Source organism: Sabethes cyaneus, chromosome 1, assembly GCF_943734655.1.
Source record: "Sabethes cyaneus chromosome 1, idSabCyanKW18_F2, whole genome shotgun sequence".
Classification (NCBI taxonomy): domain Eukaryota; kingdom Metazoa; phylum Arthropoda; class Insecta; order Diptera; family Culicidae; genus Sabethes; species Sabethes cyaneus.
The window spans coordinates 68,608,120-68,713,431 of record NC_071353.1 but is presented as its reverse complement, the minus strand read 5'-3'; the positions used below and the strand labels follow the sequence as shown (position 1 = coordinate 68,713,431).

Below are 105,312 nucleotides of genomic sequence, written 5' to 3'. Positions count from 1 at the left end.
TGGAACCAAATTTGGCATGTGAAGGTTTTTGGAGGCAAGAATTTTTTCTATGATGAATCAGGACCCCTCCCCACTTTAGGAGGGGGGTCCTATGCAAATGAAATCGAATTTCCTCATAATTCGAGAACTAATTAATCAAATTGAACCAAATTTGGCACATGGGTGTTTTTAGAGGCATGAATTTTTTCTATGATGAATTTGGACCCCTTACCTTTTTAGGAGAGGGGGGGGGGCTCCCATACAAATGAAATACAAGTTTTCTCATAACTCCAGAACTAATCAAGCAAATAGAACCAAATTTAGCATTTGGGTGTTTTTGCAGGCAAATATTTTTTCTATGCTGAATTGAGACCCCGCCCCTCTTTAGGAGAATTATAACCCTCTCCCTTTTAAGAGGGGGGGGCTTCCATACAAATGAAATACAAATTTCCTCATAACTCGAGAACTAATCAAGCAACTGGAACCAAATTTGGCAGGTGAAGGTTTTTGGAAGCAAGATTTTTTTCTATGGTGAATTAGGAGCCCTAACTCAACGATTGCGTTTCCCATGCTATAGGGTAATTGGCTTCGGTAATGTCAATAGAATCGACTACACGCTTAGCTTCTTTGGTCAAGGATGCCACAAGAGAAGAAAAGTTATCGACGTTTGATAGGTTAGGGTTAGAGTTAGGTTAGGGTTAGTAGTAAACCTTGTAGTTTTTTTTATTAGAACGGTTTTAATCCAGAGGGTCATTCACCACACCGGAAAAGTCTTATATTCTCAATATATAAAAAAGTCTATATAACAATTTGCTTTTTGTTTAATGAATTTATATATCTTTATATTATATATCATATATATTTCTTTTGTATCACGTTTTGTTTGTTACAAATATTGAAAAAATAAATACTGTTCGTTGGAGTATTATGGATGAACATTTAACACTTTGCACCAATATCAATAAAAACAAGACTTTTTCTTAGGACAACTTTAGCCGTTGCATCATAAGTGTGGGAATCACTAGAAGAACTCCTCCAGCAATATAAGTAACTTTAGAGCCGATACTCCAAAACGCAATGGATGCAACAACCGGTCCAAGAGCACGAGCGAGTGCACCAAGCGAACGAAAAACTCCTAAAACCGTTCCTTTCTGATGAAAATCGCCGTATTTTGATATGAGGGTGGTCATGCAAGTAACCACAAATGCAGTAGCTAAAAACGACTATACATTAACAAAAAAACAACAACAGGAAAACAAATATTTACATATGGCAAATAATATCATCCCCACATATAGTACCGAAGATGATTCAGCTACACCGACTATTATAAAGGCAGGAATAATTAAATACAGGCCAATAACAGCAGAAATCTGCGTCCGACCCTGAGGGAGTCTTCGAACCACGGATCCCTGAAGAATTGCCATAACTATTCCTGAAAAGTAAAAAGATATTAAGTTTAGTAATAATGCATTGGTTTTAATCAACGAATAAAAAAAGCAAAGCCTAGGTGCTACATTCCGTTATCGAAATCTTATGTTTTTTTACGACGAACTCCGCTGCCAGCTTTTAGAGTATAGGACAATTGCGGGGCCAGTGGTCCTATTAACTCTAACAGCCTCTCCCAGCCGAGATTCGAATATACAACGACTAACTTGTTAGACCAGCGTCGTACCTCGATGCCAACTTGGAAGCAAATTAACGAATAAATTCGGCACCAACTTTTCAAAAGAGCCAATCTGCATGTAAACAAACCACGTAAGGGTTATTTTCTGCTGGACTAGCGTAGGAAAAGAAACCCTCATCCGGTTTGTTTACATTTTACAGATTGGCCCTTTTGAAAAGTTGATGCCGAATTGTATTATTTATAGTAAGAATTTATGTAATTATGATTAATTTATAGATCGTATTGTATAGATATTTCACGATTCTAAAAGTGCGTTATCAATTTCAAAAACTAGTTTGCAACGCCTGCTGCTTTTTAGATACATATCAGATTTTACAGAAATTTGAGGTCGACGAATTAGTATTGTAAGAATCTCTATTGTATACAAAAATATTTCTATATAAGTTTTGTTAATTATTTCGATAGAAATTGACTTTACTTACCAGTTGTGAGGAACATTTTGGCCTGATCAATTGAAGTATAGTTGAACTTATGATACATTAGAAACGTAACTGTAAATTCCAATCCTGAATAAATGAATAAATAAATGAAGTAAACCATTCCAAGACTCCGAAGAGAGGCAACGTCTCGCTTGGATATATTCTTCACAGCTGAAAACCTGAATAAAGCGGGAATACTGATGTGGTCAACGGCATGAGATAATGTGTTGATGATTTTCTTCGACCGTTTCGATGTTGGTAATGATTCCTTTAAATATAATGCGATAAACACTACATCCAATAATGCTAAACTCATAGCGAATACTGCAGGTAGCCAAAACCATTGGGAATGTGCCTTATCCGCAAATCGAGAGAACAGGGCCCCTATCATAGGACCAACGATGAAACCGAGAGAAAATGCAATACCAACTAACGCCATCGCTTTGCCTCGACTTTGTTGATTAGAAACATCTGTTATTACAGCCATGCATATTGAAATATTTCCTTTGCTTAGCCCGCCAATAAAACGTGCCAAAATAAAAAGCATGAAGTTATGTGAGTAAGCCCACAATCCATACGAAGCGGTAATTCCAATCTACGAAGAATACGTTACTAAAATATTGATTACTTATCATAAAAATAAAACTCACGGCACAGATTATCAACACTGGTTTACGGCCATAAATGTCCGAGAATCCTCCAGCAATTGGACTGACAATAAATTGCAACATACTGAACATAGATCCTAATGCACCACCGAATAAGACGGAGTTGAAACGCTTTGGTGCGCCCACCCACTCTTGAAAGTTACTGATACTATCCGATAAATACCCGTAATATCCACCAACGTCGTGCTGCTTGTAGTACTCTAACATGGACGGCAACAGAGGAAGAATCATAGTAAATGCTAGTAAGTCCAGAAGCAAGGACACGAATATTAAATACGCAGTCGGGTGAGTTCTCGTAATCTCATGGATTGTCTTCGATGACTGTATAACCTTTTCCGATGAAAGTGAACCATTGAGATTCTCGTTTACAGCGGAGCTGGAAAGCCCAGACCGTTTTTTGATTGCGCTCGTTGTGTTGTAAGCCATGTTGGAAATGTGATGATGGAGCTGAAGTTTATAATAAAAGTTTTTAGTTCCAATTTTTGATTAACGTTGTGTAAAAAAAACAGATGAATTCACGTAGCGCTTGCGTAAACGGTGTATTCCGTGTATATACTGCCGCTATTCTCATTACAGTTTCGATTTCTATGGAGATGGAACTGTTATGCGAGTAGGAGCAGTATAAATACGCAATACGCCGTATAGGCAAACTAGCAAGCGCTACGTAAATATCCTTAATGATTAGATCGAGAGATAATTTAATTTATAATTATTTTTCTGTTCAAATTAAAACGAAAACGAAATCATAAAATGACAAAAAAACTGAACAATACCAAACTAGACGTATACAGGTTTATGCCTCATGAAATATGAATTTTTCAACTGCAAAATACAATTGAATAACATACCTATTTCGCAAAAATCTAATTCGCACATGAGATTGTGACGCAGAATTTGATGATGTAAAATGTTATAAAAAACCGTGTTAACTCCAAAATTGTCATAAAAACCCGCGATAATTCGAAAATTGTAAAAAGGTGTAAATAGAGGCTTGAGATGTAAGTATGAGACTAACCTAGATATTCGAAAATTTTCTTGTAAAGCCAGTGGTACCACGAAAATGAAGATCACATTTTTTTATAAATTTAATATAATGGTAACGGTACTACACAATCAACCATAATTTGATAATTTATATCTAAAATATATGCACATGCGAGATTTAAAGTGACTCGAAAACCTCGTGACAAATTTGAATTTACTATACCTGAAAACAAAAATCATGGATAATGAAACAAGCCAATATAGTCCCTAAGTTGATAAGCATTTCCTCCTATCAACGCTAATATGCAGAGATATAGCGCCCTACACGCTTAACACCTTAGTACACTTTATTTTAGCACTTTAATCAATGACACTCAAATCTATACCTATAAAAATGGATTTCTGTCTGTCTGTCCCTATGTTCTTTATTGAATCGAAAACTACTGAACCGATCGGCGCGAAAATTTGCAGGAAGGGGTTTTCGGTGCCAGGGAAGTTTCTCTCGCTGGCAAAAGACCTCTCCCCTCACTAAGAGGGGGGGCTCCCATACAAATCTATGCCAATAAAAATGGATTTCTGTCTGCCCTATGTTCCTTATAGAATCGAAAACTACTGAACCGATCGGAGTGAAAATTTGCATGTAGGGGTTTTTGGTGCCAGGGAAGGTTCTTATGATGATTAGAGATCCCTCCCCAACTAAAAGGGGGCGCTCCCATACAAATCTTTACCTATAAAAATGGATTTCTGTCTGTCTGCCCGAATGTTCCTTATAGAATCGAAAACTACTGAACCGATCGGCGTGAAAATTTGCATATAGGGGTTTTTGGGGCCAGGGAAGGTTCTTATGATGGTTAGAAACCCCTCCCCCCACTAAGAGGGGGGGGCTCCCATACAAATAAAACACAAATTTCTGCATAACTCGAGAACTAATCAAGCAAATGGAACAAAATTTTACATGCTGGTGTTTTTGAAGACAAGATTGTTTTCTTGTTTATGAATTGAGACCCCTCCCCACTTTAGGAGGGGGGGGGGGCTCCCATACAAATGAAATACAAATTTCCTCATAACTGCAGAAATAATCAAGCAAATGGAACCAAATTTAGCATTTGGGTGTTTTTGCAGGCAAATTTTTTTCCATAATGAATTGAGACCCCTCCCCTCTTTAGGAGGGGAATTATGACCCCTTTCCCTTTTAAGACGGAGGGGGCTCCTATACAAATGAAACACAAATTTCCTCACAACTCGAGAACTAATTAATCAAATGGAAGCATATTTGACATGTGGGTGTTTTTGGAGGCATGAATTTTTTCTATGATGAATTAGAACCCCTCTCTCTTTTTAGAAGGGGGGCTTCCATACAAATGAAATACAAATTTTCTCATAACTCGAGAACTAAGCAAGCAAATGAAACCAAATTTGGCATGTGGGGGGTTTTGGAGGCAGGATTTTTTTTAATGATGGTTTGATACCCCTCACCCCTGTGGTCGGGAGATAAGGACTCTTATACAATAAAACAGAAATTTTTGCGTAACTCAAAAACTAATCGAACTCGAGAAATTTTAGTCTCTTTCATAAAACATTAATCAATAACAAGACCACTAAACACTATCAATAGTAACATTAGATAATTCAGCTCGAGACGGCCACAGGCCGCGTGTTGCCGGCGACCTGCCGTTGGAAGCGCTGGCCACTGCGGGGGCAGCCCCCCGTAGAGATCACCTCTATCTAGGTTTATTTATTTTCCTATATCTACTGACCTCTATTACTTTCCTTCAGTAGGGTCACCCCTGCGAAATGGTACTTTCTACGAATAGATTTTCCGTGAAATGGTACATCCCGCGTAAGTTTTTTCGCGAACTCTATATTCCGCGTTATGGTCAACCGAGAATTGGTTCCGCAAAATGGTATTCGGCGAAATGGTTTGTAATGATGGCGAATATTTAAATGCTATCCGCTTTATTTTATCAGGCTAAGCAATGGGGGGAGTTGTTTTCTACTTTACTGAGAGGAAATTTTGTATATTAAAACACCCATGAACTCCCCAGAAACTTGCAAAACTCAAGATTGTGACAAAGGTCATCCGAGATTCACGATTTATGTACAAAACAGTTTAATTTGTGGCAATACGAAGTTTGTCGGATCAGCTAGTAATTAATATAAACTTGACTTTTACATTGATACTAAACTTATGAAATTGATTTCCTTGTATGGCGCGTGTTACGTGGTAAGATCTAGGGTAGGGTTTATGTATTGCGACATTTGCCCCTGTTTAGACTACCCCGATTTACACGATTATCACAGTCGAATCTCGCACACGATTTCGCTCAAAGAAAATGAAGTGAAAAAGATGGGGAAGAAGGAAAAAGAAGTCAAACTCATTAGTAGATCAAACTAAAAGCCACTCTAGTGTCAGATTAACAGTGCAAAATGTGGTACGTTGCATTAAATGATTATCACAGTAGTCTAAATAGTCGTAAAAGGGGCAATATTTTTGGTATATTGGATAATTTGATAAAAAAATAAGCACAATATTCAAGATTGTCTGAATTTTGATCATACAATTTTCTTAAACATAAAAAAAATTTTAGCTGATTAAACCATTTAATCACTATATCTGAAATTAAATATCGAGAATTTTTCAATATTTAAGAAAATCTGCACCTGTCCAAAATTAGGCAGACAAAAATCATTCGATATCTAATAAAAAATGACAGAAAAAGGTCAGCAATTCCTACACGTTTGAGAAATTTGTTCATTTTATTCCAAACAGAATAAAACATATTATTAAGAATGTAGATAATCCTAGAATGTAGTAAAGCAAGAAACTATAACCATTTCAACTACTTTTACTCCGAATACTACTATTTTGGGCAAATCAATTTATATGGACACTTTCTTTACAATGAAACGCTTTTCCCCAAATTATTATGAATACAAATATGCTTTAGTCCAACATTGTTTTTAAAAATAAATGTTACCGTTCTTTACAACTACTGAGCAATATTATTTATCAAAAGAAAATTTATTCAATGTTGTCCGAATACATTTTTGACTGACTGTAAGCATATTACTGCTCAAGATAAGTTAGTAAAGCTGTACGTATTATGGTACAGCATGGTATACGTAGTGAGTATAGCCCAGATAAGATCTAGTTGGTATGACAAGACATTGATGAATTTAATGATTATGAACGAATCGATGGTTATTTCTAGTACAAAATTAAAGGCAGTTGAAAAACACACAAATCATCCAAAATTGCGCAAGCAAACATTCCCACAAAGATATCTAAAGTGATACATTTACTTACGTAAAACAGTTTAAAGAAAAAGTTGCAGAAATATAACATAAAAAGAAAACTAAACCAAATTTACTTTCACTTAATTTCTACAGCCATCCTCTTCGTAAGTTAAACCAGCCGTCCACCAACTGTTGTGTGTTGTGTCTTATGTTTTTGATTGTGTCTTGACTTGAGGATCTTGAGCAGGGTAGAGAGGCTCTCTAGAGCAGGGGACTGGCAACCCTATCTCTTCTACCGTCAACTGACAGCAACACACATATAGATCACAGGGGGGATCTATTGCTGTCAAATTCCATACATGGGTGCGTTACCGCAGATGGTGTTTGGTCCATGACGTTTGTACTGTCATGGACCAAACGGCGTGTGTAGAGTGACTATATACAGAGTGGCGACAATGTCAAAATTGGAATGATAATTATCTGTCAGTGTCATTCCAATCGAGCAGACAACCTATCCAACGCGTATGCAGGAAAGAGAAAGAAAAACCTAGGATAAACCGCATTGCATACATTTGGGATGACTTGGCGCCACTCTGTATATAGTCACTCTAGGCGTGTGATTGATTTCGAGCCAAGGGACTCGCAACTCTATTTTTTTCTGCTGCAGTTGACGGAAACTCAAACCCAACCACGCAGCGCAATTGTCGTTTGTATTATTTTGATCCCGATAATGCATTTATCTGCTTTTTAGCGTAAATAAAACAAACTAAGAAAATTTTCGAAAGCTACATTTACAGGCAAAAGCAGCAAATCAGTAAGAAAAAAAGTAGCAAGATCGGCATTGAAAATTATGGTCACCTGCCTGCCCCTTTACATGTGAGTTTCACAATAGACCAAATCAAGATGACGTCATCTGGCAGATACTGGCGCCCTTGTTTACAAACAGACCGCAGAATCCAAAAAAGTTTCAACTGTTTAAACAGCAAGTTAGGACTAAATCTAAAAGCCATTATGCCTGTAAAATGTTAAAAAACACGCTACATTCGCTATTAATGGAAAGGAAAGTTTTCTAAAATGTAAACAAGGGCGCCAGTATCCGTCAATTGACGGTATGATGATTTGGTCTATATAGATCATTTTGCGATGACGTCATTTTGCCGTCAAATGACACCACTTGGTGGTTTGTTTACATGTTTTTTGTCACGTCCAGCAGTTTCGATTTAAAATTTCGTGAAGGATTACTGCATCAGTTGCTTTAAAATGCATGTAAGGCGCTTTCTCTTAAATAAAAACTATAATTTTTGATCATTATCTGCCGGACAAAGATAGAAAACTCAATTCAAACTTTAACACCATGTAAACAAACCACCAAGTGCTGTCAAAAAAGTGTGGTTAGGAGCTCCCGTGTAATGATCTATAGAGTGACTACATACAGAGTGGCGACAATGTCAAAATTGGAATGATAATTATCTGTCAGTGTCATTCCAATCGAGCAGACAACCTATCCAACGCGTATGCAGGAAAGAGAAGGAAAAACCTAGGATAAACCGCATTGCATACATTTGGGATGACTTGGCGCCACTCTGTATATAGTCACTCTAGGTCTATAGACCAAATCATCATACCGTCAATTGACATATTCTGGCGCCCTTGTTTACATTTTGGAAAATTTTCCTTTTCGTTTATAGCGAATGTAGCGTGTATTTTAACATTTTAAAGGCATAATGGCGTTTTAAATTTATCCTAATGCTGTTTAAAACAACAAACTTGCCGTTTAACAGCTGAAACTTTTTTGGACTCTGTGGTCTGTTTATAAACAAGGGCGCCAATATCTGCCAAATGACGTTTCACCTGTTTAAACGGCAAGTTTGTCGTTTAAACCGAGTTTAACCAGCATTAGGACTAAATTTAAAAGCCAATATGCCTGTAAACTGTTAAAACACTCGCTAAATTCGCTATAAACGAAAAGGAAAATTTTCCAAAACGTAAACAAGGGCGTCAGTATCTGTCAATTGACGGTATAATGATTTGGTCTATTCCTTACCGATAGATCCCCCCTGATAGATCATTACACGGGAGCTCCTAACCACACTTTTTTGACAGCACTTGGTGGTTTGTTTACATGGTGTTAAAGTTTGAATTGAGTTTTCTATCTTTGTCCGGCAGATAATGATAAAAAGTTATAGTTTTTATTTAAGAGAAATCACCTTACATGCATTTTAAAGCAACTGATGCAGTAATCCTTCACGAAATTTTAAATCTTCTTCTTCTTCTTTCATCTGTTCGGAGCTGACAGCAGTCCGCTCCAGTGTTTGGCCCAGTAACTCAGACTATATGGTCAGCTGATTGTTCCCTACGGGGTGTGAGTGACGACTAGTCGTTTGTTATGTTTAATCCTTGTGGTTTTTAACGATGACTTTTTAAAATAAAGCTGTTTTTATTTAAAAAGTACGACTAGATGACCAATTTTGAATCCGCAAATTTGAGCCCAATCTGACGTAGCCGGCAACCGTGTTGCCAGTTAGTTGTACTCATTTTGCAGCGGTATGGCTGCTCCTCGAAATCTTGATAAGACGGTAACGTTAAACATTGTAACTATTTCTGATTTTGGATTTTTTGACGTAGGACTACGTCTTACGGCAAGTTTTGAGATAGGGTGTCATTCCAAAAAATCGAAAAATGCGAGCGTCACGAAAAATGAAAGGTTTTGAGCGCTAACAGCACAGCGGTTTTCCGATCGATTTTCAATATACTTACATCAATCGATCGGAAAATCGATAAGATTTCAATAAGAATTGACCCAAATGAAGAAAAGTATGGATTCTTGATGTTGAACTATCGAAAAATTGTAAATAATGAACCTATGTTTTACCAGAATTCTCGCTTCGTGATTGGTTGGAAGATTCTTTACGATGATCTAAACCTATACCAATTTGATATCTGCGCTTGGGAAGAAACCCAAACAAGTGACAAAGTTCCCTCATTTCAACAATATTTCTTAACACCGCGGTTCAACCTAGACCATTTGATGTCCTTGCTTGGGAAGTACGCCGAGAGAGTGACAAAGCCCCATCGTTCCAACAGATTTCTTACGAACGCGATTAAGCCTAGTCCAATCTGATGTCTGTGTTAGGGAAGTGTGCCAGAAAAAATGACACAAGTTCGTTGTCCCAACAGATCGCAAATTCTTTACTGCGTGACGATTAAACCTCGGCGAATTTGATATCTGTGTTGGAAAAATGTGCTACAGCTGTAGTGTTCGGTTATAATACGGCTCTGTATGAATACGCAAGCTTGCCGTTTCATTAGAAGTGTAGTGAAAAAATGTGCTGTTGATAAAATAGGATTGAATTGGTAAAATCCCTTCAACGTGGGAAACCATGTATAATAAAAACAATCTTTTCAAATGCACAATCTTTTGAGAATTGAACGTATGCAATGTTACTACATTGATAAACGTTACATACAACGCATGTAGCATGTATATATGTAGCACATAGCATGTATACATGAAGAATCGAATGATTACAAGCATGAATACATGCTACTATCACTACAGAGACTTACGTAGTCCTGCGTCACCTATATATGCGGTCGTGTCTTGTACACAACCCCTCTGATTTTTTTTGTTTTTGTTTTTATATTATTGTTTGATTTAACTGGAAATGTTTTTGTGCTGCTTGTTTCACTTTTTCTTTCGTTTCAGTGCTAATTCTGTCGTCGCTGATGACGTCTGTGTAGAAACACATGAGCATGTTTTGGAATTTGTTCGTAACGCTTGATTCTACTTTTTGTCTGGTTTCCTGCACCATGTTGTTCCATTTTTCTGTCTCCTGAACCTTGTGTGGATTTTGCAAGGCTATTCCGTTTGCATGCTGATTTTCGTTTTTTCTGATTGTTCCTTCACTCGACGACTCTGGATGATCTTCGTTCATTGTAAGTTCCGTTAAATCGGATCGTCTTCGCTTGTGCTGGATATTTTTCTTATCTGGATACTGTTTGACCCCGGGTGTAATAGGCGTTCTTGGGTTGTTTGTTTGTTGCCATTGTGCCGGAAAACTGCTGCTTTGTTGCAATGTTTCTGCCAGAGTCGGCATATCTTCTAGTGAGTTCAGTGGTTCGAATAAATTGTTTGACGTAAAGGAGACCATGTCCCGAGCTTCAAAATACGTGTAGTTTTTCTTCGCCATGATGGATTTGATTTGCTGTTGACGCAATCGCTCACTCAATCAACACTTCCCGTTTCGTGAGGTTTTTTACAGTGAACACATTTACTTCGTTGATGGCAATCTTCGTAATTCCCATCTTCATGACGTTCGCCACATTTTAAGCATCTTTTGGAACCTTTACAGTTGTCAGCTTTGTGGTTATACCTTAAACAATTCTTGCAGAAAATTACCTTCTGTACAAATGGCTGAACTTTACTCTGACAGCAAAACAATCGTACCTTTTCTGGCAGACGGCTTGCACGAAATGTGACAGATACTCTATTCGAAGGTTGCTTATCTCTATTTACGTAGCGATTGAGTCGGTAAATGTTAACAATAGGCACCTCACTTTCAAGGTCGTTCATGATTTCTTCTATGCTGATGTCGTTTGGGATGCCGGTGATTACACCCGTTATACAAACTACGTGCTTCGGTATGTACGCCACGTACATACTATCTTCCTTATTTATGGTTTCGACAATAGAATTAGCTCTTAGATAGCTGTTCAAAATCACCATGATTTTGTGTCTTCCAATTTGCTTCATGTCAACAATGTGGTTTTTAAACATGTGCATCCCACGCAGCTTTGATCCTAAGGAGAATTTATTGATTCGTCCTTTTTGTGCTTCTCCTCGCAGTTCAAAATAGACTCGATATGGAGCTTCATCCTTGATGGTATATTGAAACTTTTCTCGCTGTGCGCTTTGCTTTTCATGGCCCTTTTGTCCTCCGGGATCCGGAGGTTCTTTAATCTCCATCATAACCTCACTTTTTTATACTTCGACGCCGATATGGCGTGCTTTCACTTTTTATGCTTTCGATAATATAATTGTGTCAACAAAAATTCACTGACTTCGTTTTTTTTCACTTTATGTTCCCACTATTCTCTTTTTTATTAATAATGATAAGATTTCAATAAACCACGTGGTATGGAAAAAATTTGGCAGCACTCAATGTTCTACGTGTTCACGCGACTGAAGTTGACTACAGAATTTTAAATCGAAACTGCTGGATGTGACAAAAAACATGTAAACAAACCACCAAGTGGCGTCATTTGACGGCAAAATGACGTCATCGCTAAATGATCTATAGACCAAATCATCATACAGTCAATTGACAGATACTGGCGTCCTTGTTTACATTTTGGAAAATTTTTCTTTTCGTTTATAGCGAATGTAGCGCGTGTTTTAACACTTTAAAGGCATAATGGCGTTTTAAATTTATCCTAATGCTGTTTAAAACAACAAACTTGCCGTTTACCAGCTGAAACTTTTTTGGACTCTGTGGTCTGTTTGTAAACAAGGGCGCCAGTATCTGCCAGATGACGTCATCTTGATTTGGTCTATTGATAAGTTAACTACCAAGGATTACAGCACCCCCTTGGGGGTATATATGTGTTTGTGTTGTCAAGTTCCCTTATCCACCCCTTCCTATTCCCTCTGTTTTCCTTTCCCGTCCTCATCAGGTAAATGATGACATGGGCAAGATGGGCAAGGTACAAATCTTCCATACAATTGTGAAGAACGTGCTGCTCGAGCCACAAATGCTGATACCTGATACCCTTCATCAATTGTAGAACCATCGTTTCAAAAAAATATTAATATATATGTATGACCGCATTTCAAGGTCAAGACTAAAAATTTGAAATTAGTCTAGTCACTTTCGTCATTTTGTGTAAACTTGTGGTTTTTATTCGGATAGCTTTATTTTAGTTTTACTTCGAATTTTTCTAACTCACAATGCACTGTTGTCCAGAAAGCCAAATTAAGTGGAAAAAATTGTTTACTCAGTAGTCGTTGATTTTAGACTATTTACGTCTTAGCAACAAAATCTTGATTTACGATGCCGCTTTTTTGGCATGAGATATTTTAGGGTGACCCTTAAATTAACCAAGATCCAAAAATTATCTTCAAAACGAAACAAGATAGAGCGATATTTACTGCAACAATTTTATAGCATGAAGTATTTTGAGTAATATTGCAGAAGACGAAATCCTTCTATCTTAAACCGTTTCCATATTAGAGCGATTTTCCTGAGTCAAGTTAGGGTGACCCTGCTATTTTGCGATCTTTCTCCATAACTTTTTTATTTTGTCTTTCTCGCAAAACACTTCCTCAGATGACTTTTGAGGCTCAATAAGATGCAACTTTTGGTGAAAAAAGAAATTGGCTATCTACTTTACTTCTACACTTATATTAATTTTTATGATAAAAATAGGCCGTTTTCAAATGTTAGTATCTCAGAAAGGTGCAAGCAGAATTAAAATCGGTTGATTGCGTTTGAAAGATCGTGATTTTTTGTGTATAATATCAAAAAATAGGAGAGTGGATTTTTGTCTATCTCAAATAAATCAACTTTGAATATGTGTGGTTTTAACATATTTAAGTATATAAAAGTAAACGACTTGCGCCATAACTCCGGAAGGCCTTGACTGTTCTTGATTAAACTTAGCGTACATGTTGCTTGACATAAGTAAATCAGCACAGGGGGTTGACAAAAGCGGGGTGGTCACTAAAAAGGGGAGGGGGAGGTACAAATAAGTAAAAGTGCCTGCGATCATCTTGCATTAAGGGGCGAACCAGCCACAGGCTGAAAACCTCTCAAATATAGAATAGTAATAATAATAATATCTTGCATTTGGTCTGTTAGAAGTTGTACAAGTGGCTGGGAGATAAGATGAAGAGCGTGTGAAAAGATGGGAGGGTCACAACTACGGAAGTAGAACAATATAAGGAAGACTTTGTGTCTCTTTCATTATCTTCGGAGAGACGTACAAGTTGCTGTAGACAAAAGGGCCGCTGACCGAGGAGAGCTAATCAAGGGAAGGGTAGATATGTCTAAATGAGGAAAAAAGCTTTGTTTTTTGTATTATGAGAATTTGCAAATTAAAGTGTAGTGTTCTGAAGCCCGCATTCGTGTGGTCCAATTTTGTCTCACGATTTTCTTCTAACGAACACATATGCATGAGCATTTCTTTCGGATTACTTTTCTAATATTCTCATACACTGCGACAAGTTTTTGCCATAGTGTATTTAGTTATCACCTCCCAGTTGGCCTCGAGGTATGATGCTGGTCTAATAAGCCAGTCGTCATATGTTCGAATCCCGGCTGGGAGAGGCTGTTAGAGTCAATAGGATCGTAGCAACTGGCCCTGCAATTGTCCTGCACTCTAACAGCTGGCTGCAAAGTCTGTCGTATAAAAAAAACAGAAGGTCAAGTTTCGATAACGGAATGTAGCACCTAGGCTTTGCAATGCTTTGCTATTTAGTTATCAGCCACGTTCGTTGCTTACGCTCGTCATTGTAACCCAGCAGTTGATACCTATCATCGCTCGCATTGGCCCGCACACTTACCCGCGTGTGTAAGCGAGGGTGTAAAATGAAGAAGAAAAGTAAAATCCGTATTCATACATCCAAGTGTGCCGCTCGTGCTAACGACCTATGGACAGCTCGTGAGCTTCGGATTCGCGGGCGGGATGTGTAGAAAGTTGATATGAGGGTGTACACTCGCGAGTGTGTAGGTAGCAGAATGTATGCACACAGTGCCAGCAGTTGTTTGACGTAGGCTTGGGTCAGTGGAGTAAGCTATGGATGCTATGCTTTTCACACTCGCTCGCCTGAGATTTTCAATCTTATCGAAAACAGATGTACAAGTGGCTGAAAGACAAAAAATTGTGGCCTCTGATGAAAGGGGAGGTGCGAATCACGGAAATCCCCGTCGCGGGTATTTAAGCTTCTCATTCGGTAGTTCCACTCCATGATACTATGAAACACATATGATATCATTACTTTGTCTACCATTCCCTCTGTTTATTGGATAAAATACCGTTTTTAATGTCTAACCTCATTATGAAGTTTAAGTCAACAAACATGGGGTTAAGTTTATACATTCTCTTTTAGATTTGAACCACTGCTCTGAACCACTCACACAACTTATAACGGTTTAAATGCAAGATAATTACAGCCACTTTTACTTATTTGTAACCCCCCCCCCCCCACCTCCCCTTTTTAGCGACCACCCCGCTTTTGTCAATCCCCTGTGCTGATTTACTTATGTCAAGAAACATGTTCGCTAAGTTTAATCAAGAACAGTCAAGGCCTTGCGGAGTTATTGCGCAACTCGTTTACTTTTATATACTTAAATATGTTAAAACCACACATATTCAAAGTTGATTTATTTGAGATAGACAAAAATCCACTCTCCAATTTTTTGATGTTATGCACAAAAAATCACGATCTTTCAAACGCAATCAACCGATTTTAATTCTGCTTGCACCTTTCTGAGATACTAACATTGGAAAACGGCCTATTTTTATCATAAAAATTAATATAAGTGTAGAAGTAGAGTAGATAGCCAATTTCTTTTTTCACCAAAAGTTGCGTCTTATTGAGCCTCAAAAGTCATCTGAGGAAGTGTTTTGCGAGAATCGCAAAATAAAAAAGTTATGGAGAAAAATCGCAAAATAGCAGGGTCACCCTAACTTGACTCAGGAAAATCGCTCTAATATGGAAACGGTTCAAGATAGAAGGATTTCGCCTTCTGCAATATTACTCAAAATACTTCAAGCTATAAAATTGTTGAAGTTAATATCGCTCTATTTTGTTTCGTTTTGAAGATAATTTTTGGATCTTGGTTAATTTAAGGGTCACCCTAAAATATCTCATGCCAAAAAAGCGGCATCCTAAATCAAGATTTTGTTGCTAAGACGTAAATAGTCTAAAATCAACGACTACTGAGTAAACAATTTTTTCCACCTAATTTGGCTTTCTGGACCATAGTGCAATGATACGAACCAAAACACAACACTGTTTACGCTAAAGCCTACACCGAAAAAACTATACACGTGCGTTTAATGTGCAGATCACATTACATAGATATTCTCCTGGTGCTAATCACTACAGTTTCATAGGAATAACACATGACTCATATTCAATGTTAAAACCAACCGTTAAAACACTTTCAGATGACCTGATTTTCACATCAACTCATCGTGAAAGCCACGTGAATTTCAAATAGAATGACATTTCATAAGAGTTACCCTTTGATTAAACGTATAAAACCAGTAAAATATTTATAAAAACTTACACCTTAATTTCATGTGGATTGCAACAGGATACGATCTAATGGTAAAACTATAGTTACTATATATATATATAGTTCGGCGGATAGAAAATCGGGAGCCAAATAAACGTCAAAAGCGGAGCCAAAAGCTTTTCAAAATCCAAAATGCAGGAGTAATGTTAAAAAACACACTTTATTTTCATAGAACTAGTCATTTTCAACACCCGCCAGTGATTATTTCTCGTAAAAACCTGCACATTTCACTATAATTTCAAATTTAATTTCTTAAATCAGGGATGCCAATTCGCCTGGTTTTCTATCCGCCGAACTATATATATAGTAACTATAGGTAAAACACGGGGATTTGCAGTGCGAAAGCAGTGACTACCATGTTGATTGAAGGTTTGTTGGAAAAACATGGTTGTTTAACGTGTTTCCCATATGAAATATTTCATTTCACGTTAAATCGAAGGGAAACGCTTTTGATACCCGAATGATTGACAAATGCAACAAGATTATCAATATTTGGACGTTGAAATTCATGTGTAAGATCTCTTGGTAACGCCGTGTCTATTTTTATCAGTGTATAATGCAGCATAATATCCCGATAAAAAATCCCCCCTACTTTTCCCCCGATTTAGTAGGTTCGCGTCGGCTGAATCGCCCGATTTTGGACCCGACGAATCGGCCGATTGTTGCAACGACGCTTATGGGAGTTTAACAGGGCGATCTACCGATTCGTCGGTATGTTTAATCGATCGACAAAAACCGACTAAATTGGCTGTTTAGTCGGGTGATGAAATAAAGGTGTCTGATGGAACCAAACGAAATAGGTTGATTAATCGGGAGATAAAATTTGTCAATATACCGACGAAATAGGTGGATTAATTGGTGTATGTAGTTAACTTGCCTACCAAAGCCGATCAAATCGGTGGAGGAATCAGAGGACGAAATACGTAAATCATACGAAATAGGTGGATTAATCGATGGAGGAAATTTTGTAACCTACGGAACCATACGAAATAGGTCGATTATTCGTGACATAAAATTTATCAATACAGACAAAATAGGTTGATCAATTTGAGCATTATATTGAAGTCTATAGAACCAAACCTAATTCTAATAAAAATGCTCCTAATAATCTGAAAGTGGCCCTCTTCAACAACTCCTCCTGCCTCAGGAACAGAGATGCCCACCGTGCGGTATCGCTCGACCAGTTTAAAAGCGACTTTCGACTTCTGAGAATTGGCGACCAGCGGCCCAAGACCGAGTTGAACGAAGAAGACTGCTTGAAATAGCACGAGCGACGTCGGCGCGATGACAACCTGTAACGATCAGAAGGTAATTAATTGGAATCGAAAAAAGCTGTTCATTGAAGAAATTTCTCTCTTCTGCGGAACATACACGAACACTTATATTGACTCCTATAGTTTAATTTCACTAACCTGCTCATCCTTCATGAAGCCAATCGATCAATTTCCTCCGCAGAACCAATCCGTTCCCATCGTGACAAAGGAGATGAACTTGTCGCAGGACCTTTTCGATTCCATGCCTCATTGACGGCGACGCAGATCCGGACGGAGTTCCTTTAAGGAAGATATAAACCGAGTCAAGAGCAGCTTGTTACTGGACCTAACCTCTATCTCCGTTGTGTGGCTCCACAATCCGATAGGAAAAAATAGTCGCACGATAATTTTCAGTGCGAAATTCCAACTAAAATAGCGATAATAAGTTACAAATTCAATGCAGCTGTCTTTTTATGTAAAGGATACTTACCTAGCTATTCAAATAAAGAACAAGTAAATTAGAAGTAAACTGGCCTTGTTCAAAAATCAATCAGACTTAGCTGTCAAAACATCATTCTGTACAGAGTAAACCGATCATCATCTGATTTAATCGTTACCCGACGGTAACAGATTAAATATACCAATGCGTCGAGTGACGGAGACAACCACCCAACGCGATCTGACGAAGTCGGTTGATTAATAGGTTGATTTCTTCGGCATCCTATTTCGTCGATAGATGCGTAAAACAGCATCTGTCAAAATTTTCTATTGGGATGCTTATATTTAATTCCACAGAGATGCGTTTGGCAAACTATTTCTGGAGGGCGCTACCGACAGATTTTACACACAAAAAATCGATTACTTCCTTCGAGGCTGTTAATCTGTTCTCTGTGTTAATTCAACGTTAGTAATATTTGACTCAGGCATATGACAGGAAGCCATGTTTTAGTGACTAGAATCACAGCTCGCTCCCCACATGCTTTACACGAAGCCGAAACTAATACATATTTACCTAACCTAAGCTGTTGCGTACGGTTCACGAATACTACTTTATCCGAAGCGAAGTTTGTTGTGGGCTCGAAACGAGACGGGCTCAAAATTTGTGTTACAAACAGACCCTGCGCATTCATATAGGGATGTCACCGGCCTGATTTGACTGCATTGAACGACGTAAACATATTGACGATTTTGACGCATACAACATAACGGTTTTCAATCTGACACAACATCTTGACGTAAGATAACGCACCACCCAGGTAACCAATAAGCATTTCCAATGCAATTTAAAAGAAAGTCAATAAGCATTTAAGTTGCCTTAAATGCTACTTAAATGCTATTTTGGCAAAATGTGCGGCTACTTTACTGCTAGCCCTCTTATAGTGCTGACAATGCTTATTTGCAGCTAGTTACCAACAAGAAGAATTTAAATAGAATTTTGGATGCCAATTTGCAACAGTTATGCAGTCAAAAAGCTGATAAACAACAACCTGCAGTATAAAACGCCAGGGATGCTAATAAACGACTGATTTACTGCTTATTTTAATGCTTATTGGTTACCCGGGCAGTTTATACCGTTCGTTACGCCAAGTGGAAAGTAACACGCTAGCTGTCATTATGTCTTATGAAACGGGTGTATGTTTTTTTACTGAACCGAAGCGTTGTATACTTTATTTTTGCTCAAAACTCAATTATTTTTAAAAATACTTAGAATCCTTACTACAATAATGCAAAACCTTAGTAAAAGGTACCGTTTTCAGATATTTATTGCGGAGTTTCCTCCTATTTAGAGTCCCACGCGAAAATTGTAAGCGTGCTTATTTTCTGCGTTTACCACACATGTTTGCAATTTAGCAATTTGAATTTGTATTTAATAAGTACAGGATCATTATTATTAAAAAACGGATTTGCGCAGGACTCGTAAAATTGCTGCAAGGTACAGTAAATAGGATTCAAAATGATGAGTAAATAGTTTCACTGTTGATTTTCTCAGTTCGATGCAAATGTTAGATAAGGCCATTTGAAAAATTTCTCGAGATTTGTTACATGATGGGTTACGCAATTATAATTGAAACATTCAAATATGGTAAAAATTCGCATCAGTTACCTTTATCGAACTGTTATGTGACTGAAAAAGCGCAAGAAGTGGAGCCTATATGCAACCAATTGTTACACAGATGTTTTATGGTTTTATGGAACATCAATGCGCGTTATCTATCCATTCACGACTACGATACTAAAAGAGATTTTAAGCCTGTTCGGATTCCCACGAAATCCTATGCCGCATTGTCGAAACTTGCGTGAAAACAAAAACAAAAATACTTCTGTCAACACTGCTGAAGCGTGCGACGGTGTAATCAACGACGGTGCAATTGATTGAACGCGATACGCGACTGAACGTGCGCTAGAAAGCCGTTGCTGTTGGAACAACAGATGCATGAAGAAGAAGAAAAGAAGGATTTGGCGCCGCAAGAACAGATTCTTCAAGAAAGGAAGATGCAGCTGAACCGAATGAAAGCAAGGCAGCAAATATTTCAAAACGAGATGGCGTATCTGGACTCGCAAATGTAGAAGCTAAATGCCACCAATGTGAAAAGTAAGGTAGGATCATTTAAGAGTATAGGACAAAACCATACCGAGTCACCACGTCGTCAAGGGAAGCAAATCACACCCCTTTTTGTAATCCGGAGGTTGGAAAGCTTACGGAGCAGAACCTAAGGACACTTCATGGTTTTGCTAGTTGAGAATCCTACGATGCAGAAAATAGCGATGTCGACGAAGAACAGTCAGAAAAAGAAGACGACTCTGATCCTTGCGATATTGACCAGTCGGAACTTGGAGGAAGCCTGAAAAGCTCAAAGGCAAATCCGCGGAAGAAAGTCGACAAGATGAGCCAATATGGGCTGGGGCTGCCACGTTCTATGCCGAGCAAGATGCAACTAGCAGCACGGAGCGCGATTACAAAGAAATTACCAGCTTTCTCTGGAAAACCGGAGGAATGGCCGCTGTTCTACGGAGCATATCAAGCCTCAAATGAAGCCTGCGGTTTTACGGATTTCGAGAATCTGGTAAGGTTACAAGAGTGTGTCGAAGGTCCAGCGTTTGAAATGTTTCGTGGACAACTTCTTTTGCCGAAGTCGGTCGCCAAGGTAATCGAGAAACTTCGAACTCTATACGGTCGTCCAGAACAGTTACTCCAGAGTTATTTGGAAAGGGTCCGAAGTTTCATTTTATTTGAGACCGTAGTCAGCAGCTCTACGAACATCTGGTGGCAGCAGATTTGAAATCGCATCTTGTAAACCCGCTTTTGATCCAGGACTTGGTAGGAAAGCTTTCGGACAATGAGAAGTGCGAATGGGTTCGTTACAAACGCAACCAAAAACAAGTCACCTTAAGAACCATCACCGACTTTATCTCCGAAATAAAATCGGACGCCTGCGAAACTAACGTACAATGGACTCCAGGCCCATCGCTGAAAGGTAGGATAAGGTGAAAGAGATGGATGCGCTATTTAGCCACAGCATCAGTGAGGTAGCTAATGCAGACTCTGAAGAACGGAAAGGTCAAAATCCGTGCAAAGTGTGTCAGCGCACAGATCATCGATTACGCTACTGCTAAGACTTCCGGAATATGACATTCGCAGGCCGTATGGAAGTAGTTGATAAATGGGGGCTATGTCGTGCATGCTTGAACGAGCATGGTACTGCTCATTGTAAGTATAAGCTACGATGCAAGGTGGGTAACTGTCGAGAAGCACACAATCCTCTGCTACACCCGGTACCAAATATTGTAGAGACGAGCACACATATACGATCCTCTGATGTAATGCTATTTAGGATGATTTCAGTGAATCCTCACTGCGGTGAATGATCGGTCAGAGCTCTGGCATTCCTAGATGGAGGAGCCTCCGTGACATTGGTGGAGAAGAATCTTGCCGATCGATTGGTTATCTCCGGCGTCGAAGAAAAATTACCAAACAAATGGACGGCCGATATTACACGAGTTGAAAAAGAATCACGGAAAATGAATCTCTGGGCTTCTGCTGTAGGCGCGGATGAAAAACTGTTATTAAAAGCAGTGCACTCAGTTGAAAAGTTGTTGCTGTTCCAACAAACGCTAAATGCAAAGAAAATCGCTTTGCAATATGCGCGGGCTTCCGATTTCGTCGTACGACGAAAGGCCCGAACTATTAATCGGACTAAACAACATTCACGCATTTGCGCCGATGGAGGCAAAAGTCACCTGGGTGACGAATCCTATTGCGGTACGCTCCCAACTTAGGTGGACAGTATACGGCCCGAGCTAATCGAATACGATAATATACGATATGATATAAGAGAGACGTATTTGAATTGTCGTCAAGAAGTCAGCAACCAGAATCTACATGACTTATTGAAAATCCATTATGCGTTGGAGGAATCCATTGTGACCGTGCCGAAAGAATCTGCTGATGATAAAAGGGCTCGCGAAATCCTTCAACGAACTACCAAACGGATTGGACAGCGGTTCGAGACTGGGCTGCTATGGAAAACGGACGATCCGCGGTTTCCAGATAGCTATCCCTTGGCATTGAAGAGACTTTTTTTTTTTAATCCTCTTTATTTTTAAAATTTTATATGTACATGGTCAAATTGTGTATCAAATTCGCAACATTCTGGCTTGATTGAGGTGTTTCGTTTATGAATATAATATACCTAATGAACATCTTCATTATTCTTCTCATGCCGTTTGGATGATTTGCTCTTTGCAGCTCTGGGTATTGTAAAGTCTTGAAAGATTGAATTCTAGCTATGCTTGATAATTCTGTGAATATGTAATTCCATAGTGGTTGAATATACGTGCACTCTGAGTATTTATGTTCCAGTGTCTCAACAGCGTCACAATTCGCACAGTTGGGCGTGTCTCTGCGGTTCTCTCTGTGATTCAGCTGATGATGGTCTAGTTTTTCGTTGCAGAGTAGGTAATATACAGACTTCTCCTCAGATGTCAATTCTTTGCGGTTTATGTTTCTCCAAACTTTGGGCCAGTCCCTGTTAGCGTCACGTTCGATGCGATTTTCTGGGAGTCTATGGAGAAAGTGTTTGTATATCTTTTGCGCTGTCGATTCGGTTATCACTTCTAGCGGAATGCTAAGAAGTTCTTTTATTATCTCCTTGATATGTGACATTTCGACAGGGATGTTTTGTATCTCTCTTCGGCTCCTGGTCTGCAAAGCGTATTCATTTTGGTAGGGGAGTATCCTTCTGGTTTCTTGAAATCGATTTACTAGAATTGACTTGCTTTTTCGAAGCGGACAGTGTAATCCAAGACCTCCGTTGATTTTCGGTTTAACAATTTGTTCATATCGAACTCTGTGCGGAGTTCCACTCCAAAGAAACTGCGATATTTGTTGTTTAATCACTGTTCCTGTTCCAGCTGGCAATGGTAATATAGATGCGATATACCATAACTTGGAGCATATGTAAGTATTCAGTATCCAAGTTCTCTGCCTTACATTCATTATTCTCGTATGATTTAACCAAAGAAGTGAGTTCAGATTACGCTTTAATTTGTCCCAGTTAGAGCGTACGGTTTCCTCAATTGTTCGGCAGAAATTTACACCGAGGATTTTCACCTCGTCTTGGATTATAAGCTCTTGCGGGGTAGGGAAGTCTTCTGACAGTTTGAGGCCCACGGTTTTTTGTAAATTTAGTTGCGCTCCGGATGCTGTTCCGAATAGGCGAAAGCTATCAATCACCATCTGCGTTTTGGAAGAATGCTTAATTATCACTGTGATATCGTCCGCGTATGCTGTAATAGTTTCTCCTTGATCGTCGCATACATGCTTCAGTTTATCTATCAGCGGTAGTAGGTATATGACGAACAGGCACATGCTCAAGGGATCCCCTTGACGTACTGAACGTTTGATGTCGAAGAACTCCGAGAGTTTTCCGTTGATCAGTAACTGCGATCTTGAATTCCTCATGAGCGTATGAAGAAGATTGATGAAGCCTTCATTTATGTTCATTTTGCGCATGGTGTTGATTAGAAACTTGTAGCTAACCCGGTCGAATGCACTGCTCAAGTCGCACGCCATTATGAGTCCGCCTCGCTTTGTATGGTGCGTATGTCCGATTTCATCACGAATCAAGCAAGTTGCCTCGAAAATATTCCGCTTACTGTTGCTGCATTTCTGCTCGCTGGTAAGAACTGTCGGTATGATTTTGTTCAACCTGTCCTTAAGCACTCGACTTAAGATTTTGTAGTCCACATTTAGCAGTGAAATTGGACGATAAGATTGTACTGTATTGTTTCCATTTTTTTTGTGAACTAATACAATAACTCCTTCTAGCTGTTCTCGTAGAATTTGCCCATTTTTCATTTCGTTAATTATTTCTATGAACTCTATTTTAATGATGTTCCATGCTTGTTTGTAGAATTCTCTGGTTAACCCGTCCTTTCCCGGTGACTTGTTCGCAGCAGACAGTCGGATTGCGTCGAAAATCTCTTCTTCTGATATCCCCCCAGCAAACCAGATATCGTATATTCATGTCGAGATTTAATCTTATATAAATGGATTTCACATCGGACTCGTATAAATGTACACATCTTGTAAGCACAATGTGTAAATTTCATCGCATGTAATGCACACGATGATTTATATACGAATTAATAGTAAAAATCGTAAGTAGGTCGAAAGATAATCGGGTTATGCTTAGCGAATATCGCGTATGACGATTTCTTAGATTTAGTTACCAACAATGGCTATCATGAAGATGTAATCGTATTTAATTACAGTTTTCATCGGATTATGTTTTGCAAAATGTTTTATATGACATCGTTTTAGATTTATATACAAGCAGTGATAATCATGAGATTCTAGGTGCATTAAAACATAGTTTGCACAAAACACGTTCAAATTTGTTATTTCTTTACAAAAAAAAACAAAAAAAATAGAGAGATTTGAAGGATACGTTCTTAACGCAGATTTATCAACCAAAAAAATTAACGGTTTCTTCGCTTTTATTTTAAATTTAAATATCTATTTTTTTTTTTTGTTAAAATAGAACTTATTTTTATTGTGACGGAAAATTTAAAAAAGTATTATCTGGCTTGAAAAACTTTTACAATGACCTTTTTAACTATTTTAAAAATGTTAACAATTCAAATAAGCCCGCCTAAATATTAAGCAGCAAGCATATAATGATTAAGTCATACTGACAAGACAATAAAAGATCTTTTTGAAAAAGCACGCTTTGAGGAGTTTGATTATTTTTTAGCATATTAAAACCACGTAACGTAACGTTTTAAAGATTAAAAATGTTAAAAGTAGAAACTCATATTTTTTAGATATTTCTCTGATAGGTAAGTGAACGAACGGAAATCTTAAAATTTACCAAGGAGAGTATTTTTCAGAACTGGGCAAGTCTAGATTATGATCCATTTCGCTTATTCTAAATGTCTTAATATCAGTGCATCTTATGGCTTTTCAGAAGAAATGCAAATGTTAAGTGGAATTGGAAGAAGACATTCTTATTGTTGTAAGCAATTTTGAGCTGTCCTATTGCACCTAAATGTTCAGCATTCTTTTTTAAATAACTTTTAATTTCTTTTTAAGGGCTTCTGAAATAACAGACAATATTTTTGTACTTGAGCTTTAATAATATTATCTCCATGTAATCAAATATGAATATGCATATAACGTATTCTAATGTATATTTAGAACAATCTGTACCATGGAATGCTAACAAAGGTACTGCATATCATTCCATGAAGTCAGCATTATCATTAAAATTAACGATCAAATGCAAACTTATTTACGACACTGTAGTTCAGTCACAAATGACACAAACTCGTATGTCGGATGAAAATAAATCAAATCCGTACTTACATGTTCAATGCATCAGATGCGATTGCTTACATATACTTCGGTTCGGTTTAAGATGTGCAAAAATATCATAGAGGTATTTATGTGCCAGTAGCTTAAAGGTAATGAACAAATACTGCGGTACGGGTGGTTCTTGGTTCTAAACCAGGAGAGTACAGCTTGTTTTATAAATGATATAGAAAAAAAAGTTAAATATTGTAACAGGTCGATAATATCTGGAAGCCTATGAAAAAAAGCTTTCTCAGCAAAGCTTTTACTTTTTTGTCTCCATTAACTTTGAGGGCGAATATTTGGCTATAAATAGCCTGCTCTGTATGCAATTTTTGACACTTGCCATTTACCACATGGGGAAAGGCGAAGGGTAAAGTAGAAATATTATAGTAACTGTGTCGAAATGCAATTCAGTCAATCGGCTCAGTCGTATAAACTGTTTTGTTTTGTCGGCATTTCAATTATTCTGAAGAACTAAATCATGTATATCGCCTCCACTTTTGCATGTATATGCCGTTTCTGCGCATGATATATGATTTGATAGAACTTATATGCTGACGTTTATCTCATTTAGAATTAAGTTATACAGACCAAAATGTTTGCTGGGCCATTCATCATAGCGTTGTTTGCTTCTGTTTCCGGTGGAATTGTTTGCCCTGGTTCAAACGTAGCCCGAGATTCTACCGTTTCTTCTGAGAAAAGCAGGTTATAGTAGTTGTAGACTGCTGTTTCAATGTCATGTGCATTATTCAGTGTTTGCCCATTGATTTGGAGTTTTTCAATCATGGTTCCTTCTTTACGCTTTCGTTGATCATAGAGACTGAAGCAGTTGGAGACAAAGCTTAAGAAGAACCCTGGGTTGCGAGACAATATCTGCCAGCAAATTGCTGAATACCAGCAAAAAGGATACGCGCACTTAGCAACACTCGAAGAACTTACTAAAACGAAGTCTGGAAAAGCCTGGTATCATCCGATAAACGTAGTTCTAAACCCTAAAAACCGGGGAAAGTGCGACTCGTGTGGGACGCTACGGCTTTCGTGCAGCGTTGCCAACCTTCTAAATTTGTCTGGATTTTCCAGACTTTTTGATGCCTAATCAGACAAAAAAAAACACAAACTCTCCCTGCTCGGCCCAATTTGTGAAAAATTGCAATGCGCAGGAGTATACTGGGGAATACCCAGAGGCAGAGGAAGCGATGATAAATCGCCACTACGCCGACGATTACTTTGATTGTGTCGACACGGTTCAAGAAGCCATCCCAAGGAACAAAACGGCAGCACCTAAACAAGTAGGTGTGAAATAAGAGTTGTGTGGTAGCATTCGGTGCTGAATAAGCGAATTTGCTGAATTGTCTGTTATTTAAACGTCATATCCTATATTTTTTCTAGCTTCTAAGCAACATCTATACGTTGTTATATAAGTGCTGAATAAGAGTCGTATAAACATTATGCAAACGTATCGGCAGTACGGCTAAGAGCAGCTGTGGAATAATGGTCGCTTAAAAGCTACCATGAACATACATGTCGAATAGACGTTGTGCAAACGTGTCAGTCAAAAGCAATTGTGGAGTAAAAGTGGAATAAGAGTGGAATGAGCATTGCACAAACGTATCAGCAGCATTACGGTGATCAAGTGTGGAATGAGCGTTGCGCAAACGTATCAGCAGCATTGCTGAGAGTAAGTGTAGAATAGAAGTGGAATAACAGTGGAATAAATGTTGTACAAACGAAATTGGAGCATGCTGAGAGCAAGTGTGGAATAACAGTGGAATAAATGTTGCGCAGCATTGCTGCGAGAAAGTGTGGAATAAAAGTGGAATAGGTGTGGAATGAGCGTTGCACGAACGTATCAGCAGCATTGCTGAGAGCGAATGTGGAATAAGAGTGGAATGAAAGTTGCCCAAACGCATCAGCTGCATTGCTAAGAGGAGTTGTGGAATATGTGTCGAATAATCGTCGTACAAACGTATCAGTAGCACCACCAAGAACAGGTGTAGAATAAAAGGTGCTTGATGGCAGCCAATAACACTTGAACGACACTTTGTACTTTACACTTTATAATCAGGGATGCCACATATAATTCTGTGTTTTTTGTTGGAAAAATCTGACAATCTGTACGGCGAGGAAAAATATCTGTGCAAAAATCTGTCCAATGCAAAACAATGAGAGTGAAAGAGATAGAGTCATTTTGCTGACAATTTCCGTCTCTTTCACTCTCATGTAAAAGCTCAAAAATCTGTTTAATCTGTGCAATTTGGCGAAAATCTGTATTCTGTGCATACAGATTCTGTACAGACGATTTCTTTCAAATATCTGTTAAACACAGAATAATCTGTGCATGTGGCAACCCTGTTTATAATTTATACTTTAAATTTATATTAGGTACACTTTATTTTTATTTTATTTTTTTGATACATTAAGAATAGAAAACATTTGTGTTGTATCGGTGGCCAAGAGTAGGCATTTCGGTGGTGAAGACGTATAAAATACCCGAGAAACCGTAATTTACTTTACGACGTATATAAACGTATTTTATTCTACTTTCAGTTAAGCACGCGTGCACATTTTTGTATCGAACGTCAAATGGTATCAATGATATGTATGTCAAGGTGATGACAATTCCAATATCAATGTATATAAATGTATTTTAAGGTATAGCAGCTCTTCCCCCCTCGCGAAATCCTCTTTACAAATCCCACTTCTTGGGTGGACGAACAGTTCTTCCAGAACATCTCGGCGACTGGCGTATATCCAGGCTACACTGGCCTGCAGCAGAGGTAGAAGATATCGCAGGTGAAACCACAGGATATCGGATGTTTTCAGATCTAATCGGCGCTGGCAACATCGAAGCTTCCGGCTGTGGAACCGTTGTAGTGGTAGGAACAGCAGGAACTTGATCAGGCACATTAGGCTGTTCGGGGTCCTCAGAACAATCAGGGAATACAAGAACAGGAACAGTAGCAGGGTTACCAGTGACCAAGTTTGAACCAACTTCCCGTAGCTGGCCTATGTGGCGCTTCTAAACTCTTCCATCATCGAGCTCTACCTCGTAGTGAAGTTTGCCCAATTTATTCGAAATCACTCCGTATTTCCACTTTGCTTTATCCAAGTAATCTCGCGCAGCAACTCTCACGCCCTCTTGAAGATCACGAACCTTTCTATCATCTGACTTAGCACTACGTCCAAATTCAGGGATCATTATATCCAATCGTGAACGAATTTGACGGTTGTACAGCAACATCGACGGCGATCTTCCCGTAGCAGGATGGATAGTTTTTCTGTACGCCATCAGTATGTTGCAGAACTCAGAGGGCAGAGTAGCTTTGTCACACTGCAAGCTTTTCAATTTTGCTTTCAGGGTCTGGATAAATCTCTCTGCTTGTCCATTCGTTGCCGGGTGATATGGTGCGCCCATTTTGTGGTACACACCATTCATTCGCAAGAATCTTTGAAACTCTTCGGATGTAAATTGTACGCCGTGATCAGATACGAGTACAGATGGAATTTCGTAGGTGGAAAAGTTCACGGCACACCTGGATTGTCGTATTTGTTGTAATGTTGTTCAAAATTCGTACTTCGGGCCATTTCGTGTACGCATCTACTAAAACGATAAAATAAACATTCATAAACGGTCCAGCAAAGTCAACATGTACTCGTTCGAACGGTTTTGCAGGAGGTTCCCAACAATGCGTTGGTTCGACGGTTCAGCATGAGTAGATTGACACAAACTGCAGTTGCGCACCAGGTCCTTGATGTTTCTGTCTATTCCTTCCCACCAAACGTAGCCACGAGCTAGAACCTTCAATCTGGTAATTCCAAAGTGAGTCGAGTGGAGTTCTGCTAATACTTTGTTCCGCAAACTTGGTGGAATATAGACTCTAATTCCTCGCATGATACATCCTTTTTGTAACGTAAACTCCATTTGATCTACTCCAAAGCGATCTCTAGGTTCCACAGATTTTCCGTTCCGTAAACCTTGCACTAATATTTTCACAGTAGAATCTGAAGCAGTAGCTTTCGCAAGCTCTTCTACGGTTATTGGCAACGTATCAATAATGTTCACCTCCAAATAATCCGTCTCCTCAACAATGGTATCGGGTGTTCCCTTCTTTAATGGTAAGCTCGAGAAGGCATCAGCATTAGCATGTTGGTTCGTAGGACGAAAATGAACTTTAAAATTGAAAGACTGTAAAAACGTTGCGAAGTGTTGCATTCTCAACGCTGACATTTTCGGAAGCCCCTTTGCATCAGAGAATATTTGCTTCAGTGGCTCGTTATCTGTAATAAGCGTAAACTTCCTACCGAAAGGTATTGGTAGAATCTGCGAACTCCAAAGATTATCGCGTAGGCCTCTCGGTCAATTTGTTTGTATGCTTGTTACGTAGAATTAAGCGTTTGTGATGCGTATTGGATTGGCCTCTCTGTGCCATCCGGAAACACGTGACTAAGAACTGCGCCAACTCCATATGGCGACGCATCAGTAGCAAGCACTAAGGGCAATGTAGTATCGTAATGTGCCAGAATTCTTTCGGACTGCATTTCACGCTTCACTTTATTGAACGCTTCTGCACTCCTTCGACTAAACGAACGGAACAGAGTTTTTCAAGAGGTTGTTAAGTGGATATAACGTTGTTCTCAGGTTTGGAAAAAACCTACCGTAGTAGTTTACTAAACCTACGAATGAACGGACTTGATCCTTGTTTCGCGGCACTGGCATGTTCTGAACTGCATCAATTTTCTTTGGAACTTTGTGAATACCGTCCTTATTAATCAGATATCCACAGTACTCGATCTTTTTTTCGAAAAACTGACATTTGGCAATGTTAATTCGCATATTGTACGTACTCAGCCTTTTTAGTACTTCTGCTAATCGCTGTAGATGAATGAAGTCATTCGGTCCCGTGACTCGAATATCATCCAAGAAGACGGTAACTCCAGGAATCCCGTTCAGCACTTCTTCCATCAATCTCTGCCAAATTGCAGGCGCAGATGCAATGCCATACATTAGACGTGTTGGCCGATACAAACCTCTATGCGTACTTAGAGTTAGTACCTCACGATCACCCTCCTCAACCTCCAATTGCAAGTAGGCCTGAGTCAAATCGATTTTGGTGAACTTCTCCCCTCCAGCAACACTGGCGAAAAGTTCTTCAATTGTCGGTAATGGATGGTCGTCAATTTCAAGGTTCGGATTCACCGTGACCTTATAATCACCGCATAGCCTCACTCTATTGTTGGACTTCATTATTGCAACAACCGGTGTTGCCCACGCACTGTGGTTTACCTTCTCCAGGACTCCGTTCTCAACTAGAAGATCTAGTTCCTTTTCGACAGCATCTCGCAAAGAAAACGGAACTTGACGCGCTTTCACATATACTGGTCTTGCATTCGGTTTCAAACATAACCTAGCTTGCAAACCTTTGATCCTTCCGATGGATTCATCGTAAACATTAGCATACTTTCCCACTAGCGATCTAACAAATGTAGGAGTAATTTTCGGCACGGCATTAGTAGCAACACTGTTCACTGTGTGAACACCAGCGAACGCAACGTCATTGAGATCGATTTGCATCGCCGTGATCCACTGTCGGCCCAGTAGAGGTTGTTTTCGTACATTCGACACGTATAGTGGCAGCATGAACGATTGTTCACGGTATTCTGCAGTAATTTTTAGCATACCCTCGACGTAGATACGACTATTACAATAGCTAACTAACTCGAGATCAGATGGTAAATGTTTCTCCGCACGAAACAAATTTTTCTTATCTTCTGTACTAATAATTGTGACTGGAGCTCCTGTATCTACTTCGAAACGAATGGTTACCTTATTCACTAGCATGTCTAAATAAAATTTAGAGGTAGAAGGTGTGCACGTTTCCTCCAACTTGCAAACTTCTTCCAGTGTCACAATATCACTTTTGTTTGGACCTCCTGCTACAGGTCGCGTATTTTGCTCGAGTAAATGTGTCTCCGATTTGGTATTCTTTTCCCTCTTCGCTCTCAGGCACACCTTTTGCAAGTGTCCTGTCATTTTGCAGTAATTGCACATTGTACGAATGTGCGGGCATTTATTTGCGAAATGAGAATTATTTCCGCAACGGTAGCACGTACCCCGTTTTCCCGTACCAGACTTTTCTTTATTTGTATTTTTATTTGAATGGTTTACCTTACTTTTTGTAGCATTCCCCTTTTTCGGTTCTACAAGGTTGATTTCCGGTTTCCCCTGTCTCGATTGGATTTCGTGGCCTCCTTTGGTCGAAAGTTCCATCGATACGGCAATTTCTCTCGCACGGTCCAACGTAAGGTTCCGTACTTCCAGCAGTCGGGACTGTATTTTTAGTTCCTTTAATCCGAAAACGAATTGGTTTCAAGTATGTAATTCAAGTAATTTCCGAAGTTGCAGGTGATAGCCAGTTTATGTAATGCTATCAAGTAGTCGTCGATTGTTTCCTCCGGACGATGATCTCCCTGTTTGCGGCATTTGAATCGGAAGTTTTCTAGGATCTCTAGCGGCTCTGGATTGAAGTGAGCCTCAAGGACACGTACTATTTCACCATACGTTTCTGTCTGTGGTTTCTCAGGAGCAAGCTTGTCGCACACAATGTCGTATGTCTCACCTCCCATGAAGTGTAAAAGCATGTAGAGTTTGGTTTCCTGCCGGACACCAAACAGCACGAAGGCACCTTCCAAACGTTCAACCCATCGCGACCATTTCATTCGATGACGATCAAACGGGTCGATGGTAAACGACGAATGCATTGCAGCAAACGGAGCAGCAGCAACACCTTCAGCAGCAACAGCACCTTCAGCAGCATCACCACCACCAGCACCTTCTGGATCCGCATTCAGCATCCTCGATCGACAACTGTTGTATCGGTGGCCAAGAGTAGGCATTTCGGTGGTGAAGACGTATAAAATACCCGAGAAACCGTAATTTACTTTACGACGTATATAAACGTATTTTATTCTACTTTCAGTTAAGCACGCGTGCTAGGACAGGACATGACACGTTGTATCGCAATGGAGCCAATTTGCTGTCAAAAAAGAGCCAGCTTCCTGATTGGCTGATTTCATGCGTGCAACTGTAGAAACAAAAATTCACAATAGAAGCGCAAAAGTGTTGCTGGAAACCATAGCAAATCCTGAACCAATCAAGTTTTTCACGTTACTAGGTTTTAAAGAGTTTGTTTATCGTGGAGTGTTAACATAAAACAAACTAAATCGATATGTAAGTATTATTCGATCGGATTGGATCTATTTTTGTGTAATTAGAGATCAACTAGGACAAGTGGCTTCTATCATAAACTTCAGCTGCATTCTTGGAAACACTTTTCGCTTGCCGTAGTAAATTTTGAAAGGGAATCGCCAAAAGAAAAACAAGAAGAAGAAGAAGTCACATGTTATGTCCTGTCCTAGCACGCGTGTACATTTTTGTATCGAACGTCAAACGGTATCAATGATATGTATATCAAGGTGATGACAATTCCAATATCAATGTATATAAATGTATTAACAATTTGCATAACCACTTTTAGGGTACCGCCAGAGTGCACGCGACGCGACTTCGCTCTCATGAAATGCACAGTCCTGCTTCTGGCGAAAAAGGGCTGCGCGTATAACTACAGCAAGAAATGTCGCGTCGCGTCGCATGTCGCTTGCACTCTGGCGGTACCCTTAACCGCCGCAAATCTTTGCTGGTCGTGAAAATCCTTTTATGTGTTGTTGCCTGTGCGGTGTGTATCTTTTCCCTCGGCGTGTCGCTATCCCTCGTCGTACCGATAAATTTAACAAACTTATATCCAAATTCCAAAGACAGCTGGTTGCTTGACGGTTAACGAGTTACTCACAATGGATTTGCTCAGCGAGATGAATTCCGTCGGGCTAAAGCCGCCAGAATTGTTATGATCGGGTGGCATAGTGGCGATTAGCAGCCAAAATCATATCGTTCGCTGGTGGATGAGTCGATGGATTCTTCGGTTTGTTGGCGTCTCGTTTGGTGAATTTGGAAGTCTTCGTTGCCGAGAAGCAGCAACTTGAGCTGAATAGATCCTTATTTACAATTGATCCACAATTGAGCTGAAGCTCAAGAATTTTTGATCGGATTGTATAGGGCGTAAATTAAATACAATCATAAAGAAGATTAACCCATACCTCATCTCGTATATATATATATATCTGTAATCCGTACACACATCTGTAGCACTGATGTGGGAAGGCAAAAAAATGCAAATAATGAAATATTAAATATTCGACTCATATTTTCTCAATTATTAAACGTCTGTTAGGGAAACATGTAATCTACTGTGTTGTAATGGATTTTTTGAAAAATTTCCAATCGATTGATACCAATATCTCTAGAATCTATTGACGGATGACTGAGCTATAAGCGTGCAAACTATAACCACTTCTCGTCACATGTTCCCTTTTCGTTTTTCTAAAGTGCACCCCCATATAGAAATCAAAGAAGTAGGGTAACCAATGTATTTTGGACCCTCTCAGCAGCTGTACCTATATAATTTGGACACTTACAGCAAAATCAAATGCAAGTGTCCAAATTATGTACAGCTGCTGATGGGGTCCAAAATAGGTTGGTTACCCTAGTCCTACTTCCAAAGCTTAATCTGGCTATAAATACCGCATTTAAGAAGTATAATCTTAAGACGGAATATGAAATTAAATCTTACTCAAAAAATTTCTACAATTATGTGAGGACTAAATTAAAATCAGATAATTTCCCATCAAAAATGTGCCTTGACAGTAATGAGTGTACTGATTCAGCAGGTATATGCAACTTATTCGCTAACTTTTTTCAAGAAGTTTACACAACGTACCCAGAGGCAGAACGTGATCTTGAATACTTTGATTAATTTCCTGAATTTCTAAATGACATCAGTGTTAATCAAATCAATGTGAACGATATCTTAAATGCAATAAATCATTTAGATATAGCGAAAGGATCGGGACCCGATGGAATTCCTCCAGTTTTTTTGAAAACTTTAGCTTTAGAACTAACAGCTCCATTATATTGGCTTGTCAATATGTCATTGGAGTCCGGAGTTTTTCCACTAGTATGGAAAAAATCTTTTCTGGTGCCTATTTTCAAGACTGGTAAAAAAGCTGACATCCGCAACTATCGTGGTATAGCACTTATATCTTGCATCCCGAAACTTTTTGAGGCAATAGTAAATGTTAAAATGTTTGACCAAATTTAAAATAGAATAACACCAGCGCAGCATGGTTTTTATAAAGGTCGCTCGGCTACTACAAATCTACTCGAATTCATTAGTTATTCTCTAGATGCAATGGATAACGGTAACTACGTTGAAACCTTGTACACTGATTTTAGTAAAGCATTTGATCGCGTTGACATACCTTTGCTTCTTTATAAATTGCAAAAGACGGGTCATTCGCTCACACTATGCGCCCAATGTTCCAATATTATGCCTTGTCGCACAGAGCGATTCGGCAACACACCTCTACAGCTAATATGCACACAGCGTACGAGCGAAAGCGGAGTGGGAGCGAACGACAGCACTCGGTGAAAATCGCCCAGTGAGTGATCATCCAAACAGCTCTTGGTGCTGCCCTTTGCCACACTCCGTGCGGAATTAACGCAAAAAATCAGAGGGGTTGTGTACAAGACACGACTGCATATATAGGTGACGCAGGACTACGTAAGTCTCTTTGTAGCATGTATTCATGCTTGTAATCATTCGATTCTTCATGTATACATGCTATATGCAACATATATACATGCTACATGCGTTGTATGTAACATTTATCAAAGTAGTAACATTGCATACGTTCAATTCTCCAAAGATTGTGCATTTGAAAACAATTTATCAAAATCAAGAACACAAACTATTACTTTCCTGCTAGCTTACAAAAATTATAGATTGTTTTTATTATCCATGGTTTCCCACGTTGAAAGGATTTTACCAATTCAATCCTATTTTATCAACAGCACATCTTTTCACTACACTTCTAATGAAACGGCAAGCATGCGTATTCATACAAAGCCGTATTATAACCGAACACTACAGCTGTAGCACATTTTTCCAACACAGATATCAAATTCGCCGAGGTTTAATCGTCACGCAGTAAAGAATTTGCGATCTGTTGGGACAATGGACTTGTGTCATTTTTTCTGACACGCTTTCCTAACACAGACATCAGATTGGACTAGGTTTAATCGCGTTCGTAAGAAATCTGTTGACACGAGGGGGCTTTGTCACTCTCTCTGGCGTACTTCCCAAGCAAGGACATCAAAATGGTCTAGGTTGAACCGCGGTGTTAAGAAATTTTGTTGAAATGAGGAAACTTTGTCACTTGTTTTGGCTTACTTCCCAAGCACAGATATCAAATTGGTATAGGTTAGATCATCGCAAAGAATCTTCCAACTAGTGATGTCCGATTTTTCCAGTTAATCGATTAGTTAATAATCGATTACTTTTTGGGCGGCCAATAATCGACATCGATTAATCGGCGCTATATAATCGATTAGTCGAAATAATCGATTGGTTATAACCTTTACGTCCCGATACCAAAAATAAGGATACTTGCAGTTACACTTTCGGCTCTATCTCCATTGTTGTTCAATTGATTCATATGCAACTAACGTTAAAAGAACTCCATCAGATTGGTCGGTAAATAGCAACGGGATGGCAAGGTTGTCATCTCCCATATATTTGGTGCGTAACCGACATCACTGGCACTGCCATACGAAAAATGGCCCGTTCGCCCTAAGGCAATGTTAAATCGGGTAACAAAACTTGTTGCTGGCTGTACCAAATGATGGCAGTTTAAGATTATTTATGCAGTTTATGAATATTCTTGCGGATTGCGGTTTTGTAATATATTATACATCATATAATATTTTTCTATTGAATGAGTGAAAATACGACAACAGTTTATCCAGTTTTGGTGAAAGCGGAATGAAAATAGATATTCGTTATGCTGAAATTCTAGCGTGCCACACCGTTGGAAAATAGCAGGTTTTTTTCTTGAGCTGTTTTCTTTTCAGCTGGATACCAGGCTTAAGACTTGTAGCTCCTGGGGTATCGTACCCCAGTATCCCCTACTTGCGGGTGCTTTATGCTCCGTAGGGGGTGGAATCTCAGGGTCTTTTTAACGCATACTGACACACGGCTGACCATATATGTGAGCGGCAGTGAACAGCTTCACGGTACGGGAGGGGAACTATCCCTATAGAATTTTAGAACATTCACTCGCGATCCCCTGTGACTACTTTCACCGAACGGAATCTAATAGAAGGGAGGACTCAAAAGCCGCGAACACTTTTGTTCCGGCCTGACTCGAAACCAGCGAGAATTAACAACCCCTTTTGTGGGTTCGGAGTAACGGAGGTAAAATCTGCGGCAAGGTAAATATACGAAACGTTACGTGTCCTATCTAGAGTAGGCATTAATTTAATGTTTGCGAACTTAACTCTATACACTCACGGGCATGTTTTTGATTACCATACATCCCTCCTGAGGGATAGAACGTTGATGTTGCCGGAATCGCTCATCGTCAGATCCTCGGGTAGGTTCCAGCCCGACGCAGCCTACCTCGTTGAGGTTAATCGCTCACAGGTTGAGAAGATGGTCGTACATTCTAATCACAATGCCTCATTGATCGAATCGGTTAACCGCAAACGGCCGGGAGAAAGTTGTTGATGTAGCTGAGGTGACTTTATCCAATGTACACCTGTGAAAGCCTTGACCAGATAGCCAGTATTCGTGTTGATAGTACCGGGTTACAGGAAGTTCTCCTTCTGCGTCATTAAATATCCAAAAACGGATTCACTTCCGAACCGACTGTATGTCCCAGATTGAGCAGAAAGCCAGGGGTTGTTGGATTACTACGAAGAAAAGTCGGAGATTTTGATCCGATGTAAAGAAAAAGGCCCTTTGTGGACCTGTCGGGTTTTATTAGTTTTTGTGATGCAACAATTTTAACATGTGCTTATTTTAACATTCTTTTGACAATTTTAATTATCCAGCTTTTAACATTTTTTTTATAAATTACCTTTTTCGTACTTCTTATTTTTGCTCGTAGTGCTTACACGTGTTGTTCTTGTTCGTTTCCGTTTAACTAACAATTTTAGCTATACAATAGACGTAAGTTAAACAATAGGAATTAGCTTTAAGTACACTATTTTTAGGTTATAATATTCCACGATTAGTCACCTTTTAACGTGTTGTATTGGTCCTAACTAGCACTTAATAAATTTCATTTGAGTAATTAATCTTTAGTTGTAACTTGCCTAGTAATTTTAACTACTGTTACTAGTAACTCTAGAAAAAAGAACACAGTAATTTTAAGTACATTTACCCTATACTTATTACACAATTAATTTATAATTACACTACTTCAAGACGCGCACTTCTGCTCTGCTCAGGAGTCGAGAACGGAAAGAAAGCATCCACCAGATGCCAAGTTTAATAAGCTAAACTTTATTAGATGGGCCTCACTTCAACCAACTGTTGAATTTTGACAGATCTGGCCACATCCGTTTGGTTCCGTAGCTGTTGGTGACGTTGCCAATCAATGTCCCCCTAGTGCTAACTATATAAGTACTTTGGTGGAGTGCGTTCACACCCTCTTCATGAAGATTGTTCAGTGTGAATGGGACTTGCGGTACACAGCAGAGCGATGTCTGACCATGTCTGACATACCCACTCGTCACTCTCCCATCAATGTCAGTCCGGTCAGAGGCGTAATTAGGGTATTGGGATTGATGTTTTTATGGCAAAGAAAAAGTGATTTCTTGGGATGGAGTCACAAGACCATATAAATAGGAACCACCGGTTACAGACTTGACCCCTATTTATCGACAGACTTCACATCAGTATTATTAAAGGGCTATTAGGATAATTACGAAACTAGTGCAACAACTCTACTGATTCTATCTAGGTACATCGCCTAGCCGAGATTTGAACATACGAATACGACGACCAGTTTGTTAGATCAGCATCGTACCTCGAAACCAGCTAAGCGAAACCAACTAACTGGCTAATCGCGTGTGGTTAATTTAGTAGCTAAGCGCCAGCCACTGTAATAAATTAAATTTGTTAGAAATTGTTAAATAATAAAATTTTAAAAAATCCGGCATAATCGATCGACCAGGTAATCGATTATCTAATAATCGGAACATAAAGCAATCGATTAAAAATTAATCGATTAGTTCGATTAATCGAGAAGTAATCGGACATCACTAAACCAATCACGAAGCGAGAATTCTGGTAAAACATAGGCTCATTATTTTCAATTTTTCAATAGTTCAACATCAAGAATCCATACTTTTCTTCATTTGGGTCAATTCTTAGAAGATTTTCCGATCGATTGGTGTAAGAATATTGAAAATCGATCGGAAAACCGCTGAGCTATTAGCGCTCAAAACCTTTCATTTTTCGTGACGCTCGCATTTTTCGATTTTTTGGAATGACACCCTATCTCAAAACTTGCCGTAAGACGTAGTCCTACGTCAAAAAATTGTTTTGTATTTACAAATTTTCTGCCCTTTTAAAAGTGAAAACACTGAAGCACTGAACAACTAATATGGTCTATGTTAAGTTAGTACGGATAAGGCGACGCAACAGTAAAAATGTTTTTTTCAATCACACCACTTCAACTGACCCAGCGCAAGGTGTACAATCCAGCCGCGCAGAGTGCGGCTCTTGGTGTAGTAAAGCACGCAGCAAATTTATCACTCTGCGTTTGCGACTGCCTTTTCCTGGTGCGCGTAAAACACGAAAGAGCGGGTTTAGCAAAAGAGACACTGAAGGGAATTTGTGGGCGAACACACACCGCATGGCGAGTGTTGTGTTGTTTAAGAATGTGTGTCTTTTGGTCTGCGCTGCGGTTTATGCCACCTCTGAGACGGGTGTCCAACCCAAACTCCTCAAGTGACTTGAATCATATTTGACCAACCCAGAACTAATTGTAAGGTTCAGAGGAAAACAATCAAACCCTATTAATGCCAAGTCAGGTGTCCCATAAGGCTCTCATTAAGGACCTTTACTCTTTATTTTGTTTGTTAACGACTTATCCTTCATCCTTAAGAAGCTCAAAGTATTGATTTACGCCGATGACATGAAACTTTTTATAGAAATAAAAAAAAACTTTTAAAAATGAGATACTGCTATTCCACACATGGTGTAACAAAAGTTTGCTGCAACTAAATGTCAAAAAATGTAATCTAATCTCTTTTAGTAGAAAACGTAACAAACCTGATGTGACAATTTCCTTAGATGACCAGAATGTGAAAAAGTGCGATAGAGTTAGAAACTCTGTAACTCTGGATCGGCAAAGAACACCTCGTGGTTTTGAGCGATTCTTATGTAAAAAAAATCTAAGGAATACGATGGAATTGGAATTTTTGAAATCAAATTGTACTCATTGAGAGAAAAATGCTAATTTAGTTTTTAAAAGCTGGCGACCGTAGAAACGTAAGAAACTATTGTGGAATTACTAGCTTATCTGCAGCGTCAAAGCTATGTGAAATAATCGTGAGTGGAGTGATGTTGTCCCGCACAAAAAATTATATATCTACAGCTCAGCATGGTTTCATGCCTGGTCGTTCGGTTTGCACAAACATGATGGAATTTACTTCGGCTTGCATCTCGCATATGGAGAACAAGAAGCAAGTGGATGTAATTTACACAGACTTGAAAGCAGCTTTTGATCGAATTGATCATGCAATATTATTGCGGAAACTTTCCCGTCTCGGCGCTTCTCCACAGATGATACAATGGCTTAGCACGTACCTGCGTGGTAGAGTGTTGCGTGTGAAGCTTGGTTCCTGCGTTTCCTCTCAATTTACTAACGTTTCTGGAGTTCCACAAGGCAGCAATTTGGGCCCGTTGCTTTTCTCGCTGTTTTTCAACGACGTCACCTTCCAGCTGGCTACCGGATGCAGACTTGTGTATGCTGATGACCTTAAACTGTTTCTGGCAGTTGAAAAAGTTGATGATTGTCGCCGCCTACAAGCTCTACTCGATATTTTTGTTGTTTGGTGCAAACGAAACTGGCTCACAATAAGTGTTGCGAAATGCGAGGTGATGAGCTTTTATCGCTTAAAAAATCCGATCTTCTTTAGTTACCGAATTGATGGGACAGAGTTACGCAGAGTCGACCGTGTTACTGACCTTGGTATTTCGCTAGATACTAAACTCACATTCAACGCGCATCGCGAAGCAATAATTTCAAAAGCATTGCGTCAGCTCGGATTTATCTTGAAAACTGGACGGGACTTCAAGGACCCCTACTGCCTCAAATCATTATATTGTGCCCTTGTCCAACCGCTGCTTGAGAATTGTAGTTCAGTATGGTGTCCTTTAATCTTTAATGGTGAAATTGATTCTCCCTGCCTTTTGTCACTCTTGAATTTTCGCGCTTCGCAACGTAACCTAAGATCAACCGATTTGCTGCATACACCGTTTCACCGCACCGCTTTTTGATATAACGAGCCAGTTACGGCATGCATTAGAACATTTACGAGAGTGGAAGAATTATTTGATTTCCGACAGCCGTCACATAGGTTTGTGCAGAGATTAAGAAATAGCAATCTGTTACAAGTAATTGTATTCATGTAGACTAGTGTCAGATGAATTAATAAAATAAATAAATCAATTAATAAATCGAATTTAAAAATATTTGGCAGCGCTGCCGCTAAAAACTAATAATTTTTTCTGATTCCTTGGACAATTTCCTTTGGAAACATGATAGAATAGTCTTTCTAAACCTAGTATTTCCAGAGATATGAGCTAAAGAAAATAGAAGGATTTGACAAAAACGTATCTTTTCATTAAACTGGAGGTCCTCCCATTAATCGAGGGAACATCCAATCGGCACTGAACTTAGATTTTTTTTTTGCTGGCCTGAAACGAATAATCTGACAAAATTTGGTTTAAATCCTAGAAGGTCGATTACAAGTTTGTACTTTTTCTCGGTCATTTGACGTGGAATGACCCATATGCAAAGCAATATTTTAGATTTTTTTAAGCATTGAACATTCTACCATTGAACATTTTTATTCCCAACTCCCAAGAAATACGATCGATTGCGCCATATAAAACGTAGAGCAAAAATATCGCAAATTTTTTATCTGAGAACTGATAAAAAGTCATGTTTTACCAACAAACAAAACTTAACACAGTAAATATTAGTAATTTATCTCCCTTTATACCCTCTTACTTCGTTATGATTTGCATTTCCATACAATCAACGCCACAACGAACGACTAGTGTGAGCATTTAACATGTGCACAGTTCATGGTGCTCTCGACCGGAGCGGGTTTGATGGAATATTTTGTATATTCAATTACATGCCCATACACATTCTCTATTTTCACAGATGAGATCATAACTTTTGGCCGTCGGGAGAAATATATAGGTATCTTTGCTCGAGTTTGATGTAAACATTTTAAACACAGTTCAGTCATTAGTCATCGAAGTCGCTACAGCTAATTTAAACTACAACCTAGTCGTTGATTCGTGATGTGTCTGTTTTGTGATATGTGAAGTCATCACTGTCAATACGGGATGATTTTCTGATCCCTGAGACATTCCGGAAGGTTAATGGTTCCAAAAACATAAAATACCCGGTATCAAGTATATGTGTGACCATGAACAATTTTAAATAAGGATCTATATCTCCGAAAGGTCAATCCTTTCCTATCTAGTTAACACTGGCGATGATTGTGCTAGCTAACCGTAACTATGGCTGTGCTAATGTCTTATCACCGTCTGATAGAAAAGGATTCCAAACGTATCAATTATTACTGGAAATGTAAGATGCATTCGAGAATAGTGAGTAAAAATTGATTTAAATTTACACAAACTTTTTTTTACAGCTTCAGTTTTAGTAATATTATGTGTTTCCATTTCCTCAAGTGTAGTTATAGCGTTCAGCTTGCACTCCTTGGGCGAAAGCTTCCACCAAAACTGCTTCATGGGTGCAAAGCTAAACTTTATAAAAACTCACAGTTCCGGATTGTTTTCTGCAGATAGGAACGTCACTTGCCATTCTATCAGCATGCATCCAGTGGACGAAACATGTATGTATTATAAATCTATTTAACCCATTAAGCACCACACTTTTTCCAGCAAGGATAGAAAGTTGAAACTTTCAGGGAAATTCTCTTTTAGGTCAACTAAGAAAAAGGCGCTGACATGTATTTTTAAATTTAATCCTGTGTCCCGCAACGATATGTTGCGAAAACGCAACGCTGGGCATACCTTCATTATTGTGCATATAAATACTTCATACTTTTTACTCAAACTTCGGATATTTTTTTGGGATTTTGAGTATTAATAACGATTAAATGAACGAATAAGACTATTACATGTTATGTTTTATGATATATATTGAAACATTTGGGTTGGAGACCAACTTTGCACTAGGCGCATAGTATGCAGTTTGAGTGCTATATGCACGGCATCGCAGATGATTAAATCCCTACCAACACGTTCCAAAAAGGTTGTAACATTAAATTTGGGTCCATGATACCGTCGTTGGTGTTTTTTGCTATCACTCAATTCTTCCAGATATTTCGGAGGCAAAGTTACTATAACGATTTTATTACGCTCTTATCACAATGGAATCAATGGATGCTCCAGCTGCCATCAGTGTTTGAAGTAGCGAATTCTATGTTATGTAAACTTTTATAATGTTTCTGGGATATTTTGAACAAGCGAAAGTTAAGATTCATATTGTGAGTTTCATTAAAAGTTATCCACCCTGCTCAAAAATGAAATGCTCTTTCATGGTTGCTGGGTCGATTTTGATATTATTGGGAGAAATTACACAGAAATCATAACGTTTTAGTTACTTTACCCAGTGACGTGAACAACATGTTTGTCTGCAACATTCTGGCAGTAGTTCTAGCGCGGTGTTTCCTTTAGACCGCGTTTAACTTTTGGCAAAGCTCCCAATATTCATTTGTTTACTGAAAAGCAACGACATCAAATAAAACACCGCGGCGAAGGAACGAAAACAAACGTTCCATTGCAAATTTTGAATATCTTTTCTTCTTAGCGTTGTGCTTTCGCAACGGAAAGCTTAAAACCTATCCTAAAATTATAAAAATAATCAAAATTATGAAACAAAGCTTTTTTGGCAAGTAACCGATTCTTACTAACACTGATTAATAGATCAAGCTCAGGCATTAATAGAGATAGCATTTTTCCTTAACTGTCTGAAGAATAGCAAAATCTGTTGTCTTGTCACAGCTATAATTATGTTACATGTATCATCACCTTTGAGCAAAAATATGTCGATTAGATATTTTTCCAATCTTTCATTGTTTCTCAGGGTCCAAGTTCGTCAGTGCTAATACCACACGTCGCTTAATGCCATTTCAAAGAAATTTAGTACATCATAAAAACACATTTGAAATCTTCTCAACACCCTCAAAATTTCAAGCTATTACAAAAAAACGTTTTTTGGCTAGGTGTACACATACTATCATGAATAACTCAATCATTTTTCAAGCAATTTTAAGTTTTTTATACCTTTTTGGGAAGCTTAGAGGACAAGCTTTCAGGATATATACACATTCACGATGGTTCTACAAAAGTTAGACGAGATTTTTTCAATTAAATCTGAAATTTAACGAATTTTTTTTTTTAAGTCGCTTTAGGGGTTTTAAAGTGACCTTAAAAATAACCCACATTCATTCCTCAGCACAATATCACTTGTTTTATATTCAATCCTTTGACTTCGGCCAAAATTTCAGCCAAATCGGTCAACATTTGCAAATATGAGACCATTTTTAAGAGTTGTAGACAGAGATGGTTCGATCGCTTTGACTCAATTTTGATTTATTTGACAGTACCGTCTCAGTGGGTCCAAATATGACAAAGTTATATATGAGACGTCTGTAGATCAAGGTCTTATCTATAATTTTGCTGAATAAAGTTTTGCTGTATCTTTTGTAGTTACGTTGCTACGATGTTAGTATCTTATTAGTGACTAAATGAACGTTCATTTAGTCACTGATGTGTTACTAGCATTGTAGCACCGTAACTACAAAAGATGCAGCAAAACTTTGTTCAGCAAAATTGTAGATATGAACTAGTTCTACAAATGTCCCATAAATGACTTTGTCATATTTGGCTCGGCTGAGACGGTACTGTCAAATGAATCAAAATTGGCTCAAAGTGATCGAACCATGGGCGTAGCGACGCACAGTGGGACCATTCTGGAAAAAGGCGGTCAAAAGTCTTTTCTCGCTTTTCCTGACGTTTTCGAGCTTAGGTGTCTTAGGAGAAGTTTCATAAAAAAGTATTCTGCATCTAATGACATTTTCATATAATTGGATATTAAAGTGATAACAAATTTGAAAAAATTATTTTTTTATAGAAACTACACTGAGAAAACTTTTCGTATAGTTTCTATGTGTCCCACACATAGATTTTTGCAATGTGCCCAGTCAATGAACTTTATATGCCAAACAGTTATAATTTATGGGTACGCGAAACTTTTGCACATACTATTCATATGCGTATATTTCTTATGTGTATAATTGCACATACTATTCATATCCGTATGATTTTTATATGTATTTCTAGACGGATTGTGCTTATATGCGGCACATGATAATCATCTGGAATTTCATATGGAAATTTACCATTAGTTATGTGCAGAATATTTTGAGTGTAGATAGCATGGTCATGTGTTCGGCAAAGTTGTAGAACTTTGAATTTCAATAAACTTTGCCGAAGATACTAAGTATCTGCATCATATGGTTTGCGAGATATAATTGACTTTCTGTCGTGACCCCCTTAAATCAGTTTGTTAAACTTCTTGTACACAAAACCTCATCTAACAGGTTCGACATGTTCTACAAACTTTTGGATACTATCAAAATACGTAACTTTCTAGAAGGTGTATATATCATATGTTGCTTTATTTGTTTTAAAAATGGATTTGAAGCATAAATTTTACCGTTTTTACAAGTAATTTTTTCCGTAAATAGGCACCTACTGGTAGCTAAAGTTAGCATCGCTTGAACCACCATAGAATGTAGTATAAGTGTGCCAAAAAATTTTGGCCGGGTCTGGCCGGGCATTTTGGTTGTTTCAATTATGAATTACATACATATATGCTGGTTTTAGTAAGTTATCAGGGTTTTATTATTCGTACATGTTCATAATAGTTTCACAGGACCTCGTCCACGTCTGTTTCGCTATCTGTTGCAGAATTATTTTCGTTCTGGGATTTTTGTAAAAGTTTGTATACTGCTCGCTGGTAACAACTGCATTGATTTTTTTACTGTTGGTCTTCTTAAAGTTGAAATTAATGCATCCGACGTCATTACCAATCTTCTGAAAATAGCTTCGTTTGTGCAGAATACTTTTTTATGAAACTTCTCCTAAGACACCTAAGCTCGAAAACGTCAGGAAAAGCGAGAAAAGACTTTTGACCGCCTTTTTCCAGAATGGTCCCACTGTGCGACGGGGGGTGGTTTTGGTGGTTCAAACCCCCCCCCCCCCAGACGAAAATTTGCTCTATACTTTTTAGCTTGAAATTTCATAGCCAGTTCATGTTGTACGATCCTCGTCGTCGTCAGTAGCAGCTTAAAGCCGGGTTAGTTCTTACTGTTTTAAACTCTATTCAACTCGATCTTGGGTTACTCGTTGCTCATTTCTCAGGCGTCTCTGAAGTCGCAGTTTATTTTATTTAAATCATAAAAAATGTCACTTTAGAACTGAACGAGCCATCTCGCACGTTCAGTCCCTCTGTTCTGGGTGCCGATGGAGTTGTTGTGAAAAACTGTTTTCTTTACGACCTGTCCGGTACACCGTGGCTCACCGATTTTCGCCAAATGCACGTCTCCCCAAGCAGTATCTATTTGTTTATTAACTTTTTTCAATGAGGCTTTCAATCAGTGGTTGGCGCCCCAAAAGCAGTATCTATTACCCTTAATTCATGCACCTCCGCTGCTCTTAGCTTTCAGCTTGTACTCCTCCAAATGGCGTCCGCAAAGGCGCGTATGCCCTGCATCAGTATTGTCAAATCTATAAAAACTACCGGTCTAGTAGGGGGTTCGTACGGCGGCTTATGCCTTTTGATCGTTGCGTTTTGCGAAGGGCAAAACAGTTTCGATGTTCTGTTTGAATACGCCGCTTGTTTTATCTGAGATTGAGTGCGACGGAATCTATTACTGGATTCTCTGCGAGACAAATAGCTTTGTTAAATGTAAGAATATTTTTTTTTTTTGTATGCCAGTTTTTTGTAATCCTGTGCCCCAATTCGGTACTACATGGTTTATAAAGCCAATGACCGTTTTGGGATTTAGGCTCCATACCTGATATGGAGTAAGAAGGAAACTTCCTAAGAAGTTGTGCCTTGATAATGCAAGAGCTCCGCAATAGCAGAGCAGATGCGCTGAACTTTCAGGTTCAGAGTTACAAAAGCGGCAGGTGTCAGATGATACCTTGCCGATATTCTTTAAATGATAAAGAGCGGGGCTGTGTCCTGTTAGGAGTTCCGTGATTGTGCGTAGTTCACTACGAGTTAAATGGAGTAGTTTTTTAGCTACTGCAGGGTTTGGGTAGATAAACTGTTTAGCTTGTCTACAACCCTGTGTTTGATTCCAACGGGATGCTATTTCTAGCTTTTCCCATGTCATCAGTTCGCCTTTCACGGCGGATGTGGAGGTGCCCAGAAACGGTTCAGGAGCAATAAATTGCTGAGCTGATCCTTGTCTTGCTAGGTTGTCAGCAAATTCATTGCCCTCGATTCCGCAGTGACCGGGCACCCAAAGTAATAAAACTTTGTTTTGGCGGGAGAGTTCCCTCAATGCTGTGCTGCACTCCCAAACTAATTTGGACACGCATTTGGCGGACTTGAGAGCCAGTAGTGCTGCTTGGCTGTCCGTGAAGATACCGATTTTCGCATGCCTGTACTTTCGTTTCAAGCATATTGTTGCACAGATGTATATGGCATATACTTCTGCTTGAAAAACGGTGGGCCACTTTCCTAATGAGATAGTTTCCCTGATGCCGGGTCCGTAGACTCCGGAGCCTGTGCAGGCCCCCATTTTTGAACCATCTGTAAAAAAACAGATAGTTCCAGATGGAAGATCTGGCCCTCCATTATTCCACATTGAGCGATCTGTTTCAATCACCTCATATGGAACGTCCATATTGGGCCTGGCTTCCATGCAGTCAGAGACTGAAGTTACTAAGGGTGTCAGATTGAATTCCCGAAGTATGCGAAGATGACCGATTTGGTCACCTTCGAGTATGGTTTTACTCCTTTGCAACCGTAGTGCGCCGAGCTCTGCTTCCTTCTTCACATGAAGATGCAAAGGCAGTAAGCATAGCATTGCCTCCATGGCTGCAGTAGGTGTTGTACGCATGGCACTGGTAACTGTAAGACAGGCCAGGCGCTGAACTTTGTTTAGTATGGCTTGGGCTGTCATCTCATTCACCTTTGGCCACCATACGACTGCAGCATAGGTTATCCTAGGCCGTGCAATAGTAGTATATGACCAGAAGGCTAGTTGAGGTTTCAATCCCCAGGTTTTGCCAAACAGTGACCTGCATGCCCAGATAGCCGAAGTTGCTTTCTTAACAGCATAATCTAGGTGGGCAGCCCAGTTCAGTTTTTTATCGAGAATTATTCCGAGGTGTTTGACTTCATTACTGAAGCCCAGTCTGACACCATTCAGTATAGGCGGAGTAATGGTATGTTTCCTTCGCCTAGTGAATGGTATAACGACTGTTTTCGTGGGATTTACATTAAGTCCCTCTTGTGAGCACCATAACATGGTGGTGTTTAGAGCTCCTTGCAAGCGACTTGACAGTACTGCGTCAAACTTTCCTCTGACGATAAGTACAACGTCGTCGGCGTAAGCAATGGTCTCATAACCAAGCTGTGATAGCTTGTGAAGGAGTGCGTCGGCCACCAGTGACCAGAGCAGGGGGGAGAGAACTCCTCCCTGTGGACATCCTTTGATCACCGAAATCGTGACCGACGTATCTCCCAATGATGCTGTAATTTGTCTGCTCGAGAGCATTGCTTGAATCCAGCTCATTGTAGTGTGGTCGATTCTCTTTTGACAGAGAGCCGTATTAATTGACGCAAAGGACGTGTTATCGAAAGCGCCTTCAATATCAAGAAAAGTACAAAGTGCCGTCTCTTGATATTTGAGCGATTTCTCAATTAACGTCACTAAGCAGTGCAGTGCGGTTTCCGTAGATTTACCGTGTTGGTATGCATGTTGATTTACATGTAACGGAGAGTTTTTTAAAAACTCATTGCGGATATAGTTATCCGTGATTTTCTCCATCAGCTTAAGAAGCGTTGAAGTCAGACTTATCGGTCTGAAAGCCTTAGGCATGGTTTTGTCTTTTTTGCCAGCCTTAGGTATGAACACCACCCTTACTTTCCGCCAATTCTCTGGGATATACCCCAAAGTGAAACTGGCTCGAAAGAGGTTGATGAGCTCGGACATTATAACACCGTCCGTTTTTTGTAAGAAAATGGGTAGAATACCATCCGGACCTGGAGATTTCATTGGTTCAAAAGAGCTGAGTGCCCAATTGATCGAGGCCTCCGTAAACAATCGGCGTGCAAGTAGAACCGAATCATTTGGCACATTGTGTAATGACCCATTCCACTGTTGCCCGCTTATGTTTTGCCCAGTGGTCACTGTCGAACCAGGGAAGTGCGTGTTCATCAGAACTTCCAGAGTTTCCCTGGTGGTAACAGTGAGACTCCCATCCTCTTTTTTCAATTGCCCTAGACCATTGCAATGGTCCTTGGACATCGCTTTCTGCAGACGCGTAGCCTCTGGCAGAGTTTGAATGCTTTCGCAAAATTTGACTCGTGATTTCCTTTTGGCTTTGCGTAGCTCAGCGTTGTATTTGGTGAGGGAAGCTCTGTAGTCTTCCCAGTTAGACGTGATTTTGGCCCTGTTGAACAGACGCCTTGCCTTCCGACGGAGATTGCTAAGCGTCTCATTCCACCAGGGCACATCACGGCAAACTGTTCGCGTGTATACGGGACAGTTTGTGTTATACGCGTCTGTGATCCTACATTGCAGGTCACTAGCGGCGATATCCAGCTCAACTGGAGTTCGTATATTATTGTGACAGGAATTACGTGAGGCAATCAGATGATCCCTAAAGGAACTCCAATTAGTTTTCCTCGGATTCCTGAATTGTTCACTCTTTAGAGGATTAGCCTCGATGTCGAAAATGATATGTCTGTGGTCTGATAAACTTGGTTCATCAGAGACATGCCAGTTTTTGACTTTCTCAGCTATAGAGGCGCTACATAGAGTAAGGTCTAGGACCTCTTGTCTGATAGCGTTTATAAAGGTGGGGTCATTCCCTACATTGATTACATTGACATCGTTAGAAGTAAGATATTCAAGTAGGTACTCACCCCTGTTGTTTGTGTCCGACCTGCCCCATATCGTGTGGTGCGCATTTGCGTCGCAGCCTATCACGTACGGCTTGTTGACTGCTCTGCAGTACCGCACAAGTTCAGCAACCTCGGGCGGTGGTATTTCGTCCTTGTCCCCTGGAAAGTAGGCGGACGCAACGACTATCTCCTGCTTCCCTCTAGTCGTCGGGACTACCACCGTAATGGCAACGACGTCGCGTTGGATGTATTCTGTAATTGGAGAAAATGTTATTCTCTTATTTAACAGAATGGCAGTCCTAGGCTTGGACTGTGTATTACAATAGATCAACTTACCATTAGCGCCGGATAGACCGAGGATCGTGGTATCGTTGATCCATGGCTCCTGGATCAGAGCAGCACTCAGCTGCTCTTTGGTGAACCTCCGGCATAGGACACTAGACGCGCCCTTGGCATGGTGGAGGTTCACCTGAATGCAGCGAAAGCTGCTCATTTGGAGGCAGGATTGCCGTTTTCAGCTTGATCCAGTACTGGATCGAGCCTTGGCGAACGGGTACCAGCAGCGTTTTCGCTGAGTTGAGCGGCTGGGTCGCTCACACCGGCAGGCTTCGGTTGCCGCAGGCGACAGGCCACAGATGTCCGACCCGCACTTAACGGCGGATTGAGCCTCTGAGGTCTGCTATCGACTGGTGATTGCTGCGTACGCCTCTTGCGAGGTTTTCGCGGCGCTCGCCTAGTCTTCGCAGGATTGCATTGTTTAGGTGGCGGCGGGGCACTTCCAGTGGGAAGTTCCGCACTTTCCACCCTCAACGTTGCAGGATTGCATTGTCTTGGTGGTGGCGGGGTGCTCCCAGAAGGGAGTTCCGCTCGTACCTTCCTCGACTTTGCAGCAGAGACTGTTGCGCCTGTGTTGATCAGACCTCTGCCAACCTGTCGCATGCGTGCTTTGCCAAACATAAAATTTAGCGTAAAGCGCTGCTCAGTGATCTGACTTGCCGACTTTTGATCAACCTCCATTAACAGTTCCACGGTATTTCCACGCACAATGCGACGGCGTATCTGCCACGCTTGCGTTGAAAAGCCGTCGTTCTGATTCTGGAGGAATCTCAGGATTTTCTCGTCCGTGGTACCGACACTGTCCTGGAAGTACCCTATGAAGGTGTGAGCCTTCGGCAGGTCCTTCGTGTCATAGGCCCGTAGTTGTGCTCCTTCCCACGGGACGAGAGTAGATGCCGTTTGCTCCAGCCATTTGACCGTGTTCTGGTCAGAGCAAGCCAGTATCAAGTAGCCGTTCTTGAACTGGCAGCTCCTGAACTTGGGTCTAATGGCTGGAGTCTCCTGGTCAGCTATTTGATCCAGAAGAACGGCGCGGACAGTCTGGAGCTGATCCGTAGTGAGCAGGGAAACGGGATAATCAGCCGTAGTTATGGCTACACTGAAAGCATCCACCATTTCCCTGTAGGTGTACCCCGAGGATGGTTTTGGTGCCGAAGGACCCGCGCAGGCTCGACTGCGTGGTCTCTTTTTAGTGGGACCTTTGCTGCTGATGTTCGGCGACGCCGTATCAGCGGATCGTTGCCTTTTGGTAACGACAAGGTCCCGCTGGCTAGGCTGGCCGGCCGGCAGAAGGGCAAGTTCCTCCGCTTCGTCCTTTGAGTAGCCCTTGCTCCGATACCACTTCTGCCGTCGCCGTTGCGCATTGGAGAGACGCTTGGCTACAACTCCGGAAGTCCCAGGTTGCCCCTTGACTTCAGGTAGCGTCACCGGATCGGGAAGGTTATCCGCGTCGCTCTCCGCATTCCCTGTTGGTGAATTCAGGATCAGAGATGAAGCCGAGAGTCCTCCTTCCAGCGACATGCTGTCGAGGTTAAAGTCCTCTTCCATCCCTGTATCCATTACTTCGCCAGTATTGTCCGTGCCGATCGGACTGCGCACTTCCGGTCTACCGTCGTGCGCCACCTCTACACCTACTCCGGTGTTTATCACCAACTCTTGGGGGTCGTTGGTTGCCCCATCAATTATTGTTTCAAGGTTATCCATGGCGATGGTTGTACTCTGCTGGGGAGAAAATCAACGGTTCTTTACCAGCTTGGAACAGAGGGAGCAATATACTGCACAGGGTGCTCTGGTACCATGCAGGCTCCGTTCGACCTTGGGAAACTTTATTAGACCCCCCCAAGCATTCATCCCTAGGCACGGGTCGCGTTACACCGAGGATTGGGGTCCTCCTCCGCACTTTGCTCAGAATGTAGCATGCTCCTTGACTACTTGCTACATTGAGAGCAAAAGATTTTTACAAGATTTGCCGCGGAAGAGACTCGATGTGCAGTTCCGGATGGATCCACCATAAACTTACCATGGAGCCATCCGGAGCTACACGCCGAGCGACAAATCTCAACACTCCTCCTTTATCCTGGCTTGTGACAGACAGCTCGGGTCCCGATCCAATTTCCCCATCACTTGTTCACTCTTTTTAGGGAGCCACCCGTGGCGGTTCATCAGCGAAGGTCCGTCACTGGCGGAGATGTAAGAATATTAGAACAATGTAACGTTCGTTTAAATAGAATACTGTCGTCCGAGATAGTTTAGTTGCGTAATATACGAAATAAGTAATATGCGTAAGTACGATCATGCGGTGTTTTATTCTGCCGAAAATTTGTCCAGTTTTGCTGTCCATTGAAAGCTGATACTATTCGTCTTATGGCCTACAGGATAAGTTCAAAGATAGTGGGTATCGTACTTTCGTCTGCGGATTTGTGCTGTCCGTAATTGGTGAGCAGCAACATCGCTGGATCTTCTTATTTGTGCTGTCCACGGCTATCAGCCATCCCACATACGCGAACTCATCTACCACTTTTGGTTCGTCGCCGTCAACGATTACCGTCCGCGAAAAAAGCTCGTTCGTCTCGTTTGAGCTTCTGTCATTCATGTGTTTAATCTTCGACGCGTTTATTTTAGGCCGAATCCTCCTAGCCACCGCTTTCAGTTTAGCGCAAATGGCCTCTGCAGTGGCAAAGTTTCTGGTTTTAATATCAAAGTCACCTGCGTAGCCAAGAAGTTTGTTGCCTTTTCTGAAAATCAAACCACCGGTTTCGAAATCTGCTCTGAAATCTGAAATCTTGCAAGATAAGTTGTTAGCAGCACCTTCACTGCGTCTCGAAGAGACTCGATCCAATGGACTCTAACGGCCTCTCCTAGCAGAGATTCGAACATACGACGTATCTCAATGCCAACTGGGAGGCAAAATAACATTGGGTTTCTATTATTTTAATATTAACTTTTTAGTCAAAAGAACACTCAATTTCAACCAAAATAGCTTTTAACTGAAAATAATTCCCCATTTCCTGAATAAACTCCTTACGGTTAGGCTATGTCAGATTTTTTTTTGGAAACCCCCCCCCCCCCCAGGAAACATTTTTGGCTACGCCCATGGATCGAACCATCCCTGGTTGTAGAATTGGTTGCTTCCCATATATCACCCGCCTAATCTTACAACTGAGCATCTTGTACACGATGTAAGATTAGGCGGGTGATATATGAGAAGCAACAAATTCTACAACTCTTAAAAATGGTCTCAAATTTGCAAATGTTGACCGATTTGGCTGAAATTTTGACCAAAGTCTTAGGATTGAATATAAAACAAGTGATGTTGAGCTGAGAAATGTGGGTCATTTTTAAGGTCACTTTCAGGACCCCTAAAGTGAGCAAAATTTCGTTTTTTTTTTACTTAAATTTCATATTTAATTAAAAAAATTCGTCTAACTTTTGTAGAATTATCGTGAATATGTGAATATCCTGAAAGCTTTCCAAAAATGTATAAAAAACTTATAATTGCTTGAAAAATGATTGAGTTATTCATGAGTTATTCATGATGATTAAATCCACCTAGTGGTGAAAGGAACCTTTGTTATACGGTCTTACTTGCTATTTGAGATAGAAATCGACACGTCTTCGGAACATAATTCATCTATTGGTTGTAGTTGCGTAGTGCGTTGGTTTACATAATATTTTTGAAAATTGAATAAGTTTACAAAATTTGAACAAAATAGGAACACTTTTAAATTTTGATGAAAAAAGGATCATGAAATTGCTGAGTAAGGATAAGTAAGTTGTTATTAATCTGAGTAAGTGCAAATAAAAGTAAGTTGTAAGAGGAAATCTTATCCTTTAGCATATACATTGTCTAGTAAAGGTCTAGTTTATAGGTTTTTGAACTATGCATAGTTTCCTGTAATGCCATTCTATTTGAATCACATCAATAGAGTTTTCTTGAATAATTTTCATCAATTTTTATTAACTCACGCTGTTGTATTTTATACAACACGTGTAGGTTTTTCAACGCCATATTGTTATAAAGTTACAAATCGTTGTTTAACTAACGTATATTCTTCAACAAACTTATTGTGAGCAAAATATCATAATTATTCAATGCATTAATAATTTTAATTGTTGGGAAAATTTATGCAGCTGATAGTTTTGCTGCATAAATTTTCCCAACAATTAAAATTATTAATGCATTGAATGCAAATGTAAAATGTTTAAAATGTATCCGTCTGCTGATGGTCGAGTAATTCGGAGTCAAAATTAGGGTATTCTTTATAATCAAAGTTCTACAGTTCCTAAACAAGCAAACATACAGGTATACTATTTTCAGAAAAGTTGTGTATTTTTACTATTTGTACAATTTTGTAGTACATGAAAAAGTCATACAACAATCACAAAAAGAGCAAAAATAGAAAAACTGATTTTACAATTTCATATACAATAAATAAGATTTTTCTATCTTCGCTGCAGAGATAGAAGGTAACTGTCTTTAGCAAAATTTATTGTAATAATATGCTCTACAACTTTGCAGAACACATCAATGTGTTATATTGACACTGAAGAAAAATATTTTTTTAATTCACTTTTAGGGGGATTAATCAAAATTTAAATTCCACCAGACGATAGAGCTTCCAATTTCAAGAAACTCTTCCAAAGGTTCGATAAACCTAAAACCAAGTTTTTCCAGTCAAAACTCTAGTGCACACGTTTTCTTTGGTTTGGGGCTATTGTGCGCGCGAGTAACTGTGTTACGAAAGTTGGCGCAAGTGTTCGACGGTTAATATCTTTTAACCGGTAAAACCAATTCTTATGAAATTTTGCATATATATTCGTAGTCTCAAAACCTCTCGTTTGATATTAAAATAATTGAAATTAGGTAAATTATCTTGGTTAAAACCATTATAAATTATTGTAAATTTTGGTGTGGTGTATACGGTTGCTCATAACTTTCAAATTAAACGTCCAATCAAAAAACCATTCAATAGTGATCTATTAGGATATATTATCTTTCAAATGAGACTAATAGCGCATAAATCGGTTTGGCCATCTCTAAGAAACAGGCGATAATTATTACCTTGTCAAGACATAGTTTTTAAGCATAACTTTTAAACTACTTATTTGTTTTCAATTAAAATTTCCTAAACAATTTAGTTTTAATAAGGGCTTTCATTTGATACTAAGATCGTTGAAATCGGTCATGTAGTTTTGAAGAAACCCGTGTCACGTATTTTTCACATTTTTGCTTATAACTTTTAAACGCAACGTCGTGTCACGAAACAACTCAATAGTGATCTACTAGACAATAACACCTTTCAAACAAAAGTAATAGCGAATCATTCGGTTCAGCCATCTCTGAGAAACAGGCGATAGAAAAAATCATTACATACATACACACACACACACACACACACACACACACACACACACACACACACACACACACACACACACACACACACACACACACACACACACACACACACACACACACACACACACACACACACACACACACACACACACACACACACACACACACACACACACACACACACACACACACACACACACACACACACACACACACACACACACACACACACACACACACACACACACACACACACACACACACACACACACACACACACACACACACACACACACACACACACACACACACACACACACACACACACACACACACACACACACACACACACACACACACACACACACACACACACACACACACACACACACACACACACACACACACACACACACACACACACACACACACACACACACACACACACACACACACACACACACACACACACACACACACACACACACACACACACACACACACACACACACACACACACACACACACACACACACACACACACACACACACACACACACACACACACACACACACACACACACACACACACACACACACACACACACACACACACACACACACACACACACACACACACACACACACACACACACACACACACACACACACACACACACACACACACACACACACACACACACACACACACACACACACACACACACACACACACACACACACACACACACACACACACACACACACACACACACACACACACACACACACACACACACACACACACACACACACACACACACACAGACATTGCTCAAATCGTCGAACCCTATCGATTGGTATATGTGACTTGGCCCTCCGGGCCTCGGATCAATTTCGTGTTTTTCGACCAATTTTTAAACCTTTGTTATAGTATAACAAAGGTAAAAAGGTTTTTTTGCAATAACTTGAAAATTTGGGGGTGATAGGATGATGTCATATGTGTTTTCATGATGTACTAGGTGCGACTAACAACGTACATTAGGCCACTTGCAAAGTATGTTGAAAAATTTTTTTTTGTCACACCGTGTAAATAATTTGGATTCCTTACTTGGAATTTCCTCAAAAATTAAAATCATGACTTCATGCATTGTCCAGTCAGTTTGCTTTACTGTGCCTTATTCACTCAGCTAACAATGTGACATTGAATAAAAAGTCAATTTTCAATTTGGCCTACGTGCTGCATTTTAACTGGATATCCTTAAAAACCGATAGATGAAATTGGGATGTTCGATTTGTAAGTAATCTTTGCAGTATTCTTAAAAAGGATGCGATCAATCTAATAACTTTTTTTCGGAGACTCGAAAGTCTAGCTTCTTATTGATTTTCATACAAAAATAATAAACTGGAGAATCGCCAGGTTAGAAATAGGCAAAATTCTGTAGAAACGCGTAGAAACTATATTTCTTTAGCTGACGATACGTGTATCTCAGAATCCAGTGGACCGATTTGGCTGAAATTTTTTTCCTGCATGTAAAAATTAATTATCTAAATTTTTACGTAGCCGTTTTTTGATATCTCAATTTTTCAATTTTTTATGAAAATTGACTATTTTTGATGAAAAAACACCTTGCTTTTGGAAAAGTTTCCGCCATTTTGGTAATTTTCCGAATTTTCAAAAACCGCTACGTAACAATTTAGATATTAACCTAAACGTAAAAATTTAGATATTAAAGCTTCAATACTCCGATACTCCGTTGGTAGACTAATCTCATGTTTTTAGTCTTGGCCTTGAAATGTGGTCATACATATATATATATTAATATTTTTTTGTAACGGTGTTTCTACAATTGATAAAGGGACGGTAGGGGAAAGAAATAAAAATTTTGTGGTGAAGGAGGGGAAAGAGCGGAAATGTGAGGAGGGGGGAGGGGGTATTGATAGCTACACTTAACAAGTAGTCGCTTTGACTCCTACCTTTTGTCCAATGCAGGAAGGTGCATGAGTCGAACCCAGCTATAATCTGAGATTATAACCGGATTCGAACCCACAGCACCCGCCAGGGTATGTGGTTCGCTGGTACTTGTACCTTTGAACCATAGAGGCGCTGGGCCCAGCTAGAGGCACTGGACCCAATTGTGGCACGTACCGCCAGCAGGGCATTATTTTCTAGAGGGCATTCACGCGCCTACCTGCCACCAGCATAATAATCACTATTCTGGTATCCAAAAAATACAAAATATATCTTCAAATAGATATTAACCAATAACCAAAATACCCCAACACTGAACTATAGTTCTAGCACCTGAAAAAATTTTACAAAAATCTATTATTTTTCGATGTTCCAGAGTAGGGTTCCCCCTTAAATCGTTTCGGTCTCTTCGACGCACTTACTGCATGGAATGTAACGAAAAAGCACCGGCCACTGCGGGGGGCAGCTCCCCTTCGGAAACCACTTCTATTTAGGTGCATGCATTTTCCTAGGTTTACCGACTAGTAGGGATTATCCCTTAGTTAAGTCCGAACGAGCGGCAGTGAGTAGGGACAGCATGTTCCCAAAGTTTGTGTAGGTTGAAGGCCTTGAATAATGTCAACCAATAAATGTGATGTCCGGCCAACTGGGTAGGCAAATGAGGAGCGTCCAATATAGCTCTAGCCATCCCAAGCCCCTACCTAGCGCCTCCACGTGGCCATACCTGGTAATGCTCTATTGAGTAGCCAAGCTAGGAGGTGCGATGCTGGGTAGTTTCTGGCTGCCTGACTTCAAAACCGAGGTTTTGGGCAGACGGCGGAGCCACACGGCCTAGCTAATTGGTAAGCCTAATGAGTTATTTTAATTATTTTTTTCGTTTTAGCTTATGAAGCATACTGCTATACAGTAAAAACTTTGGCCAAAACGAGTTTTAATACTGCACATGGATATCAGAATGAAAAATTAAATTAACTATTAGAAGCACTTATGGAACCTCAAAGGACGCTACTTTATTTCATACGAAGGACTGCTGGTGAGATTGTTCTATTTTTACCTATATATACCACATTTCATCTTAATATCATATTATTAACAGTATTATTATTGAAATCATAAATATGGAAGGCTGGATGATGGAGTAGATTGCCAACCTGAATCCTTAAGGTCTGAAGCAAATATGGCACTTCTCAATTCAAAACAAACAAATCATCACGTGGGTTAAAGTTGGTACAGCGAAATTGATTATTACATGGAAGGATCCTAATGCTGGAAGGCGACTCTTATAACCCCGGAATGCGCACAAGTGCCTCTGCTTGTGGGTCCGCCCAATCCCTTTTGGTCCTTCTGTAACAGCATTAGTGTGAAATTCATTTGATAATCAAATTTGGATCTACTGTAATTCTACCCACATACATTGACAAGTCCTTGAAATGATGGTTGCTTTCCCCTACTACTACTACTACTACTACTACTAAATGTGATGTCCGGCCATTCGTGTTTCGGCATTTTGTGATTCGACCATTCGTAGGTAATCCAAAATTACTCTGTTGACTGATCCTTTTCAAACTTTTAGACAATGAAAGATAACCCATTACTAAGCTTTTGGCCTATTTATTTTATTCAACTTCAATACCATATACTCACACCATTCACTTAACTCCTCACATAAGGTTCTGTACTACATCTGACTGCAGCTTCTTCTGTACGGGAGCCCACTTTTTCTTCATGTTTTCCTCAGATTTGACCTCCTTGGGATGCTTCCGTAGTACCTGCTTCATAATAGCCCAGCATTTTTCAATGGGCATTAGTTCCGGTGCGATGGGGAGGGTCATGTCCTTGGGTACGAAGGTGACTCCGTTGGCTTCGTACCACTCCAGGACTTCCTTTGAATAGTGGCACGAAGCTAGGTTGGGCCAGAAGATCGAAGGGCCCTCGTGTTGCTTCAACCGAGTAAGCAGACGCCTCGTAGACACTCCTTGAGGTAGATCAGCCCGTTAACCCGGTCCCGGTAGTCACGAATGGCGCACTCCTTTTGTCACATGAGCAGATCGCTTACCAAATCATGTATTTCTTGGCAAACTTTGAAAATTTTTAGCATGGCTACTATTTTAGAAAGCTAATAATTCAAATTTCATTCACTTACGTTCACTTTTCGATCGTACTATACTCGCAAGCAAGAAACTTGTATACAAATATTCGGTTAATTTCAAAGATTCAGCACAATTCAAATCCATGTTTCCGTCTCACTAAAATGCAAATTAAAGGACGGAAGGAAGAAGAAGATGAAGTCATGCACCCATAGACATAAAAAATCGTTTACGAGTCGTTTCACGAAACGTACTTCCGATCACGATTTCCGAATATGCCTTACAATTTGTTCTGAGGAATACAGAACTGCTATTCGATTTTCAATCTGGATCGTGAAAGAAGGCAGCAGTGTATTTGAGTGGTTAGCGCGCGTGATTTCTTGTTTGAAAGCTAGTACGGTCGAGTAGGGTGCGGTCATGGTTTCGTCTACGGACGCTTTTTTGTGTGCAAGTTGTGTAGCGAGAAGCCGGTAGACGGTAGCCGGTAGAGTTCTGACGCCGACCCGCCACTTGCACCACCGAAACCGCCTGCGACTTCTTGTGCGGTAATTGTTGAGCCGCTGGAGCCCTATTAGTCGGCCCACGGTGCCATTTTGTTGGTACGAGCAACGCCATCGCTGACGCGACTTTTTGGCCATCACATACAATTGCCGCAACGTCGTCATTTCGGAACAACATCCACACTATTGGAGCGTTGAGACAAGTGACGGCTAAGAATAGCCCGCAGCGATCTACTTTACCTGCGTGAGTAAAAATAGCTCATTGAGCCGGCCGTAAATAACTCACTCACACACACCACACACCTTCTCGCTTTGTTGCCACTCGAAGGCTTTTGCCGAATGTGCTTTCAGCCGTTCGACCAATGGCGAACGTGCTTGATTTGACCGCACGATAGGAGATAGTAGGGACGCAAACCTATAGAGTAGAGGAACATAACCGATGATCGAGCAAGAAATGTACACCACTAACCCTACAAATCAATAAATGCTGTTCCACTGGTACGTTGAAATAAGGAAAGTGCTTCCCAAACAATCTTATCCGAAAAGAATCTCTCACATTCCGCGTCCGCCTTGTTTAAATTAATTTTAGCTTTTCTTTCATCCGACGGGTTATCGGTAAGTAACCCCGCTGCTGCGCTGAAGCGAAATAGAGATTGGTCGGGTGCGTTCAACCGGTGATGCGGTGATGAGAACATACTTTTTTGAGACGTTGCGAGTTCTCGTGCTTCGGTTGGTAATAGCTTGCGGTAATAGCTAAGTGGAGCAGTAGCCCCATCGTACGTCAGACGGAGTAACCCTTTCCGCCCTTTAAAAGCTCCCTCGTGCTCTACGCGGTTTCGGGGCCTAATTCATAACCTGTCCTGAGATCAGGTTTCATGCTGGTCAAATCCAACCTGACGGGTGGCCCTCATTGGAGGTGGCGCTTAAGTCACTCGTTTAGCAAGTCCTAAAAAAGCATTTAGCAGACGGAAACAATGAGCGGCCCTTCGGCCAGCTACAAGTTTCTGCTTCCTTACTTCTTCCGGAACATCAAACTTGTGCTGAGCGGTGAAGAACATCAGTCCCGGAACTGCCGAAAGTCCGCCTTGACATAAGTCTCATCATCCATGATGAGACAATGAGGCTTCGTCAGCATCTGAGTGTACAGTTTCCAGTCCCGTGCCTTTCCCACCGTATTTTGCCGTTCGTTACGATTTGGAGCCTTCTGCACTTTGTACATATGCAGTCCCACCGGTCCTTGGCTCTCTGAATGAAAGACTTGGACAGATTTAACTTTTCGGCCACATCCCTGACATCGGGTTTCCGCTTAAACGCTTTCACGACACGCTTGTGGTCCTGATCACTAATAAAACATCCATTCTGACCGCATTTCTCCTTCAGTTCGATGCTCAGAGTTTCGTATTAACGTTTAATCACATCGTCGACTCATCGTTGACTGCATTTTTTTCCAATTTTCGAAAAACTGATAGCAATAAAAATACAGTGTAAACAATACGCTCTAACATCTACAGCCATATCCAAGTCGATTGATGACCTAATCGTCGGTTAGAATCCTTGATGTTTCATTGCGAATTTCTCCTCAAAGATTTCCCAATCGGGAAATCTCAGATTGCGAAATGTTGCAACGTTCAAGGAGACACCAAAATGATCAAAATATATAGGTAAAGGTAAAATAAGTAAAGCAATGATCAGATATTGATATTGTAAGAATAACGCGTGCGACTCAGATCAGTTCTGAAAACTGTCTTGTAGGGGTGGTAGGGGCAATATGGGCCACCTAAGCAAAACGCGTCATAAAACATGTAGCGCGTAATCAAAATTCTGGTAATTGCCATAAACTTACGATTTGATATGTCTTTGATAAATTAACAATGTTAGAATATTGATTAACTATAAACAGCCATCAAATTTGAATGTTTAAAAAATGATACTTTTTGCTTCAGAGACTTAGCCCCCTCTAGCCCCCCTCCCTAGTTTCGCCAACATATACAGCAAAGATTCGCTAATTGCTTGTTTGTTAATTGGGCGGTTCGTTAATTGGGCGTTCGCTATTTGGGCGAAAATGTCAAAATTCATTGTCAAAATGAATCATTTGAGGGGTCTAGAAATGCGATTCAAGATCATATTTATTGTTGCTCATGGGATAATCCGCTGGATTCAACGTCACGGATTACGTCTAACTTTTTAGCTAGAGGCAATGTAGTATATTTGCGTTTTGTCACTGTTTAAAAACAAACTAGGCATATCAACGCTCGATTATTAAACATCATAGGGTAAATGATTTTGAATGGACCTAGTCGAATTCTGATCTTGAATGGACCTATTTTTAAATAAGAATTATCAAGTCTTTGTACTGTATTTAGCTTTTATGTTTATCTTTAATCATTTCTGAACGTAAATATACTAAAATTAAATTAAAATTATAGCCAAAACTACTTTATTGCCGCGTATTTAAAAGTAGCTGTTTTTCAGCGTTTTGGCAGTCACCATAGAGTATTTCCAAACTGTTACTACCCGGAACCCTTCTGGTTTGAAATAAAACAATACTCTCAAAATGATGCTAAAATATGTGTAATTTCAATTTAGGTATTTAAAATTTCAGTAAAACCAGTAAAATCTTCAAATTCCTTAAAAATGTTAACCCCCTCTTTCGATCTTGAATGGACCTAGTATTGATTTTAGAATGGACCTAGTTTTGCGCTTCGAGACATCACTGGCGGTAGCTATCATTGCCTACCACTAACGAACTCGTCGTTGTATACTCATGGAAACTGCTTGTTGTCACTATAGTATCTCCGTTTATAATTAATCTATAAGCACGGGATATTGAAAGTAGGCTTGATTTATAGCCTAAATAAAAACTTAATTATATTGATAAAACTATCACTCATCCTTTTTCGTAGTTGCTTCAAAGTGTTTGTACATTTTACCCTCTTCCTAATCGTCTTCCTAAGTCTTCCTAATTAGTTAGCTAACATATGTCATTTTATGCTTAAAATAATATAAACTTAATTTATTCTCAGTATTGTTCAAAAATTTTAACCATCATTGATTAAAAGATAAGATGGATCAAAAGATAAGAGGGATACTAACTGCATTTTGTTAAGGGGGCATAGTACCTTTTCAATTTTTTAAAACCTAAATTTTTTTATTGATTATTTCGAAAGATTAACATTTTGACCATATGTGTTTGAAATCGTTTGCATGAATTCCAAAAATTGACAAAGTTACAGCTATTTATACCGCGCATGTCTAGAGCGATTAAACGAGTAAAAACTTCAACGCCGTTTTTCTCGAAACCAGGTTTTGAAATTCCTTAGATATTTCAAGAACGGCTCAAGCAATTCTCATGATTCTTTTTTTGTTTGAAAGCCAACAAAATTATCTAGTGTTTGACCCATCCTTTTCTTGATATTGTAATTTTTGTATTTTTTTGAAATATTTAAAGTAAATTTTTTCGCTTAAAAACCATACTTTTATGTTTCAATGTCCGCCATTTTGTTATGTGTTCGAATTCTAAAAGAGGATTGATCAAACACGAGATAATTTAATGTACTTTCATGTCGTTTTGGAATTTTTCAATTCGGATAAGCCCCCCAGCGCCAATCCATGGTACCGCAATTCATGGTTTTTTTGAACGACTATCTTCAAGGAGCCGTAGGGGCAAGGGGAAGAGGTTCCCTTATGAAAACAAAATTGCAAATATTAGTATAAAATGCTATGTTTCGAATGCAAAAAAACCTGATTCAATTTGTCTTTCGCGTTATCGAGAAAAAAATATTTGAAATTAGGCAAAAAATATGGTGTAAAAGGTACTATGCCCCTTAAAAATGAGCTATTTTTGCGTCATTTGCATTTAGCAGAAAACCAATTACACTTAAATTTATCAATTGGATTTTAGGTATTTGTTTTAGCACGAAGCAAAAGTGAAATCTATATAATCTATATAAGTAATCTATATAAGTAGAGTAAAATTTTCCCAATTTGTTCGCCCTATGTAAAAAAAATCCCAAACTATGCTAAGCGGGACAATTCTTGTATCATTAAAAGTAATGCACAGAAGAATGAAACAAGTTATTTGAGAATACAATTCCGAAGATTTATATATAGCTTTATTGTATAGGAAACCCTAATATTGGAACTTCGAATTGAGTTACGAAGCTAATATTCCAAACTCTATTTAAAGTGGTTATCATTTATCATTTATCATTTATTTATTTGATTCATCTGGCCATCTGGTCTCCATGAATTTATGGTAGGATGGGGAAAAGCCCCCTTGAGGTGAAGCCTCTTCAAGAGGGCGTAAAAACCCCATCATCTTTTGACTTTGGATTACAATCATAACATACAATAATTACATATAATAATAAATATCACTGCTTACACACTAATATTATTTACATACATTGTCGGTCTTATAATCTAAGTAATACAACTAAACAAGAAACATTTAACTAATAAATCTTCTTATGCGATTTTTAAAAACATCTATTGAAATAGTAAAGTCAAAAAGCACATAAAATCTATTAAAAGCGTTACACATCGCCCGGACGGGTTCGTTTTGGCCGTATTCAGTGCGCTGAAAGTCAAGCCGCATAAAGTCCCATGATCTCAAGCTTCTAGTAGGGGCATTAATATTGATTTGTGCAAGAAAATGAAGAGCATCAATTTTGCTAGTTAGAAGCTTTCCAATAAAAACGGCTCTGGAAATATCACGCCTTTGCGCAAGTGTATCCATGTTAAGTAGTCGACAACGCTGCTCGTATGGGGGTAATTGCATTGGGTCACGCCAAGGTAGAGATCTAAGAGCACTACGTAAAAATCTGGACTGTACAGCCTCAATTCTGCTTATCCAAACATCTGCATAGGGGCTCCAAATTACTGCTGAAGCTTCCAAAACAGGGCGAACAAGGGAGTAATACAGTGCCCTCAAACAATATGGGTCAGTGAACTCTTTGCCAATTCTGGTGATAAAACCAAGGTTTCTATTTGCCTGTGCAATGATCGATGAGTAATGATCTCTGAAGGACATGCAAGAGTCCAACAGAACCCCAAGATCTTTAAAAGTTGACACTCTTACTAGCGGGTGATCAGAAATAGTGTAGTCCCATAGAATGGATGTTTTTTTGCGTGTGAAGGAGATTACGTGGCATTTACTTATACTGAGGATCAGCTGATTATAAGAGCACCATCCAAATAAATCGTCGAGATATCCTTGCAGTTCAATACAGTCTCCTATGGATCGTATCGCAAGAAACAACTTGAGGTCGTCCGCATATAGTAGCCTGCATCCTTGCGGGATGACAAAACAGACATCGTTGAAAAATATAGAGAATAGCAGTGGCCCGAGATTGCTTCCTTGAGATACCCCTGATGTGCTGTCGAAGCTATACAATTCATTGTTTCCGATCTTTACAGTAAGTGAACGGCTAGTCAGGTATGATTTAAGCCATTCTACGAAGCTAAACGAAGCGCCCAGCCGAGCAATCTTCGCCACCAGAATGGAATGATCGACTCGGTTAAATGCAGCTTTAATATCTGTATAGATGGTATCTACTTGCGCGCCGTCTTCCATATGTTTAATACAGTGTGAGGTAAACTGAGCCAAATTAGTAGTTGTTGATCTACCAGGGAAGAAGCCATGTTGATCGATGGATATGTAGGATTTAGCTTCATGTAACATAATTTTTCCTACTAATATTTCGAAAAGCTTGGAGATAGCACACAGGGAAGTTATACCTCGGTAGTTTTCAATGTTCTGCTTATCGCCCTTTTTGAAGACTGGAAACATTACAGATTTTTTCCAACATGCCCGGAATACAGCTTGCGATAACGATTTATTGAAAATCATTCTCAACGGAGTGCAGAGGGCAGTCGCGCATTTTTTTAATACTACTGCGGGAATTCCGTCAGGTCCATATGAGGCTGATGACTTCAGCTTACCGATCGCGGCAATAATATCATCATCGGAAAAAGTAATGTTACCAATGTTCAGTACATCGCATGGAACATTACGGAGAGCGATCTCGACGTCTGACGAGCTAGCAGAAGCAACTTTGAACACACTGGAGAAGTGTTTCGCGAATAAGTTGCAGATATCACTTCTTGTACTTGATTGTTCGTTATCAAGAAACATGTTAACTGGGAGTCCGTTCTCTTTTCGTTTTCCTTTTACGAATGACCAGAAACCTTTAGGATTTTGTTTAAGCTTTGATTGGGTATGCAGCAAAAATCTTGAATAAAGAAACCGATTATGCGCTATAGGAATTGCTGGCATAATTAAACTCAAGCTTTGCCAGGGGGTCCCGCCGAGACGCGTAACGACGTAGGGCGCGAGCTCTTAGTCGTTTCAGCTCTCGTAACCGTCTATTAGACCAGAGAGGTTTCGGTCGAGGGCGGGGTGCGGGAACGTGATTTCTGAAAAGTCGGGTCAGCGTAACAGAAAATCTTTCGGCCACTTCGTTAACATCGGCGGCGTTATTCAGCAGAGATTCCCAGTCCGTATTTCTTAAAGACTCTTGTAGACCGCAAAAGTCCGCTTTCGAGAAGTCAAACTCCCTATCATCGGACATCTCTTCAAAGTGTACCGGGCGAGGACAGGCGAGAGAAACCAGTAAAGGAGGATGGTATACGTCAATATTTACTAACGGTTCAAGTGCTTCCGTGACTTTGCAGTTCGATGAAGAGTCTTCATCGACGAAAACAAGGTCAAGAACTCGGTTCCGACAATTAGTAACTGCACACATCTGTAGCATACTTAGTAAAGACATACCATCGAGTAGCATTATACTTGGTCTAGAGAAATTCGATTCTGTGGCATCAGGAACAGCATATACAGAGTGAGTATTTTTCCAAATAAGCCCAGGTTGGTTGTAATCCCCAAGTAAAATGTGAGTCGTTCCTGGTTGTAAAGAGTTGACGATGGTAAGAGCTGAGTTGATGTGCTTCTCGATAGCGTTAACATCAGAAGCAACGTCCGGAGGGAGATAAACTGCACCGATGCAAGTATTTGTGTTAAGGATTTGGATGTTTACCCACAATTGCTCAAGATAGTTGTAGACGCCCGTTTTTTGGTTAGATGAGAACCGGTTAAAAACCGCGATTAGAACCCCGCCGCCTCGCGTTTTCTCGGAATTTGTACTTTTGCGGTCGTTGCGATAAACCGTGTAACTTGGCCCAAATAACTGAGGTGACAATATTTGGTCATTTAGCCACGTTTCAGTTAGAACTATTACATCAAACTCTGAATCGGAGACAGCAACAAATAGCTCGTCTATCTTCGTACGTAAGCCCCTCACATTTTGGTAATAGATCCTGAGCTGATGATCGACTGCCGCTGCGTTGGTATTTGAAGCACTGCTGTCATCAACGATGATGTGGTCAAGCATGTTGCGATTATCGGCAGGCTGTAAGTGGGGGTCGACATGAGGGCGCGCAGTATCTCGTATAGCTTCGGAAGGACATATACTCTTCTTGGCTTTACCTGACGAAAACGATTTGGCACTTCCAATATCTACTATTTGGTGCTGTGACACGGTGGTGGAAGGATGAATTTCGCTGACATAATTAAAGTTGTGTAGAGCAGACAACTGCAAATAAGGTTCACTTTGAAGGTGCGCAGTATCTTGACTAACTTCGGGAGGACATATACCCTCCTTGGCTTTACCTGAGGAAATAAAGCGACACCGGTGATCTTTGTTTGACGCTGGGTTACGGTGGCAGATGAGAAAGCTATGGTGCTGTCATTAGTACGGCCCAAATTAACCGCGCTGTACAAATCTCTACTGTAGTTGGGCAAATCGGTAAAGTTTTGATATATCATATTGATGACGCATTCAGACTCAGCGAGCCGAACCGTAGCTGCGTCAAGAATCCCTCGTATGATCAGATGAGATGAATGTATCTGGTAGCGCTTGTGCAGCGATAGGCTGGAGAGTGGAGATTTACATATTTGTAAGGTGGTGCAGAATCCGACCCAGCTTCGACAGGGCATATACTATTAAAATCATTACCTGACAGAGCAGGGTAATCATCTGGCTCGTAATCTTGTACAACATCCGTTGAGTAAACGTTAGATGTCCAGTGCGGATGAACTCGTTCGAAGTGTGAATTGTCTGTAGTAGCCGGAATAGTGTCATAGCATAGGCTGGATACGGACGAAGGCGCGCATCTGTTGTTTGGCTGTAAATGTGCACAAGCAGCATTGGGCCGAAAAGCAGTCTTATCAATGAGCTCGCCGTCGTATCGTGTTATACAATTGGCAGAACAGTCGTCAGTGATCGGTTCAGTATAACGTTCCTCACTGCCGGTCATTGCACACAGATTCAATGCATCTGGTGTCGGTCGGCTGAAACAATCGCACATTCTCTGAGTTTTTTGCAAACAATTATGATACATATACTTAACTGCAGCGGGGGCCCGTTGGCCCTGCTTAACTATCTACGGGCAACATCGTAAAAATGGTTGGAATCAAAAATTTTTTTCATGTACAAATAACGTCCTGTATTTTCCATATAAATACAGCAAAAAGTTTTATTGTAAGTTTAAGTTTTAACAAAACTCAGGTGAGAAATAGTTTAAACACGTTTATCAAGCGTATACCAAAGCTTCAAAATACCTTTAGCGCGCTGACCGAAAACCCTAAGGCCAATAAAATTCAACCGGATCCTGTAGTCACAAAATCAGACTCGTCTGAGTAAAAAGAAGCAGCCACTTCTGATGGTTAAGAACGCCAACTTCCTCACCCTCGTGAAACTTTATGATGCCCAACCGTCCAACAAAATTACCCGGTTTGGCAATAAAATCATCTGTGCGTCAATGGAGGATTTAGAAATTAGGTAAAGGCCTGGATAATGATATGGTGCAAAAAATATAAAATTTGGATCAAAATCTGGACCGTTTTCGAACTGGATATGCCTAAAAAAATAATATTGTATTTAAAAAAAAATGATGATGACGTGAAACGTTTAAACGTGAAAACCGAATCTATTCTTGCTTATAATATATACGTTATTATTTTCTATTCAAATATATACGAAAAAGGACAAAAACGAAGGAACATTTTTTTGGACGATTTTCGGAAATTCCATTTCTGTTTCGTGCTAGAAACGTTAATTTAACTCGGAGACTCATTTTTCGAGTTTTTCAAACTGTAGAGCCCACAGACAATTGATTTTATAAAATGAAATTTGACTCATATCCTACAAATTATTTTTTTGCCCCCCGATTTTTCAAACCCATTTCCAAGGGGGGGTGACAAAAACTTTAAATATGATTTGCAATGGCCTTACTATTTTCCATGCAAAAATGTACGAAAAGAAGACAAAAACGAGAGAATTTTTTTTGGACGATTTTCGGAAACTCAGAACTCAGAATTTCCATTTCTGTTTTGTGCTAGAAGTGTTAAGTACACTCATTTTTCGAGTTTTTCAGGTTTAGAGCCCACGGACAATTGATTTTATACTCATATCCTACAAAAATTTTTTAGCCCCCCGATTTTTCAAGCAAATTTCCAAAGGGGGGGGGCTCTGTAGCCGCAAGGTTACCGAGTCTGCTTTTACAAGCGAATGGTCGTGGGTTCGAATCTTAGTAGAATCAGGCCATTCGATGTCAAAGTGACTTTAGCATGGGTTTATTCTCTGGCCCCTCATCACCCTTCCTTCATGCTGAGTTCTACATTATCCCGAAGACGCTTCTTATGGTTAGTATACTGGTATGAGGACCTAATGAGGTAATGGTTTTGAACCTCAGGAGGACTCACCAGTGCTAACTATAACGAGGCGAAACAGGTTTGGTATAGTAGGACATGCATCGAAGCATGGGTAAAACCCTCAACACATAAGCACGCATAAAAAAATATAAGCTTATCGTTTACTCAATAACGATAAAGCACAGAAATGCAGTGCAGAATACAGCATACACCCGGGCAACATTACAATAGATCAATAATGTTGTGGTCAAAGTGATAAGCCCATACAAGGAAAAAAAAAGGGGGGGGGGTGACAAAAACTTAAAAAATGTTTTGCAAAGGCCTTATATTCCGCCGATAAGTAAGCAGGTTGACTTCACATCACCTTTTGGTCGATTGACAGATAGATTAAAAATCAGTTTAGTAAAATATTCGAAATCCTGCAACCGGACTAACGTTGTACTACGTCATCCGTGGTCGTATCTTATACACAACCCTTCTGATTTTTTTCTTGGGGGATGTAAAGTTTTCTTTAAGTAAACCGCAAACCTTTAGATACTTTGCAGTAAGACATAGTCCTACGTTAGTAAAAATCTTACCTTTCGAAATATGTAGTCACTAAATAAAAACTCGAACCCCGCTGTACTTGATAAACTACGTTTAATACAAGTTATATTACATATTTTTAATGAGTGGTTTAAATTTTTGAAACTAATAGGCGAGATAATTTTTTTATAACGTGGAAATCGTTTCAACCATATCTGAACAACAGGTAATAATAAATTTCCAATATACAAATGTCACACACAGATACATACACAACACATATCAAGTCACTGAAACATTGTTCAATTGTTGGGCTGACATAAAAACAAGACCCTCGGGGACTGTGACCGATTTCAAATTTTTCAACCGACTTTCATACCTTTCTAACAGAGTATAAGAAAGGTAAAAGCTGTTCAACCTTGTGTCCTATTAATAAATAACGGTAGTATAGTTGTACTATTAAAAAACAAATTCTTTGTTATTATTTTGCTCATTTACATGGAAGAAACTATGACAATCCTAATTTAGGTCCATTCAAAAATCAAAAATAGGTCCATTCAAGATCATGTTGGGTCCATTCAAGATCAAAAAAAGGCTTTAGCAAAAAACGATATATTTAATAAAAGTTTCATCAATTATACATTTTTAAAGTACTGATAATGTAGAAAAAAGGTGGTACTTTCCAACAAATAGTAACATCACCACATATCTATACCTATAAAGAAGGATTTCTGTCTGTCTGTCTGTCTGTCCGTATGTTCCTTATAGAATCGAAAACTACTGAACCAATCGGCATGAAAATATGCATGTAGAGGTTTTTTGGGGCCATGAAAGGTTTTAGTGATGGTTAGAAACCCCTCCAAATTTTGTTCTATTTGTTTGATTAGTTGTCGAGTTATGCAGAAATTTGTGTTTCATTTGTATGGGAGCCCCCCCTCCCATACAAATGAAACACAAATTTCTGCATAACTCGACAACTAATCAAACAAATAGAACAAAATTTGGCATGTGGGTGTTTTCGGTGACAAGAATTTATTTTATGGTAAATTGAGACCCCTCCCCTCTTTATAAGGGGAATTATAACTCCTCTCCTCTTTAAAAGGGGGGGCTTCCATACAAATTTCCTCATAACTCGAGAACTAATCAAGCAAATGGAACCAAATTTGACATGTGAAGGTTTTCGAGGGCAAGAATATTTTCTATGGTGAATAAGGACCCCTCCCCACTTTAAGAGAGGGGGCTCCTATACAAACTAAATACAAATTTCCTCATAACTCGAGAACTAATCAAGCAAATGGAACAAAATTTGGCACGTGGGTGTTTTTGGAGACAAATTTTTTTTCTATGATGAATTGGGACCCCTCCCTACTTTAGGAAGGGGGGCTCCTATACAAATGAAACAAATTTCCTCATAACTCGAGAATTAATCAAGCAAATGGAACCAAATTTGGCATGTGAAAGTTTTCTAGGGCATGAATATTTTCTATTGTGAATTAGAACCCCTCCCCACTTTAAGAGGGGGGGCTCCTATACAAACGAAATACAAATTTCCTCATAACTCGAGAACTAATCAAGCAAATGGAACCAAATTTGACACGTGGGTGTTTTTGGAGACAAAAATTTTTCTATGATGAACTGGGACCCCTCCTCACTTTAGGAGGGGGGCTCCTATACAAATGAAATACAAATTTCCTCATAACTCGAGAGCTAATCAAGCAAATGAAACCAAATTTGGCATGTGAAAGTTTTCGAGGGCAAGAATATTTTCTATGGCGAATTAGGACCCCTCCCAACTTTAAGAGAGAGGGCTTCTATACAAACGAAATACAAATTTCCTCATGACTCGAGAACTAATCAAGCAAATGGAACCAAATTTGGCAAGTGGGTGTTTTTGGAGACAAAAATTTTTTTTATGATGAATTGGGACCCCTACCCACTTTAGGAGGGGGGCTCCTATACAAATGAAATTCAAATTTCCTCATAACTCGAGAACTAATCAAGCAAATAGAACCAAATTTGGCATGTGGAGGTTTCTGGAGGCAAAAATATTTTCTATGGTGAATTAGGACCCCTCCCAACTTTAAGAGGGGGTGCTTCTACACAAATGAAATACAAATTTCCTCATAATTCGAGAACTAAGCAAGCAAATGGAACCATATTTGGCATGTGGGTGTTTTTGGAGGCAACCATTTTTTCTATGATGAATTAGGACCCCTTACCTTTTTAAGAGGGGGGGCTCTCATACAAACGAAATACAAATTTCCTCATAACTCTAGAACTAATCAAGCAAATGGAACCAAATTTATCATGTGGGTGTTTTTGTAGGCAAGAATATTTTTTATGGTATATTTTCTATGGATTTCCCCACTTTAAGAGGGGGGGGGGGCTCCTATACAAATGAAAAACAAATTTCCTCATAACTCGAGAACTAATCAAGCAAATGGAACCAAATTTGACATGTAAGTGGTTTTGGACGCAAGATTTTTTTTCTATGGTGAATTGAGACCCCTCTCTTCTTTAGAAAGCGAGTTATGGCCCATCTCCCCTTTAAGAGGGTGGGCTTCCATACAAATGAAATGCAAATTTCCTCTTATCTCGAGAACTAATCAATCAAATGGAACCAAATTTGGCATGTAGGAGTTTTAGATGGCAGAAATTTTTTCTATGGTGAATTACGACCACTTCCCCTTTTAAGAGGGGAGCTCCCATACAAATGAAATTCAAATTTCCTTATAACTTGAGAACTAATCAAGAAAATGGAACCAAATTTGGCATGTGGGAGATTTTGAAGTCTTGAATTTATTTTACGATAGTTAGAGACCTCTCACCCCTGTGGTAGGGGGATATGGACTCTCATACAAAAAAAACAGAAATTTTTGCGAAACTCAAAAACTAATCGAACTCGAGAAATTCGAGACTCTTCCATAAAACATTAGTCAACATAAGACCACAAAAACTATCTATAGTAACACTAGATCATTCAGGACGAGACGGTCGCGAGTGTTGCCGGTGACCCGCCGTCAGAAGCGCCACCCTGGGGCCCACTGGGGGGCTTACAAAACTCGAGATTGTGACAAAGATCATCCGAGATTCATGATTTATGTACAACACAGGTTAATTTGTGGCAATACGAAGTTTGTCGGGTCAGCTAGTTATTTATAAATGACGAGTAAATTGAGCAGGAGTGCGAGTGGTGGTGTGAAAAAGCGCAAAATAGGTCCATTCAAGATCAATTACCCTACTTGAATGCAAAGACAGCAGACCGAAATATTTACTCACTTCAATTTTAAACTTAAACAGGTTTTCAATATGTATTCCGAGTCACGAATGTTTTCAAAATCAGAGACAAAAATAATTTGCGTACCTCTCAGGAAACTGTCAGTCAGCCCAATTAACGAACACGACTCGATAGTGGCCCAGTTAACGAATTCTGGCAGTATTTGGATATGTTCACTCTTTTGCCAGACTTTGTTGATGACTGAAAATGTATATCTCTAACATAAAAGAAAATATACATAGTACAAAACTGTTAGATATCCAGCAAAAACAGTTTTTTTATCTACCTCTTTAATTACGCTTCGTATGTCTTTCTAACGTTCTGAGAGATTGGTAATCTAATAAAATTGCTTATTTTCGCAGAAGATAGGAAAGCTCTTTTTTCATTCAAAAGTAATCGCTGGGTTTTTGATTTTTTTACGTAATCTTTAAGGTGGTGTTCTTACGGAAAAGGAAAATGCGATGCGATCGTAGGAAGAGCAAAAATGACAGTAAGGGAGAAATTACTGGTGAACAAGGTCAACAACACAAAGGATTTTGTCCGAATTGTTCAGGATAATATACCTCATGTGAAGATGTTTGAGCTAATGTTACGCGAAATCTACCGATTTTACGACAAGAATACAATCTTTAACCCCTCTAAGGTCTAAGGTTATGACCGTTTTAGTGAATTTTTCGATGCTAAAAATGATGTAAACCTTAAAGGAGTTAAAGGTGCAACGCTATATCACAGTCAGCAACACATTCTGTGCTCCATGTTATTCCAAACTGTCACTGTCAGTGCCAAAAATGCACTTGAATTTGATTAAACAATATAGGCTGTCCAGATAACACAAGATCGTAATAGAAAGTTCCCATTAAATCGTTTTTACAATTTTACATTGGAATTGTAGAATGATTAGACTATGTCAAAACAAAGTGAACAATAAGTTGTTTTGCAGTCGTGCGTGTCCTCATATACAACTCATGACTGTGAATTATAAAGCAGTATAGATGATTGCAATATTAAGTTATATTTTAATCATATATTCAGGAGTATTAAGTTGCGTGTTCTAAAAACCGCTGTATAAACTGTGAGATAGAATTAAAAATAATCGTCAAAATTTTTGCACGTATATTGCCTCCACTTTGGTACATATATGCTCTAATCTGGCGTGAAATATAACTTCGTTTAGATATGATGTCGTATTTCTCAGTTGCAATCGAGATATACAAACCAAATGGTTTACTGGGTGAATGCGCACTTTTTATTTGAAGTTATTCACTAATGCGGCTATTTACTTTGAACTAATAAGCTATCGAAGGCCGATATGTTGAGCGTATAGGGCGCTTTATCTCTACTTATTTGCGTTTGTAAGAGGAAATACTTGGATGTAGTGATGTCCGATTTTCTCAGTTAATCGATTAACGAGTAATCGAATATTTTTTCATCAATTGTCATTCGACACGATTAATCGTCTGTGATTAATCGGGTAATCGACCAAACTTCGATTACTCATTGTGTATACTGCCGCTATTCGCATAACAGTCCCATTTATATAGGAAACTCCATAGAAATGCGAGTAGCGGCAGTATAGGTGATGGATAAAGCGTAGTAAAAATCGAACACCGTTGCATTGTAACTCTCTTGCTGTTGATAGATTTGGGATTGTTGACGGCAGATGGTTTCCAGTAGTTTTAGAAAAAAATTCATTGAAATCCTGGTTTTTATTTGTAAAAATATTTTTAATGAAAATAACTTTTTATCTGTATGTTGGATAACTCATGCATCCAACAAAGCGGTGCGTCCAATTTGGGGGTGTATTATTTGGAACTCTAAATCAACAAAATCCGTTGTGGGAGAACTTCACTGACCTACTTACGGCTTGTATTACGTGCGCTATTGCTTCATTGGATACCAACAGCTTATAAGTATCGTTGAAGCTTGAAAATGGTATCCTCGCTTTAGTTATTACTGACCTGTCCTGTAAAAACAAGTTGTATCTGTAAACTGAGAAGCAGTTTCTTCTTCTCCTCTGTTGGGAACTCTTACCACTGCGTCCATTATTTTGAACTATTATGGTATGTTCCGTTTTATTATTTTACTATACGCTTCAAGCTTACCTATCACTTATTGAGGAAGTGACAGGCTGGTAGCTGGAGCGAGACATATGCCAATCAAGCATGATTAGGTTTATGAACCTAGTTACCCTGATCGGCGACGCAAACCAGATCTCCCCTTTTTGAGATACTGCAGTCTGCGTACTATTTGTGCTCCACGATTGCAAAGCAAGTGTTCCGAGGTTAAATATCATCTTGTACGAAATCGAGATTCCGCGGACAATGTCCTGTCGCAAGACCTCTTATTGAGACTCGGCAACTTTTGAGTAACCCAGGGGTGGATACTCGACGTTATATATTTTTAGATTGTTTGAGCGATTGTACAGCCATCCTACTGGCCTACTCTCCTTTTGTTTCAGCCCACCCTCCAACACAACGAGTCGGCGTATTGAGGATAGACGAGGATCAGGACTGAACCTCTGCTAGCGCATCGTTCAAGTCCTGCTCCTCCCCTGCTCTCCTCTCAACCTCATTCGTTTCTTTGTTTTTTCGGCAAGAAATCATCCACTGCATCAGTGACCGGCTTGATGCAGCAAGGGCAAATTGCTGTGGAGGCCGCCCTGGTACTCCACAGGCTCTGTTGCGGCGAGAGAATTTATAGAACCCCATGCACCATTCATCCCTCGGCACGGGTCGCGTCACACCTTGGATTAGGGGTTTATCCATTCAAGTTTTTACATAATAGCCATGGATAACAGCTATTACAACCATCTCCTTTAGGGGCTTTAGACCCTCTGCTTTGGTTCCTGGGAGTCGAGAGAACCGTCCTGCAGGCGGAGAGTTTACATTTCAGCCTTCGCATGAGTGCCCCCTTCTCTGTCCGCATACGACCCTAGTTTCCACCGGTTGTCCGATTTCCACTAAGTAACGTATCCCGGACCACGAGGAGGTAGAGATAGGAGTTGCTGAATAAAAGGCTGTGGAATCTCATGGTGGTTCTGGAGCGCATTATTCAACCATTTACCATAGAGAAGCAGTTTAGTACGCAGTAGTTGTCGAAATTTGACTAATGAATTTTCAAAAAAGGTTTAGCTCAAATCGAAATCAAAATCATTTCTTGCATTGTACTTTGTTTTCTGAAATTTTATTAAAATATTTCCACGCTGCGCTCATTTTGGTTTTAAGTTTTCCTGCTGAAGATATTTACACAAGCTTTGCGTATTGATTGCGTTCACTTCAGAAGTCTAAAACGGTCGAAATCCCGATCTAAATCCACTTTTGGACGTAAAACTGTGAATAGCGCGCCGAAAACACATCCACATGTACGCGTACCCGTGTGACTACGAGAATGAAAAATAAGTTATTTCAAATAACTGCCAGAAACCTAAAAGCGGAAACCAGCGGGACCAACCAACAGAACTAACATTTTAAAAATGATTCACGATGACAAATGTAGAAAGAGATATTTGAACCTTTTCGTTCTCATGCGAAATCCCATGCATGCGAATGCGATTAGTCTCTGTTTGCCTTGCCAAAGAGAGTTTTTGTTCGCACTTCACTTACATCGAATCTCTATACCGAATTGTCAAAACCGTCAAAACTTACGTGAAAACAGTGAAAACACAAACAAAAATATTTTTTCTCGCATATAAAAGATATCATGGATATCATGGCATAGCAATCCGTCAAAAAAGTAAAAGAGATCGTTTACTGCTAGCATGGCTGGCTGGCAATGGCAACGAATATTTAATTTGCGAATTGCGACTACGAAGGTATGCTTTGAAGTCGCGACAAGTTTAATTTAGGCTTTTCGTTAAAATTACCATATGGGCTTCACGTCATTTTGAGTTCAGCAAGCATACCTAAACCTCAAAAAGCAGTATTCGTGTCAGTAATCGATGCGAGTGTAATCGATTAGTTCGATTATGTAGTTAGGCGATATTCGATTAGAAATTATTCGACTATTGCATGCTGTAATCGATTACTCGATTAATCGAGCGATTACCGGACATCACTACTTGGATGGTAAATGGTTGAATAGTGCGCTTCAGAACCTCGCGGTCTATTTTATACATGCAGCTATAAAATAGATACTATGGAGGTCCACAACCTCTTATTTAGCAACTCTTCACCCTACCTCCTCGTGGTACCAACCGGATTACGTTCCTTAGTTGAAATCGGACAACCGGTGGAAACTAGGGTCGAGTGAGGATAGGGGAGGAGGCACTCATGCGAATGCTGAGTGTAAATTCTCCGCCTGCAAATGACGGATCTCGGTAGGAACATGTTCGAATGAATCTATAAATACTAGGAATTAGAGCAGACGATCCAAAGCCCCAAAAGGAGGATGGTTTTTATAGCTGTTATCCATGGATATAATGTAAAACGTGAATGGATAAAACCCCTAATCCAAGGTATCATGCGATCCGTGCCGAGGGATGAATGGCGGGGGGGGCTACAAATATTCTGCCGCAAACGGAGCCTGCCCTTGGAGTACCCTTACCGCATCATGAGGGGCTCTGATGTGGCGGACTTTTATTTCCCCTCAACTCATGTGATTCTCATGAAAAATAAAATCAAAAATACATCAAGTGCTAATACGGTGAAAAACCCGTTCGCGAGAGGAGGCATCCAGCGTTCTCCACCAAGGGGGGAGAAGGATGTAACTAGGAGCGCTAGTATGGGTGGCAAGGGCAGCGGTATGCCTACCACGTCGGACACAGCGATGAACGGCCCAGCGCTATTCAGGGCGACGGAGAAGAATAGAGCCGCAGTACCTAAAGTGGTAGCAGCGTCACAGCAGCTCGATATAATAATCGAGTTCACGTCAGGCCGCGGCAATTTCTCCAAGGACTTGAAGCAGAGCTTGCTCATGCTTCGGAGAACCTTGTGTGCAGCGACCAAAACGCACAACGACCTCGTGGCACGTGCAGGATAGGCGAAGAAGGTGACCGTGGAGGCGTCAAAGGCAGTACAGACGGACGCCTGCCCGTTGACGGAGTGTCGCATCGCGGCCCAGGAGGCCACGGAAAGCACTACCAGCAACGGTAAGGCGTTCGCCAAGCGTCTGAGACAGTCCCCGAGGAAAAGCACCCCTGGTACCAAAAAAACGCCTGATCGGTAAAAGCCCTCAGGCAGCAGAGCTAACCGATGAACCAGCGGGAAGCTCCAAGACGAGTAGCCCGTAGACCGAGGTTCAGGCCAAGAAAAAGGGCAGAGAAAGCTCCGCTAAGAAAACAGCTCCACCTAAACCAGCAAGGACGCGAGCGCAGAAGGGTGACGCTCTTATCCTGAAAACCGACGGGTCGAAATACTCGGAGGTTCTGAAGCCCATGAGAGGAGACGCCCTACTCAAGGATCTGGGCGCGGACGTGCAGAGCATCCGCCGCTCACGCACGGGCGATATGATCCTTGAGTTAAAGAAGGACGCCACCAAGAAGAGTTCCGCATACAAGTCCACAGTAAAAGTAGTGCTCGGAGACGGAGTACAGGTACGTGCTCTCACGCCAGAAGTGACTCTCCAGCTTAAGAACCTGGATGCGATCACCGAAGTGCGCGAGGTCATGAAAGCTCTCAAAGAGCAAAGTGGAGTGGAGGTGATGGTAACCGAGGCGGTTCGCCTACGCAAGGGTCCGGCCGGGACCCAGGTAGCCACCATACGACTTCCGCTGGCGGATGGAAACAAACCCCTGACAGCTGCTAGGCTAAAACTGGGATGGTCGGAATGCCCACTGCGCGTGCTCAAGCAGTCGGAAGCTTGCTTCCGGTGCTTCAAGCACGGACACAAAGCCTGGAACTGTAAGCGGCCCGAGAGGAGCCAATTGTGCGGGAGATGTGGTAGTGCTGACCATAAAGCAAGGGACTGCGCGGAGCCTCCCAAGTGTCTGATCTGTATCGGTAAACGGGACGCAAAGCACGTAACGGGAGATCCAAGGTGCCCGGCCGGTGTGCAGTCGACTAAACCACGTTCAAAGTGCAACTGACACAACTCAACCTGAACCACTGCAGCAAGGCTCAGCAGCTATTACACCAAGCAGTTTCTGAGTCAGCAATAGACATTGCCATCATCTCGGACCCATATCACGTCCCTACCGGAAACGGCAACTGGGTCTCGGTTGACAAGCAGGTTCCCGGTTCAAGAGGTTGTGTCAACTGCAGACGAGGGATTTGCGGTTGCCAAAGTGTTTGGAGTGTTCTACTGCAGCTGTTATGCTCCGCCGAGTTGGTCTATCGAGCAGTTTACGCGGATGGTAGACCAAGTATCAGTTGTGCTGACTGGTCTAAGGCCGGTGTTTGTGGCGGGCGACTTTAATGCTTGGGCGGTAGAGTGGGGCAGTCGTCGCACGAACCATAGGGGTCGGATTCAGCTTGAGACTCTGGCGAAGCTTAACGTAGATCTGGCCAACGTCGGCACCACAAGTACCTTCAATAGGAAGGGTGCGGGGTCAGAGTGGCAACTAGATACGAAAAACAAATTCCCTGATTTTTCCAGGTTTTTCCCGGTGTTTAATAAAATTCTAGGTTTCATATTGCGATAGAATTTTTAACTGAAAATGTGTTTCGATCATTGGTATTTGAATTGTTTATCAATCTACGAGGTATTGAGAATAATTTCCCCACCTACTCTATTTCCCTAGGCGAATTCTTCAATCACTTTCTCTTATTCTGCCTACCAGCAAATTATACTCCTCCCGTAAGTTCCTTATCTGTTCTTTTTCCCGCGCAAGTTTATTCGCAAACTCAGGCGCAAGCGGAGCCCATTGCGGCTAGCTCTCGAACCCGCTGTGGCGCTTTTCCTGCCAGCCACGCGGAAATGTTCATATGTTTAATTTTCGTTCTCCGAGCCATAAGCCATGCAAAAAAGCAGTTTAATTGAGCTAATTTTTAATTTTACTTTACCACTGGTGGCTGTTCTACTTTCTGACCAACGCTGCTTATTTCACTTTGCGTGGTTTGATCGGGATTTACTCTTCCGGGTCCAAGCTAGAGCCATAAATTCGTAATGTGGAAGGTAGGGTCGCTACACCCGTATTGCGGTTACAACTTCTAACATTCAACTGTATGGCAAGTTTATGCACTGCTGTGAGTCAGTGGAATTTCTCCAACATTTTTCTCGAAAACCAAATTTCGCTGCGGTGCCACTGGCATTTACTTCGATGTTCTGCGAATTATGTCACATGCCGCAAAATGTCCGTCCTGAAACTTCAATGTCATTCGATTCGACATTGACTAACGCCAAACGAAACGCACAAAGTGAGTGCAAACTAAATTTGTTATATCACTTCACTTGCCTCGCAGAATAAGGCCCTTTGCAAAACACTGAGCTAATTATCGATAACCCAATCTATCGCTTGTGTGCCGTACTTATTTATCTATTTCTAAGTGTTCTTGACTCAATGACTCGATCATTGGGGTTGTTTGAAAAATTCCCTGATTTTGTTAAAAATTCCCTGATTATTCCAGGTTTTTCCAGGTAATTTCAAATTCCCTGACAATTCCAGGTTTTCCAGGTTTTTCCAGGTAGTTGCCAAGTCTATCATCGACGTAACTTTCGGCAGTCCTGGTCTGATAGGAGACTGGAGGGTAGACAATGGCTACACTCACAGTGGCCATCAGGCGGTCCGCTATGGTGTCGGTCAGATAACGAGGCGGCAGGCGGCGAGTACAGCCGACACTCCAACCACCCGTGGATGGAAGACATCATACTTCGATTCCAAAGTATTTTTGGAAGCGATCCGAAGAGAGTGCGGTGATCGCGGTATGCCCGATCCGAACGCTGATCATTTGGTTGAGGTACTGTCGCGAGCGTGTGACGCTACCATGCCTAGGAAAGGTCGACCTAGGTAAAAGGTTGAAAGGATGAAAGGTTATGTGCTGGTGCCAATGCGAAACCGTGGGGTGATGTCTACAGGGTCGTAATGGCAAAGACCAAGGGCGTGATGCAGAGATGCTGGAGCGGATCATCGAGGGCCTCTTTCCATGCCACGAGCCAAGGCCCTGGCCTCAGGCCGCTGAGTCGTCTCACGGCCGACGTTCCAGTATCTGAGACCATAGCGTAAGATGATCGGCCTCTCAGCCGAACATCCAAAGTAACGTGAGCAACGGCGATTTAGAGGTCGGGGAGGAGGCGACGGTTACGAACGAGGAACTCATTAAGATCGCTAAATCCCTAAAGGTGAGCAAGGCACCGGGACCAGATGGAAATTCGAATTTGGCCATTAAAGCGGCTATTTTAGAGGCTCCCGAATTATTCGAAGTAGTAATGAGTAGATGCCTGGAAGATGGCCACTTGCCGAAGCCGGGAAAACCTCCGGATGTCCCCTCGTCATATAGGCCGATCTGTCTACTCGATACTGCCGACAAGGTGCTGGAGAGGGTTATCCTTAACAGACTCGTACAGTACACTGAGGGTACAAAAGGTCTGTCAAGGAACCCATTCGGCTTCCGAAAAGGCAAATCTACGGTGGATGCCATCTTGTCTGTCACTAAGACAGCCGAGGTGGCAATCCAACGCAAGAGGATAGGTATCCGCTATTGCGCAATTGTCACGCACGACGTGAGAAATGCGTTTAATAGCGCTAGTTGGTACTCCATAGTCAATTCGCTTCGGCACGTCCAAGTGCCGGTGTCGCTGTATAGGATTTTGGAAAATTATTTCTTTATTATATTATTACAACACGGAGGAGGGTCAGAAGTGCGTTCCAATCACCGCAATGGCTCCGTAAAGGTTCCACACTGGGCCAGGTGTTGTGGAACGTCATGTATGACGAGATGTTAAAGCTAAAGTTCCAGGTAGGGGTTGAGATTGTCGGCTTTGCGGATGACATCACCTTGGAAGTCTACGGTGAATCTATCAGAGGGGTTGAGTTGACGGCTGCCCACTCTATAAGCATTGTCGAAGATTGCATGCGCTCCAGGAAACTGGAGCTAGCGCATCATAAAATGGAGGTTATTGTGGTGAACAACCGCAAATCGGTGCAGCAAGCAAATATCAGCGTCGGGGATTGCACTATTTCGTCAATGCGGGCCTTAAAACTCCTGGGAGTCATGGTCGACGACAAGCTCAAGTTCGGGAGCCACGTCGGCTATGCCTACAAGAAGGCTTCCACAGCTATTTCGGCATTGTCTCGTATGATGTCTAATAGCACTGCGGTATATGGCAGCAAGCGAAGGCTATTAGCCAACGTGGTCCAGTCCATACTTAGGTATGGCGGACCGGTGTGGTCATCGGCGTTAGGAACCAAAAGCTACCTGATGCCTATTGGCATCATCATCATTGAGGACGTTGAGTGCTCCAACCAACGTGGAACTAGAAACATGCGGAGTACCACAATATCGGCCTCGATAACCACATGGCAGCGGGCATGGTCTGATTCCACAAAAGGCCGGTGGACACACCGACTTATTGCGGAAGTATCCGGGTGGGTCGACAGGCGCCATGGCGAAGTCACCTTCCACCTGACACAGATTCTGTCAGGGCCTGGTGGTTTTAGACAGTATCTGCACAAGTTCGGGCATGCGGAGTCCCTCGCGTGTCCCGAATGCGTGGATGTAGAAGAAACTGCAGAACATGTTTTCTTTATATGCCCTCGTTTCGTGGGCGCGAGAAGCAACATGCAGGCAGTGAACGGACAGGGCATTACTTCGGATAACTTAGTCCAAAGGATGTGTTCTAGCTCGGACGTCTGGGGAGCGGTCAATGCGGCAGCTACCCAGATTGTACTTGAGCTACAAAACCGCTGGAGAGCCGATCAACGGCGAGTAAATAGCCTAACTACCATAGTCCAGTAGTTATCTAAGAGTGTGCGCTAAGCACAATAGCCCCTCCCTGAAGTAATACCGATAAGGTGGTGCCAGGGGAGATTGAGGCTGGAGACTCGAGTAGGGGTTTAGTGGGTCTGAATCCTCACGCCCCATTAGGGGGGCGGGATACCAAACCCCACTCCCTGAGTTGTCTTCTCAGGTGTCTGATAGTACCGTATCTTCTAAGGTGCTGAGTAGATGGCCTGCAGAAAAAAAGAGAGGAAATGCTTATCAACTTAGGTACGACATGCTTCAAAAAGTGCTTTACTGGTTTCACTGGACCTGGGTTTTGCTGTCAGGTATTGTAAACCAATTTGCAATGTGTGATTATCTATCAGACAAGTATCAGACTAATATTCTTTTCTTTTCCCGTGCAGTACAGCCTCTTGGTCGTGACCGGCGTATAGGCAAAATAATCCACACGACCTTTCCACGTGAAAAATCACGTAAATTTCCCTACAGGGAGTTACGTGACTTGCAGTTGAACATTATTAGAAAATATAATTACATCTATCTGATTTCCACGTAAATGCACGCATACTAATACAAACTACTTTGAATTCACGTAAATAGTACGGGAAAAGTTAGATGGAAATATTCACATAACTTTTCCCGTAATTTCGACGTGAAAATTATTATGAGTGTAGTTATATTGGTCAATTTTCAAAGTATTGAATCAGAATAAACTGTAGAATGACAATGTCATGCTACTCCCAAGCACTATTCAATTGGTTTTTTGTGCAATACTACTGGTTCGGCCAATCACGGAGTGCAACTACGGGCAATCTTCTTAAGCTAAGCTATATACTATCGAAGCTCGATATGTTTTTCAAAGCAAGGAAAAGTCCAAGATGTTACTTAATTTCGAAGCAAAAATAAGTTAGACCTAACAATAATGAATTACAATTAATTAAAATTACAATTACAATAACAATGTTTATTTTCATCTAGAATTATTCACTTACAATCTTTTGAGTGGCATTGCGATGCACACCAGGTTCTCTAGTGCTAATATATTTAAAATTTGTAATAAAATTGGGAATGATACATTTAGACTAATCTCATGTTTTGACGTAGAACTACGTCTTACGGCAAGTTTTGAGATAGGGTGTCATTCCAAAAAATCGAAAAATGCGAGCGTCACGAAAAATGATTTGAGCGCTAATAGCTCAGCGGTTTTCCGATCGATTTTCAATATTCTTACACCAATCGATTGGAAAATCTTCTAAGAATTGACCCAAATGAAGAAAAGTATGGATTCTTGATGTTGAACTATTGAAAAATTGAAAATGAAGAACCTATGTTTTACCAGAATTCTCGCTTCGTGATTGGTTGAAGATTCTTTAGGATGATCTAAACCTATACCAATTTGATATCTGTGCTTGAGAAGTAAGCCAAAACAGGTGACAAAGTTTCCTGATTTTAACTAAATTTCTTAGCACCGCGATTAACCTAGACCATTTTGATGTCCTTGCTTGGGAAGTACGCCAGAAAGAGTGACAAAACCTTCTCGTGCCAACAGATTTCTTACGAACGCGATTAAACCTAGTCCAATTTGATGTCTGTGTTAGGGAAATGTGCTAGAAAAAACGACACAAGTTCGTCGTTACAACGGATCGCAAATTCTTTACTGCGAGACGATTAAACCTAGGCGAATTTGATATCTGTGTTGGTTGGATAAACGTGCTACAGCTGTAGTGTTCGACAATCATCTCCCAACACACTTAAAAAAATTTACCGAACTTAGAACAGCCGAACGTTCGGTAAAATTTTTTTATGATGCCAAACATTACTAATGATCGGTAAACGTCGATTGGCACCATCGAAATTTTTACCGAACATTCGGCAGTTCAGAGTTCGGTAAAATTTTATGGAACGTTTTAAGTATGAATGCTCCCTTCATCTTCAGCTTCCGCTTCATTATCGCCCAATACATCTCTTGGATGGAAATGGGGATCACATGGTGGATTTGGTAGATTCAGCTCTTTTGGGATGAACTGGACTTCATTGTCATTGTTTCCATTGATGGAACTAGGAGGAGGATTAAGCTCTCTAAGAGAGATTTAGCGCCTCCTAGAACATAACGATTCAGTTTTTTTAACTTTAAAAAAACTTTAGTTATAAAAGTATGGGTAATAAAAACTTGAATGCATTTTTATTTTTAATAGGGTGACCCTTCTAGAAATGAGCGCTACTTCCACCAATAGTTCTCGCGTAACTTTTCAAAAGAACCTATCTAACAAAACGCTTTTTGCGAGTAAAGCGTGCGAGAAGATTGATTAAATATTATTTGAAAGTGTTTAAAGCTGAATCAATTTTTTTTCTATCCTGTCCTCTCCACAGTCAGGATGCATTAATGTACTTTGTAATAATAAAGAGATTTTGCAATTTTATTCAGAATTTATATTGAATAAGCCCAAAAAGTTACATAGGACATTTTTTCAAATGGAATGTACATTGGACATAATACATGGTCGTTGTGAGTAAGTTATTGTTGGATTGGTCATTTTGAATTTTTTCGTTTCATCGTCCCGGTAATGCGATATTTCCATAATACAATTTCAATATCACAATATTTATCATAGTGCCTGGACATATGAGCACTAACGGGGCAAAATTTCGTCTAACGTCCAAGAACATAAGACATTCGTTCAAATCACTATGTGTAATCAATAAATAATTTATCATCTTCTGACGGTTAGTTTAACATTCTTAACAGGTCTGATTGTTATGTTTAACAGATCTGATTCATTAGTCGATTGCATAAACAAATTTAACAGATACCAGCCAGCTATCAGTTGTGTGCTATGCGCTATCCTCAATGTAAGCAACATTGGTACCCTTTTGCTCGCCACGAGGCAAGATGTTACTCTGTAATTTACTGCTGAGAGATCAAATTCTTGTGATTAGACCGTAGGCACAGAACATAAATGGAAGTCCGAACGATTCGGCGATCAAAACTGGCAACAGAGTCTTATTTGCTTTTATTTTTCTTCGCACAGAAGCGAATAACAGCAATATAAGCAGAACGCTCGCTACCAATCGCATAGCAGATTTCATATGCTTTCGTGTGCATTCGTAAGCGTTCGGGTGTTTTCGTCGAAAAAAGTGACTCGCCACCGCCAGGTTCGCTAGTATCTGCAGAAAGTAGCAAGTACGTGTTTGGATTTTAACTTCCACTTCTGTTCTGTGCCGTAGGTCCACTGTTTGCCATAAGCTATATAGATCATGAGTTGTACAGTTGACGATATCGTCCAATTTTCCATCTTTCCATACGATATATAACAAAACGTATAGGGGAATGTCCCCGGTTGTGAAAAAGGTTTTGTTTTTTTGGTCATAGTTTTTTAATCAGATCATCCAATCTCGAATACTTGAACGCATTTGAAGGTTTGAAGATATACGTATCTTTTTACTAAGAACCTATTTTTATATACCTAAGGTCTATTTTTTCGCTTAAAACAGAAAAAAAAATTAATTTATAAAACAGAGTATTTTTTGGCCAACAAAAGTGTCCCCGGTTGTAAAACATTTAGCAAAAGAAAACAAAGGAATAAAGATGGAAAATATTATATAAAAATCATTTATTAACGAAAACTCCTTAAATATAAGGCCATTTATCCGTTTCTTAATTTAACTCATCCAAATCTGAATTGCGCTTAATGTATGTAAAAACAGGAAGATCAAGATTCCAAATAAGCAAATTTCGTAAATCGTATGCCTGATTAGTACATATTTTAAATATGATTATGATGGTTGAAGTATTAAATAATTTATTTTCTGGGTATTTAAAACAACAATTCTTTTCCCGAAATACTTGTGAAGATGCAGAGGATTCCCTGGTCTTTAGTAGCAACAAGTATGGGAATAACATTCCTTCCCATCCCACCAGGACCCGCATTCGGGCGTGGCCGGCGTCGGTATTGATTAGTGTGCAGGGACCTGATAAGGTTGCACAATGAGGAATAGCGTGCTGTCCCAAGTATGCTTTTTCCAGCCATCGTTTTGCAATTTTCATCGGTCCTAGCCAATAACGAAGTAGCAGCACACGGGTGGTATCCTATGCTTATGCTTATGCTTATTTTCTGGGTATTTTAGAATCGGGGAACTTTACTGTTTCGCAGCCGGAGCCCGTTCACAACTAGGGTCAATCATATTCAATCATCATTATTTTTTTAATTTTGCAAAACGAAACGAACAATACCTGGATCAGTTAGGTTTGCCCAAGGTACTTGACTCAGAAAGATTCCTTAAGGTGAAGAGTATATTAAAATTGGTTTACAAGTCATAATAGATCACTATTATACTTCACACAATTACCGTTCAACTGGTTAAATAGCGCTTGTTTTTTCTTTATTATTTAAAGAATAAACGCTAACTGAAGAAAGCATCCTTTTGAATAAGTAGCCGCCTTTGGTGCGTTCAAGATCAGATTTTTGAAATTTGATGTGCAATACACTTCAATACAAATAACGACCAAAATACAGATTGGAGTTTTTTAATTGTTTTGTTACTTTGGACGCTGTCTTGGTTACCAAAGCAAATGTCCAATGTAATAGATAACAGTGGAACATGAATGAATCAAAATTGTACATAGGATATTTTGCCTGCTTTGATTTTCTCCATTCAATAAACATCAATTTATATGGATGTTTTCGTATAATGTTTATAGGCATGTGATTAACTATAATTATCTATCAACTAGATTTTTTAATCTTTCTCACTTAGGACCGTTTGAAAAGTGACGCGAGAGTTGTATTATTGTAATATCTCCTTGTTTCAATCGCGGTAAGCTATACAGATCTTGTCAAAAAGTAATTGGACTATAATAAGTCTTACTGAATGGTAGAATCTGTTTGTAGAGACACTCCCTTTGGTTTTCTAGGTAGGTTTTCTTGCCACAGGAACTGATCCCTAGCCAAATCATACATTTTTTACGAACTCATTCGCTAAAGCAAACTTGCATCCGCTAGGAACCATCCCGCGAGTAGGAGTCTTGAAGAACTTGACCCACGATAACTAGCTGTACTCGACTTTCACATAAGAGTTACTTCCACGATCCATCGCGCTTCATCAACACCTGGTCGTACAACTTACATGCCCGAATTCTGACCATTTGCTCGGTTACACCTGTAGTCTTCCAAATTCGCCGCACAGTTTAGCAGCCAACATTCAATTTTTTCTCCAAATCAGTCTGAGGGATATCCTTATTGGGATTAGCCTTGACTTACCGAATGAGCTTTACCCGCAGTTGACGATCAAGGGTTTCACACCGAAGTTTGGTTTGCACTTTGCGGATAGTCGTGAGAATTTGCTAACATATTTTGTTAAAAATCGGAGGGGTTGTGTACAAGACACGACCGCATGGAGCATGCAGGACTACGTAAGTCTCTTTGTAGTGATAGTAGCATGTATTCACACATGCAATAATACGATTCTTCAAGTACATCATGCTACTTGCAGCATTTGTTGACACTAACTGCAGGTTTTGAAATTCAAACTTTTGCAAGTCAATTTTTTACATGTTTTTATTCATTTTTATGATATTTCACTATATAAGTAAGTTAAAGTTTTTTGGAAAATGTATTGTATCTGACGTCAACTCGGTATAAGGAGTTGACGGTCAAATAAAAATTGACATCACTACGGATCCCTCCTGCCTTGCCTTGTCCATCAGTTTCGAAAGAAATTAATCTGAATGTAATGCTTGACTATTGTAACTATGTAAAGAATTGCAGACAACTAACTGACGCAAAGCAGTAAATGAAACATTCAATACTATTCTCCGATAAGAGAGTCGCTGATTTTCCTCGCTTTGAGAATTACTGCGTCACGTCACATGCACAAATATTCCTTCAGCCCTGTTTCCGAGCAAGACAACAGTTCCGAACAAATTCTTGCAGTATATGGATGCAATCAGGCAAAAGGAAAGGGTGGCCGCTCACTTTTCTATTAAGTCTCACTTTCAGGACATCAAATTGGACGAGATTTAATGTTTAAACGATAACACCGATTGAAGAAGAGGGGTGGTTTGGCATTCTGGCATACTTCCCAAGCACAGATATCAAATTGGTCTAGGTTCAATCGTCGCAAAGAATCTTCGACCTGTTTGGCCGGGGAGATGTCACTTTTGACGTAGGACTACGTCTTACGGCAAGTTTTGAGATAGGGTGTCATTCCAAAAAATCGAAAAATGCGAGCGTCACGAAAAATGAAAGGTTTTGAACGCTAATAGCTCAGCGGTTTTCCAATCGATTTTCAATATTCTTACACCAATCGATTGGAAAATCTTCTAAGAATTGACCCAAATAAAGAAAAGTGTGGATTCTTGATGTTGAACTATTGAAAAATTGAAAATAATGAACCTATGTTTTACCAGAATTCTCGCTTCGTGATTGGTTGTTGGAAATGACGTCATCAAAGTAGAAACGCGTTTTCACGCTTCGGCTTATAATTCAGTCAATTTTCAATAGATTTCTAAGATATTTACACCAATTGATCGGGAAATCGATTGAAAATATTGAAAATATAGAAAACTATTGATTTTGTTTTTGAAATTGAATTTGAAAAATTGTTGTTTTTGAATTGATTTTGAAAATTTTAATTATTTTCATATTTTTGCCTTCCCTCGTCAGTGCTTCCCTAGCACGGATGACAGAAATATATACGATATAAGCTATGGGTTAAGCTTCCTTATGATTGTATTTAATTTACGCCCTATAGAATCCGATCGAAAATTGTTGAGCTTCAGCTGTTGCTGCTTCCCACGGATAAGGCAACGAAGACATGCAAATTCACCAAGCGAGGTGTTGGAGCTGGAGCACTCAATGATCGCTGCCGTGATGGAATATCTGGCGACAGGAGTTCTGGAATTGGGAGGACATATGCTGCTCGCGACAACGAAACGATCAGAATTATCGTCACTTGCAGCTGGCCATCCGCAACAACGAAGGGTTGAACAAATTGCTGTCCCGTGTCACCGCTGCTATGAAAAGTGTCTTTTCGAACATTCAAACTGTTTTGTTGCTGCCCAAGAAGACGGAAAAGAAGGCGTCGAAAAACCGTTCTTTTAAGAACGAAACATGTGTTCATGAAGATTTGAGGAATTTTCACTAACAGATTTATATTCTATTTAATTTAGATTGATCTGATTGTTCGCTTCTTATCAAATAATTTTGACCGATCACCTCGTGGTTTTGTTCGCTTGTTGCTGGTGGTTCATTTCGTTGCCGTGATGGCATAGGTGCACTATGAGATATCAGGCGGACAAAAATCAGAAAATTGACTTTCACTAATCCGCTTAATGAACATTTCTATTGATAGCAAACACTTCAATTAAGAAAAATCCAAAATAGCAAGTCTCTAGTCGATGTTGTTTCTGAGATAGAGGCTGTCAAAGTTGAAAAACGATATGACATATACGCTTTTTGCCATTCAAACACGTTTACTTTCAAATCAATTTTTGAACACTATTTCCAAAATTAAATCTTATGTATTATATATCATTAGAAAGGTAATGAAATGAGCTTTCCGAAAAATAAATGGTTTAGACGGCTGGAGAAAAAATTATAATAATAAAAAGCATGAGAAGAAGGAAAATATAAAAAAATAAGAGAATGTTCTGCTTTCTTAGTCGAGAACTTTTTTTCTCCAGATATCTCCAGGTTAATTCCTCCTTCTGGGTTAAATCTCAGGTATATACTGTCAACTTATGAAAGAATTACGTGCCACCATGCGCCACTCTGGGAAATATAGTGTTTTGAAAATTTCTAGTCACCATGGGAGATTTCAAGATAAAATATATTTCCAGCGAATAACACACCCACACACACACACACACACACACACACACACACACACACACACACACACACACACACACACACACACACACACACACACACACACACACACACACACACACACACACACACACACACACACACACACACACACACACACACACACACACACACACACACACACACACACACACACACACACACACACACACACACACACACACACACACACACACACACACACACACACACACACACACACACACACACACACACACACACACACACACACACACACACACACACACACACACACACACACACACACACACACACACACACACACACACACACACACACACAGCTAACTGATCAACGTGAAATTATGTCATCAGAAGAAGCATTTAGTATAATCATATTTAGAAACTGGGTTAAACAGATTTCAATATGAAGTAATTCATAGGGAGTCACCATCGAGATTTCCTCCATACAACGTTAATGGAACTATGAAGAAAACATGCGCCCCGAATTTCGTTCGTTTTAGGCTAGGTTTTCCCGTAGTGCTAATAAAGCCATTTTGAAAATTTCTTCGAAGTTTCGAATAATTTCAAAAGTGAAATACCATAATAATTTTACCAGTGAAATGCATTATATCGCACAAATAAATAGCACAATTAAATAATAGAACTATAAAAAATTTTACGAAATTATTACTTTTATTTAAATACATACAAAAATATCCAGAACATCAAAATTTATTATGTTGATTCTATGTTGAAAATGCATCTTTTTCATTAAAATACATTATCTAGTCATACAAATGTCCGGAAGCTTCAGGTAAACGTATTTAAACATACTTTTACTAGCAATTCAGATAGAATAACGCATGCCCCGGATATTCAAAACACCATATCTGTCAAACTACCAATATTGTCTTTTCTAGTTAAGTGATTCTTATGTAGAATTTGTCTGGGGAACATTTTGAGCATATTTATTTGAAAATAAAATTGGGGGTGTTTTGAGATATTCGCATTTTTGGTTTTAAATTGCAAAAAAATGTATGATCTTGACAAATTAGATAAAAACTGATAACATCATACGATTGCGCGGTCAAAAACCCATAGAAAAAGTATATTGGCATGTCTTCACATCAAACTGTTGTAGAGATATTTAAACCCGAAAAATGACTTTTTTGAAAATCTGTAAAAAAGAAGGCAGCGCCACTGCTAGGGGAATTGATCAATCGGCGTAAAACTTCGGGAAATTGGTTATGGGGTCGGAATGAACAATTATGCCAACTTTGGTTGAAATCGCTGACTGGTCGAATCCAAACGTTTGAGATGGAATGATCCATATTAGTTTTTCACATATGACAAAGGTAAACAGTTAAACCCTTTTCAAAATATGTTCGTGAAATGTTTGAAAATGTACTCTAACAACATATTTTAATCATATCAACTAGAAAAACGTCAAAAATCCTAGAAAAAATTCGAAAATATTTTTGTCCGCCTGCTTGTATGGAAATCCCCCATAGTGAGGTGGCTGCTGAAGTCCTGGAATTGGCAGGAAATATGCTGCTCGCGACAACAACACGACCAGAAGCATCCCACGTCACTTGCAGCTGGCCACTTGGAGAGGTATTTCATCGTGATTCAGGACCATACACGAACGGTTTCGTTGATCGCATAGCTGCTGAGGCTTTCCGGTTGGTCCATTGCAACAAGCCGTGCCTGGTTAGCGGTTATCGGTACTCCAATTTACCGAACAGAGAATTACGTTAAATGCGTTAGTGCAAGTTTATTCAGCGGGGTGCTATCCGTATCTTAACGAACGGTGTTTGACAGTCCACTTAACGAAGGGCGCTATTTCAAAAAATGCAAGAAATAGCGCCCGTCTGACAGGTAGATTTGCTGCCAACCTTTGTCGAGATGTGCTGAGATGTTGGCAACAAAAACATGGCACCCATCGCAAGCCCCTGAGTTTATTGCAAGCAGGAGTTATGATAATCAAACAATCTGTTCTTTTAAGGCCCACACAACGATTGAAGAGTTTATTATATTTTCTTGCCCAGTTAATACCATAATTAACACAGTCAACGAGGGAAAAGTTGAATTTTTCGCCATTGCGGACGACCAACCAATGACGGCAATAAGTTTTCTGGTCACAGGTGACATTTTCTGCGACTTCCAATACGTCTGCAGGTTGTAAATGCTTTATCCGTGTCCTTTTGTAAGCCGCAGAAAAGTTGCGCAAAATTTTCAACTTTTTGAAAACTCGCGCGTACCGTCTACCGATTACCAAAGGAAAACGTAGAAACATATCATACACTCAAAATATTCTGCACATAACTAATGGTAAATTTCCATATGAAATTCCAGATGAAAATCATGTGCCGCATTTAAGCACAATCCGCTTAGAAATGCACATAAAAATTATACGGATATGAATAGTATGTGCAATTATACATATAAAAAATATACGCATATGAATAGTATGTGCAAAAGTTTCGCGTACCCATAAATTATAACTGTTTGGCATATAAAGTTCATTGACTGGGCACGTTGCAAAAATCTATGTGTGGGACACATAGAAATTATACGAAACGTTTTCTCAGTGTACAAATTTATTTACTGTTTGGTTTAGTTACTAACTTGGTTTCGTTTTAATAAAATAGATTCAATCAATTCATGGATATAACTCCAAAATCGGTTGAGGATTGAATGTATACAATGTTTCTACTTTGATGACCGTTACGGATGTAGCTTGTATAATAAAGAATCGTATTATTATATACATGGATACATCCTACTACCGCTACAAAGAGACTTACGTGGTCCTACGTCACCTATGCGGTCGTGTCTTGTGCACAACCCCTCTGATTTTTTCAATAGTGCGTACTTTGAAATCAATAGGTTTCTATATTGGGGTCGATGCGTAGAACGTTTTCCTATCGATAGGCGCAAAAATATTTAAAATTGATTGGGAAACCGCCAAGTTATTAGCGCTCAAAACCTATCATTTTTCGTGACGCTCGCATTTTTCGATTTTTCGGAATGACATCCTATCCCAAACCTTGCCGTAAGACGCAGTCCTACGTCAAAAGTTTTTGATAACTCACGCCACTAAACCTTTGGGATAATCCAGCAGCTTTGCCTGCTCCCAAGTTGACGCTGATGGATTTTGGACATGACTGTGTCAATCATTTTTATTTTCTCCTCTTGCATGATAAATATTTCGGAACCACATTAGTTTTAGACTACAAAAAAATATAAACCAAGCAGAACTGTTTACAAGTAACGAAACGCAGTCAAAAACTTGCATATCAGACTGAGAGCGCCGCTTTCGCCCAAATGAATTGCCCCAATTCTAAACGATCTAAGCTTTATTTATTTAAATTAAACAATTATCTTTATCAAAAACTTAAAACGATTTCTCAAACGATCAAACAATTTTAAAATAATCCGACTAGTTGATAAAATTTTCGGTCGGGAAAATCATACATAAACCGGGAAAAAAACCGGAAATTTGAAATTGAATGGCCACCCTGCGACCTTTTCAAAAAATATTAATGATACATTTGTTTTATTTTAGGTATAATCGATGAGTTGACCAGTAAATGGAACAACCAAGAATTTTGTGAATATTTGACATATACTCCCCTATTCCACGCGTTAATCGGAGTCATTTGGACGGCACTATTTGTCATGCACGGTCCTGGTGGAAAAGGTAACGGAAGGTAAGAACAGAAAGCAAGTAAATATCATCCTGATAACGATGCACGTGATAACCATATGACCTGGACTCAAATACGATGGGGACGGGATTATTCACAAAATGATCCAAGTACCTTGATGGATAATGTTCAGTGTTGGGCACAATTTCGATAAGCGAGTTAGCGTTTTCGCTAAATTTGGACTACATACGTTAGCGAAACCGTTACCTTCGCTAAAAATAAAACCTTAAAATCGCTAAAGTTGCATGAGAATCGGTAAATTATTCAAACTTTTCCTCGCCGTTTTTCATATTGCATTGGTCAAAAATTATATCATATAGGTAGAGTGACTATATAGAGTAAGGAGGGGTAAAAGTGCGATGCGGGTAAGAGTGCGATTCAATAATTTATTGGGGCAGATTCCGAGCAAATTTTCTACATTGGCATGGATGGGTGACAACTTTGACAGCTTGAATCTAACGAAAACTTTGGTTGCTTACGAAGCATAGTTGCTGAGTTATATGCAAATGTTATTTTAGGGCGGTTTTGATGTAATTTTTCGTTATATGGCAAATACGATATCAACAGGAGGATATTACTTATTGAAAATTTGTAGCAGCGTTTAACATCACTCACATATCTGTTTTGAAAATACGGCGAAAATGATTTACAAAATATATTTCGCTTTTCCGTAATTTAATCTAACCACGTCAAGCGCCTAGCGGGATAAAAGTTCGATTCACGGACGGGGCAAAAGTGCGATTCATGGACGAGGCAAACATGTATAGCTAATTATGTAAAGCTTTAGGCACTATATTACAGATACTAGAAATGAAAGATCTGCAGAAAACTGTGTGCTCTACAGATGTTGGCCGAAGAAAAACAATGTGTTTCCGCTGATGAAACAAAAAACAAACGTTTGGAAAAGTTTCGACCTAACGGAGGCTGCAATACACCAGCGCAAAATAGAAAAGGTGCAAATTGAGAATATTCCTTACCGAAACATAACGCAGATTGAAGATGATATGGTTTTGTTAGCTACTGCTGGGCTAATTTCATGGATTCTAGCTTCGAACTTTTGCCCCGCGGTATTCGCACTTTTGCCCCGCTAGTGGGGTAGAAGTGCGAATTTGCACTTGATTAGAAGAAAGAAGAATTTATTTTGCAAAACACTATTACCGCAGATGATTTATAGTTGAATGTGAAGACATTGAGTTACTGCATCACTATAAAATATATTATGTTGTTGTCCTTCTTTATATCTCACGAAAATTGATGACAACTTCAAACATCGCACTTATGCCCCGCCTTACTCTATAGAGTGGCGACCAGCTAACTGGCACTTTTATCTCATTTGCTTTGCGTTGATGAGAGCTAACATCAGGCGGGCTCAGGAGTCGTGGGCCCCACTGACAGCTGAAGAGCTAACTTGTGTGAAGAGTGGCGAGTATATGATTTCTCGTTTACGCTAACGCTAACATGTTGGCATCGAAAACATGGCTGCCTGCCAGCTACTTTGGTAGCGACAATGTCAAAATTGGAATAATTATCTGTCAGAGTCATTCCAATCGAGCAGACGACCAATCCAACGCGTATGCAGGAAAGAGAAAGAAAATAAGCATTGCATGCTTTTGGGGTGACATGTCGCCACTCTGTATACAGTCACTCTACATATAGGTATACCCACCCCATCGACATCTCTATATCAAACTGCAGTAAACGTCAGCGACAGCATGTCCGGGGCTCAAAATTTGACAGCGGGCCCAAATCAGATTGCTGGCAGTTGAGTGAAACGCAGTGCTGTCATGCTATCTCATTTTCGCACACACGAGATGTTGGCGGCGAAAACATGGTTGTCTGCCGATGGGGTGGGTATACCTAAACGTGACCATCATTAACAAGTTTTTATGCAGTTGAATCACCAAAAATGTCACTACCGTCTGGTGAATAACAGAGGGAGTTTTATGACATACCGAGAGTTTCACTCATCCTTTCCGGACAGGTCGAATCCAAACGAGTTCTGGCTGAATATAAAATTTCCAGCAATAATAACATAAGAAACAGAACCGATAAAGCATGCATTATTATTTGCATATATTGCACACTTCGGTGATCTCATCCAAAGCTGGAGAGTCACTTCTGGTGTGAGTGAGAGCACTCCTTCCGCTATTGACTTGTATGCGGAACTTTTCTTGGTGGCGTCTTCTTTAACTCAAGGATCATATCCCCTGTGCGTGAGCGGCGAATGCTCCGCCTGTCCGCGACCAGATCCATGAGTAGGGCATCTCCTCTCATGGCCTTCAGAACCTCCGAGTATTTCGATCGGTCGGTTTTCAGGAAAACAGCGTCGCCCCTTCGCTCCCTTCCCTGTCGGTTTAGGTGGAGCTTTCTTTTTGATGGAGCTTTCTCTTATTTTCTTCTTGGCCTTGACCTCGATCCCGTCTTGGTGCTTCCCGCTGGTTGGTCGGTTTCACCAACCCACTGGCGTAAGGGCTTTTACCGGTCAGGCGTTTTTTTGGTCCTCTATAGGGGTGCCATCCCCCGGGGACTGTCTCAGACGCTTGGAAGATGCCTTACCGCTGTTGGTAGCGTACTCCGTGGCCTCTTGGGCCGCGTTGCGACACGCCGTCAACGGGCAAGCCGCCGTCTGTACTGACTTCGACGCCTTTACGGTCCCTTTCTTCACCTCTTCTGCACGCGCCACGAGGTCGTTGAGTTTTGGTCGCTGCACACAAGGTTCTCCGAAGTATGAGCAATAGAGTGTCTCAAAATAGCAGTATGTCAGAAATCCTAGGGACTCACCCCTCAAATGTTGTACGGGTCGCACATTTGAGTTTTATGAAAAATGGCAGTTTTTAGTAATAGTCATAAAAATATTTTTAGAAATGTCAAAGTACGTAAAACAAGGTACTAAACTATTTTTTTCACAATCATTGAGATCTATACATCCATAAAAATGGTATGGTGGGATGCCTGGAGTCATATTTGGTTACAAAAATTTATTGAATTCGACAAAATTTTGAAATTTTCGAAATTTCATTTAAATAAATTTCAAAACAGGGTATCGAAGTGTCTCAGAGCAACGTAACTATACTATAAATATAGAAAATTTTATGACGAACAACTTTGCCGAAGAAAGTAGGGACGTATGTTCAAATCCCGCTAAGATATTTACGATTTATGAAGGCAAAACAAAACACATTACTGTAATTTTCAAATTTTAGCAGTTTTATGTGAAATAGGTAAATTTGAACTATTTATTCTAAACATCACCTACGCTTTTAATAAGAGAAAATATGCATCTTTCCCAGAATTTGGCACCAAGAATCACTTTTAAAAAGGGTTTATTTATTTTATTAGGTACTATGTTTAAGAAATCGTATCTCGGAAATTAGGTTTGCTCCAAAATTATGTCTAAACGTGGGTTGTAGAAAACGTTAGGCAGATAATAAGGCACGCGAGAGGCAAAGCCAGCGCACTAGAGAGAGAAAAAAGACGAAGCAAAATTTTAAATGAGAGTGCACTTTTATTAGATGGTTTTGAAGACTCAACTGTAGTGACATATGATATCAGGTACGGGTTTTACACACAAAAATCCTCATCCCCATTACTATACCTTTAACAAAGGCATCGAACACGAGAAGTGAAGTGCTGAGAATAGCTGCAGTACCCTCGAATAATCCGTTCTTTTTTTTGTTTTATACTTTCAGTATAATAGCTAAGCCGTGGAGAATCGTATTTCCTTCTTTTATCTTTTTCATTTTATGTGCAATTTCGGCTATGATCTGCGCTTGGATTAATAACGATGCTTTAAGAACATTTTGCAAAGAGTTTAACAAAGTGCAAATCAGCAATGAAATTGACTGTGCACAAATGATTTTTCAGTTCTCTTTACAACATAATGAACAGATTCGTCCAGATAAGAACTATTACTTAATTGCAATTTTCCCTTGGATCTGGGTGGCTAGTTACGTGATCGGAATAATAACAATGCTATTGCGCATCATATTGGTTGCAGATTTTCAATTAATAAGAGTCGTCATTTCCACAATTGACAAAGAAAATGGTAAGTGTTAAAATGAATTAGCCGAATGAATTTTTATTCAAATTTCTATTTCAGAATCTGACGGAAAGGAAGATATAAATATAAATATTACGAACGACAGGACAGCATCGTGAAGTCGGACATGAAATGATCGTACTAGAGTAATACACCTACACTTTTTTCACATAACTTGAATACTAAAACAAACAGTTGATGCAGGAATTTTTCTTTAATGTTTTCTAATATAAACATAGTTCTATAATAGTGCGAATAGGTCAATTCTCTTATAAATTCTTAGTTATTTTTAGAATTATAATACAATACATTAAAGTTTAGGATTCTCACGATAGCATTTCATAGGATTACAATGTTATTAATAAATATAAATACTTTGCAAAAGCTCCGATGCATATTTCACTCAAATAAAAAGTTAAGAGTGAACTATCCGGCCTAAAAACATGTGCTGAGCGTTCATATTGAATCGAATGGCAGTCTGAACTTGCCAGAAACCGGTATCGTGATAAAGGCTACATATAAAAAAATAAAATTATTTAGTCTGCTATTTACCCATACTTCTTTCGAGCGAATTTCTGGATCGTAGGCGGCGCTTCCAAGGGTTGACAGCAATCCGAACCTTTGACAATTATTTTCATGATGTTTTACCATTCTTTTTGTTCCCGTTAGTTCTGATTGTAGCAATTTTTTTCTTCCGTTTTTCGCCGGACCAATCCGCATCATCTTCGTCGTCTTCATCTGCTCCAAAATAATTACTGCCATCTCTAGAATTAGCAAGTCGACGACTGGCGATTCGGGAAGAGTTACGGCCCATTCCTTAAAGAAAATATTTGAAATAACTATGTATTTTCGAATTAACAGCTGCTATCCAACCTACCCATGCATTTCTCCAGATGAGGTGCAAATCTAGAAGCAGCTACAATGCGATTACAATTAGGACAATTGCAGTCTATTGTTTTTTTACTAATAGACGTCCCGAAAACATCCATATCTGGCAAGTCAACAATTGTATACGGTTTGCAATCTTCTGGTTGCCCTTCAATAGCTACACCGGACCCTGTTTTGAAAGCATGGTGAACTTCAAAAACTACTCCTACAATAGATTCATCTATCAACGATTCGAGTAAATAAATAGCGGCCTTTTCGCGTAGATCCGGATCACTCATGTAATTTCGAAATTCACTAAGCAATTCTGTTTCATCTGCATATTCAACATGGACCGCATCGCTATCACTCATAATCGTGTGTATGAAACAAATAAAATTAGTTCTTCTGATTAATAAAATCAACTTAATTCCTTCCTTTATAAGTATTATATTACAACGCGACGATAAAACGACGCGACCCACAAGTAGCGATCGGGTCCCGTTTTTTATTAAACAAATTTTGTTTACCTTTTGATTAGAGTGACTATATACAGAGTGGCGACAATGTCAAAATTGGAATGATAATTATCTGTCAGTGTCATTCCAATCGAGCAGACGACCTATAACCTATCCAATGCGTAAAAGGTTTTGCACAGGCGAGCATAACCTCACTTCTTTGACGTCTATCAGTGGTTTGTTTACATGGACTTGGAACATGGGTTAACAAGTTGAAACTGAATATTGCTTAAGGGCTTAACGGCAAGTCAGAAAAGCACAAAAACTGCCATTCCGAGTAGTTTGGAGGGCGACACTGCTGGATAATACGCTTTTAAAACGTTTAACTTCAATTTATGCATATCACGTTCTCCTAACAAATAGTAAACAAACCACGAGTGGATGTCAAATGGGTGAATTGCGTTCATTCTGGTTCATTCGTGACGTCACCTTGCAAAACCTTATGCAGGAAAGCAAGGGGTTTCCAGCAAAGCGTATCAGTGCGTAGTAATCAGAGATTACTTTTGTAATCATTTCTGAATTAATTAGGTAATCAAAGGTAATCAGTATAGTAATCAATGATAATCTTAAGTAATCATTGGTAATCATGACTAATTTTTAGTAATCATAAGAGATTGATTACTGGTAATAAGAGGTAATCAGCAAAGTAATCAAAAGTAACTTTTTTCGAAGGTGCGTAGTAATCACTGCTGTTGGAAACCCCTTGCAGGAAAGAGAAAGAAAAATCAGAGGGGTTGTGTACAAGACACGACCGCATACTGGTGACGCATCAGGACTACGTAAGTCTCTTTGTATAGGGATAGTAGCATGTATCCATGCTTGTAAATAATCATTCGATTCTTCATGTATACGTGCTATATGCAACATATATACATGCTACATGCGTTGTACGGAACATTTATCAAAGTAGTAACATTGCATACGTTCAATTCTCAAAAGATTGTGCATTTGAAAACAATTTAACAAAATCAAGAACACAAACTATTACTTTCCTGCTACCTTACTGAAATTAGAGATTGTTTTTATTATCCATGGTTTACCACGTTGAAGGGATTTTACCAATTCAATCCTATTTTATCAACTAGAAGTGAAACGGCAAGCATGCGTATTCATACAAAGTCGTATTATAACCCAATAGTACAGCTGTAGCACATTTTTCTAACACAGATATCAAGTTCGCCGAGGTTTAATCGTCTCGCAGTAAAGAATTTGCGATCTGTTGAGACAACGAACTTGTGTCATTTTTTTTGGCACACTTCCCTAACACAGACATCAAATTGGACTAGGTTTAATCGCGTTCGTAAGAAAGCTGTTGGCACGAAGGGGCTTTGTTACTCTCTCTGGCGTACTTCCCAAGCAAGGACATCGAAATGGTCTAGGTTGAACCGCAGTGTTAAGCATTCTTGTCGAAATGAGGAAACTTGGTTACTTGTTTTGACTTACTTCTCAAGCACAGATATCAAATTGGTATAGGTTTAGATCATCGTAAAGAATCTTCCAACCAATCACGAAGCGAGAACTCTGGTAAAACATAGGTTCATTATTTTCAATTTTTCAATAGTTCAACATCAAGAATCCATACTTTTCTTCATTTGGGTCAATTCTTAGAAGATTTTCCGATCGATTGGTGTAAGAATATTGAAAATCGATCGGAAAACCGCTGAGCTATTAGCGCTCAAAACCTTTCATTTTTCGTGACGCTCCCATGTTTCGATATTTTGAAATGACACCCTATCTCAAAACTTGCCGTAAGACGTAGTCCTACGTCAAAACCTTGGAAAAACCGCATTGCATAGATCATTTTGCGATGACGTCATTTTGCCGTCAAATGACACCACTTGGTGGTTTGTTTACATGTTTTTTGTCACGTCCAGCAGTTTCGATTTAAAATTTCGTGAAGGATTACTGCATCAGTTGCTTTAAAATGCATGTAAGGCGCTTTCTCTTAAATAAAAACTATAATTTTTGATCATTATCTGCCGGACAAAGATAGAAAACTCAATTCAAACTTTAACACCATGTAAACAAACCACCAAGTGCTGTCAAAAAAGTGTGGTTAGGAGCTCCCGTGTAATGATCTATACATTTGGGATGACTTGTCGCCACTCTGTATATAGTCACTCTAGTCCTGAGCTCAAAATTTGACAGCGGGCCCAAATCAGACTGAGGGCAGTTGAGTGAAACGCAATGCTGACATGCTATCTCATTTTCGCACACACGAGATGTTGGTGGCGAAAACATGGTTGCCTGCCGATGGGGTGGTAAGAAGTTGCCTATCACTCATCACTCAAACATAGGTAATTCTTATCCATGACAGTTTTCATGTACACGGTAAAAAAATAACACGTTGAAGCGAAGTGATTTACCTTTGAATTCGCACTACTTGCCTATCACTACAATTTGAAATGAAAATCTATTGAAAGTGAATCAACACAAAGCACAATGAAATCAACAGAAAATCACTTTAATTTCCAATGCGCTATGTTTTAAAATTTTGAGCTGTCAAATGAATTGAAAGTATTCGATTTACAATGAATGATATGTTCGAAAAGTATTTTTATTTATTAATTTATTTAATCAAAATACAAACACAATATAAACCACAATCGATGATAAATAAACCGGATAGTTGTTTCTAATGCCGGGAAGTCTTAATATGTTTGGTTGTTGTTGTCATATCCGTGGTGGTGTGATCAATCCCTTAACCTGAAAACAGATAGCAATTTATTAATTTCAATCCTTGTTTCAATCACATACAAAATTTAGCTATACTCACACTCTAGAATAGTAATAATTTCAAGCGAAAACATATTTTCACCATTCTGGGTTTGTTTTTTTTTCGATTAGTGAATTAAAGGATTAAAGCACATTAAACATACTTCGCGAGTTTTGACATCTGTGAAATGCGAAAAATAATTAGTGCAAATTCAAAAGATATGTATTATGATTCGATGGTGTTTTCCATTGAATAGTTTTCAATGAAAGATCTCTTCTTCAAGAAATGGAAATCTCTTGAAAATCAATACTTAATCACTTCAATATGCAATGCTGAGTAACAGATTGATTCAAATGCAAGAACAGTTGAATTGGACGTGACGATTTTTTACCGTGTAACATTCACGTGAATTGTTGGTAACACGCACTCATGCTAACCAGCTTACGTGCGATCCCGGTAAATTTTATTAATTTTCCCGTTAACTAGTACATGAAGTTCACGTAAGTTGCTGTGCAGAAGTTTACTTGATTTTTCACGTGGATGCGACGAGTCGATTTTTTTGAGTGATACTGTCAAACACGTATAAACCTTTGCACGGTGCCTAAACTCAACTCTGGTTTGACGCTTTTGTACGTTTTGTTTTGATTCCCTTTGTAACTTAATTTTATTGCTAGTGGGTTTATTACTTGTAATTCGTACCACTTGTTTGCGGAAACCGGAAATACCCGACTTTTCCAAAGCAGAAAAATGATATCAGTTCTGCACAACATATATTTTTGTCATTTTTGCAGTTTTTTGCTTCTGGGTCTTGCGAATAAGTAATCAAAACAAACCCCACAACACTGTCAAACCTGGGACGAAAAAACGCACTGACATCTGCGTGCAATAGACCAAATCAAGGTGACGTCATCTGGCAGATACTGGCGCCCTTGTTTACAAACAGACCGCAGAGTTCAAAAAAGTTTCAGCTGTTTAAACGGCAAATTTGTTGTTTAAACCGAGTTTAAAGGGCATTAGGACTAAATTTAAAAGCCATTATGCCTGTAAAATGTTCAAAAACACGCTACATTCGCTATAAGCGGAAAGGAAAGTTTTCCAAAATGTAAACAAGGGCGCCAGTATCTGTCAATTGACGGTATGATGATTTGGTCTATAGATCATTTTGCGATGACGTCATTTTGCCGTCAAATGACACCACTTGGTGGTTTGTTTACATGTTTTTTGTCACGTCCAGCAGTTTCGATTTAAAATTTCGTGAAGGATTACTGCATCAGTTGCTTTAAAATGCATGTAAGGCGCTTTCTCTTAAATAAAAACTATAATTTTTGATCATTATCTGCCGGACAAAGATAGAAAACTCAATTCAAACTTTAACACCATGTAAACAAACCACCAAGTGCTGTCAAAAAAGTGTGGTTAGGAGCTCCCGTGTAATGATCTATAGATCATTTTGCGATGACGTCATTTTGCCGTCAAATGACACCACTTGGTGGTTTGTTTACATGTTTTTGTCACATCCAGCAGTTTCGATTTGAAATTTCGTGAAGGATTACTGCATCAGTTTCTGTAAAATGCATGTAAGGCACTTTCTCTTCAATAAAAACTATAAATTTCTATCATTATCTGCCGGACAAAGATAGAAAACTCAATTCAAAATTTAACACCACGTAAACAAACCACCAAGTGCTGTCAAAAAAGTGTGGTTAGGAGCTCCCGTGTAATGATCTATGCTTTATATCACCCCATTGGCAGGCAACCATGTTTTCGCTGCCAACATCTCGTGTGCGCGAAAATGAGATAGCATGTCAGCACTGCGTTTCACTCAACTGCCAGCAGTCTGATTTGGGCCCGCTGTCAAATTTTGAGCCCAGGACATGCTGTCGCTGACGTTTACTGCAGTTCGATATAGAGATGTCGATGGGTTGCTTTATATCCAGCTTTTTACGCGCTATAATGGCGGACGCTATAAATTGTGTTCGTAATGTGTGAACAATCTTTTTGACAACTCTGCATACATCAAAACTGGGCACTCTTCTCCTGTACGGCAGTGTTGCTCTTTCTTTCGTTTACGCCAAAGAAGGAAGGCAATAGTTTTGTTTACATTTCGCACAGTTTTGCTTTCCTTCTTTGACGTAAACGAAAGAAAGAGCACGGTAGTGTTGCAAGAGAAGAGTGCCAGATTTGATGTATGCAGAGTTGTCAAAAAGATTGTTCGCATATTACGAACACAATTTATAGCGGCCACCATTATAGCGCGTAAAAAGC

The 105,312-nt window shown here is 39.8% G+C and overlaps 4 protein-coding genes and 2 long non-coding RNA genes across 6 annotated transcripts; 1 reads left to right on the top strand and 5 right to left on the bottom strand.

Moving 5' to 3' along the window:
• Positions 1-858: 858 nt before the first annotated feature.
• Positions 859-7,148, bottom strand: LOC128744896 (major facilitator superfamily domain-containing protein 10). Its single transcript, XM_053842028.1, has 5 exons — positions 7,045-7,148; positions 2,736-3,200; positions 2,089-2,680; positions 1,247-1,414; positions 859-1,192 (listed from the first exon to the last, which is right to left on the bottom strand). The coding sequence occupies exons 1-5, from the start codon at positions 7,081-7,083 to the stop codon at positions 960-962; spliced, it is 1,497 nt and encodes a 498-aa protein (XP_053698003.1). The 5' UTR covers positions 7,084-7,148; the 3' UTR covers positions 859-959.
• Positions 7,149-17,455: 10,307 nt separating this feature from the next.
• On the bottom strand, positions 17,456-18,130 carry LOC128732656 (uncharacterized). Its single transcript, XR_008411826.1, has 3 exons — positions 18,020-18,130; positions 17,689-17,956; positions 17,456-17,568 (listed from the first exon to the last, which is right to left on the bottom strand). It is a non-coding gene; the product is annotated as an uncharacterized LOC128732656 (long non-coding RNA).
• Positions 18,131-29,006: 10,876 nt separating this feature from the next.
• On the bottom strand, positions 29,007-31,415 carry LOC128745789 (uncharacterized protein K02A2.6-like). Its single transcript, XM_053842865.1, has 2 exons — positions 30,063-31,415; positions 29,007-29,492 (listed from the first exon to the last, which is right to left on the bottom strand). The coding sequence occupies exons 1-2, from the start codon at positions 31,413-31,415 to the stop codon at positions 29,007-29,009; spliced, it is 1,839 nt and encodes a 612-aa protein (XP_053698840.1).
• Positions 31,416-37,424: 6,009 nt separating this feature from the next.
• Positions 37,425-37,850, bottom strand: LOC128735441 (uncharacterized). The gene is made up of 3 exons (XR_008412007.1): positions 37,754-37,850; positions 37,576-37,683; positions 37,425-37,493 (listed from the first exon to the last, which is right to left on the bottom strand). It is a non-coding gene; the product is annotated as an uncharacterized LOC128735441 (long non-coding RNA).
• Positions 37,851-41,716: 3,866 nt separating this feature from the next.
• On the top strand, positions 41,717-99,316 carry LOC128744991 (uncharacterized). The gene is made up of 5 exons (XM_053842039.1): positions 41,717-42,178; positions 42,243-42,446; positions 94,769-94,913; positions 98,600-98,955; positions 99,010-99,316. The coding sequence occupies exons 1-5, from the start codon at positions 42,109-42,111 to the stop codon at positions 99,066-99,068; spliced, it is 834 nt and encodes a 277-aa protein (XP_053698014.1). The 5' UTR covers positions 41,717-42,108; the 3' UTR covers positions 99,069-99,316.
• Positions 99,073-100,305, bottom strand: LOC128745083 (SAGA-associated factor 11 homolog). The gene is made up of 2 exons (XM_053842067.1): positions 99,827-100,305; positions 99,073-99,765 (listed from the first exon to the last, which is right to left on the bottom strand). Exons 1-2 carry the CDS (start codon positions 100,185-100,187, stop codon positions 99,584-99,586), a joined length of 543 nt encoding a protein of 180 aa, XP_053698042.1. The 5' UTR covers positions 100,188-100,305; the 3' UTR covers positions 99,073-99,583.
• Between the last annotated feature and the right edge of the window lie 5,007 nt (positions 100,306-105,312).

What these genes read in the sequence shown, in the direction of transcription:
- LOC128745083 (XM_053842067.1), bottom strand. Translation starts at nt 100,187, where the DNA reads ATGAGTGATAGCGATGCGGTCCATGTTGAATATGCAGATGAAACAGAA. An exon ending in TCATCTGGAGAAATGCATGG is followed by an intron (nt 99,766 to 99,826) that starts GTAGGTTGGATA and finishes ATTTTCTTTAAG; the next exon opens with GAATGGGCCGTAACTCTTCC.
- LOC128745789 (XM_053842865.1), bottom strand. Translation starts at nt 31,415, where the DNA reads ATGACAGGACACTTGCAAAAGGTGTGCCTGAGAGCGAAGAGGGAAAAG. An exon ending in AGGATCAAGTCCGTTCATTC is followed by an intron (nt 29,493 to 30,062) that starts GTAGGTTTAGTA and finishes TTACCATTAAAG; the next exon opens with AAGGGAACACCCGATACCAT.
- LOC128744991 (XM_053842039.1), top strand. Translation starts at nt 42,109, where the DNA reads ATGGCTGTGCTAATGTCTTATCACCGTCTGATAGAAAAGGATTCCAAA. An exon ending in GCATCCAGTGGACGAAACAT is followed by an intron (nt 42,447 to 94,768) that starts GTATGTATTATA and finishes GTTTTATTTTAG; the next exon opens with GTATAATCGATGAGTTGACC. An exon ending in CACAATTGACAAAGAAAATG is followed by an intron (nt 98,956 to 99,009) that starts GTAAGTGTTAAA and finishes TTTCTATTTCAG; the next exon opens with AATCTGACGGAAAGGAAGAT.
- LOC128744896 (XM_053842028.1), bottom strand. Translation starts at nt 7,083, where the DNA reads ATGTTATATTTCTGCAACTTTTTCTTTAAACTGTTTTAC. An exon ending in TTTTCTTTAAACTGTTTTAC is followed by an intron (nt 3,201 to 7,044) that starts GTAAGTAAATGT and finishes TATAAACTTCAG; the next exon opens with CTCCATCATCACATTTCCAA. An exon ending in GATGATATTATTTGCCATAT is followed by an intron (nt 1,193 to 1,246) that starts GTAAATATTTGT and finishes AGTCGTTTTTAG; the next exon opens with CTACTGCATTTGTGGTTACT.